Source organism: Pinus tabuliformis, chromosome X, assembly GCF_031772625.1.
Source record: "Pinus tabuliformis cultivar Carrire ecotype Pingquan chromosome X, CPIR1, whole genome shotgun sequence".
NCBI classification, from domain to species: Eukaryota; Viridiplantae; Streptophyta; class Pinopsida; order Pinales; family Pinaceae; genus Pinus; species Pinus tabuliformis.
In genome coordinates, this window is record NC_142308.1 from 316,415,158 (window position 1) to 316,559,336 (window position 144,179).

The 144,179-nt window shown below is 37.9% G+C and overlaps 2 protein-coding genes and 4 pseudogenes across 2 annotated transcripts; all 6 read left to right on the top strand.

The window, feature by feature from the left end:
• The first annotated feature begins 25,632 nt into the window (after window positions 1-25,632).
• LOC149139692 (uncharacterized) lies at window positions 25,633-31,069 on the top strand (annotated as a pseudogene).
• Window positions 31,070-38,240: 7,171 nt separating this feature from the next.
• Window positions 38,241-68,712, top strand: LOC149139693 (uncharacterized; annotated as a pseudogene).
• Window positions 68,713-71,884: 3,172 nt separating this feature from the next.
• Window positions 71,885-76,623, top strand: LOC149139694 (short-chain dehydrogenase reductase 2a-like; annotated as a pseudogene).
• LOC149139695 (uncharacterized) lies at window positions 74,176-75,960 on the top strand. Its single transcript, XM_089448388.1, has 2 exons — window positions 74,176-75,459; window positions 75,955-75,960. The coding sequence occupies exons 1-2, from the start codon at window positions 74,176-74,178 to the stop codon at window positions 75,958-75,960; spliced, it is 1,290 nt and encodes a 429-aa protein (XP_089304514.1).
• Window positions 76,624-106,113: 29,490 nt separating the features above from the next.
• LOC149139696 (uncharacterized) lies at window positions 106,114-109,188 on the top strand (annotated as a pseudogene).
• A 1,862-nt stretch (window positions 109,189-111,050) lies between these two features.
• On the top strand, window positions 111,051-117,716 carry LOC149139697 (short-chain dehydrogenase reductase 2a-like). The gene is made up of 3 exons (XM_089446551.1): window positions 111,051-111,121; window positions 111,261-111,532; window positions 117,157-117,716. The coding sequence occupies exons 1-3, from the start codon at window positions 111,051-111,053 to the stop codon at window positions 117,714-117,716; spliced, it is 903 nt and encodes a 300-aa protein (XP_089302677.1).
• The last annotated feature ends 26,463 nt before the right edge of the window (window positions 117,717-144,179 follow it).

Consider the following 144,179-nt stretch of genomic DNA (forward strand, 5'->3'; position numbering starts at 1 on the left):
TGAATCCCCATGATCTGAAGGGTCTCCAACTGTTCTTCCCTTTTTGCCTCCTTATTATCACCTGGGCATGAATGGTTAGATTCCCAAGGTCCCTTATAGATAAAGCATATTCCTCTCCTTCTTATTTTAGTCTTGCTACAGGTTTTGTTTCCTTCGTTCTTGCTTCCTCCATCAATCCTCTTTAGCTCCTTCTTAGTCAACATACTTTTGAGAAATTTTATGTTCTACATGACCAACTTTTCGACTAGATCATAAGCGATTGGTGATACGACTAGTTCCTTATAAGAACAAAGACACAATATTTTACATGCTTGTTTTGAAACAGTCGGGATGAATTGATGTATTGTCGGCGTAAAAGGTCCAGAGCAACTAAACGATTAAGTTGTCACATTCCAGATTCAACATGAATGTGGCAAAGTTGAACTCTGTCATGAGTTCTAGAATTTTGTGTCGCTTCTAAAAGGTAGGAAGCATGATGTTATTCAACCATTGAAGGGTTTCTACTATTAGATGCAATATCTCCCTCATGGTATCATTATTGTAAGGTGATAGTGGTGAAGTTAAAGTTATGATCTTGCTGAGACAAGAGGAAATGGTGAACCTAGCCTCTTCACAAGGATGCTCTCAGAGTTATATTAATGCAAGCATAGACGGCTTGAGTGCCCAACTGAGTTTCTTTCATTATGGTTTCCCCATCCTGGATAGACAGATGTCTAATTCCTCCAACTTATGAAGGTCTATGACTGAATTTGTTTGTTACAATTTAGATCCAAGTGCGAACATCTTATCCCCTTTTCCCTGTCCTTCCTTCACTTACCATTGGTGCTTCTATTGTAGAATGACATGGACTCTTTTCAAAAATGTTATTCTGCTTCGACCATTATTTTTTTCTAAGGAGGTATTGGTTTGTAAAGGACCATATATTTTCTCTAGTTCATCAATAGTCTTTGGGTGTTTTCTAGATTCTCCTCAAAATGACCCATTTTCCCACATACCAAAGTAGGAAAATATGCAGAAATACATGAATTCCTCATAGGGAGATTACATCAACATTCTTTCAATCACGCATTCCCAATTTTTTCACTTCAGCAAATTTGGCCCAAAGATATTATAGCCAAAAACTTGGAAGATAATAGCTAGAGCTATAATAGAAATGATTTTCCCACCTATATATATATATATATATATATATATATATATATATATATATATATATATATATATATATATATATATATATATATATATATCTATATATATATATATATATATATATATATATATATATATATATATATATATATATATATATATATATATATATAATTTTAATTTTATTTATTTGTTTATTTTATACAATACAATAAAACTTTGCATCTCCCATAATCCCTTATATCTCCACCAAGGTGCTCTTGCGAGATGATGTAAACTAAAATCCTTAACTCAAACATAAAATGGTCCCAAAAAAAATTCGATGTCAACAAATGCACGATTAGGTCAAACTTTAGTACTTTCAGTGGCTTCTCGAGCTTTGACCTTGCAGTGTGGTGAACTTAACCTTTTTCCCTTCGAAACAACTTCCATGACCTATCGACCCTCAATGCTACCATTGTAAAGTGATTAAGTCGAAATTATTTTGGATAATTTTTGGCAGTTATGGTCCTTATGATCTTCGTTTACCTGACCCATGTGCCTACGACCCACTACTCGCGGCCCTATAATACCACACCTGCCTACTGATGCACCCTCATATGTGCCCACAGATGGCCCACGCCACATTTAATTCGTTGGCAACCTGACCCTTACGATTCCCATCTACAGTGTCGATGCACCCACAACATACTACTTGTGGTTCTTGTGACCTTGCTCCTCACTCATTGACATGCCCTTGGCCTACTACCCACAAGTGTTTTCACCATAGTCCCCCGCATGACCCATCTGATCCACAACACAGTGGTTGGTGATGCACCTTGCCTGGCTTACTGCTCACTAGCTGGTGGCCTCTAGCCCTGGTGATAAGTGTTGGTCCAATTTTCATGCTCACTAGCTAAGGCTGGTGGACCAACCCAGCCTAGTCAGTGCTCCCTTAGCTCACCTAGCCCACTGCCCTTGAGATCGATGTTGACCCAATGAAGCGTCCATGGCCTAAGGTTGGCAGTGCGGCCCTACCCAAATGATATGTTGGTTGATTGAACCAGCCTATGGCCCTGTGACCAAACATTGGCTTTAGAGCACCCGTTATAATGACCTCCTTACACCTTCAGATTGATTGGTTGGGTTGACTATTAGCGTTGCTGCAATATGTCGACACCTTATTCAAGACTATGATTATTCTCAATTGGCACATCTATACCACTGACGCATTGAGGACTCGACTTCCCATGTGACAAATGTAGTAGCCATGTGATCCTGGTCTCAAGCAGTGATTCCCATCTCTTAGAACAAGAACAATCAAAAGGACAGATAAACGACCACAATAGTTGTTTGCAGATTCTTCACACTTCCATCTACACGATGGAAACAAATTTCATTCACATGCATGAGAGAGAATGTTTGGCAGGTATGATTCCACGAACTAAGATCTGGTGGATCGCACAAGGTTATGTGGCCTATTAGCTTTGATATCAACGTGTGTGGCACATGCATATGATATTGGCTTGTATGACAGGAACACAATGGTCTCACCTATCAACCTTTTGCCCCTTACAACAAATGATGATGAATTATCAGCCTGATTTCTTCACAATGGATGGATGGGCACATAAGAAACCAATATGACAACCTTTAGATGACCAGCTCATTCCTAAAGAGGTCTCCCAACCTAGATCTCTCCTAGCAAGTAACTACACCTTCCAACAATCGCCTTCTTTTACTCCATGTCAAGGGCCCCTTTTTAATCTCTGGAGTGTTGACAGTTACAATTGTAGACATGCCAATCTTGTGATTGATGACAGATCTTATGGGCTTATAAATCAGCTACAGATTTAGATATCATCCTTTATTTTGTTGTCATTGTATGTATATCTTATATCGAAGCTATTTGTGGCCCATATCACCCTTGACACAACTACAATACAAACATTATCAACCTCCTGTCAGAATCACAATGTTGTTGTTATAGCTTCTCTACCTAGACCACGCATGTATGATTTTGTCGTTGGTAAATATGGCCTCTTGCCATTCCAACCAGAAGTGATGCTCACCCCTTCAAACACTAGTGTGATGTGATGCTAAATATTGACCCTTAAATGATTTGACAATGCAAACAAACCTCTAGATCTTATAAGGGTTCGATCATGGCTCCAGATGAGCAGATCTTGTACAATAGTCTTTAAATCACCTTCATGAACCAAATAGGGTAATTAATCGACCAATTAGGGTGATTTCAAGTACCACCGAAGGTGGAAAATGCTGGCTAGGGTGAAAAGAAATCCCACTGAAGTTATCAAACCTAAAAATAAAAAAAAATATGATTTACTGACAAATCCCTTAGGTTGGTAAGATGCACAACTATTATACCAATGTAAGATCCCAAACTTCATAATTTTCAATGGATCTAGCAAACTTTAGTATTCTAATAAAAAAAAAGACTTTCAACAAGAAATAAGAACACAAATGAGATATGGAAATGTACCTTTTATTTACATTATTAACTAAAGAACATAGTACATGCCCATACAATAATATCAGAGCCTGCATTAATGACTGATCATCAAATGAGAATACAAAGACATTGAAGCACAATCAATGATTCTAGATGGATCCACCAGACAAATTACACCCACAGGGTTTTCATCTCCATGATCTGAATGGGATAATTAGTTTGTTGTACTAAATTCCTTTTCAGAATATGTTAAAAGTTCTTAAGGATTCATGAGGTTAATTACAAGTTTAAACATGTGTTTTTGAGTGATTTTATGTACATGTCATGTACAAATTAACATAAACAAATGACTGAACAATAGCATAAAACAAACATGAAAATCACCAAAATAGTATCACAAAAGCACATGCTAAAGGAGTTCACCCTACCTGGGCTACGTCTCCTTGGTCCAACTTCCACTGGATTGGCCTCTCTATTATGCTCAAAAGTGTGAATACATTAGCTTACAATGCTCAGATAGCTTTGAAAATTATTCTAATGGCTCTAGAATGCCCAAAAATGCCTTTCTAGCCTCTTTCTGACTGAAGAAGTTATGGCTTCCTCAAGTCTTTCTCCTAATCAAACTACAAATTCCCCAAAACCCAGCACCATCCTACAAATTCGACCCAAATTATGCTAACGAAGCATCGATTTCGCTGATTTTTGGGATAAATTATAGGACGTTCTAATATAGCCTCTAATGCCTAGAATCCAAAATTTTCGGGCCATATGGGGGCCACGTGCCCGGGGCTAAGGCCAACGGCCCGCCCCCACCAACTGAGCCATCTCTCCACTCCACTGGTGGACATATGGGGTGGCATGTCACTTGGAGGTCGTAGGTTCAACCCTTGTCGCTACAGCCCAGACCCTTAACCAACATTTTGCTAGCCCCTGGGCTACCATGTGGCAGCCTCTGGCTGGGCCACGTGTCAGCGTGTGGTTGGCCACCTTCTAACCAAATTAAATCTTCCAAATCTGAACCAATCACATCATGCCACTGGGCACCATGCCATTCGCCGAAATTTTGCAGTCACTTACATAGTCACCCTGCAACATAGGTATGCCCAGTCAGTGCCACGTCTATGGTACAAACTACTGACTGGGTTGTTTGCACTTTTTTTTTAAATTTATCTGTTTAGGAAAATGAACAGAATATGATTTCGGGAGCATACGGTGTCTATTTCACACGAAACGAGTTGCGCCGGATTCAGGATGACATGCATTACACAATCATTCAAGTTCCCCACCGATCCAACAACTTTGATGCAAGCTATTTTTTGAGCACATGATCATTCCTCCCCACTAGAAACCTTTTGGACCCCAAAATATGACTTTCAGTTGTCCAGCAAGTGAGGGTACAATTCTCTCGCCTTTCCAATCTTGATCCATTAGGATTTTGAAGGATTTGTTCCTTTGAGCCCCACTCGAAGGTAGTCCACACTCCCTCATTTTTAAGACCTTGTTCTTCTGTCAAGAATGGTGTCTTTTTGTAGTTCATCAAGGTATTGAGGAGAAAAGCCTTCAATGGAAGGAATTTGGACATTTTCTCCTTGATCTTCAATCAAAAGAGGCTCATACAACCTTAAGTGCTCAACATTAACAACAACATAAATTTTCACATATGAAGGAAAATCCAACCTAAAGGCATTGTCACCAATCTTTTCCATAATTCTGAATGGACCATATCTAATTGGTTTCAGTTGTTTACCTTCTCCTTGGAGCCTCTCTTTGCTAATGTGAAGCCAAACTTCATCACCAACTTGGAACTTGTGATCTACACGATGCTTGTCGTGCCTTGCTTTGTACTTTCCTTGGCTAGACTTTTACAGTTGTTCTTGAACTCTTTGGTGTGCCAATTGTATTTTTTCAATGAACCTTCTTTCTTTGTCTATGTCACTATGACAATCAATAGCAACATCCTTTCCGAAAATGAAATCCAAAGGCGACTGAGGCAAGTATCCCAAACATGCTTCAAATGGCAATGTTTGAGTTGAAGAGTGCTTGGCCCAGTTGTAAGCATGTTGAATGTAGTTCAAATGTTCATCCCACAATTAGGATTCTTGTTGCAATACCCACGAAGGAGATGTATCATTATCCTGTTCACCAGCTTTGTTTGACCATATGTGTCTGGATGAAATGTTTTACTCTTTTTCAATTTGGTGTCCATGAATCCCCACAAGCTTGACCAAAAATTCCCAACAAAGCGAGAATCTCAATCACTAACAATGGATGTGGACAATCCAAAATGCACCCATACATTCTAAAAGAATAATTGAGCATTTTGTTTAGTTATAATTTTCTTTTTACATGGCATCAAAATACACATTTTTCTGAACCTATCCACAACTACATACAAATAATCATGACCTCTTTTTGACAATGGAAGACCTCCTACAAAATCCATAGAAACACTCTCCCATATTCTTGAAGGTATTGGAAGTGGTGTGTACAATCCTAACTTCCTATTGCTAAGCTTACTGACTACACATAATGAACATCCTTTAATAAAATGTGACACACTTTCAAGCATACGATGCCAATAACAATACCTCTATAGATGTGCCACCATCTTACTTACACTAAAATGAACAACAATAAGAAAAGTATGTGCCCCTCTTATGATGTTGACCCTTTCTCCCTGTGGAATACAAAGCTTACCATGATGATACAACAAATTATCATGCAAATGATAATCCCATTCCTCTACTTTGTTACCTTGACTCAAGCTTGCATAAACATCCTGAAAGTCATTGTCTAATGCATACTGCTCAATATAACTTTCATGCAAAACAAAATTATGCTTGAGTAAAGTAACTACAATAATAATAGGCCTAAAAAGCATATCAACAACTTTATTGTAGATACCTTTCTTATACCTTATTACCAAGTGGAATTGTTAAAGAAAACCCATCCATCAGAAGTGCCTTGATTGCTGCAACTTAGATTGAGATTGCAAGAATTGCAATAGTTAATGATCAATGTGAATGATTGTTTCCTTACCAACAAGTAGCGTTTCCACTCTTTCACACTTTGTACCAATGCATACAATTCCTTGTCATATGTAGGATAATTAATCATTGCACCATTGAAATTTTCCAAATGTAAACATATAGGCTTACCATGTTGCATGAGGACTACACCCATGGCGTAGTCACTAGCATCAGTCTGGATCTCAAATGACTGTCTCAAGTCTGGAAGTGCAAGTATTGGAGCTGAACTAATCTTTTCCTTCAATGCATCAAAGGCCATTTGTTGTTTTCCTCCCCAATAAAAAACCTTCTTCACACTATTCAATGCATGCAAAGGAGCTGCTATAGAAGAAAAGTTAACAATGAATTTCCTCCAATATTGGGTTGCTCCCAAAAAACTTCTTACCTCAGTAACTGTCTTGGGCCTTGGCCAATTCAAAATGACATAAACCTTGGAGGGATCTATTTTCAACTCACCTCCTACAACAATATGACCCAAGTAAACTAAAGAAGTTTTTCCAAACTCACACTTTGACATCTTTAAATACTATTGTTCTTTCTTTAAGATATCAAGTACTTTTCTCACATGCATGACATGTTCATCATGAGATTTACTGAAAATCAATATGTCATCTAAGTATACTATAACAAAATCATCAAGAAATGGACTCAACACATCATTCATCACACGCATGAAGGTAGAAGGTGCATTACATAAAGAAAAAGGCATAACTAGACATTCAAACAAACCTTGTTTTGTCTTGAATGTTGTCTTCCAAATGTCTCCTTCAGCGATTCTAATTTGATGATAGCCACTCCTTAAGTCGAACTTAGTAAAATACTTTGCATTTTTCAATTGATCAAGTAAATCATCTATTCTAGGTAGTGGGTAATGATTCTTTACCACAATCTTGTTCAATGCATGGAAGTCCACACACATGCACCATGTTCCATCCTTCTTTGGCACCAAAACAATAGGTGACCCACATGGCAAAGAACTTGGCCCAATGATCCATTTATCCAGCAACTCTTGAATTTTCTTTCTAATTTCTACATTTTCCATCACTAATATCCTGTAGATGCCAATGTTAGGAAGAGGACTATCTTGTTGTAACTGTATCTCATGTTGGATTCCTCTCTTGGGAGGCAATCCTTTTGGTTCCTGAAACTTTCTAGTTACTTGCAATTGAGTATTGTCACACACCCATCCTAATGGATATGGTTTATGATGTGGAATGGTTTCCAAGTTTAAAATTTTGACAATGTTTTCAAAGATAAGATTGGCTTGACAGGCACATCGAAAAGAGGATCATTTTTTCTATGTTTTGAGATTACCCTTATGTGAAAAAGTTATATCCTCTTCTTTTCATTTGGAGTTTAATTGTGTAAATTTGAAGTACTAGTGCTAGCAATGGATTATTTTCCTTGCACACCCATGGTTGTAATTTTAGTTTCATCGCCTGAACGAGATCCCAAATCCTATTGAGTGGTTGCAGTTGTATTTTGTTTTCCCTTGTTGTTGAATTTCTTTGGTTTCATCTCAGGATGAAGCTTCCAACAATGAGATTCATTGTGACCCTCTTTGGAACAATGCTTGCATGTTAATTTCTCTCCTTCCTTATTAATGGATGCATTTTTCTTTCCTTTCCCTTTGAAACTCTTTTCTTTTCCTTTACCCTTAAATGGATTTTTACTACCCTCTTCCGGTGTATTTTTTCCTCTTGCCTCAAGATGAGTGACTTGCACACACACCTCATCTAGATTATTGGGATTAAACATAAGGATAGTATGCCTAAGGTAACTATGTAAACCCCCTATATACTTCAACAATGTGTCTTGTGATTGCAAATCTACACCTAACATTAGAGACCTTCTTCTAAATTATTGGGTGTAATCTTGCAAATTTTGACCTTTAAGTTGTCTAAAGTTCTGCCAATTCATGATGGATTTCTGCATATATGCTAGAGGGTAAAATTGTCTTTTAATTGTAGCAATGAAATCAGACGAAGAAATTGAGATCTTACCACATTTTTTTATCTCTTCTTGTGTCCTGGATTCCCAACATACTAGTGTTGCACCCTCCATCCTCGAGGAATCTAGCTGAATCTTTATGTCATCATATTTAAGGTTTTGAATTCTGAAATAGACCTCCAACTAACGAGCCCAATTTTCAAGCTTCTTTGCATTCACTTCACCATTATACATGGGCAGTTCAAATTTAACATCAATTTCTAACAGGGGTGTTTTTCTAGTTCCTTTTGAGGTATGTTGATGAGTATGAGAAAGGGTTATATTAGTGGAAGAGGGTGAAGATGCCTATGAAGATGAATATGAATAATATGGTATATAGGGTGGAGGTTTACCTCCATTTCCATTACCTCCACCTCCTCCTGAAGAATCTTCTCCTTTTGCAGGCTTGGAGCTTTCACCCTACAGTCTGGTATTCCTCTCTTCATAGAGGACTTTCACCATCTTTTTCATGTCAAAGAAAGTCTTCCTAAAGACCTTCTCATCCTTTGTCATATTTGTAGGCTCTCCCTTATGTGACATGTTCATTGAAGCCTCAACTGCAACTTGAGGAAGAAATGGTGGTGGAGATTGTGGCAACCTTGCACTCCTTCTCCTTTACCCAACTTCAGGAATTTCAATCAACTTCCCTTCTCCTCTCTTGAGCTTCAACCTTGTAAGCATGACCTTCACTTGCAAACAGTTAAATCCTTCTTGCAAAAACAAAACTAAGAGCTCTGATACTAAACTTGATCTAAATGGGATAATTAGTTTGTTGTATTAAATTCCTTTTTAGAATATGTTGAAAGTGCTTAAGGATTATGAGGTTAATTGCAAGTTTAAACATGAGTTTTTGAGTGATTTTATGTAGATTTCATGTACAAATTAACATAAACAAATGATTGAACAACAACATATAACAGACATGAACATCACCAAAACAGTATCACAAAAGCACGTGATGTAGGAGTTCACCCCGTCTGGGCTACATGTCCTTGGTCCAGCTTCTAATGGCTTGGCCCTCTCTATTGTTGGGTGTCTAATACATTATTTCCACGACTAGCCCCAGTAGTTGAACTGGGGGGTAAGAGGGGGGGCGGAGCCCCCCATTTGTTGTGCCAAGTGTAACAGGGCAGAAGCCCTCCTTGTCGGGGGGTTTGAGGGGGGCGGTAGCCCCCCTCTATGGGGTCCGAGGCAGTGTCCCGTGGAAATTGTTTTTTGGACCTTATATTAGGTGGGTGGACCTAAATGTGGTTTTGTGCATGTATTTTGCACATGGTTTTGGGCGCGATGGTTTTCGGTCCATCGTATTTTGTAGATCCGGTCAAGGGAACTACAGTTATCTTCTAATCTATGGTTAATGGATTGGGGTTTATGGATGTTGTGACATGCATATATATGTATTGTAACATTGAAATGAACATAATGAAAAATCAATCTAGTAGTCCCGGTTTTGGGATACAGGGGAAAATCTCTATGTATATTTGTTTTATGTGTTATGCCCTTGCCATTGTTTATTTTCTCTTTTCAGAATTCATAAGCGGGTAATTTCTATAAGGGGTTAAAACCTACATTTGGTATTAGAGTTGTTTTGGCTTCAAGGGGACACCTTTTCTACAGAGGGGTTTTTCTCGAGCCTATGGTAGACCCTGTTTAGTGGGAGATCTGTGGGATCGATTCTTGTGGTGAAAAAAGATGATGAAAAGTGGAAAGATAGAGATCAGGAAATTTAATGGTCAGAGTTTTGAGTTGTGGAAACTCAAGATGAAGGATTTGTTGGTGGATAAAGATCATTGGATCGCAGTAGATCCAGGTACTAAACCAACGGTAATGTCTGATGAAGACTAGAAGAAGTTGGATCGCAAGGAAAAAAGCACAATACGATTGTGTGTCTCAGATTCAATATTGTTGAAAGTATCAGGGGAAGCTACGACAAAGGTTTTGTGGGAAATTTAGGGACTTTGTACCAATCTAAGTCTCTAGTGAACAAACTGTTCCTACGGAAAAAGTTGTATAACCTGAGGATGAAAGATGGAGACCCAGTGACAGAGCATCTGAACACATTTAATACTATGGTAAGCCAGTTATTATCTGTTGATATTGAAATTTAAGATGAAGATAAGTGCATCAGTTTGTTTTGTTCTCTACCAAATTCATGGGATAGTCTGGTTGTTGTAATAGGTAGCAATGCAATGACCTTGCAGTTTGATTAAATATTCTTATCCTTGCTGACCGAGGAGATGAGACAGAAAAATATGGAGAGCCAGAATGGTGATTCCTTGTCTATTTGAGGACGGTCCCAGAATAGAAACAAAAGTAAGTCCTCGAGTGGGAGATCTAAATCTAGAGGGAGATATAAATCCCCAGGAAAACCTGTAAAGCTGGGCTGTAAATGTGAAAAGGAAGGGCACTACAAAAGGGACTATAAATATAAAGTTCCTGAGAAAGGAAAGGGATCTAATGATTCTCCTTCTACAGAGGCGAAAACCACCTCATATGAAGGTGGGGATGTGTACTTGGCTTCTTCTTCAAGTACACATGTATATCATGAGGCATGGTTGATTGACTCAGGTGCATCCTTTCACTTCACTCCCCATAGAGAGTGGTTCTACGAGTATGAGAAATATGATGGTGGTCATGTCTTCTTAGGGGAGGACAGGAATGCTAGAATCACGGGTCGTGGAAAAGTCAAGTTGAATTTGCAAGGTGGAAGGATTAGAACACCTCCGGGTGTTTTTCATATTCCTGCATTAGCTATAAATCTTATTTCTGTAAGCAAGCTAGATGATGCAGGTGTAAAAACAGTGTTTGAGAAAGACACTTGCAGGATGGTTCAAGGAGCACTAGTATTGATGCGGGGAGTTCAGATTGGAAATATGTACAATCCGCAACGTAGCATTGTTATTGATGGGTGTAATAGTTCCGTGATTCCTCAAAATGGAGCAGAAAATATAGTGGCCTCCGAAGAAAAGACCATGCTATGGCATCAAAGGCTTGGACATATTGGAGAGAAGGGCCTTCATATACTTCATGGTAAAGGTATGGTAGAGGGTATGTCTAATAGCTCTCTAGATTTTGATTTCTATGAAAATTGTGTATATGGGAAGTAGAATCGGGTGAGTTTCCCCTCTGGTGGTAAGAGGGTGAAACAGATATTAGAGCTTGTGCACAGTGATGTGTTTGGACCAGTGTCGGTTCCATCACTGGGTAAGTCTGTGTACTATGTATCATTTATAAATGAATTCTCAAGGAATACATGGATATAGTTCCTCAAGAAGAAATCTAAAGTCTTTGACAGGTTTAAAGAATTTAAGGCTTGGGTGGAAAACTAGATAGAGAAGAAGATAAAGGTGTTGAGGACAGATAACGATGGAGAGTTTTGCAAGAAGGAATTTGAAGAGTTCTGTAATAAGTTTGGTATAGCATGGCAGAAGACTACTCCATACACACTTGAGAAAAATAGAGTTGTGGAAATAATGAATAAGACATTGATGGAAAGGGCAAGAAGAATGTTGAGTGCTGTCGGGTTAGAACAGGAATTCTGGGTAGAGGTGGTGGAGACTGCATGTTACCTAGTCAACAGATCACCTTCATCAGCGTTGGAGGATAAGACTCCACAAGATGTATGGACTGGTAAGAAACCTTCTCTTTCACATCTGAGGGTATTTGGATGTGATTCATATGTACATGTTCCAAAGGAGAAAAGAAAAAAGTTGGATAGTAAATCTGAAAAATGCATATTTATTGGGTGTAAGGATGATTTAAAAGGCTATAAGATTTGGAAGCCAGTAATAAGGTAGGTTGTGTACAACCAAGATGTGGTGTTTACAGAGGTGAAATATGTCATGAATTCCTACCAAAGGAACCTGAGAAGATAGAGTTTGAGCTAAAGGAGGAAGAATCAGACTCTACAGTAGAAGAGGAATCAGAAGATGAAGAGCCACAAACTCCGGTTGTGAGAAGATCAGTTTGATAAAGAAGGCAACCAGTAAGGTATAGTCTATATGCTTTCTGTTAAAAATTTTCTTTATCTATTACTGATGATGATCCTAGAACTGTCAAGGAAGCAGTAGATTCAGAAGATGGCAAACTCTGGAAAGAGGCCATGGTTGATGAAATGGCATCTTTGCACAAAAATGAGGCTTGAGATCTAGTGGACTTGTTGGATGGAAGGAAACCCATTGGGAGAAAATGGGTGTTCAAGAAGAAGATGAATGCAGAAGGAAAGTTGGAGAAATACAAAGCTTAGTTGGTAGAAAAAGGTTATTCCTAGGTATCGGGAATAGATTTTGGTGATATTTTTTCTCCTATTGCCAAGGTAGCTTCTATTAGATTACTTTTATATGTTGTTGTTGCTTTTCATTTTGAGGTAGAACAGATGGATGTGAAGACAACATTTCTTCACGGGGATCTAGAAGAAGAGATCTACGTGAAGCAACCTGAAGGCGTTGTGGTGAAGGGTAAGAAAGAACTGGTATGAAAGTTAAAAATTCTCTATATGGGTTAAAATAGTCACCAAGGATGTGGTATCATAAATTTGATACATTTATACGGGGACTTGGCTTCACTAGAAGAAAAGAAGATCACTGTGTGTATTTTAAATTAATTGGTGACCATGTTATTTATCTGGTCTTGTATGTGGATGATATGTTGCTGGTTGGAAATGACAAAGAAATTATCCAGGATTTGAAGACCCAATTGTCCTCCAAATTCAACATGAAATATCTTGGTGTTGCAAACTATATTTTGGGCATGGAAATTAAATGATATTGGGCAAAGAGGAAGCTTTGGTTAAACCAGAGGAAGTATGTCGAGAAAATATTGCAGAGGTTTAATATGCAGGATAGTAGACCGGTGAAGGTTCTTATTCCTATAGGTGTAAATTTATCTACTGAATAGTGTCCCAAGACAGAAGAAGAGGAAGAGGACATGTCCCATGTTCCATATGAAAGTGTAGTCGGTAGCCTGATGTATGATATGGTCTATACTAGACTAGACATTGCACATGCAGTGGGAGTATTCAGTGGGTTTATGTCAAAATCAGGGAAGGAGCATTGGACAACAGTGAAGTGGGTTTCTAGGTAATTGTGTGGCATTAGTGATTATGGTTTGTGCTACCAAGGAAGACTAGGATTGGACAGAGTTTTGGACATCCGTGGCTTTGTTGATGCAGACTGGGGTGGAGATATGGATTAGAGAAGATCTACAAGTGGGTATGTGTTTAACCTATTTGGAGGTGCAGTTAGTTGGATGAGTAAGAGACAATCTGTAGTGGCACTATTAACTATAGAGGCAGAATACATGGAAGCCACTCATGCAAGCAAGGAAGCAGTTTGCTTCCAGAGATTGTGTTCAAGTATGGGGTTAGTACATCGAGATATAAGGGTAGACTGTGATAGCCAAAGTGCAATTTTCTTGGCAAATAACCTTTCTTATCATTCAAAGACAAACCACATTGATGTTCAATATCACTTTGTGATGGATATTGTAGAAGATAAAAAGGTGTTGCTGGTAAAGGTAGACACTTTGAAGAACTTTGCAAATGCATTAACAAAGTCTGTGAGCACTGAAAAGTTCTCTTGGTGTAGAGAAACAATGGGCGTTGCAGGGATGGATCAATGACTTAGATCTCCTGTGGCCCACTGTGGAAAGAAAACAACAAGTGGGAGAATGTTGAGTTGTGTTATATTATTTCCACGACTAGCGCCATTAGTTGAACGGGGGGGTAGATTCCCCCCTTTGTTGCACTGGGCATAGCGAGGCAGTAGCCCCACTCTACAGGGTCCAAAGCAGTGCCCCGGAGAGTTTTTTTTTTTGGACCCTATATTAGGTGGGTCGACCTACCTATGGTTTTGTGCATGGATTTCACACATGGTTTTGGGCGCGATGGTTTTTGGTCCATGGTATTTTATAGATCCGGTCAAGGGAACTACTGTTATGTTTTAATCCAGGGTTAATGGATTGGAGTTTATGGATGCTTCGACATGTATATATATTTATTGTAACATTGAAAGGAACATAAAGAAAAATCAATCTGGTAGTCCCAGTTTTGGGATCTAGGGGAAAATCTCTATGTATATTGGTTTTATGTGTTATGCTCTAGCCATTGTTCATTTTCTATTTTTAGAATTTATATGCAGGTAATTTCTGTACAAGGTTAAAACCTACATTTGGTATCGGAGTTGTTTTGGCTTCAAAGGGACACCTTTGACGCTGAGGGTTTTTGCTCGAGCTTGTGGTAGACCCTGTTCAGTGGGAGATCTGCGGAATTGATTCTTGTGGTGAAAGAAGATGGCGAGTAGTGGAAAGGTAGAGATCGAGAAATTTAATGGTCAGAGTTTTGAGTTGTGGAAACTCAAGATGGAGGATTTGTTGGTAGATAGAGATCAGTGGATCGCAGTAGATCCAGGTACTAAACCAATGACAATGTCTGATGAAGACTGGAAGAAGTTGGATCAGAAGGCAAAAATCACAATACAATTGTGTGTCTTAGATTTAGTATTGTTGAATGTATTAGGGGAAGCTACGACGAAGGATTTGTGGGACAAGTTAGGGAATTTGTACCAATCTAAGTCTCTAGTGAATAAATTTTTCCTATGGAAGAAGTTTTATAACCTGGGGATGAATGATGGAGACTCGGTGACAGAGAATCTGAACGCATGTAATACTGTGGTAAGCCAGTTATTATTTATGTATATTAAAATTTCAGATGAATATAAGTGCATCAGTTTGTTGTGTTCTCTACAAGATTCATGGGACAGTCTGGTTGTTGTAATAGGTAGCAATGCAACTGCCTTGCAGTTTGATGAAATAGTCTCATCCTTGTTGACTGACGAGATGAGATGGAAAAATATGGAGAGCCAAAATGGTGATGCCTTGTCTATAGATGACTTCTTAAGGAATACATGGATATATTTCCTAAGAAGAAATTTGAAGTCTTTGACAGGTTTAAAGAGTTTAAGGGTCTGGAGGAAAACCAAACATATAAGAAGATAAAGGTGCTAAGAATAGATAACGGTGGAGAGTTTTGCAAGAAGGAATTTGAAGATTTTTGTAAGAAGTGTGGTATATCACGATAGAATACTAATCCATACACACCTAAGAAAAATGGAGTTGCAGAAAGAATGAACAAGTCGTTGATGGAAAGGGAAAGAAGCATGCTTAGTGGTGCCCAGTTAGGACATGAATTCTGGGCAGAGGTAGTGGAGACAACATGTTACCTGGTCAACGGATCACCTTCATCAGTGTTGAAGGATAAGAATCCACAAGAGGCATGGACTGGGAAGAAACTGTTTCTATCACATTTGAGGGTATTTGGATGTGATGCATATGTACATGTTCCAAAGGTGAAAAGAAAAAAGTTGGATATTAAATTCGAAAAGTGCATCTTTATTGGGTATAAGGATGGTTTAAAAGGTTATAAGCTTTGGAACCCAGTAACAAGGAAGGTTGTGTACAACCGAGATGTGGTGTTTAGAGAGGTGAAATATGTTATTAAACATGAAGTCCTACCAAAGGAACCTGAGAAGATAGAGTTTGAGCTAAAGTAGGAAGAATCAGACTCTACAACAGAAGAGGAATCAGAATATGGAGAGCCACAAACTCTGGTTGTGAGAAGATCAATTCGAGAAAGAAGGCAGCTAGAAAGATATCGTCTATCTACTTTCTATTCAAATTTTTCTTTATCTATTACTGATGATGATCCCATAACTGTGAAGGAAGAAGTAGATTCAGAGGATGGCAAAATCTGGAAAGAGGGCATGGTTGATGAAAAGGCATCTTTGTACAAAAATTAGGCTTTGGATTTGATTGAGTTGTTAGCTGGAAGGAAACCCATTCGTAGCAAATGAGTGTTCAAAAGAATATGAATGCAAAAGGAAAGGTGGAGAAATACAAAACTCGGTTGGTAGAAAAAGGTTATTCCCAGGTGTCGGGAATAGATTTTGGTGATATTTTTTCTCCTGTTGCCAAGGTAGTTTTTATTAGATTACTTTTATCTGTTACTGTTGCTTTTGACTTTGAGGTAGAAAAAATGGATGTGAAGACAACATTTATTCACGGGGATCTAGAAGAATAGATCTACATGAAGCAACCTGAAGGGTTTCTGGTGAAGGGTAAGAAAGAACTTTGTATGGGTTAAAACAATCACCAAGGATGTGGTATCAGAATTTTGACACATTTATACGGGGACTTGGCTTCACTAGAAGCAAAGCATAGCACTGCGTGTATTTTAAATTAATTGGTAACCGTGTTATTTATCTAGTCTTGTATGAGGATGATATGTTGCTGGTTGGAAATGACAAAGAAATTATCCATGATTTGAAGACCCCAATTGTCCTCCAAATTCGACATGAAAGATCTTGGTGCTACAAACTATATTTTGGGCATGGAAATTAAATGAGATTGGGGAAAGAGGAAGCTTTGGTTATACCAGAGGAAGTATGTCGAGAAAATACTGTAGAGGTTTAATATGCAGGATAGTAAACGGGTGATGGTTTCTATTCCTGTAGGTGTAAAGTTATATGCTGAACAGTGTCCCAAGACATAAGAAGGGGAAGAGGAAATGTCCCGTGTTCCATATGCAAGTGTAGTCGGTAGCCTGATGTATGTGATGGTCTGTACTAGACCAGACATTTCACATGTAGTGGGAGTATTGAGCAGGCTTATGTCAAAACTAGGGAAGGAGCATTGGACAACAGTGAAGCAGATTTTTAGGTATTTGCATGGCACTAATGATTATGGTTTGTGCTACCAAGGAAGACTAGGATTGGACAAATTTTTGGACATCCGTGGCTTTGTTGATGCATGCTGGGGTGGAGTTCTAGATCAAATAATATCTACAAGTGGGTATGTGTTTAACCTATTTGGAGGTGCAGTCAGTTGGATGAGTAAGAGACAATCTATAGTGGAACTATCAACTACAGAGGTAGAATACATGGCAGCCACTCATTCAAGCAAGGAAGCAATTTGGTTGCAGTGATTGTGTTCATGTATGGGGTTAGTACAGCGAGCTATAAGGATAGACTATGATAGACAAAGTGCAATTTTCTTGGCAAAGAACCCTGCTTATCATTCAAAGACAAAGCACATTGATGTTCAGTATCACTTTGTGAGGGATATGGTAGAAGACAAAAAGGTGTTGTTGGTAAAGGTGGACACTTTGAAGAATACTGTAGATGCATTAACAAACTCTATGAGCATTGAGAAGTTATCTTGGTGTAGAGAAACAATGGGCGTTGCAGGGCTGGATCAATGACTAAGTGCTCCTATGGCCCCCTGTGGAAAGAAAACAACAAGTGGGAGAATGTTGGGTTGTGTTATATTATTTCCACGACTAGCCCCAGTAGTTGAACTGGGGAGTTAGAGGGAGGGAGGAGCCCCCATTTCATTGTGCCAAGCGCAGTGGGGTGGTAGCCCCCCTTTATGGGGTTCGGGGCAGCGCCGCGAGGAAAAAAAAATTGGACCCTATATTAGGTGGGCGGACCTACCTATGGTTTTGTGCATGGATTTCACACATGGTGTTGGGCGCGATGGTTTTTGGTCCATGGTATTTTATAGATCTGGTCAAGGGAACTAAGCTTATGTTCTAATCCAAGGTTAATGGATTAGGGTTTATGGATGCTTCAGCATGTATATATATGTATTGTAACATTGAAAGGAACATAATGAAAAATCAATCTGGTAGTCGCGGTTTTGGGATCTAGGGGAAAATCTCTCTGTATATTTGTTTTGTGTTTTATGCTCTCACCATTGTTCATTTTCTATTTTTAGAATTATTATGCAGGTAATTTATGTACGTGGTTAAAACCTACTTATATTAGACTCAAAAGTGTGAATAAATAAGTTTACAATGCTCAGATAGCTCTGAAACATGTTTCAATGGCTCCAAAATGCCAAAAATTCTTGTCTAGCATCTTTATGCTCCTGATTTGGTCAAAAAATAAAGAAGTTATGGCTTCCCTAAGTATTTCTATTAATCGCACTGGAAATTCCCCAAAACCCAGCACCATCCTACAAATTCACCCGAAATTTTGCTGACGGAGCGCCAATTTCACCGATTTTCAGGTGAAATTGTAAGACGTTTCAAATAGCCTCTAATGCCTAAAATCCAAAATTTTCAAGCCATATGGGGGCCATGTGCCTGGGGCTAAGGCCAATGGCCCTGCCCCGCCGACCAGGCCCCTGCTTCGCTCTGCTATTGGACATATGGGGTAGCGCGTCCAAGGGTGGGTCCCCACGCATTGGCCCTTTCCCTGGAGTGCACAACATATCAACCTTAAATACATGTCGCATCCATCGATTATTAAGAACTATTGTTATGGCATATTGGTAGGAGGCTTGGCTTGTTTCTTGGAGGTCGCAGGTTCGAGCCCTGTCGCTGCTTCCCAGACCCTTAACCAAAATTTTGGTGGTCCCTGGGCTGGCAAGTTGCGGCCTCTCGCTGGACCACGTGTCAACCTATGGTTGGCCACCTTCCGACGAATCAGAATCTGCCAAATCCGGACCAATCACATCGTGCCACTTGGCACCACGCCATTTTCCAGAGTTGCACGGTCACCCTACCACACAGGCATGCCTAGTCAGTGTCACGTTAATGGTACGAACTGCTGACTAGGTTGTCTGCATTTTATTTTAAATTCGCCTGTTTAGGAAAATGAACAGAACATGGTTATGGGAGAATACGGTGTTCGTTTCGTGAAAAACGAGTTGTGTCTGATTTAGGATGACGAGCACTACACGATTTTCTAGGTTTTACACCGATCCAACAACTTTGAATTTTGAGCTATTTTTTGAGCACCTGATCACTCGGGGATCAAACTAGAACTGGTCTTGCCAAGTTCTCAACAAGATACATTACGATAAACAAAATCAAGATGATCCAAATTGCTAGCTCCTATCCCCTTTTATAAGCTTGATGGGCTCTCTAGAAACCTTATTTTACTATTTTCCTTGAGAAAAAATAAGGCAAATATCATAGGAAGATACCATGAAAAAATATCATGGTAAATACCATGGGAAAATTTCGTCAATTTTGGCAATATCAAGAAAATGGAATATTACATATTATTAACCAATTTTATTTAAATAAATATATGTTTTATTTTTGAATGGAAATAAATTGTTTTTTTCTAGGATAAAAGAAAATGCTTTTTACTTTGAATTGTTTTCATAGTGGGTGATTTAAAAAGATAGTTCTAAGTGTTTTTCAAAGTATGGATGGTTGGATCTTTTATATCTTTTCATAAAATTAAAAGGATGTAAATTATTTTAGTAACAATGTAAATTTTTAAATTTATTTTATGATAAATGAATTGATGGTTTTCTTACATAACTACATTTACTATTATGATGGGGAAATTAGATTGAACACCTCTCTCCCTAGTCCTATCACTGCCAAAAGGATGGAGTAAGAAAAGTGGAGGGGCATGGCTGACTTTTAATGTGTGCTTGAATTAGGTCTCAAAAATTTCTTTTACAACTAGGAAACAAAAGAGACATTTACAACCTAGTTAAAATGCAAGAAAAAATCAAAGTAAAAGGGGGGAGATAGAAGGAACATATCTAGATCAAAGAAGAGCTTGACAAATTCCTAAAACTAGTGAGATTTAAGCCTCCTATGTTGCTCTAAAATAATAACATTAGAATTTTCCTTTGTATGCACCCAAAATAATAATTGTCCTAAAACATAATGCTACACACATGTATACACCAAATCTACCTAATAAATATATAAAAAAATATTACCAATGAATAGATAAATTTAGCCCTAGCTATGGGGTGTTATCACTAGGGCTTCACTAGGGAGAAATACCATACCACCTGCATTCATGTTGGGCGATATATATTGAGGAAAAAATGATAATATATTGAGCATATAACAGGGGGTAAAGGGTTTTTATATTGGCAGGGATAAAAAATTGAGATCAAAGTTAATGAAAAAATATAAAGGGGTATAAAAAATGTTAATGAAAATGGATACCTACAATATGTAGTGAAAGTAGGGGTTTTTAAAATTGGGAAGGTGTATTGGGTTCATATTGCTAGGGGGTTAAATAATGTGATTTTTAGAGGTATCTTCCAATATGTAGTAAAAAAAGGGGTATTGTTTAGTATACAGCGAACACACGTGATATGTCAGTCGTTCATTGAGTGAAGCCCTTATGGGTGTTTTCCTTGCAATAGAAGTGCTAGTAATCCTCCTCAGAGAGGGATTGGAAGGATACAAGATAAACATGTAAGGGAAAACCCTAGATCCAACAAAACAAATGGTGACAAAAGGAAGGAGCCAAGCCAAATACATAAGTAAACCAATGAGGGTTAATCCCTATTGTGAGGCTTTGGTAGATACAACAATAGATCCGAACAACACAACTACTTTGTAGGAAGAAGAGAGAGGTTAGAGTGAAAAAAATAAAATAAAAATCAATGAAGTAGCAACACTTTTTTTAATGAGAAAAAAAAAGCTCAATAGTTTAATGGTTTGTGGGGAATGGATGAAAATGGGCCATACAACAAGAGAGTGGCATTCACGTAATAAATCATAAAAGATGGAAGATCCTTTTTTTCCATTCCAACCCTTGAATGCACCCGTAATGGATATGAGGATGATGGGAAGCTCGAAAAGTAATTAAAACTAACCATAGTAGTAGAAATCAAGAACAAATGTTAAATTTAATCCAATATGTGAATAGAATGTCTAATTAAAAGACCTGTTAAATAATGCATAAGACCAAAGAATGATCCAAAAAGCTAACCAAGGGAAGCTTTCCTAGTCATAATTTAGACATCAAACAGGGAAAACACATTCATACATGGAAACATAGGTAAGGAGCTTACCAAGGAAATACCATAAACACAAGTAATGCGTCGTAAGATTTAGATAGGCCTGATGGTCATGTTTAGGCATTTAATGTACGCATTACATAATTAAAATGAAATATAATTAAGTATGTTACAAAATTCATCCCGCAAGGGGGATAAGGGGGAATATGTCAAGATGTGTTGCATGTATATATGTGTGGATTTTATAGAAGGATAGTAAGATAGATGGAATCAAATTGGGGAAAATTTAAGAGATTATGGGTGGAATACGTATGGAAGAAAAAAGTGTGGAAGAAAAATGGCCATCAATATCTCAGACCATATATGTTTTCCCAAAATTAAGCAAGGCTTGAGGTTCCAAAATTTATTTTGCAAATATTCGTCTATCTTAAAAGTTACTCTCTTAATGTTTTCAAGAGAAAACATTGATGTAAATGCTAATTATTATGAAAGGTGAGTATGCAAGTAACATGTTGTGGATGGATATATCCATAGTTGTTAAGTTTCCAAATGGATTTCATATCTATAATGGTGCAAAATTAGGTGAAGATTGTAGATGAGCCTTCCTGTCTAAAGAATTTTGTAACTAACATCAATGTTTAAAGAATGGTGGTTATCATGAAGGGGAGTTAAAAATATCTATAAAATTAATGTAGATCAATAGATATTAGTTTATATTAAATATGGATAATATGGATCTCTGTAAAACTTATTACGTTTTAGAGAATCAAATTATCCAAAATTAATGTAATAAGGGTTTTATGGGAGATAGAAATTGAATTACGGTTTATGTTGCAAACATTTTAGCTACATATGAAGGAAATAAATAATTTTATTATATGGGATATTACATTTTCATTGATACAAAATAATCTAATGATACACTTAGTTAATGGAGAATTTAGACTTTGCGAGAAATTATCCAATTCAGCCAAGATATAGACCCTAGATCATTGGCCATAATCATTTAATTATGGAACTAGATTGCAAAATGAATCTTCTATGGGAAAATATATGCAAACATGATTTCACCGCCCTCTTTTCATGCTAAATATTCCTAGGCAATCTAGAAAAAATCGATCCTATTTCATTACTACCCTTACATACATTTCTCATAAAATTGGGTTCAATTAATGCATGTCTCAAATAAACATGTTTTAATAACTTTTTTTTTTTTTATGGATGAACGACTTACTTAATGGATTTTGTTCTTGCAAATTAGACTTTATTTGAAGAGTTGGAAATAATGTTATCGTTGAATTAGGAAACAAACGATTAATATTTAGTGGATAATGCTAAAAATTTGGAGAAAGGAATATTTAGATAATCTAAATCAAATATTGATAGACTTGACTAAACTCATAAAACTAAATCAAAATGGTGCCAATGCAAGATTATGAGAAGAAAAAGACCATAAAGAGGCCAAAAAAAACCAAGACACCTTATCGCTGTGAATTTTTTGAGTATGGGATAAGGATGAAGATCATAAAATAAAGTTAGTGTTATAAGATTTTTGTTCATTAGGAAATTGTTTTATTTGCATTAGGTTATTTAAGAAAGTAGGTGCATCATTTGTTTGGGAGACCTCCATTGGTTAAATAATAGGTAATAGGATATAGGATCTTTTAGATCAACAATTGCATGATCCATTGATTTGAAATAGGGGTTTAGAAGAATAAGAAGCATAAGCTTCATTACTAATAGCATTGGTATGCATGATTAATACTATAGGACAATACATTGTGAGATTTAATAAATGTCTAAGATAACATTATTCTTGATCTTGCAAATGTTCTTCATCTTTCACTTAAAACTAAAACTTGATAATAGTAAGTTTTTTTAGGTTTTCCGGTGATGCTATGGTTTTGTCCTTCTTGTAGATTTACATTGGTACTATTTTTATTCAAGTTTATTATTTTGGTTAAATATATAAATATTTGAGTTAGATTATCTAAATGGTCATTTCTCCAATTTTTTTGTGATCCCCACTCTAGATCTATCCTTTTTATACCAATTCTTAAAAACATTAGTTCCAACTCTTCAAGTGTGGGCAATCTAGAAAAATCAAAACCATTAAATATGTGTAGAAAGTTGTGGAGTTATTGATCCAGGTGGATATGAGTGGCTACCCACCTCTTCCACTATTTCAATGATTCTCTATATTCTTGGCAGTCTTTGTGTGATTTTTGGGTCCCAAACTTTTGGGGCCATTTTGCATCCATAAATGATATTTTCTAGAAATTTGAGGGGAAAGGCTTTTCATGGCATTCCATAGCCTTGGCCAAAAGTTGTATTCCTCATATTTTTTTTCCAACAAACTATTATGCTCCCCAAATGGATATTGTGTATAGAAATCGTGCCCCAAGGAAGTCGATGTAACCACCTTGAGGCCCACAAAACTTACAATTATAAATATCCCCCAGGGATATTTATAATTTTAGATATGTATATATTTGCAGGTTTATATACATATATTATATAAACCCATTTCAACGAGCAAGAAACTCATTGACATATATTATAAAAATAATATTTCTTTTCTTGAATAAATACAAATATCATAAGTACATTTACGAAGACCGAACCTAGTTACATTTCCTTCAACAAAGGGAAACTGGTCTGATAATCCTAGTTGGAGCCACCATTCCAAACAGAAAAGGAGGTTCCTTAAGTTTCCGATCGGGTGGTTTTCCCTGATGTTGAGGCAAAGAATTTCGAGCCTTCAACACTACCATACACCTAATAAGTATTCATAATTAAATTAAAATGTTGGAAGAATCATTCTAAAATACACATACCTATATGAATAATTAATTTGTTTTTACAGGATTTAGCCTAAAAAAAACTATTCCATGGGGCGTTTAGATTCAATCAAGCCTCATACACTGATAAAAAGTAAGTAGATCATTTTTCCATCCAACATTGAAGCTAATTTAAGCCTATTCTCAATTTAATTAAGAAAAAATATATATAATATTATTCGTATACCTATTTTATTTATATATTTAATTTAATATTAATATTAATATTTATTAGCCTAATGTTCTTAAAACAAAAATCAAAACTTAAAACTAATATGTAAAATAAATTTAAATAAAAATTCAAAGTAAATGGAAATTCTATTATGAAACTTAAATTTTGAATAAATTTAATTGTTTTTTTAATTAAATTTTCAATTCTTCCCCAATTTTAACTACTCTTAATTTTACAACGCAAAATTCATTTTCATTCCAATATTATAGGACGAAATTCGTCAGAAGTTTCATAACACATTCATATTTGGTAGATGTAGAAATAAATTCCGTTATGTTGACTTCAATTAATGCACAGAAGTAATAGCGATGTTATAATGTTTTAATAATTTAACAACTTCGACATTGCTTTTTGGATTAAGATTATTCAAAATAAAAAAAAATCAAGTATATACAGAGAAGCATGATGATTTATGATGAAATTAAATTAGTTGGTTTTGGTGAAAGGTTTATTTGTTTTTTATATCATCTGAAAACTTTTTATTGGTGTTTTAGGTGGGATTTAACTAATTAAATTTGTTTAGTCGCTTATAAGATGTTATAATAGATGAAGGGTGGTATCATAATCTGGTAATTTTTTTTGGGTGGAGGATGTGTTTCACTGAAATTACTTATTCATAGTGTTTATTTATTATATAAAAATAATAAAGATATTTTTTTAGACATTTATTCATAATCTGAGTTTTCTTATTTAGTAAGATGTGTTATGAGTCAATGTTGTGAGTCTATTGAGTACCCAAACAATAAACTAATTCAGTCCAAAATTTTCATCTATTGGGGATTTCAATTGAGTAACCAAACAAGAAAATAATTCAGTTCAAAAATTTCATGTGAAAATAGGATGTTTATCACTTACAATATTGGGGATTCCACCTAGGTTTACTCATTATGTCTCTTTATTAGATGAAATAAACAAAGATATCCTTATAGACATTTATTCACAATCTCAGATTACCCAATCGATTTAGTAGGATGAGGTGTGAGCCAATTGTCTACCCAAACAAGAAAATAATTCAGTACAAATTTTTCTTATGAAAATAGGATCTTTGTCGCTTATCATAATATCAGGGATTCTATGAGAAAAAACCACATGATGGATATGTTGAAACACAATGAAAGAAAATTACATGATTAATATGTTGGTTAACACTTACGAATGATGGATGAAGCTCTGCAAACCCTTTCGGCGGCTAGGGTTTCACCTTATCCAGCAATTCTTTGCTTAGTTTTCATGAATATTTTACATATCTCTTTTGTAATGGAAAACTCCAATGATCAGGAAAAAAATGAAGTTTCTTTTGCAGGTATGAGTACTGGTCTAGCAACATCTTCTTCGGTTTCTTACAATTCCATGTTGAAATTTGGTTATGATCTTCCATTGGTTCAACAAATTCCTTCTATCAATGTTCCTGTGGATGAGAAAGCTATCAGTTGTGGAAAAAAAATCAAAGCAAGGTTTGATTTGCAAGTTTAATGGGTTCTGGCCATAGCTAGTTGATCTGCACAAATGGATCTCTAAATCATGGAAGCCCCTTTTAACGGATGAATTAAATATTTACCCTTTGGCTCAGGGTTTTCACGTTGTGGTTTTCTATAATATAGAGGATAAGAAGGCCATTTGCGAAGTTGGGTCGTGGTTTTAGGGCAATGCAGGTCTCTTTATGCAGCCTTGAACTCCCATTTTTTTATCTGGTAATGACATTAATATATATAGCTCTAGTTTGGGTAAGGCTTCTGAATCGTCCATTGCAATTTTAGAATCTTCCATCGCTTTCCTCTATTGGGAATGCATTGGGAAAGTTTTATCATCGTTGTCCTGAAACTACAAAATTATTCAAGACTACTTATGCCTGAATATATGTGGAAATGGACTTCAAAAACAATTTTCCCACATAGATTAATCTGACGGATCCAAAAGATCGATTATGAGAATATTTATTTTCGGTGTAGAGCATGCTATGAAACAGGGCGCAGAATTAAAAACTACCCCAAACGTTTACAAAGCAGCAAAGACTAGAAAAAGAAAACCCGAATCCCAAATGGTGGGAAGGAGCTCAGGGTATTCACTATAGGATATTTAAAAAGGATGTGCTTCAAGACAAGAAAGAACCAAAAGACAAGAAGGAAGCATATTTGGCCAAGGAAATTGCATCAACGACACCAGAAACAAAGCAAGAAATAATAAATGCCAATGAGGATTCTTTAGACTCATCAAAAGTGAACAACAGCAAACCCTCGTGGAAAGTGGATCCCCTTCTGAATCCACAAGGATTATTGCAAGAAAAGCATCTTCTAGGGCAGATTAGGCTGATGAGGAAGAGTCCAATTTTCACATGCCAAAGAATGATATGCCAGAAATAGAAGAAAACATGGGTTGGACTCAAGTTGGGAAGAAAGGAAAAGGCATTTCGCTAAGGAAAAAAAGAATTCAGTCTTTGAAGTCACAACATAAGTAGTGAATAATGGAATGTAAATGTATCTAGATATTGGGATTTTTTTGGAGAACTTTTAGTTGGAAAGGGTCTGAAATTTTTATGTCATGGGGAAATCGATTGAGGGTTTGGATTGAGCCACAATGCACAATTTCAAACCTCCAAGGACTATTAGAATATGTAAAAATTTTGGCCTACTAACCTGATTTTTTTTAATAATACAAATTCCTACGCATTTCTTTGAAAAAAAAATTAATCTAAGGGATTCTACATAATTTTTGAATTTTTTTCATAATTGATATTACTATTGTACTTGGTTTAAAGGGATGAGAAAGAGAGAAAAAATGGACGTACTTCTTCAGTTGATTCACTACTACCATTATAACATTTTTTCCTTCAAAATTAGGTAAACATGGAATAAAATCCATTGAAAGTTCTTCCCAACATGGATTTGGTATAGCTAAAGTTTGTAGGAGACTTAACATCTTGATTGTCTCTCCCTTATTCTATTTGGGGACTACACATTCAACCATAAAATTTTGAGCATTAGTTTTAAACCTTCCCAAAAAAATCATTCTCATTCCCATGGTATCTTTTCAAGAACTCTATATATCCTCCTATAAAAAAAATCTACAATTCTAAAAAAACCTTCTATTTAAGTTGAAAAATCTTACATAATATAAATGATCATAATGCCAAAGAAAATTCTTCTTCCACAAAAATTATTTAATGCATTGGGGTTCTCTTATAATTGTTAAATTATCTTGCATACCTTTTTAATCTTTTCAATTCTCTTATAATTATGCCGATATGTGTTTTATTTGTTAGCTTGGGGTGGTGAAATACTGTTCACCCTAGCCAATGGGAAAGCTTGGATTTCTCCCTTCCGACCAATAACATTTTTCCATGTGTTTGTCCCTCCAACCAATAAAATTTTGTCATCTGCCCAAATTTTTATTAGCCCATGTTTTCCACTACCTACCTATTTCTACAACTCTCTATTGAACGGAATCCTCCTCCACACATGTGCCCTCCCCTCCACTTTTGCTTTTCACGCCCTCCTCTCTGGCATGTTGTAACCTTCTCCTTCCCACTAGTCAATCGAGCCTCGTCCTTCATACCTCCCACATTGAATTGCACTGAGTCTCGTTTTCCATCTCCCTCACATGGTGTTACTGATGTTAAAGAGTGTTGTACCCTTCTCCTTGTCGTTGGTCAGTCAAGCCCTGTCTGCCATACTTACTTGTTGGTTGTGGTCCCTAAGCACACAAACGTAGTAAGTGCGAGAAATAAGAGTTCTGAAGAGAAATGGGGGAAATACAAGGGCTTTCTCAGTCATATTTATGAGTAAGTCGAAGTTTATATCCCATTCTTCATTAGCATAGAGAGGTCCTCAACTTCTGCAGTTAAAGATGAGTCCATAATTGTTCTAGCATATGAGGAGCATGAGGAAGCCATCTCATGCAGACCATCTGTGGATGGTAGTGCACACAACCCAAACTATTCTGATGTTGAAGATCAATCTTGGAATTCGCAGTATGATTCAGATGGAGGAACATATTGACATGATGAATATGATTATTCTAATTCTTATGATCCTGATATTGTAGGAATGTCAGATCTTGCAAGGCATTCTCTTTCTGATAGTTCCGATGTAGGTCTTAAGAAGGGTCCTAACCCTGACGTGAAGGAACCAAAGGGAATTTACCTTCTGATCAAGGGAGGCAATTAGACAGAATTGGGAGTCAATCTGAGAAGGAGTGTAGAATATTGCATCTTACTCTGGATACCAACCAAGAGGTAGGGGAATCTATTGTGTTGGGTTATTCTTGCAAGGATGATCTGGTTGTTGCTCACAAGCAATGTGTAGAGGCCTGGTTCAAAATTAAAGGTAACAGGTTAGTTTTTTTTCCTAGTGACCATATTTTTGAAGTATCTATACAATGATTTCTTATTGTTTATAACATCATAGACTCAAATGCGCGGTTTGATTTTATGTGTGTCTATTCCCCTTGTCGTAGGTTTTATATTAGATGTCTATCTATGTTACCAGAAACATGACCAGGGGACCTGTTTTTAATTTCGTTCCTGTTGTTGTATTTGTTCTTGTCTTGACACTAAATTAGTGCATTACTATTCAATTTTGCATGTGTAAAATACACCAGGGAGGGTGGGGTTTATGTTTCTTATCTCCTAAAACCCTCTAGCTCTGCTTCTCACTATGTTCCTGCTTCTATTCCTTTTTCCCACTTCTGGTAACGTAGACACATATCACTCTTTGGGTGAGGGGCTCTTCTCATTAGTTGTTTGTGAAACAGAGGTAGCAATGTTGGAATGTTTTCTGGATCATGTTTTTCACATTTTTGGAAAATTTGTCATTTGTACAATATGAATGGTTTCAATAGAAATTATGAGGTTTATTTTCTAAAGCTTTGCCTCTTTTGAATGATTTTATCGATGTATTGTAAGAGACCATAGAGAAGCTTTCACAAATAAAACCATTGAATTCGTACTGCAGGTGAGTTGTAAAGATTGGTGTTTTCAAAGCACCGTATTAATTATACAGTTTTTAAATGCTATTCATATGTTTACCATAGACAAGTTTCTTAAGCTTCCATCAAAATGCTTGTTAAACAGAGACAATGGTATTGTTATTTTGCGTTGTTTGAATTATCCTTGTACCCTACCAGATCAGGGTATTTTTAGGTACTAAGTTTCTATCTTTTGTTGGCCATATGTAATTTGCAGTAGTCTTACTTTCATTTTTGTTTTCTTACATCCCTTTTACTTTTGTTGTGATCCAAGCTAATGAGCAGAGAAAATGGTCTAAAAAGGAAATTAACACCTTAACTTATCAACCTTAACAATTGCAAGTGGGGTTTAGAATATAAATTTAATACCAACTTGAAAATTGTTTGTAGGTCGCACTAGAATCAATTCGATAAGAGGAGTAGGAGTAAGTAGCTCTTAAACTGGCCTTCATTATTGTTGGCCATACCTAGTCTATTCATCTCTATCATATCCTAACACCAAATTGCAATCAAATGTGGTTAGATCCCTTGGGCATGCATAGATCCCTTGGGCATGCAACATTGCTGAGCAATACCATAAAACTTTGTATAATCACATTTGGACCCTCAATAGACAAAGGGAATGTTATGTTATCTAGATCTATAGCAAATCATGAATGGTTGCCTCTTTGGTTTCCAAAATTGAAAATACGCAACTGAACCTCTGACCAGAACAAGAATACCATCTTCATTTTCTCCTTATATATTCTCAAGAGGGAAAGCAAGAAAACTCTTTAGCTTTCCAGATGTTGCTTGAGTCGACAAAATTTGGAGCCTCTGGAGTGACATGAAGGGACTGCGTTCCTAGTGATAACCCCATTCATATTCTCTCGCTTTTTTTTTTAAATAAATTGTTAGGTTCTTTGTCTTTCCCATTGGAATGCAAATTCCCAAGGTACTCATCTACTTTGAAAATTCATCCTGACTGAGTTCAAACACGACTTTCAAAAAATTGTCCAGAATGGCATTCGGTTATGGTCACCTTAGAGGATGCTTATTTCTCTGTATTCTTGAAGGTGGGTGCCAATCCTTGATGTTCAGCCTTAAGAAAAACTGTTAGATTGAGAGAGTGGAGATATATTGAATATGTGTCAAAATCAATGAAAGCTGTTTGCCTTTGTTGTGCACACAATAGTGCATCCATTCTCCATAATTGCGTGATTTCATCGTGACGACCCTGCTTGCAAGTATTTCTCCATAATTCCTGTTTCCCCTTGTAATTGCACTTGACAATTCCTGTGTCATTATCCAATCTCGCTCCTCAACCATGTCTAACGAAGAGCTTAATGCAGCGGCTTCTTGTGTTGGCAATCTGAGCCTTAATGGACCACAGCGACGGTAATATCACAGCATCGCAGAATTGCTCTTTCGGTTTTTGTTTTTTGTTTTAGAATTCAATTCTCCGAATTTATGCCGTTTCATGATTCTAGCCAACGACCTTTGAATGCCAATGATCTTTGAATGCAGATTGGAGGGCAAGGTAGCAATAATAACGGGTGGTGCAGCGGGCATAGGAGAAGCCATCGTTCGGCTCTTCACAAAGCAAGGAGCCAAAGTCATAATCGCAGACCTTGCAGACGAAGCCTTTATTTAGAGATCTTATGGGCTTATAAATCAGCTATAGATTTAGAGATCAGCCTTTATTTTGTTGTCGTTGTATGTAGATCTTATATCGAAGCTATTTGTGGCCCATATCACCCTTGACAGAACTATAATACAAACACTATCGACCTCCTGTCGGAATCACAATGTTGTTGTTATAGCTTCTCGACCTACACCACCCATGTATGATTTTGTCATTGGTAAATATGGCCTCTTACCCTTCCAACCAGAAGTGATGCTCACCCCTTCAAACACTAGTGTGATGTGATGCTAAATATTGACCCTTAAATGATTTAACAATGTAAACAGACCTCTAGATCTTATAAGGGTTCAATCATGGCTCCAGATGAGCAGATCTTGTACAATAGTCTTTAAATCACCTTCACGAACCAAATAGGGTAATTAATCGACCAATTAGGGTGATTTCAAGTACCACCGAAGATGGAAAATGCTGGCTAGGGTGAAAAGAAATCCCACTGAAGTTATCAAACCTACAAATAAAAAAATTATGATTTACTGACGAAACCCTTAGGTTGGTAAGATGCACAACTATGATACCAATGTAAGATCCCAAACCTCATAATTTTCAATGGATCTAGCACACTTTAGTATTCTAATAAAAAAAAAGACTTTCAACAAGAAATAAGAACACAAATGAGATATGGAAATGTACCTTTTATTTACATTATTAACTGAAGAACATAGTACATGCCCATACAATAATATCAGAGCCTGCATTAACAACTGAACATCAAATGAGAATACAAAGACATTGAAGCACAATCATGGACCCTAGTGGATCCACCAGACAGATTACACCCATAGGGTTTTCGTCTCCATGATCTGAATGGGATAATTAGTTTTTTGTACTAAATTCCTTTTCAGAATATGTTAAAAGTTCTTAAGGATTCATGAGGTTAATTACAAGTTTAAACATGAGTTTTTGAGTGATTTTATGTAAATTTCATGTACAAATTAACATAAACAAATGACTAAAAAATGGCATGAAGCAAACATGAACATCACCAAAATAGTATCACAAAAACACATGCTAAAGGAGTTCACCCCACCTGGGCTACGTCTCCTTGGTCCAACTTCCACTGGCTTGGCCTCTCTATTATGCTCAAAAGTGTTAATACATTAGTTTACAATGCTCAGATAGCTTTGAAACTTATTCCAATGGCTCTAGAATGCCCAAAAATGCCTTTCTAGCCTCTTTCTGCTCCTGATTTGGTCAAAAACTAAAGAAGTTATGGCTTCCCCAAGTCTTTCTCCTAATCACACTGCAAATTCCCCAAAACCCAGCACCATCCTATAAATTCGGCCCAAATTGTGCTAACGAAGCATTGATTTCGCTGATTTTTGGGATAAATTATAGAACATTTTAATATAGCCTCTAATGCCTAAAATCCAAAATTTTCTGGCCATATGGGGGCCATGTGCCCGGGGTTAAGGCCAACAGCTTGCCCCCACCGACTGAGCCATCGCTCCGCTCTGTTGGTGGACATATGGGGTGGCACGTTGCTTGGAGGTCGTAGGTTCAACCCTCATCACTACTACCCAGACCCTTAACCAAATTTTTTCTAGCCCTTGGGCTACCATGTGGCGGCCTCTGGCTGGGCCATGTGTCAGCCTGTGGTTGGCCACCTTCTACCCAAATAAAATTCGCCAAATCTGAACCAATCACATCGTGCCACTTGGCACCACACCATTCGCCGGAGTTTTGTAGTCACATGCACAATCACCTTGCAGCATAGGTATGCCCAGTCAGTGCCACGTCTGTGGTACAGACTACTGACTGGGTTGTCTGAATTTTTTTTTTTAAATTCATCTGTTTAGGAAAACAAACAGAATATGATTTTGGGAGCATACGGTGTCTATTTCATGCGAAACGAGTTGTGCCGGATTCAGGATGACATGTATTACACAATCATTCAAGTTCCATACCGATCCAACAACTTTGATGTAAGCTATTTTTTGAGCACATGATCATTCCTCTCCACTAGAAACCTTTTGGACCCCAAAATATCACTTTCAGTTGTCCAGTAGGTGAGGGTACAGTTCTCTCGCCTTTCCAATCTTGATCCATTAGGGTTTTGAAGGATTTGTTCCTTTGGGCCCCACTCGAAGGTAGTCCACACTCCCTCGTTTTTAAGACCTTGTTCTTCTGTCAAGAATGGTGTCTTTTTGTAGTTCATCAAGGTATTGAGGAGAAAAACCCTCAATGGAAGGAATTTGGACATTTTCTCCTTGATCTTGAATCAAAAGAGGCTCATACAACCTTAAGTGCTCAACATTAACAACAACATAAATTTGCATATATGAAGGAAAATCCAACCTAAGGCATTGTCACCAATCTTTTCCATAATTCTGAATGGACCATATCTAATTGGTTTCAGTTGTTTACCTTCTCCTTGGAGCCTCTCTTTGCTAATGTGAAGCCAAACTTCATCACCAACTTGGAACTTGTGATCTACACGATGCTTGTCATGCCTTGCTTTGTACTTTCCTGGGCTAGACTTTTATAGTTGTTCTTGAACTCTTTGGTGTACCAATTGTATTTTTTCAATGAACCTTCTTTCTTTGTCTATGTCACTATGACAATCAATAGCAACATCCTTTTCGAAAATTAAATCCAAAGGTGACTGAGGCAAGTATCCCAAACATGCTTCAAATGGCAATGTTTGAGTTGAAGAGTGCTTGGCCCGGTTGTAAGCATGTTGAATGTAGTGCAAATGTTCATCCCACAATTAGGATTCTTGTTGCAATACCCATGAAGGAGATGTATCACTATCCTGTTCACCATCTTTGTTTCACCATCTGTTTGTGGATGAAATGTTTTACTCTTTTTCAATTTGGTGCCCATGAATCCCCACAAGCTTGACCGAAAATTCCCAACAAAGCAAGAATCTCAATCGCTAACAATGGATGTCGGCAATCCAAAATGGGCCCATACATTCTGAAAGAATAACTGAGCATTTTGTTAAGTTGTAATTTTCTTTTTACATGGCATCAAAATACACATTTTTCTGAACCTATCCACAACTACATACAAATAATCATGACTTCTTTTTGACAATGGAAGACCTCCTACAAAATCCATAGAAACACTCTCCCATAGTCTTGAAGGTATTGGAAGTGGTGTGTACAATCCTAACTTCCTATTGCTAGGCTTACTGACTACACATAATGAACATCCTTTAATAAAATGTGACATACTTTCAAGCATACGATGCCAATAACAATACCTCTATAGAAGTGCCACCGTCTTACTTACACTAAAATGAACAACAATAAGATAAGTATCTACCTCTCATATGATGTTGACCCTTTCTCCCTGTGGAATACAAAGCTTACCAAGATGGTACAACAAGTTATCATGCAAATGATAATCCAATTCATCTACTTTGTTACCTTGACTCAAGCTTGCATAAACATCCTAAAAGTCATTGTCTAATACATACTGCTCAATATAACTTTCATGCAAAACAAAATGATGCTTGAGTAAAGTAACTGTAGTAATAATAGGCCTAAAAAGCATATCAACAACTTTATTTTAGATACCTTTCTTATACCTTATTACCAAGTGGAATTGTTAAAGAAAACCCATCCATCGGAAGTGCCTTGATTGCTGCAACTTAGATTGAGATTGAAAGAATTGCAATAGTTGATGATCAATGTGAATGATTGTTTCCTTACCAACAAGTAGCGTTTCCACTCTTTCACACTTTGCACCAATGCATACAATTCCTTGTCATATGTAGGATAATTAATCATTGCACCATTGAAAGTTTCAAAATTTAAACATATAGGCTTACCATGTTGCAAGAAGACTGCACCCATGGCGTAGTCACTAGCATCAGTCTGGATCTCAAATGACCGTCTCAAGTTTGGAAGTGCAAGTACTGGAGCTGAACTGATCTTTTCCTTCAATGCATCAAAGGCCATTTGTTGTTTTCCTCCCCAATAAAAAACCTTCTTCACACTATTCAATGCATGCAAAGGAGCTGCTATAGAAGAAAAGTTAGCAATGAATTTCCTCCAATATTGGGTTGCTCCAAAAAACTTCTTACCTCAGTAATTGTCTTGGGCCTTGGCCAATTCAAAATGACATAAACCTTGGAGGGATCTATTTTCATCTCACCTCCTACAACAATATGACCCTAGTAAACTAAAGAAGCTTTTCCAAACTCACACTTTGACATCTTTAAATACTATTGTTCTTTCTTTAAGATATCAAGTACTTTTCTCACATGCATGACATGTTCATCATGAGATTTACTGAAATCAATATGTCATCTAAGTATATTATAACAAACTCATCAAGAAATGGACTCAACACATCATTCATCACAAGCATGAAGGTATAAGGTGCATTACATAAACCAAAAGGCATAACTAGCCATTCAAACAAACCTTGTTTTGTCTTGAATGTTGTCTTCCAGATGTCTCCTTCAGTGATTCTAATTTGATGATAGCCACTCCTTAAGTCGAACTTAGTAAAATACTTTGCATGTTTTAATTGATCAAGTAAATCATCTATTCTAGGTAGTGGGTAACGGTTCTTTACCATAATCTTGTTCAATGCATGGAAGTCCACACACATGCGCCATGTTCCATCCTTCTTTGGCACCAAAACAATAGGTGATCCACATGGCGAAGAACTTGGCCTGAAGATCCATTTATCCAGCAACTCTTGTATTTTCTTTCTAATTTCTACATTTTCCATCACTGATATCCTATACATGCCAATGTTAGGAAGAGGACTATCTTGCTGCAACTGTATCTCATGTTGGATTCCTCTCTTGGGAGGCAATCCTTTTGGTTCCTGAAACTTTCTAGTTACTTGCAATTGTGCATTGTCACACACCCATCCTAATGGATATGGTTATGATGTGGAATGGTTTCCAAGTTTAAAATTTTGACAATGTTTTCAAAGATAAGATTGGCTTGAGAGAAACATCGAAAAGAGTATCAATTTTTCTATGTTTTGAGATTACCCTTATGTGAAAAAGTTATATCCTCTTCTTTTCATTTGGAGTTTAATTGTGTAAATTTGAAGTACTAGTGCTAGCAATGGATTATTTTCCTTTCATACCCATGGCTGTAATTTTAGTTTCATCACCCGAACGAGATCCCAAATCCTGTTGAGTGGTTGCAGTTGTATTTTGTTTTCCCTTGTTGTTGAATTTCTTTGGTTTCATCTCGGGATGAAGCTTCCAACAATAAGATTCTTTGTGACACTCTTTGGAACAATTCTTGCATGTTAATTTCTCTCCTTCCTTATTAATGGATGCATTTTTCTTTCCTTTCCCTTTGAAACTCTTTTCTTTTCCTTTACCCTTAAATGGATTTTTACTACCCTCTTCCAATGCATTTTTTCCTCTTGCCTCAAGATAAGTGACTTGCACACACACCTCATCTAGATTATTGGGATTAAACATAAGGATAGTATGCCTAAGGTAACTATTTAAACCCCCTATATACTTCAACAATGTGTCTTGTGATTGCAAATCTACACCTAACATTAGAGACCTTCTTCTAAATTATTGGGTGTAATCTTGCAAATTTTGACCTTTAAGTTTTCTAAAGTTATGCCAAATCATGATGGATTTCTGCATATATGCTAGATGGTACAATTGTCTTTTAATTGTAGCAATGAAATCAGGTGAAGAAATTGAGATCTTACCATGTTTTTTTTATCTCTTCTTGTGTCCTGGATTCCCACCATACTAGTGTTGCACCCTCCATCCTCGAGGAATCTAGCTGAATCTTTATGTCATCATATTTAAGGTTTTGAATTCTAAAATAGACCTCCAACTAACGAGCCCAATTGTCAAGCTTCTCTACATTCACTTCACCATTATACATGGGCAGTTCAAATTTAAAATCAATTTTTAATAGGGGTGTTTTTCTCGTTCCTTTTGAGGTATGTTGATGAGTATGAGAAAGGGTTATATTAGTGGAAGAGGGTGAAGATGCCTATGAAGATGAATATGAATAAGATGGTGTATAGGGTGGAGGTTTACCTCCATTTTCATTACCTCCTCCTCCTCCTCCTGAAGAATCTTCTCCTTTTGCAGGCTTGGAGCTTTCACCCTACAGTCTGGTATTCCTCTCTTCATAGAGGACTTTCACCATCTTTTTCATGTCAAAGAAAGTCTTCCTAAAGACCTTCTCATCCTTTGTCATATTTGTAGGCTCTCCTTTATGTGACATGTTCATTGAAGCCACAACTGCAACTTGAGGAAGAAATGGTGGTGGAGATTGTGGCAACCTGTTGTGGCCAGCAACAACCCCCCTTCTTATTTAGTTTTATCACTAATACTAAATAAGTGGGGACCCTTATCCAAAAAAAATTAAAAAAATAAATTAGTGCTTGTATTCCCTTTTTTAATAAATCTTACTATCATAAACTTGGGAGAATACCCAAAAAATAAAAAAGACTTAAGTTTTATGATAAGTTCAAATAAAACCATTCTCTTAATAAAAAATGTCGCATCGCAAAAAAGGTAATGGATAACATTCTATAAACAAACTCCTAAGATTGTGAAATTGCGATGCGAGATCACATAGTGAACAAACTCATCACATCGCAGTTCTTCATATGCCTCAAATATCACTTAAGGTGAAATACCTCAAACTGTTGATATGGGATAGCGCGTCCCACAAATCGCATTTCGCAGAAAACATATGGTAATAGATGATTGTCACACGCAACGAATCAGCGATATTGTGAAGCAAATCACAAAATCACCTTATCGCAGATCTGCAAGGCTCGTCGTTGGAAAAAGCTTTTCCATAAACCGATGCCCAGTAATGCGCATTAATGTTAATTTAATGAGTTAGCTGGTAATCATTAATGAAATATGGTTTTGATCCAATCGAAGGGCCATTTCATGTAGGGTGATATATTTTATATGATTTCAGCATTTAAAGATTTCCATCACCTTACTCTTGCCTCATTTGTAAATTGCAGGAGCGAAAAGCAGAGAGGTATACATAGCAGTGTTCAGAATATTATGGGAAAGAAGGGTAAAGCTCCGAGTTCCAAAGACAAAGAAATGATGCCCTTATACACAGACACCACCTGTAACAGAGATGTCGGTGTTACTACTTGGGAAGGCATGCACAGCCTACTCGAGGAAGAAAATCCCAGAGTAATGGAGCTTACAACGACTGCAGACTCACGCAGGTCGTCTGAGGCATCGATTACAGAACTAGCATGCTTGTTCTTGCACCCGATAGTGGCGAGACCCAAGATTCTTCTATACATGGACATGGTCAAGTGGGTACTAGATAGTGCTGATATAACAAACAGACAGTTTAAGACTCAGAGCCAAGGACTCATTGGGTCGTTCTTTCCACAAAATTTAAGGTTTACATCCTCTAACAAAAGCGCGCAAGAAGTGAAAAATAGCACCAGGGAAGCCCGGATCGAGAAACGGAGGCAGTTTCCGATGTGCGATTAGCACCTAATTGTGCATCGCTGGGCAAAGCCCCTTGAGAAGGAAAGCCTCCAATCACTCAGTCACCTGTAAGCCTGGAAAATTGTAGGAAAAAGTGCTAAAGGTGAAAGGCAAAATCCGAGCTCTAAAACCAGTTGTATTTATCAAGGATATCCTCAAGTGGTATGTAAATTTCTACCAAATGTACAGCATCTATAGACAAGCTGGAGACAAAAAGCTCAAGAAAGAGCAGAGTCCATCAAAAGGTTAACCAAGTTAAATTGGGATTCTTACTGGCAGTACTTGGTAAAACCACACAGCCAGTGCATGACTCTCAAATGTATCACTAACTCTGCCGAGAAGATGGCACCAACACTTGCTGATTCCGTTTTCGCAGGACAGCTAAAGTTGGAGGTTGGCCAGCCAACTCTCCTCAAGCCAATGCTGGATGCTTGCGACTACAAGGAACATATACATAGATAGTTAATTGCCAGTTTTAATTTTAGATTCAGTTTTTGTTTTAGTTTTGCTTTATTTTTTCCTGAAATAAGGACGGTCATTTAAGCCACCTCCTATATTTTTGTAATAAACTATTTTTAGATTTAGCTAGTAGTATTTGAACCCTTCTCATGCATTTAGAGAAGGGTCCTGAAATTTGTCAAAAACTTGCCCTCAGAACATGCACCTTTGCACCCTCCGAGGAGGTTTTGATGAATAAATGGAACAAGATTTATTGATATCTGCGTTTAATATCTGCTACTGAAATTGCACTTTTATACTCTTAGTAGATGTTGAATTAAGAAGAGATAAATCATTATTGTTGAAGCTCATGAGTAGAACTTGTTATAAATGGTACTTTTATCTCTTAACGATTTCTGCTTATGTGTTAAGGTGATATTCATGTTCAGTTATTTATGTATGAATGCTTGAATGCTTGAGTTATCGTTTGGCACTTCTGTACGGTGACAACTATTCTATTTATGCTTAATATATGAGTGACTTATTATGCGATATGTTTTTCACAATTGTTTCGTCTAACTTTTTATATGAAACGGTTTATCTTTATTGAATTCTTTTCTCATAGCAATTGAATGATCTTTATTACCAATTTCCATTAGAAATTATTTTAGATCGCATAACTGAAAGATTAAATCTCGGGTTAGTTTTAGAATTAGATATTTCTATTCATTAGAATACAATTGCATGTTGATAAATTAGATTTAGAGTAAAAAAGCATTTTACTTAGAAATTATTAGGAAGGAAATATCAATTCTCAACACACACACACATAAATTGGGAAACTGGTCCCATATCCCCAGTCGGACCCACTATACCAAACGGAAAAGAAGCTGCTAACCAAGGTCCGGACCGGGTGGGTATCCCCCTTGTTGTAGACCCGATTTTCGGGGCTTCAACACAACCTTGCACTCCTTCTCCTTTACCCAACTTCAGGAATTTCAATCGGCTTCCCTTCTCCTCTCTTGAGCTTCAACCTTGTAAGCATGATCTTCACTTGCAAACAGTTAAATCCTTCTTGCAAAAAAAAAACTAAGAGCTCTGATACTAAACTTGTTCTAAATGGGATAATTAGTTTGTTGTACTAAATTCATTTTTAGAATATGTTGAAAGTGCTTAAGGATTTATGAGGTTAATTGCAAGTTTAAACATGAGTTTTTGAGTTATTTTATGTAAATTTCATGTACAAATTAACATAAAAAAATGACTGAACAACAACATATAACATACATGAACATCACCAAAATAGTATCACAAAAGCACGTGATGAAGGAGTTCACCCCGCGTGGGTTACGTGTCCTTGGTCCAGCTTCTAATGGCTTGGCCCTCTCTATTGTTGGGTGTCTGTTATATTATTTCCACGACTAGCCCCAGTAGTTGAACTGGGGGGTTAGAGGGGGGGTGGAGCCCCCCATTTGTTGTGCCAAGTGTAGCAGGGCAGAAGCCCTCCTTGTCGGGGGGTTTGATGGGGCTAGTAGCCCCCCTCTATGGGATCCGGGGCATTTCCCCATGGAAATTGTTTTTTGGACCCTATATTAGGTGGGTGGACCTACCTATGGTTTTGTGCATGAATTTTTCACATGGTTTTGGATACGATGGTTTTCGGTCCATCATATTTTGTAGATCCGGTCAAGGGAACTACAGTTATCTTCTAATCTAGGGTTAATGGATTGGGGTTTATGGATGTTGCAACATGTATATATATGTATTGTAACATTGAAACGAACATAAGGAAAAATCAATCTAGTAGTCCTGGTTTTGGGATCCAGGGGAAAATCTCTATGTATATTTGTTTTATGTGTTATGCTCTTGCCATTGTTTATTTTCTATTTTTAGAATTCATAAGCAGGTAATTTCTGTAAGGGGTTAAAACCTACATTTGGTATTATATTTGTTTTGGCTTCAAGGGGACACCTTTTTCTACTAAGGGGTTTTTCTCGGACCTATGGTAGACCCTGTTCAGTGGGAGATTTGCGAGATCGATTCTTGTGGTGAAAGAAGATGATGAAAAGTGGAAAGATAGAGGTCGGGAAATTTAATGGTCAGAGTTTTGAGTTGTGGAAACTCAAGATGAAGGATTTATTGGTGGATAAAGATCATTGGATCGCAGTAGATCCGGGTACTAAACCAACGGTAATGTCCGATGAAGACTGGAAGAAGTTGGATCGCAAGGCAAAAAGCACAATACGATTGTGTGTCTCAGATTCAATATTGTTGAATGTATCAGGGGAAGCTACAGAAAAGGCTTTGTGGAACAATTTAGGGACTTTGTACCAATCTAAGTCTCTAGTGAATAAACTATGCCTATGGAAAAAGTTGTATAACCTGAGGATGAAAGATGGAGACCCAATGACAGAGCATCTGAACACATTTAATACTATGGTAAGCCAGTTATTATCTATTGATATTGAAATTTAAGATGAAGATAAGTGCATCAGTTTGTTTTGTTCTCTACCAAATTCGTGGGATATTCTGGTTGTTGTAATAGGTAGCAATGCAACGACCTTGCAGTTTGATTAAATATTCTTATCCTTGCTGACCAAGGAGATGAGACAGAAAAATATGGAGAGCCAGAATGGTGATTCCTTGTCTATTCGAGGACGGTCCCAAAATAGAAACAAAAGTAAGTCCTCGAGTGGGAGATCTAAATCTAGAGGGAGATATAAATCTCCAGGAAAACCTGTAAAGTTGGGCTAGAAATGCGGAAAGGAAAGGCACTACAAAATGGACTATAAATATAAAGTTCCTGAGAAAGGAAAGGGATCTAATGATGCTCCTTCTACAGAGGCAAAAACCACCTCAGATGAAGGTGGGGATGTGTACTTGGCTTCTTCTTCAAGAACACATGTATATCATGAGGCATGGTTGATTGACTCAGGTGCATCCTTTCACTTCACTCCCCATAGAGAGTGGTTCTGCGAGTATGTGAAATATGATGGTGGTGATGTCTTCTTAGGGGATGACAGGAAGGCTAGAATCATTGGTCGTGGAAAAGTCAAGTTGAGTTTGCAAGGTGGAAGGATTAGAACACCTCCGGGTGTTTTTCATATTCTTGCATTAGCTAGAAATCTGATTTATGTAAGCAAGCTAGATGATGCAGGTGTAAAAACAGTTTTCGAGAAAGACACCTGCAAGATGGTTCAAGGAGCACTAGTATTGATGCAGGCAGTTCGGATTGGAAATATGTACAATCTGCAACGTAGCATTGTTATTGATGTGTGTAATAGTTCTGTGGTTCCTCAAAGTGGAGCAGAAAATCTAGTGGCCTCCAGAGAAAAGACCATGATATGGCATCAAAGGCTTGGGCATATTGGAGAGAAGGGCCTTCGAATCCTTCATGATAAAGGTATGGTAGAAGGTATGTCTAATAGCTCTCTGGATTTTGATTTCTATGAAAATTGTGTATATGGGAAGTAGAATCAGGTGAGTTTCCCCTCTGGTGGTAAGAGGGCGAAATAGATATTAGAGCATGTGCACAGTGATGTGTTTGGACCAGTGTCGGTTCCATCACTGGGTAAGTCTGTGTACTATGTATCATTTATAGATGAATTCTCAAGGAATACATGGATATAGTTCCTCAAGAAGAAATCTAAAGTCTTTGATAGGTTTAAAGAATTTAAGGCTTGGGTGGAAAACCAGATAGAGAAGAAGATAAAGGTGCTAAGGACAGATAACGATGGAGAATTTTGCAAGAAGGAATTTGAAAAGTTCTGTAAGAAGTTTGGTATAGCATGGCAGAAGACTACTCCATACACACTTGAGAAAAATGGAGTTGCGGAAATAATGAATAAGACATTGATGGAAAGGGCAAGAAGAATGTTGAGTGGTGTTGGGTTAGAACAAGAATTCTGGGTAGAGGTGGTGGAGACTACATGTTACCTAGTCAATAGATCACCTTCATTAGCATTGGAGGATAAGACTCCACAAGATGTATGGACTAGTAAGAAACCTTCTCTTTCACATCTGAGGGTATTTGGATGTGATTCATATGTACATGTTCCAAAGGAGAAAAGAAAAAAGTTGGATAGTAAATCTGAAAAGTGCATCTTTATTGGGTGTAAGGATGGTTTAAAAGGTTATAAGATTTGGAAGCCAGTAACAAGGGAGGTTGCATACAACCGAGATGTGGTGTTTACAAAGGTGAAATGTGTCATGAATTCCTACCAAAGAAACCTGAGAAGATAGAGTTTGAGCTAAAGGAGGAAGAATCAGGCTCTATAGTAGAAGAGGAATCAGAATATGAAGAGCCACAAATTGTGGTTGTGAGAAGATCAGTTCGATAAAGAGGGCAGCCAGAAAGGTATAGTCCATATGCTTTCTGTTAAAATTTTTCTTTATCTATTACTGATGATGATCCCAAAACTATGAAGGGAGCAATAGATTCAGAGGATGGCAAACTCTGGAAAGAGGCCATGGTTGATGAAATGGCATCTTTACACAAAAATGAGGCTTGAGATCTGGTGGACTTGTTATATGGAAGGAAACCCATTGGGAGAAAATGGGTGTTCAAGAAGAAGATGAATGCAGAAGGAAAGGTGGAGAAATACAAAGCTTAGTTGGTAGAAAAAGGTTATTCCCAGGTGTCGGGAATAGATTTTGGTGATATTTTTTCTCCTGTTGCTAAGGTAGCTTCTATTAGATTACTTGTATATGTTGTTGTTGCTTTTCATTTTGAGGTAGAATAGATGGATTTGAAGACAACATTTCTTCACGGGGATCTGGAAGAAGAGATCTACATGAAGCAACCTGAAGGCGTTGTGGTGAAGGGTAAGAAATAACTGGTATGCAAGTTAAAAATACTCTGTATGGGTTAAAACAGTCACCAAGGATGTGGTATCATAAATTTGATACATTTATACGGGGACTTGGCTTCACCAGAAGAAAAGAAGATCATTGTGTGTATTTTAAATTAATTGGTGACTGTGTTATTTATCTGGTCTTGTATGTGGATGATATGTTGCTGGTTGGAAATGACAAAGAAATTATCCAGCATTTGAAGACCCAATTGTCCTCCAATTTCGACATGAAATATCTTGGTGTTGCAAACTATATTTTGGGCATGGAAATTAAATGAGATTGGGCAAAGAGGAAGCTCTAGTTAAACCAGTGGAAGTATGTTGAGAAAATATTGCAAAGGTTTAATATGCAAGATAGTAAACCGGTGAAGTTTCCTATTCTTGTAGGTGTAAAGTTATCTGCTGAATAGTGTCCCAAGATAGAAGAAGGGAAGAGGACATGTCCCGTGTTCCATATGCAACTGCTGTCGGTAGCCTGATGTATGAGATGGTATGTACTAGACCAGACATTGCACATGCAGTGGGAGTATTGTGTAGGTTTATGTCAAAATCAGGGAAGGATCATTGGACAACAGTGAAGCGGGTTTTTAGATATTTGTGTGGCACTAGTGATTATGGTTTGTGCTACCAAGGAAGACTAGGATTGGACAGAGTTTTGGACATCCATGGCTTTGTTGATGCAGACTGGGTGGAGATCTGGATTAGAGAAGATATACAAGTGGGTATGTGTTTAACCTATTTAGAGGTGTAGTCAGTTGGATGAGTAAGAGACAATCTGTAGTGGCACTATCAACTATAGAGACAGAATACATGGAAGCCACTCATGCAAGCAACGAAGCAGTTTGCTTCCAGAAATTGTGTACAAGTATGGGGTTAGTACATCGAGATATAAGGGTAGACTGTGATAGCCAAAGTGCAATATTCTTGGCAAATAACCTTTCTTATCATTCAAAGACAAACCACATTGATGTTCAGTATCACTTTGTGATGGATATTGTAGAAGATAAAAAGGTGTTGCTAGTAAAGGTGGACACTTTAAAGAACTCTGCAGATGCATTGACAAAGTCTATGAGCACTGATAAGTTCTCTTGGTTTAGAGAAACAATGGGCATTGCAGGGATGGATCAATGACTTAGCTCTCCAGTGGCCCCCTATGGAAAGAAAACAACAAGTGGGAGAATGTTGGGTTGTGTTATATTATTTCCACGACTAGCACCATTAGTTGAACTAGGGGGTTAGGGGGAGGTAGATTCCTCCCTTTGTTGCACCGGGCGTAGCGAGGCGGTAGCCCCACTCTACAGGGTCCATAGCAGCGCCCCGGAGAGTTTTTTTTTGGACCCTATATTAGGTGGGTGGACCTACCTATGGTTTTATGCATGGATTTCGCACATGGTTTTGGGCGCGATGGTTTTTGGTCCATGGTATTTTATAGATCTGGTCAAGGGAACTACTATTATGTTCTAATCCAGGGTTAATGGATTGGGGTTTATGGATGCTTCGACATGTATATATATTTATTGTAACATTGAAAGGAACATAATGAAAAATCAATCTGGTAGTCCTGGTTTTGGGATCTAAAGGAAAATCTCTGTGTATATTTGTTTTATGTGTTATGCTCTTGCCATTGTTCATTTTCTATTTTTAGAATTCATATGTAGGTAATTTTTGTACGAGGTTAAAACCTACATTTGGTATCAGAGTTGTTTTGGCTTCAAAGGGACACCTTTGATGCTGAGGGGTTTTTCTCAGGCTTGTGGTAGACCCTGTTCAGTGGGAGATTTGCGGGATCGGTTCTTGTGGTGAAAGAAGATGGCGAGTAGTGGAAAGATAGAGATCGAAAAATTTAATGGTCAGAGTTTTGAGTTGTGGAAACTCAAGATGGAGGATTTATAGGTAGATAGAGATCAATGGATCGTAGTAGATCCGGGTACTAAACCAACAACAATGTCTGATGAAGACTGGAAGAAGTTGTATCGGAAGGAAAAAGTCACAATACAATTGTGTGTCTTAGATTCAGTATTGTTGAATGTATCAGGGGAAGCTATGACGAAGGCTTTGTGGGACAAGTTAGGGAATTTGTACCAATCTAAGTCTCTAGTGAATAAATTTTTCCTATTGAAGAAGTTGTATAACCTGGGGATGAATGATGGAGACTCGATGACAGAGAATCTGAACGCATGTAATATTGTGGTAAGCCAGTTATTATTTGTGTATATGAAAGTTTTAGATGAAGATAAGTGCATTAGTTTGTTGTGTTCTCTACAAGATTCATGGGACAGTCTGGTTGTTGCAATAGGTAGCAATGCAACTGCCTTGCAGTTTGATGAAATAGTCTCATCTTTGTTGACCGAGGAGATGAGACAGAAAAATATGGAGAGCCAGAATGGTGATGCCTTGTCTGTTCGAGGACAGTCCTAGAATAAAAACAAAAATAAGTCCTTGAGTGGGAGATCTAAATCTCCAGGAAAACTTGTAAAAGTATCCTGGAAATGCGGAAAGGAAGGACACTACAAAAGGGACTGTAAATCTAAAGTTCCCGAGGAAGGAAAGGGATCTGATGATGCTCCTTCTACAAAGGTGAAAACCACCTCAGATGAAGGTGGGGATGTGTACTTGGCTTCTTCTTCAAGTACACATGTAGATCATGAAGAATGGTTGATTGACTCAGGTGCATCCTTTCACTTCACTCCCCATAGAGAATGGTTCTACAAGTATGAGAAATATTATGGTGGTGTTGTCTTCTTAAGGGATGTCAGGAAGGCTATAATCATTAGTCGTGGAAAATTCAAGTTGAAGTTGCAAGGTGGAAGGATTAGAACACTTCCAGGTGTTCTGCATATTCTTGCATTAGCCAGAAATCTAATTTTTGTAAGCAAGCTAGATGATGTAGGTGTAAAAACAATGTTCGAGAAAGACACCTGCAAGATGGTTTTGGGAGCAATAGTATTGATGCGGGGAGTTCGGATTGAACTCTGTAAAAGTTGTAAGGTAGAATTGTTATTGATGGGTGTAGCAGTTCTGTGGTTCCTAGAAGTGGAGCAGAAAATCTAGTGGTCTTCGAAGAAAAGACCATGCTATGGCATCAAAGGCTTGTACGTATTGGAGAGAAGGGCCTTCGAATACTTCATGGTAAAGGTATGGTAGAGAGTATGTCTAATATCTCTCTGGATTTTGATTTCTGTGAAAATTGTGTATATGGGAAGCATAATCGAGTGAGTTTCCCCTCTGGTAGTAAGAGGGTGAAACAGATATTAGAGCTTGTGCACAGTGATGTGTTTGGACCTGTGTTGATTCCATCACTAGGTAAGTATATGTACTATGTATCATTTATAGATAACTTCTTAAGGAATACATGGATATATTCCCTCAAGAAGAAATTTGAACTCTTTGACAGGTTTAAAGAATTTAAAGATTTGGTGGAAAATCAGACATATAAGAAGATAAAGGAGCTAAGGACAGATAACGGTGGAGAGTTTTGCAAGAATGAATTTGAAGATTTTTGTAAGAAGTGTGGTATAGCACAGTAGAAGACTAATCCATACACACCTGAGTAAAATGGAGTTGCAGAAAGAATGAACAAGACATTGATGGAAAGGGAAAGAAGCATGCTCAGTGATGCCTAGTTAGGACATGAACTCTGGGCAGAGGTAGTGGAGACTGCATGTTACCTGGTCAACAGATCACCTTCATCAGTGTTGGAGGATAAGAATCCACAAGAGGCATGGACTGGGAAGAAACCGCCTCTTTCACATTTGAGGGTATTTGGATGTGATGCATATGTATATGTTCCAAAGGAGAAAAGAACAAAGTTGGATATTAAATTTGAAAAGTGCATCTTTATTGGGTATAAGGATGGTTTAAAAGGTTATAAGCTTTGGAACCCAGTAACAAGGAAGGTTGTGTACAACTGAGATGTGGTATTTAGAGAGGTGAAATATGTTATTAAACATGAAGTCCTACCAAAGGAACCTGAGAAGATAGAGTTTGAGCTAAAGTAGGAAGAATTGGACTCTACAACAGAAGAGGAATCAGAATATGGAGAGCCACAAACTCCGGTTGTGAGAAGATCAGTTCGAGAAAGAAGGTAGCTAGAAAGATATTGTCCATCTGCTTTCTATTCAAATTTTTCTTTATCTATTACTGATGATGATCCCAGAACTGTGAAGAAAGAAGTAGTTTCAGAGGATGGCAAACTCTAGAAAGAGGGCATGGTTGATGAAATGGCATCTTTGTACAAAAATGAGGCTTGGGATCTGGTTGAGTTTTCAGCTGGAAGGAAACCCATTGGCAGCAAATGGGTGTTCAAAAGAAGATGAATGCAAAAGGAAAGGTGGAGAAATACAAAGCTCGGTTGGTAGAAAAAGGTTATTCCCAAGTGTCGGGAATAGATTTTGGTGATATTTTTTCTCCTGTTGCCATGGTAGTTTTTATTAGATTACTTTTATCTGTTACTGTTGCTTTTGACTTTGAGGTAGAACAGATGGATGTGAAGACAACATTTCTTCACGGGGATCTAGAAGAATAGATCTACATGAAGCAACCTGAAGGCTTTGCGGCGAAGGGTAAGAAAGAACTGGTATGCAAGTTAAAAAAGTCTTTGTATGGGTTAAAACAATCACCAAGGATGTGGTATCAGAATTTTGATACATTTATACGGGGACTTGGCTTCACTAGAAGAAAAGAATATCACTACGTGTATTTTAAATTATTTGGTAACCGTGTTATTTATCTGGTCTTGTATGTGGATGATATGTTGTTGGTTGGAAATGACAAAGAAATTATCCATGATTTGAAGACTCCAATTGTCCTCCAAATTCGACATGAAATATCTTGGTGCTGCAAACTATATTTTGGGCATGGAAATTAAATGAGAACGAAGAAAGAGGAAGCTTTGGTTAAACCAGAGGAAGTATGTCGAGAAAATATTGTAGAGGTTTAATATGCAAGATAGTAAACGGGTGAAGGTTTCTATTCCTGTAGGTGTAAAGTTATCTGTTGAACAGTGTCCCAAGACATAAGAAGGGGAAGAGGAAATGTCCCATGTTCCATATGCAAGTGTAGTCGGTAGCCTGATGTATGTGATGGTCTGTACTAGACCAGACATTGCACATGTAGTGGGAGCATTGAGCAGGCTTATGTCAAAACCAAGGAAGGAGCATTGGAAAATAGTGAAGCGGGTTTTTAGGTATTGCATGGCACTAGTGATTATGGTTTGTGCTACCAAGGAAGACTAGGATTGGATAAATTTTTGGACATCCGTGGCTTTGTTGATGCATGTTGGGGTGGAGTTCTGGATCAAATAATATCTACAAGTGGGTATGTGTTTAACCTATTTGGAGGTGCAGTCAGTTGGATGAGTAAGAGACAATCTATAGTGGAACTATCAACTACAGAGGCAGAATACATGGCAGCTACTCATTCAAGCAAGGAAGCAATTTAGTTGCAATGATTGTGTTCAAGTATGGGGTTAGTACAGTGAGCTAAAAGGGTATACTGTGACAGCCAAAGTGTAATTTTCTTGGAAAAGAACCTTGCTTATCATTCAAAGACAAAGCACATTGATGTTCAATATCACTTTGTGAGGGATATGGTAGAAGACAAAAAGGTGTTGTTGGTAAAGGTGGAAACTTTGAAGAATATTGTAGATGCATTGACAAAGTCTATGAGCATTGAGAAGTTATCTTGGTGTAGAGAAACAATGGGCGTTGCAGGGCTGGATCAATGACTAAGCACTCCTATGGCCCCCTGTTGAAAGAAAACAACAAGTGGGAGAATGTTGGGTTGTGTTATATTATTTCCACGACTAGCGCTAGTAGTTGAATTGGGGAGTTAAAGGGAGGGAGGAGCCCCCCCTTCATTGTGCCAAGCGCAGTGAGGTGGTAGCCCCCCTTTATGGGGTTTGGGGCAGCGCCGTGAGGAAAAAAAAAATTTGACCCTATATTAGGTGGATGAAACCTACCTATGGTTTTGTGCAGGGATTTCGCACATGGTGTTGGGTGCGATGGTTTTTGGTCTATGGTATTTTATAGATCTGGTCAAGGGAACTATGGTTATGTTCTAATCTAAGGTTAATGGATTAGGTTTTATGGATGCTTCGGCATGTATATATATGTATTGTAACATTGAAAGGAACATAATGAAAAATCAATCTGGTAGTCGCAGTTTTGGGATCCAGGGGAAAATCTCTGTGTATATTTGTTTTATGTGTTATGCTCTCACCATTGTTCATTTTCTGTTTTTAGAATTATTATTCAGGTAATTTATGTACGGGGTTAAAACCTACTTATATTATACTCAAAAGTGTGAATAAATAAGTTTACAATGCTCAGATGGCTCTAAAACATGTTCCAATGGCTCCAGAATGCCAAAAATTCTTGTCTAGCATCTTTATGCTCTTGATTTGGTCAAAAACTAAAGAAGTTATGGCTTCCCTAAGTATTTCTATTAATCACACTGCAAATTCCCCAAAACCCAGCACCATCTTACAAATTCACTCAAAATTTTGCTGAGAGAGCGCCAATTTCATCGATTTTCAGGTGAAATTGTAAGACGTTTCAAATAGCCTTTAATGCCTAAAATCCAAATTTTTCAGCCCATATGGGGGCCATGTGCCTAGGGCTAAGGCCAATGGCCCTGCCCCACCGACCAGGCCCTCACTCCGCTTTGCTATTGGACATATGGGGTAGCGCGTCCAAGGGTGGGTCCCCACGCGCTGGCCCTTTCCCTGGAGTGTGCAACATATCAACATTAAATACATGTTGCGTCCATATATTATTAAGAACTATTGTTATGGCATATTGGAAGGAGGCTTGGCTTGTTTCTTGGAGGTAACAGGTTCGAGCCCTGTCATTGCTTCCCAGACCCTTAATAAAAATTTTGGTGGTCCCCGAGCTGGCACGTTGCGGCCTCTCGCTGGACCAAGTGTCAACCTGTGGTTGGCCACCTTCCGACGAATCAAAATCTGCCAAATCTGAACCAATTACATCATGCCACTTGGCACCACGCCATTTTCCAGAGTTGCACAGTCACCCTACCACACAGGCATGCCTAGTCAGCGTCACGTAAATGGTACGAACTGCTAACTAGGTTGTCTACATTTTCTTTTAAATTCGCCTGTTTAGGAAAACAAACATAACATGGTTATGGGAGAATACGGTGTCCGTTTCTTGAAAAACAAGTTGTGTCAGATTTAGATGACGAGCACTACGCGGTTTTCTAGGTTCCACACCGATCCGACAACTTTGAATTTTGAGCACCCGATCACTCGGGATCAAACTAGAACTAGTCTTGCCAAGTTCTCAACAAGATACATTATGATAGACAAACTCGATACATTATGATAGACAAACTCAAGATGATCCAAATTTCTAGCTCCTATCCCCTTTTATAAGCTTGTTGGGCTATCTAGAAACCTTATTTTATTATTTTCCCTGAAAAAATGAAGGCAAATATCACATGAAGATACCATGAAAAAATATCATGGTAAATACCATGGGAAAATTTCGTCAATTTTGACGATATCAAGAAAATGAAATATTACATATTATTAATCAATTTTATTTAAATAACTATATGTTTTATTTTTGAATGGAAATAAATTGTTTTTTTCTAGGATAAAAGAAAATGCTTTTTACTTTGAATTGTTTTTGTAGTGGGTGATTTGAAAATATAGTTCTAAGTGTTTTTCATAGCATGGATGGTTGGATCTTTTATATCTTTTCATAAAATTAAAAGGATGTAAATTATTTTAGTAACAATGTAAATTTTTAAATTTCTTTTATGATAAATGAATTGATGGTTTTCTTACATAACTAGATTTACTATTATGATGGGGAAATTAGATTGAACACCTCTCTCCCTAGTCCTATCACTGCCAAAAGGATGGAGTAAGCAAAGTGGTGGGGCATGGCTGACTTTTAATGTGTGCTTGAATTAGGTCTCAAAAATTTCTTTTACAAATAGGAAACAAAAGAGACATTTACAACCTAGTTAAAATGCAAGAAAAAATCAAAGTAAAAGGGGGGAGATAGAAGGAACATATCTAGATCAAAGAAGAGCTTGAAAAATTCCTAAAACTAGTGAGATTTAAGCCTCCTATGTTGCTCTAAAATAATAACATTAGAATTTTCCTTTGTATGCACCCAAAATAATAATTGTCCTAAAACATAATGCTACACACACGTATACACCAAATCTACCTAATAAATATATGAAAAAATATTACCAATGAATAGATAAATTTAGACCTAGCTATGGGGTGTTGTCACTAGGGCTTCACTAGGCAGAAATACCATACCACCTGCATTCATGTTGGGCGATATATATTGAAGAAAAAATGAAATAATATATTGAGCATATAACAGGGGGTAAAGGGTTTTTATATTGGTAGGTATAAAAAATTGAGATCAAAGTTAATGAAAAAATATAAAGGGGTATAAAAAATGTTAATGAAAATGGATACCTACAATATCTAGTGAAAGTAGGGGTTTTAAAATTGGGAAGGTGTATTGGGTTCGTATTGCTAGGGGGTTAAATAATGTGATTTTTAGAGGTATCTTCCAATATGTAGTAAAAAAAGGGGTATTGTTTAGTATACAACGAACACACGTGATATGTCAATCGTTCATTGAGTGAAGCCCTTAGTTTTCCTTGCAATAGAAGTGTTAGTAATCCTCCTTAGAGAGGGATTGGAAGGATACAAGATAAACATGTAAGGGAAAACCCTAGATCCAACAAAACAAATGGTGACAAAAGGAAGGAGCCAAGCCAAATACATAAGTAAACCAATGAGAGTTAATCCCTGTTGTGAGGCTTTGGTAGATACAACAATAGATCTGAATAACACAACTACTTTGTAGGAAGAAGAGAGGGGTTAGAGTGAAAAATAAAAATAAAAATCAATGAAGTAGCAACACTTTTTTTAATGAGAAAAAAAAAGCTCAATAGTTTAATGGTTTGTGGGGAATGGATGAAAATGGGCCATACAACAAGAGAGTGGCATTCACGTAATAAATCATAAAAGGTGGAAGATCATTTTTTTCCATTCCAACCCTTGAATGCACCCGTAATGGATATGAGGATGATGGGAAGCTTGAAAAGTAATTAAAGCTAACCATGGTGGTAGAAATCAAGAACACACGTTAAATTTAATCCAATATGTGAATAGAATGTCTAATTAAAAAACCTGTTAAATAATGCATAAGACCAAAGAAAGATCCAAAAAGCTAACCAAGGGAAGCTTTCCTAGTCATAATTTAGACATCAAATAGGGAAAACACATTCATACATGGAAACATAGGTAAGGAGCTTACCAAGGAAATACCATAAACACAAGTAATGTGTCATAAGATTTAGATAGGCCTGATGGTCATGTTTAGGCATTTAATGTATGCATTACATAATTAAAATGAAATCTAATTAAGTATGTTATAAAATTCATCCCGCAAGGGGGATAAGGAGGGATGTGTCAAGATGTGTTGTATGTATATATGTGTGGATTTTATAGAAGGGTAGTAAGATAGATGGAATCAAATTGGGGAAAATTTAAGAGATTATGGGTGGAATACGTATGGAAGAAAAAAGTGTGGAAGAAAAATGGCCATCAATATTTCAGACCATATATGTTTTCCCAAAATTAAGCAAGGCTTGAGGTTCCAAAATTTATTTTGCAAATATTCATCTATCTTAGAAGTTACTCTCTTAATGTTTTCAAGAGAAAACATTGATGTAAATGCTAATTATTATGAAAGGTTAGTATGCAAGTAACGTGTTGTGGATGGATATATCCATAGCTGTTAAGTTTCCAAATGGATTTCATATCTATAATGGTGCAAAATTAGGTGAAGATTGTAGATAAGCATTCCTGTCTAAAGAATTTTGTAACTAACATCAATGTTTAAAGAATGGTGGTTATCTGGAAGGGGAGTTAAATATATCTATAAAATTAATATAGATCAATATATATTAGTTTATATTAAATATGGACAATATGGATCTCCGTAAAACTTATTATATTTTAGAGAATCAAATTATCCAAAATTAACGTCATAAGGGTTTTATGGGAGATAGAAATTGAATTACAGTTTATGTTGCAAACATTTTAGCTACATATGAAGGAACGAAATAATTTTATTATATGGGATATTACATTTTCATTGATACAAAATAATCTAATGATACACTTAGTTAATGGAGAATTTAGACTTTGTGAGAAATTATCCAATTTCAGCCGAGATATAGACCCTAGACCCTAGATCATTGGCCATAATCATTTAATTATGGAAACTAGATTGCAAAATGAATCTTCTATGGGAAAATATATGCAAACATGATTTCATCGCCCCCTTTTCATGCTAAATATTCCTAAGCAATTTAGAAAAAATCGATCCTATTTCATTACTACCCTTATATACATTTCTCATAAAATTGGGTTCAATTAATGCATGTCTCAAATAAACATGTTTTAATAAAAAAAAAATTATAATTTTTTTTTTAATGGATGAACGACTTAATGGATTTTGTTCTTGCAAATTAATCTTTATTTGAAGAGTTGGAAGTAATGTTATCGTTGAATTAGGAAACAAACGATTAATATTTAGTGGATAATGCTAGAAATTTGGAGAAACGACCATTTAGATAATCTATAAACATGTTTTAATAAAAGAAAAAATTAATGGATGAACGACTTAATGGATTTTGTTCTTGCAAATTAGTCTTTATTTGAAGAGTTGGAAGTAATGTTATCGTTGAATTATCGTTGAATTAGGAAACAAACGATTAATATTTAGTGGATAATGCTAGAAATTTGGAGAAAGGACCATTTAGATAATCTAAATCAAATATTGATAGACTTGACCAAACTCATAAAACTAAATCAAAATGGTGCCAATGCAAGATTATGAGAAGAGCAAGACCCTAAAGAGGCAAAAGAAAAACCAAGACACCTTATTGCTGTGAATTTTTTGAGTATGGGATAAGGATGAAGATCATAAAATAAAGTTAGTGTTATAAGATTTTTGTTCATTAGGAAATTGTTTTATTTGCATTAGGTTATTTAAGAAAGTAGGCGCATCATTTGTTTGGGAGACCACCATTGCTTAAATAATAGGTAATAGGATATAGGATCTTTTAGATCAACAATTGCATGATCCATTGATTTGAAATAGGGGTTTAGAAGAATAAGAAGCATAAGCTTCATTGCTAATAGCATTGGTATGCATTATTAATACTATAGGACAATACATTGTAAGATTTAATAAATGTCTAAGATAACATTGTCCTTGATCTTGCAAATGTTCTTCATCTTTCACTTAAAACTAAAACTTGATAATAGTAAGTTTTTTTAGGTTTTCCGGTGATGCTATGGTTTTGTTCTTCTTGTAGATTTACATTGGTACTGTTTTTATTCAAGTTTATTATTTTGGTTAAATATATAAATATTTGAGCTAGATTATCTAAATGGTCATTTCTCCAATTTTTTTGTGATCCCCACTGTAGATCTATCCTTTTTATACCAGTTCTTCAAAAACATTAGTTCCAACTCTTCAAGTGTGGGCAATCTAGAAAAATCAAAACCATTAAATATGTTTAGAAAGTTGTGGAGTTATTGATCCAGGTGGATATGAGTGGCTACCCACCTCTTCCACTATTTCAATGGTTCTCTATATTCTTGGTAGTTTTTGTATGATTTTTGGGTCCCAAACTTTTGGGGTTATTTTGCATCCATAAATGATATTTTCTAGAAATTCGACGGGAAAAGGCTTTTCATGGCATTCCATAGCCTTGGTCAAAAGTTGTATTCCTCAGAGATTTTTTTCTGATGAACTATTATGCTCCCCAAATGGATATTGTGTACAGAAATCGTGCCCTGGGGAAGTCGATGTAACCACCTTGAGGCCCACAAAACTTACAATTATAAATATCCCCCAAGGATATTTATAATTTTAGGTATGTATATATATGCAGGTTTATATACATATGTTATATAAACCCATTTCAACGAGCAAGAAACTCATTGACATAAATTATAAAAATAATATTTATTTTCTTGAATAAATACAAATATCATAAGTACATTTATGAAGACCAAACCTAGTTACATTTCCTTCAACAAAGGGAAACTGGTCCGATAATCCTAGTCGGAGCCACCATTCCAAACAGAAAAGGAGGTTCCTTAAGTTTCCGATCGGGTGGTTTTCCCTGATGTTGAGGCAAAGAATTTCGAGCCTTCAACACTACTATACACCTAATAAGTATTCATAATTAAATTAAAATGTTGGAAGACTCATTCTAAAATACACATACCTATATGAATAATTAATTTGTTTTTACAGGATTTAGCCTAAAAAAACTATTCCATGGGACGTTTAGATTCAATCAAGCCTCATACACTGATAAAAAGTAAGTAGATCATTTTTCCATCCAACATTGAAGCTAATTTAAGCCTATTCTCAATTTAATTAAGAAAAAATATATATAATATTATTCGTATACCTATTTTATTTATATATTTAATTTAATATTAATATTAATATTTATTAGCCTAATGTTCTTAAAACAAAAATCAAAACTTAAAATTAATATGTAAAACAAATTTAAATAAAAATTCAAAGTAAATGGAAATTCTATTATGGAAACTTAAATTTTGAATAAATTTAATTGTTTTTTTAATTAAATTTTCAATTCTTCCACAATTTTAACTACTCTTAATTTTACAACGCAAAATTCATTTTCATTCCAATATTATAGGACGAAATTCGTCATAAGTTTCATAACACATTCATATTTGGTAGATGAAGAAATAAATTCCGTTATGTTGACTTCAATTAATGCACAGAAGTAATAGCGATGTTATAATGTTTTAATAATTTAACAACTTCGACATGGCTTTTTGGATTAAGATTATTCAAAATAAAAAAAAAATCAAGTATATACAGAGAAGCATGATGATTTATGATGAAATTAAATTAGTTGGTTTTGGTGAAAGGTTTATTTGTTTTTTATATCATCTGAAAACTTTTTATTGGTGTTTTAGGTGGGATTTAACTAATTAAATTTGTTTAGTCGCTTATAAGATGTTATAATAGATGAAGGGTGGTATCATAATGTGTTATAAATGGTAATTTTTTTTGGTTGGAGGATGTGTTTTACTATTATTTTACAAAGGGAAATTATTTATTCATAGTGTTTATTTATTATATAAAAAATAATAAAGATATTTTTTAGACATTTATTCATAATCTGAGTTTTCCTATTGAATTTATTATTTAGTAAGATGTGTTATGAGCCAATGTTGTGAGCCTATTGAGTATCCAAACAATAAACTAATTCAGTCCAAAATTTTCATCTATTGGGGATTTGAATTGAGTAACCAAACAAGAAAATAATTCAGTTCAAAAGTTTCATGTGAAAATAGGATGTTTATCACTTACAATATTGGGGATTCCACCTAGGTTTACTCATTATGTCTCTTTATTAGATGAAAATAAAAAAAGATATCCTTATAGACATTTATTCACAATCTCAGATTACCCAATGGATTTAGTAGGATGAGGTGTGAGCCAATTGTCTACCCAAACAAGAAAATAATTCAGTTCAAAATTTTCTTATGAAAATAGGATCTTTGTCGCTTATCATAATATTAGGGATTCTATGAGAAAAAACCACATGATGGATATGTTGAAACACAATGAAAGAAAATTACATGATTAATATGTTGGTTAACACTTACGAATGATGGATGAAGCTCTGCAAACCCTTTCAACGGCTAGGGTTTCACCTTATCCAGCAATTTTTTGCTTAGTTTTCATGAATATTTTACATATCTCTTTTGTAATCGAAAACTCCAATGATCAGGAAAAAAAAGAAGTTTCTTTTGCAGGTATGACTACTGGTCTAGCAACATCTTCTTCGGTTTCTTACAGTGCCATGTTGAAATTTGGTTATGATCTTCCATTGGTTCTAAAAATTCCTTCTATCAATGTTCCTGTGGATGAGAAAGCTATCAGTTGTGAAAAAAAAATCAAAGCGAGGTTTGATTTGCAAGTTTAATGGGTTCTGGCCATAGCTAGTTAATCTGCACAAATGGATCTCTGAATCATGGAAGCCCCTTTTAACAGATGAATTAAATATTTACCCTTTGGCTCAGGGTTTTCACGTTGTGGTTTTCTATAATATAGAGGATAAGAAGGCCATTTGCGAAGTTGGGTCGTGGTTTTGGGGCAATGCAGGTCTCTTTATGCAGCCCTGGACTCCCATTTTATATCTGGTAATGACATTAATATCTATAGCTCTAGTTTGGGTAGGGCTTCTGAACTTTCCATTGCAATTTTAGAATATTCCATCGCTTTCCTCTATTGGGAATGCATTGGGAAAGTTTTATCATCGTTGTCCTGAAACTACAAAATTATTCAAGACTACTTATGCCTGAATATATGTGGAAATGGAGTTCAAAAATAGTTTTCCCACATAGATTAATCTGAGGGATCCAAAAGATCGATTATGAGAATATTTATTTTCAGTGTAGAGCATGCTATCAAACAGGGTGCAGAATTAAAAACTACCCCAAGTGTTTACAGAACAGCAAAGACTAGAAAAAGAAAACCCTAAGCCCAAATGGTGGGAAGGAGCTCAGGGTATTCACTATAGGATATTTAAAAAGGATGTGCTTCAAGATAAGAAAGAACCAGAAGACAAGAAGGAAGCATATTTGGCCAAGGAAATTACATCAATGACACCAGAAACAAAGCAAGAAATAATGAATGCCAATGAGGATTCTCTCAACTCAGCAAAATTAGAACAACAACAAACCCTCGTGGAAAGTAGATCCCCTTCTGAATCCACAAGGATCATTGCAAGAAAAACATCTTCTTGGGCAGATTAGGCTAATGAGGAAGAGTCCAATTTTCACATGCCAAAGAATGATATGCTAGAAATAGAAGAAAACATGGGCTGGACTCAAGTTGGGAAGAAAGGAAAAGGCATTTCGCTAAGGAAAAAAATAATTCAGTCTTTGAAGTCATAACATAAGTAGTGAATAATGGAATGTAAATGTATCTATTTTTTTTTGGAGAACTTTTAGTTGGAAAGGGTCTGAAATTTTTATGTCATGGGGAAATCGATTGAGGGTTTGGATTGAGCCACAATGCATAATTTCAAACCTCCAAGGAAGATTGGAATATGTAAAAGTTTTGGCCCACTTGTTATAGACATTTTTGGGCACTGCGACCCCAATCAAACATGTCCATAAACCAAGGGCTCCTAAGTCCCTAAAAGTGTTGTTCCATACCCTAAAAGAGCAAGGTCAACTGATTACATCATCTCCCAGAAGTTCTCCATGAAAAACTGCTCAGAACTGGTCAAAACTGGATCATCTCACTTGCTCCATGGTCAAAGTGCGATGCATCCCACCTAAATGCACATGGGAGGTGCGATGCATACTAAAAAGCCCTTCTATGGGGTGTGATGGGTGAGAGTGGACAAATGGCAGAGTCAATTTGCGAGGTGGATGATCATGGAATCTTCCAGAAACTTCTCCTGTGACACTTGCCTCTCTGAATTCGCCCAGGGATGAGTAAGAGATCATCAATCTCCAAGTGGAATCAAGAACTATCAGAGAGAGGACACTAATCAAATCTCAAAAGCTGACTCACCTCCCTGCAATCATCTATATATGGATCCCTCATCCCAGAGATCCAAAGGCTGGAATTTTGTATCTTGTAAGGAAGTGCTGCTGGTTTCTTGGTGTAACATCATAGTGTTGGGTGATCTAAGCTTTTCATGAGGTGAAGAAGGGCTTTCTTGCTGAGAGGATGACGCTGGGTCAGAACAATTGGTTGTAATCCTCTTTGCTATTCTTGATATTAATAAAGCTATTCAAGTTTTCCTCCACATTCTTGTATGTTTGATGATATATGCATTTGTGTGGTCAATATATATCTGGTCCTATATTGTTTGTGATAATAGATCTCTATCCTTGGATAGTGTTATGCTGCTTTGATTCCACAGGTTCTCTTTGAAGCTGGGTAGACGAGGAAGCGAGTGGCAAAGATCTATCAGAAGGGAGAGAAATCAAGCAAGGAACCAAGCGCAAGACAGAGGTTGGTCTCCTTTGTTCCCCTCTTATCTACTTCTCATAAAGGAAAACGAAAGTAGTTTTAGTTTGTTTGTTTCTAAGATAGCTACCAGTCTTAGTGGGACTAGCAGCTCTGCATAGACACTAGATTTCCCGATAACAAAATGGCGACTCCGCTGGGGAACGAATAGCTTGTTTGCTTTTCTATACTTGTTTTTTTTATAAACTTACAGACGGAGCCTGAAGTCAAGCCAGCTAGCCTTCGAACTGCATTTTCTATGCAAGTGCAAAGTAGATCAATGTTGCTTCAGTCTATCTCCAGGTTTTGTTTATAAACTAAACAATTGATTTGTAAACATCCTAATTGCCCTTGTGGTGGCTCTAGTAACCTCCTTAGATCTACCCCTATGATTTATTTACTGATTATCACTTGCTTGGCCTCAATCCCTGAACTATGCTGCAAACTGTGATCAAGAACTGGATCAAAAGTCTCGCACTGTACCATCGCACCCTCTCTTCAAGGATATCATTATGCATCGCACTTCCCGGGTGTTGTAGGTGGGATGCATACTGGAATCCCTGTGTAACAGGTGCGATGGTCAGAGAAGGCTAATTTTGCCTCCAGACTTTGGTTTTTCTTCACTCTTTTTCAGCTCTATTCAGGAGTTTTGCTGTTTGTAGTCAGTATACCTCTATGGAAACCCCCTTCCTTGCCATTATTCCGCCTCCATCGTGCAAAGAACTGTAAATGTTTTTATGTATTGTGAGCCATTTTCAATTCTCTTTTACAAAGAAGTAGCGTAATTGAACTGTCGTTTCTTGATTTGGAAGTGTTGCAAGTGTCGTTTTCAGTCATAGAAGAGAATCCGATTGTTCTTGATAGTCGATTACACTGTTACTCTTGTATTTGATTTGAATTAGTAGTTTTTCGAGTGTCGAAAACAAGTTTTCAATTCCAAATCGCAAAGTGTCGTCATTGTCTTCATTTTGTCTTGAAAAGAAGCTTGTTAGTAATGTCGCTTTGAAAAATAATTTAGATTTGCGCTTAGCTTTCTTTTTATCATTCACACATTAAGAAGGCTGAAAAACAAATACATGCATGTGCATTTGCATTTAGACTATTTGTTGGTTTGATTTACGATAGTGCATATAGTGTGTGCTCTCTGCTCTATGTTGAAAGAATATCATCTCTCTTTCTTTAGTAGCTAGGATTTTCATTGCAAAAAGAAGATTAAACGATTGTTTATCATCTTAGATTGCATTTTAGGAATTGTATATCTACATCACGCGGTGAACCTGAAAGGCAAATTTCTTAAACAAGATCAACTGTAAAATAAATTTAATGAATCTAAAAATGCTTTGGAACCTAACGCACAACATTTAGAAGTCTAGGCTAGAGACGTATTCCGGCGTCGTAAAGCCTGGTAACTGTTGTTTTCATTGCTAGTTGGGTGATTCCTCCACTTTGAGACGACAAGTGCCAGTACGGACTTGTGCTCCCAGGTACCTTCGAGTATATATTGGGAGACCACAACAGGCTATATCCTTTATCCATAGGAATCCGTGTCTGCCGCCCTATCGATTGCAATGCACTGAACACAACATTCGGGAAAATTGACTACCATACCGTAAAAAGTATTCTACAGTTTTGCGATTGGTTTGGTAATCCCTCTGTCTAGACTTCCAGAGTAGTCTCTTTCATTCCTTTTCAGACTCCTTAAAGGAAAAGGTCCATATGAGCACTTGTCACTTCAAGCTCATTAAAAATTGAAGGCGACTAGAGTCATCTTTTGTTTTTTCTCGACTCTTAAAAATTGAAAAAACAAGTTGTGTCAAAGCGTCTAAAATTTATTTTAATCGGAATAAACGTCACCTTTCCTACGTTGGTCTTAGGTTGAGAAAAATGGAGTCCACCAACCAAGGATTTCCCCTTGGAGGAAATCCTAGTCCTTTCTCCTCTTGGGGAGATGTTGGTGCACCCCATATGGCCACATTGTCGCTTCCAGGATTGACAATCGGCCTGCCCATATGGCTCTTCTCGACCTCTGTCATTCAGAACACCGTGATTCCTGAGCAATCAAGTCAGCAACTAGATGATACCAGAGTTACCCCCCAACCTTCTACTTCGTTCGATTCTCCCTCTCTTCCTTCCTCTTCGCTTGATGGAGCTGGTAAAGCCAAAAATCAAGTAACTAAGAAGGAGAAGAAGGGGAAGGAGAAGAAAGAGAAGAAGAAGAAGGAGCCAAAGGTGAAAAGGGGCAACCAGGCATCATCTAGTGAAAATCCACACACTGTGCTGTCAAAGCCTAAATCTCCATGTGTCATTTGCAAAGGAGATCACTATCATCGAGATTGTCCTTGCATCCCTCGGATCGTAAGGGACTGGTCTCCTCGTTTGCACAATCTAGTGTCAACAACCTCTGATGATCATGTTGAAAGTACACCATCAACTAGTGAAAGCGAAGCATCGGGACAGAAAAGGAAAAGTAAATTCCCTTGTAAACTGTGTGAAGGCGATCACGCCGTCCACCGTTGTCCCTTCCTTGACGAAGCTAAAAGAGTTTTGGACGACCGTCCAGTTTCACCGTTACGGCTTCCTCCTGGATATAAGAAACTCTTGCCAAGTCCATCACTAGTTGAAAATCTGACTGACACGCCATTGTGGTCGGTCGAAGCATCTATCATTGAAGATAAACCATCTGAATTCACACCAGACGAAAGTCAAAAGGTCGAGGCGGCAGTTGACCCGGTCTTGCCTTCAGAAGGTCCATCTTCAGATGATACAGTCACCAGAGAGAACAAGAACGACACCGTTCAAATTCTCTTCGTAAACACAGACTCCGATGAACATGGGGGCAGTCTACCCGTTCCTTTATCGCAGGAAGGAAATTCGTCAGAGTCATATCCGGCCGTCTATTCGGTCCCACCTCCGAGCAACCTAGTTGTTTCCTTCGATGGGAATCTACTAGGCAGACCCCGTTTACCGGCTAGTGTACCATTTCGAATCATTGCACAAATATATAGAATGGTCATGGTCGGTACCATCATAGATGAAGGGGCTTCTATGAGTATCCTTTCCTCAACTGCTTGGACAGCGCTTGGTTCGCCATCGCTTTTGCCTGAGATGAGAAATCTAACAAGCTTTGAGAAAGGAACCAGTCGACCTTTAGGGATCCTTCCCAATGTGCCGATAACATTGAGAAGGAAAACAGTTCACATGAATGTAATGGTAGTCCAAGGACCCCTAGATTATAATCTACTCCTTGGACGCGACTATATTTATTGCATGGGAGCCATTGTCTCCTCGCTCTTTAGAGTAATGTGTTTTCCGCATGAAGGAAGAGTGGTCAAGCTCGTAGACCAGCTTTCATTCCCCAGCTCACACATAGCAAATAGTCAAATACCATCCCTAAATGGTCTTTTCATGCAAGGAATGTCTCATCAATCCCCAGTCCGTCCACCTGATGAGCGCGAGTGATTCGGGAGGACATGACTGAAACCCAGGGGGCATGCACCCTGGTCTGTTTCAGCAGGAAAACCTTGGGCATAGAGTAGGTTTCCGCGAAGGATATATGACTGGTTGACACACCCGTCCATTTAGGAAAATGGGGTTAGACCAGAATAAGATACCTCTGTTAGAAGGTAGGCCTTTCCCGATAGAACAAATGTTTTGTCTGCAAATTGAAGGGTAACCTGGAAAAGGTAGGCCTTTCCCGATAAAACAAATGTTTTGTCTACAAATTGAGGGGTAACCTGGAAACTCTACTTCACTATACCTGGGGGCATGCAAACCTTTTGGCATGCAAACGAAGAGCGACAATTAATTTTTTAAATTTGTAGGTCCTCTAACCCTTTAAACTCGTAGGATTGGTCATTTCCTAACTTGCATAAAGAAAGGATGTGGGGCAAAGCTTTGTAAGGTGCAAGCTCCATAAAAATGGCATCTTAGATGAGACATCCTTATTATACGACTGGATCGAGCAGTTTTTATGTGGAGTTCAAGCTCGTTAAAAATTAAACATAAGCAATGAGCAAATGTTTCCCCCAGAGTTTAAGCTCATTCATTAAAAAATGAACCAATTTCCGGTAAATAACCATCGTGAATGCATTATCATCAGCCTTTGAAGCCTTGGCCGTGTTCTCATCATCACCTCCAGTCTATTTTTGGCCGATCATTCACCTCCATTTGATTGTTTACCCTTTTTGAGGAACAGCTGTGAAGAGTGATCCTGTTAGCCATCCTTGTGACACTGCTGTGATTGGAAAATTCCAAACCTTACCTGGAATCAGCTGCTACCCGAATTTATCACTCGTTCCTTGAAAAACGAGTCTCCTTTAAGCTCTTTTCATCTGACTCGTAAAATATGAAAAGATTGCCGAGAAATTAGCCTCTCCAGCTCATTAAAGTGACCGGAAGTGCTATCCGTCCTCTAGATTTTAATCTTTTTAGACTTGAGGGATTATTACACAAAAAGATCGAGCGCTTGTTTGTTCGGCTCGTTAAAATTACCAAAAAGTCATCCCTTTTGTATTATTTTATACTTTTTCGGACTTAAGGGATTATGAGACGAAAAAGGATTATTGGAGTTTTCTTTACGTCCCTTTCAGACTCTCTAAAATTGAAAAGGACCGAGTTATCTTTATCGTTAAACTCGTTAAAACCGAATAGCGACAAACTTGTCCATACAGACAAGAGCGAGTTTCACTGTCACTAGGCTCGTTAAAACATAGCGATGGGTTTGCCCGAAGGGAAAATTATAGAACAAGCATATGTTATCCTCCTCAAGCTGGACAAAAATAAAGAGGTACTGGTCAGCAATGATTGGGGAAAAATTGGGAAGAAAACTTGAAAAAACGTTATTGGTAGCAAGTCGCTCTTGAACATGACACTTTCACTCCACATCCGAGTCAGGTTGGGTTGTTCCGTTCACTGGTCATATCACCATTGGTCCATCACACCATCCATATTTGGGGTTAACGCTACCAATCCATCATGTCAGTGTCGCTGGTATGTTCAAGAGAAGTCGCTCAGAGAATTCACCTGTGTCTCATCCACTGCAATACATTTACGCTCCATTCTTTCATGACCGCCACCCTGAACCCTGTATCATCAGATTGTTTTCACCTCCAAAATCATTTACTCCGTTCCGTGCCGTAGATGTGGGATTCATTAAGGCCCTCCTACGGCGGGTCGCTTCTTGTCGACATCAGCTCATTATCCAAGAAGTTGACTTAGGGACAACCCTTTCAGTACTTTGAAGCTTGCATGCCTCAATGGCAAGTTTCTCACTTCCGGCGACAGGTTTACATCAATGGCCTTCGACCGAAAGATTTTGCGTGGTGTTCGATGCCAAGTCCCTTATTCACACCACGTGAATTGTACTGTAGTACCTTGAGGGTCATCATCATCATCAGTGATTCCTCTCACGCCTGTTAACAGCTTACATCATTGGCTGGTAATCAGGCGATGTCTTTCCATGTTCGACTCCAGAACATCTCTCACATGGATCGACTTGTACTTTGAGTGAAGATCGAACGAGATTGAAGACCCCGGATCTAGTTTCATCCATCCGGGCTGCGATATATATTCAGGAAAATAAAGACATCAAATGTACATCATTGTTGCACAGATAATCATCCAATCTAAGGGATGATGGCTCTACCAGAATCATCAGTCTGCACACAGACGATTGTCTGTCTTATGTACATGAAAATGAATTTATAAAGCTGAGCATGGGAATGCCCGCCTCAACTAGATCATGAAAATATTATGAAGATAATGTATTGCATTGTATCTTATTATAGGTCGCCTTCCAGCTCGAAAAAACTTCGAATCCTCATGATAAAGCATTTCACCCGACATCAAAATATTAACGACCTCATGCTTTAGGGGGCAACTGTTATAGACATTTTTGGGCACTGCGACCCCAATCAAACATGTCCATAAACCAAGGGCTCCTAAGTCCCTAAAAGTGTTGTTCCATACCCTAAAAGAACAAGGTCAGCTGATTACATCATCTCCCAGAAGTTCTCCATGAAAAACTGCTCAGAATTGGTCAAAACTGGATCATCTCACCTGCTCCATGGTCAAAGTGCGATGCATCCCACCTAAATGCACACGGGAGGTGCGATGCATACTGAAAATCCCTTCTATGGGGTGCGATGGGCGAGAGTGGACAAATGGTAGAGTCAATTTGCGAGGTGGATGATCATGGAATCTTCCAGAAACTTCTCCTGTGACACTTGCCTCTCTGAATTCGCCCAGGGATGAGTAAGAGATCATCAATCTCCAAGTGGAATCAAGAACTATCAGAGAGAGGACACTAATCAAATCTCAGAAGCTGACTCACCTCCCTGCAATCATATATATATCTATCCCTCATCCCAGAGATCCAGAGGCTGGAATTTTGTATCTTGTAAGGAAGTGCTGCTGGTTTCTTGGTCTAACATCATAGTGTTGGGTGATCTAAGCTTTTCATGAGGTGAAGAAGTGCTTTCTTGTTGAGAGGATGACGCTAGGTCAGAACAATTGGTTGTAATCCTCTTTTCTATTCTTGATATTAATAAAGCTATTCAAGTTTTCCTCCACATTCTTGTATGATTGATGATATATGCATTTGTGTGGTCAATATATATCTGGTCCTATATTGTTTGTGATAGTAGATCTCTGTTCTTGGATAGTGTTATGCTGCTTTGATTCCACAGGTGCTCTTTGAAGCTGGGTAGACGAGGAAGCGAGTGGCAAAGATCTATCAGAAGGGAGAGGAATCAAGCAAGGAACCAAGCGCAAGACAGAGGTTGGTCTCCTTTGTTCCCCTCTTATCTACTTTTCATAAAGGAAAACGAAAGTAGTTTTAGTTTGTTTGTTTCTAAGATAGCTACCAGTCTTAGTGGGACTAGCAGCTCTGCATAGACACTAGATTTCCCGATAACACTACTAACCTGATTTTTTTTAATAATACAAATTCCTACCCATTTCTTTCAAAAAAAAATTAATCTGAGGGATTCTACATAATTTTTGAATTTTTTTCATAATTGATATTACTATTGTACTTGGTTTAAAGGGATGAGAAATAGAGAAAAAATGGACATACTTCTTCAGTTGATTCACTACTACCGTTATAACATTTTTTCCTTCAAAATTAGGTAAACATGGAATAAAATCCATTGAAAGTTCTTCCCAACATGGATTTGGTATAACTAAAGTTTGTAGGCGACTTAACATCTTGATTGTCTCTCCCTTATTCTATTGGGGGACTACACATTCAACCATAAAATTTTGAGCATTAGTTTTAAAACCTTCCCAAAAAAATCATTCTCATTCCCATGGTATCTTTTCAAGAACTCTATATATCCTCCTATAAAAAAAATCTACAATTCTAACAAAAACCTTCTATTTAAGTTGAAAAATCCTACATAATATAAATGATCATAATGCCAAAGAAAATTCTTCTTCCATAAAAATTATTTAATGCATTGGGGTTCTCTTATAATTGTTAAATTATCTTGCATACCTTTTTAAGCTTTTCAATTCTCTTATAATTATGTCGATATCTGTTTTATTTGTTAGCTTGGGGTGGTCAAATACTGTTCACCCTAGCCAATGGGAAAGCTTGGATTTCTCCCTTCCAACCAATAACATTTTTCCATGTGTTTGTCCCTCCAACCAATAAATTTTGTCATCTACCCAAATTTTTATTAGCCCACGTTTTCTGCTACCTACCTATTTCTGCAACTCTCTACTGAACGGAATCCTCCTCCACACATGTGCCCTCCCCTCCACTTTTCCTTTTCATGCACTCCTCTTTGGCACGTTGTAACCTTCTCCTTCCCGCTAGTCAATCGAGCCTCGTCCTTCATACCTCCCACATTGAATTGCACTGAGTCTCGTTTTCCATCTCCCTCACATGGTGTTACTGATGTTAAAGAGTGTTGTACCCTTCTCCTTGTCGTTGGTCAGTCAAACCCCGTCTGCCATATTTACTTGTTGGTTGTGGTCCCTAAGCACACAAACGTAGTAAGTGCGAGAAATAAGAGTTCTGAAGAGAAATGGGGGAAATACAAGGGCTTTTTCAGTCATATTTATGAGTGAGTCGAGGTTTATATCCCATTCTTCATTAGCATAGAGAGGTCCTCAACTTCTACAGTTAAAGATGAGTCCATAATTGTTCTAGCATATGAGGAGCATGAGGAAGCCATCTCATGCAGATCATTTGTGGATGGTAGTGCACACAACCCAAATTATTCTGATGTTGAAGATCAGTCTTGGAATTCGCAGTATGATTCAAATGGAGGAACATATTGACATGATGAATATGATTATTCTAATTCTTATGATCCTGATATTGTAGGAATGTCAGATCTTGCAAGGCATTCTCTTTCTGATAGTTCCGATGTAGGTCTTAAGAAGGGTCCTAACCCTGAGGTGAAGGCACCAGAAGGGAATTTACCTTCTGATCAAGGGAGGCAATTAGACATAATTGGGAGTCGATCTAAGAAGGAGTGTAGAATATTGCATCTTACTCTGGAGACCAACCAAGAGGTAGGGGAATCTATTGTGTTGGGTTATTCTTGCAAGTATGATCTAGTTGTTGCTCATAAGCAATGTTTAGAGGCCTCGTTCAAAATTAAAGGTAACAGGTTAGTTTTTTTTCCCAGTGACCATATTTTTTAAGTATCTATACAATGATTTCTTATTGTTTATAACATCATAGACTCAAATGCACGGCTTGATTTTATATGTGTCTATTCCCCTTGTTGTAGGTTTTATATTAGATGCCTATCTATGTTACCAGAAACATGACCAGGGGACCTATTTTTCATTTCATTCCTGTTGTTGTATCTGTTCTTGTCTTGACACTAAATTAGTGCATTACTATTCAATTTTGCATGTGAAAATATACCAGGGAGGGTGGGGTTTATGTTTCTTATCTCCTAAAACCCTTTAGCTCTGCTTCTCACTATGTTCCTGCTTCTATTCCTTTTTCCCACTTCTAGTAACGTAGACACATATCACTCTTTGGGTGAGGGGCTCTTCTCATTAGTTGTTTGTGAAACAGAGGTAGCAATGTTGGAATGTTTTCTAGATCATGTTTTTCACATTTTTGGAAAATTTGTCATCTGTACAATATGAATGGTTTCAATAGAAATTATGAGGTTTATTTTCTAAAGCTTTGCCTCTTTTGAATGATTTTATCGATGTATTGTAAGAGACCATAGAGAAGCTTTCACAAATAAAACCATTGAATTCGTACTGTAGGTGAGTTGTAAAGATTGGTGTTTTCGAAGCACCATATTAATTATACAGTTTTTAAATGCTATTCATATGATTACTATAGACAAGTTTCTTAAGCTTCCATCAAAATGCTTGTTAAACAGAGACAATGGTATTGTTATTCTGCGTTGTTTGAATTATCCTTGTACCCTTCCAGATCAGGGTATTTTTAGGTACTAAGTTTCTATCTTTTTTTGGCCATATGTAATTTGCAGTAGTCTTACTTTCATTTGCATTTTCTTACATCCCTTTTACTTTTGTCGTGATCCAAGCTAATGAGCAGAGAAAATGGTCTAAAAAGGAAATTAACACCTTAACTTATCAACCTTAACAATTGCAAGTAAGTGGGGTTTAGAATATAAATTTAATACCAACTCGAAAATTGTTTGTAGGTCACACTACAATCAATTCGATAAGAGGAGTAGCAGTAAGTAGCTCTTAAACTGACCTTCATTATTGTTGGCCATACCTAGTCTGTTCATCTCTATCATATCCTAACACCAAATTGCAATCAAATGTGGTTAGATCCCTTGGGCATGCAACATTGCTGAGCAATACCATAAAACTTTGTATAATCACATTTGGACCCTCAATAGACAAAGGAAATGTTATGTTATCTAGATCTGTAGCAAATCACGAATTATTGCCTCTTTGGTTTCCAAAATTGAAAATACGCAATTGAACCTCTAGCCAGAACAAGAATACCATCTTAATTTTCTCCTTATATATTCTCAAGAGAGAAAGCAAGAAATCTCTTTGGCTTTCCAGATGTTGCTTGAGTCGACAAAATTTGGAGCCTCTGGAGTGACATGAAGGGACTGCGTTCCTAGTGATAACCCCATTCATATTCTCTCGCTTTTTTTTTTTAATAAATTGTTAGATTCTTTGTCTTTCCCAGTGGAATGCAAATTCCCAAGGTACTCATCTAATTTGAAAATTCATTATGACTGAGTTCAAAAACGACTTTCAAAAAATTGTCCAGAATGGTATTTGGTTATGGTCACCTTAGAGGATGCTTGTTTCTCTGTATTCTTGAAGGTGGGTACCAATCCTTGATGTTCAGCCTTAAGAAAAACTGTTAGATTGAGAGAGTGGAGATATATTGAATATGTGTCAAAATCAATGAAAGTTGTTTGCCTTTGTTGTGCACACAATAGTGCATCCATTGTCCTCTTATATGCATACAATAATTCCTTGGTGTGGGATTCGACCTCAGGGAAAGAGCAAACTATGTTACAACTATTTGTTAATCTCTATCAGTGGTGTTTTCCTAAACTGTAACATTTTCTATTGTTTCTAGAGGCTTGCAATCTTGATCGATGTGTAACATATTACATAAGCAAAAACTTCTCTCCTTTATGCACTCCTTTGTTACAACTTCTTTTACTGGAAGGTGTTATTCTCATTTTTCTACCATTTGGATTCAAATGTCTATCTCATGGATAGGTGGTTCTGATATTCACCATCTTGTTGTTGCTTCAACGTTGTTATAGATTTGGTCAAAGGCATTGCTTGCACACTGGAGTTAGTACTTGTGTGCACCATGTGTCTAAGAAAATAATTTAATTAGCAGTAACGTGTAAGGTGGTTATACAATAATTCTAAATTTCTATCGTAATTGTGGTTGAGTTCTTATCGATATTGAAGTCCTTGGTTTCTCATACTAATTAGTCTGAGAACATAGAGCCTAGTCTTTAATGGGACATTTTATCAGGATATTTCTTTCCGCACATCTTTATATCAAAATTTTAGCTCACTGTGATGTGCATGGGAAGGTTTCTCTGCATTGAAGGTAAAATTGTCTTTTGCGGTTTATCTATGAGAAATTTCATACGATTGATTTTAATGATATCTTTTTGTCTCAATTGTCTTTTGTGTCACCCTCCTTTGTTCCATCATTTGGTGGTTCCACGCTCTTCTTTACAGTCTCTTTGTCTGCTTACTTTTGAACAACCTTGTCTTATTCTCTGTATATTCCTCCCCTCTTTGTTTTTCATTACCTTGAATGAGCTACGCCACCATTGACAAAATGTCTAAGTACCCGCATGTGATCTTTGAACTTACAAGATAGTTATCTTTGGAACATGCCCTTTATTTTAAAGAAAAGAGGACTTTTATGAAAATCATCAAAATTTATACGAAATATGTTTATTGTGCATTTAATCATAGACCAAGATTCAAGACTAAATCAGCGATGGCCATCCTTCTAACTAGTTTCCTTTTTCCATTCTTCTTTCTTGACACTGTAGTCAATTTGTCCTTTTACAAGTACCTTCCAATCTCAACGTTATCATCTTAAAATGCTCCAATGATAGCTTAAAATTGTTGGTGCTATCAATTCAAGGAGAGCTCAATCTTCTTCCTCTTATGTTTTTTTCCTACAGCCTTAAGGTTTTCACCTTCACTCTATCCCTCTTATATGTATTTTCTTTAGCTTTATTATTGACTAGCTCAATTGAATCTACGTCTATTTTTGCCTTACTCTTTTCTGAACTTGAGTAATATGATTGCTTTATATATAGTTGTGCATATCCACATTCCCTTTCCTCCTTGTCCCCAAGTCAGAACATGGCAATTATTTTCATTACAATAATTGCTTGATTTCATTGTGACGACCCTGCCTGCAACGCCCTGCTTCTCCATAATACTGACTCTTTAGTCATCTGTTTCCTGTGTCATTATCCAATCTCGCTCCTCAACCATGTCTAACGAAGAGCTTAATGCAGCGGCTTCTTGTGTTGGCAATCTGAGCTTTAATGGACCACAGCGACGGTAATATCACAGCATCGCAGAATTGCTCTTTCGGTTTTTGTTTTTTGTTTTAGAATTCAATTCTCCGAATTTATGCGGTTTCAAGATTCTAGCCAACGACCTTTGAATGCCAATGATCTTTGAATGCAGATTGGAGGGCAAGGTAGCAATAATAACGGGTAGGGCAGCGGGCATAGGAGAAGCCATCCTTCGGCTCTTCACAAAGCAAGGAGTCAAAGTCATAATCGCAGACATTGCAGACGAAGACGGCAAAAATCTGGCCGAATCTCTTTCCCCTGCGGCCACTTACCTGTTGATGCACATGCACTTAGACTAGCTGTAGACTAGCTGTGTTGGTGTACATGCACCTAGATTAGGTCCAGTTAACTTATTGCTTGCATGCATGTGGCACATGTACACATTAGCATAAGATAAAGCACACTTAGCTTTAGTTAGCTTTAGTTATTGCATGCACAACTAAGCTTAACTTAGTTGCTTTTATGTATTTATTCTAAACCTCATATTGTAGAATTTACTTTCATTCTTTTCTCAATTCTTGCTCGCTTTCTTCCTTGCCTTGCAAGCTTGTTATTGTTTTGCAGATCTAGATCTATCTGTGTTTCTCAAAATCTTACATGGTATCAGAGCACAGGGATTTGTAATCAGTGCACAAGCAATTTTATTTGCAGGTTCAGAAGATTGAAGCAACAACAAAGAATGGAGTCTAAATTGGAGTTTCCACAATCAGCAATTCTCACTCCATATAATTATTTCGAATGGAAGCCAAAGATTCAACTTCATCTCAGAAGTAGAGGCTTATTTCGAATAACCATGGAAACGGAAGTTGAACCAACATCGGCAGTGGAGAAATCAAGATATTTCAATCGCATGGACGAGGCCTTCGGCATCCTATGTTTATCTATTTCTCCAGAACTGCTATTTCATGTTGAATCATGTTCAACTCCAAATGAAGTATGGAAAATTTTGGAAGAATTGTTTGGAAAACAAGATGAAATGCAAGGTCACATTCTCGAAAATGAGTTAAACTCATTAGATCCGAGAAACTTTGAGAACATTCAAGATTTTTTCACAAGGTATAAAGCTTTGTTGGTGCAGCTGAAAGGATGCGGGATCGACAAATCCAAGCAAGAAAAGCAGTTGATTCTTTCCATTTTATCAAAACTTGGTCCAGAGTATGCAGTATTCGTTTCTACATTCCACACAGTCAGATCTGCAACTGGTGCAGATTGGAAGATGCCCTCACTGGATTCTTTTATTCAGTCCTTGATGCATGAGCAAGATAAGCTCATCAAAATGGGCACAATTAAAAATTCCAAAGCGCGTGCACTTACTGTGCATGCAAAAGGAAAGGCAAATCCCAAACCCCCTGATGGATCAACTGGCTCTAAGGAAAGGAAAGGAACGAAAGGAAAATCAATGTGCAATTATTGCCACCGTGGTTTTCATCCTGAATCTGCATGCATGAAGAAGACTATAGATCTTATGGCACAGACACTCCAGCAATACAATCTTGAAGACCACATTCCTGAGAATGCTAAGAAGAAGTCTGAGGAAAAAACACCCGATCCAAGAGAAAAAGCACGTCATCCAAGAGGTAACGGGCATGCTTTGATTGCTCTTCATTCTGCACCACAAGAATGGATCATCGATTCAGGAGCTTCACATCATATGGCTTCTTCAAAGGAATCCTTTTCTTTTTTACATGCATACTCAGGTCCTCCCATCCTCATGGGGGATAATTCTGCAGTTGTAGCAACTGGGCAAGGAAGAGTGCAATTCGAAGATGGAAGGTTTGAAAATGTCTTGCATACTCCAAGGCTTGCTGTGAATCTTCTCTCAGTGTATCAGATGACACACACAGGCAGCGGAAGGAAAGTGGAATTTACCCCAGATTCCGTGAGCATTTATGACATGCAAACCAATTTGAAGATTGCATCTGGCAAGGTAAATGATCAATCTCGTCTGTATACATTTTCTGATTTTGTTCCTCAAACCCCTGTTAGACCACCAGTTGTTGAACATCGAGATCAGACTTCTGCACAAAAATGGCGCAGCATGAGTGATATCTTTGATGATCCTGCCTCTATCCCTCTATTTGAGGAAGATCCGCAAGCACTCTTAACTATGGAGCCATCCATGCCCATGCATGCTTATATAATGCATGGATCTGATCCACAAAATTATGCAGAAGCAAATGGGCATCCTGAATGGGAAGCCGCCATGCATGAGGAATATAGCTCTCTCATTGAGAACGAGACTTGGGATTTGGTTCCGTTTGACGAGGAAGAAGGCGCGGCCAAGGCCTATGACCGAGAGGCCCCTCCCAAGAGAGTATTGACCCCGGCTGAGCCCAAGAAGATCCTGAGTTCAGAAGGAGGGTCTTATTATGCATGGGCAAGTTCAGATCTCTGCATGCTAGCAGAAGCCAAAGTTGGAGCCGCCAAGCTGCTTCTCAATCATCGTGGCCTGGCTTTGCCAAAGTATTCCGACTCTTCAAAAGTTGGCTATGTGCTTCAAGGATCTGGAGTTGCAGGGATACTTATTCCGGAGGCAGAGTCAGAACGAGTGGTGAAAATCCGCAAAGGGGATGCCATTGCAGTACCCATGGGAGTGATCAGTTGGTGGTTCAATGACAATCCATCTGACGTTTTGGAAATCCTCTTCCTCGGAGATACATCTAAGGCCCACCGATCGGGAGAGTTCACTGATTTCTACCTGATGGGTGGCTCGAATGGGCTGTTCAATGGGTTTAGCAAGGAATTCGTATCAAGGGCATGGGATCTGGCGGAAGATAAGGTGGAGCACCTGCTACAAAGCCAGTCCGGGACTGGAATTGTTCAGTTGAAGGAAGAAAAAAATCTACCGACTCCCGAGTCCGAAGGAGGAGAGAAGCTAAGATTGGTTTTCAACTGCGAGGAAGCCAAATTGGACGTTGATATAATAAATGGAGGTCGTGTGGTCGTTCTCACCAGCGATTATCTCCCACTGTTAGAGGAAAATTGGATTGCTGTTCCACTGTTCAAGCTTCTGTCTACCTCAATTCGCTCCACACCAACAGAATCGTCGCGTGCCAGTTTCGATGAACATGAGCATGCCCGCAGTCCATGTGCACATTCTGCTTCTCCTCCTGCTTTAACAAACTCCTCTTCATTTTCCGATTCCTCTGACGGAAACTGCATACCTTCCATATTCAATGCGGCTGAATCCGCTTCCACTGGAAGCTCCGCCTCCGATTCTACGCGGAGATTAATGCACAATAGAATGCGTAAGCGTCGTGGACAGGAGATTAAAAACGCAGACGAGCCTGGCCAAGTGGAGTCTGCCGTGTGTAATGGAGATGAGGAGCAGGGGGTGAGAATTAAAGAAAAGCGTCACCGTGTTTACCGGGGCGTGAGAATGAGAAGTTGGGGCAGATGGGTTTCAGAGATTCGAGAGCCCAAGAAGAAGTCCAGAATTTGGCTGGGGACGTTCCCCACACCAGAGATGGCGGCTCGGGCCCACGACGTAGCAGCTCTGAGCATCAAGGGGAAATCCGCGTTCCTTAATTTTCCCCAAATCGCCTCGTCGTTGCCTCTCCCCGCCACATTGTCCCCCAAGGACATCCTCTTTCTTTTTTTTTATGCATTGTATATGGGTACCTAAAATGGCCGTGTTGCCGGGACCCATTCATTATTGCATCACACTCACCTAAGTTATGCTTAAAGGGGGTGTTGATGCACATGCACTTAGACTAGCTGTAGACTAGCTGTGTTGGTGTACATGCACCTAGATTAGGTCCAGTTAACTTATTGCTTGCATGCATGTGGCACATATACACATTAGCATAAGATAAAGCACACTTAGCTTTAGTTAGCTTTAGTTATTGCATGCACAACTAAGCTTAACTTAGGTGCTTTTATGTATTTATTCTAAACCTCATATTGTAGAATTTACTTTCATTCTTTTCTCAATTCTTGTTCGCTTTCTTCCTTGCCTTGCAAGCTTGTTATTGTTTTGCAGATCTAGATCTATCTGTGTTTCTCAAAATCTTACATTACCTGCACTGCGATGTGAGCAAAGAAGAAGAGGTGAGCGCAGCGGTGGATTTGGCCGTGGCGAAACATGGTCAACTCGATATTATGTATAACAACGCAGGAATAATCGCTGCAAGTAAAAGCGCAGCGGAGTATGACATGGAAGAATTCGATCGAGTGATGAAAGTAAACGTTAGAGGAGTGATGCTGGGCATTAAGCACGCAGCTCGCGTGATGATCCCGCGGAAGAAGGGCTGCATAATCTCTACTGCTAGCATTGCAGGTATTTTGGGAGGAATTTCCCCCTACTCATACACGGCCTCGAAGCATGCAATCATAGGGCTTACTAAGAGTGGAGCAGCTGAGCTTGGAAAATACGGGATCAGAGTTAATGCTCTCTCCATTTGGCTTGGCCACAGCCCTTGCAGTCAATTACATGAAACAAGGCAATGCTTCTGCTGTTTCAGAAGAGGATATGGCCGCCGTAGAGGCCTTCTGCAATAGTTCCGCCAACTTAGAAGGAGCGACTCTTAAAGCGGAGGACGTTGCGGAGGCGGGGCTGTACTTGGCGAGCGATGAGGCTAAATATGTTAGCGGGCATAACCTTGTGGTGGATGGCGGAATCACTGTTGTTAATCATTCTTGGAGGCTCTAATGATCAGCGTTGTTAATGCTATATGTCAATGAAACTAGAGGGTCCGAGTGTTACAATAATCATGTCTTAATTAAAGACATCAATAAATAACACATGAAGAACAAAGACAACAAATTTATCCACAAGTTTTGAAGACAATGTCCCAAACAACTTAAGGATATCTTTATCAATAAAAATAAATTTGAGGTTGTTATTTATAAAAAAATTTCATAACACAACATATATATAGAAAGATTATGGCAATGTGTTTTTGATTAGCTAGGAAATTTTAACGAGGTGGAGTTTTGAATTCACTAACTCATCTTATCTAGTTTTAGCACTAGCCAATTTGGATAAGAAATGGATTCTCTATAATATAAGATACTTTGTCTTTACATTTTGGTTTCACTCTTATAAGTAAGATAATTACTATTTTACTTTTCCTTTTTCTCCTTTTAAATGATAATAATTCTTTTTTATTATTATGTAAGAGCTTAAATTTCAGAATTTTTAATAGATTTAGGAGGCTTTAGTCTTTTAATAAGAAACAAAAATACAAACAAGATCTAGAAATACAGTTTTTATTTATAATATTAACTAAAGAAAATAGTACATGTTCGTACAATAATATCAGCGCCCCTACAATAGCATGCATAATTGCTCATCATATGAGAAAACAAAGACATTGAAGCACAATTGTAGATCCTGGATGGATCTATATGACAAATTACACTCGTAGAGTTTTCGTCTCAGGATCAAACTAGAACTCGCCTCGCCAAGTTCTCAACAAGATACATTAGGATAGACAAACTCAAGATAATGCAAATGTCTAGCTCCCATCACCTTTTATAGGCTTGATGGATTCTCTATAAACTTTTTTTAATTGTTTTCCCTCGAAAAATGAAGGAAAATACCATGGACAGATTTTGTCCATTTTGACCATATAATGAAAAGGGAATATTACAAATCCTCCCACCCCAAAATTACTTGCCCTCAAGGAATCCACATCTATCCATAGCAAACACATCTGTATACTGATATGAAGATCCCATACAAACCATTCTGCTACCCTATGCTTCCTTGCTAAACAAACATGAATGGATTCTTCGATACATAGATCCCAAACAATCCTCTCATCTACCCTACCATCAATAGATCCACTTGGATCCCAATGCCACCCAAGTCTTGGGGTCTTCGGGCTATGATACCACCTCAGGCTTCCATCATTGTCTATGCCTAGAGGACCATGCTGTGATGTGCCCTTGGCTACGAGTATCCTCCTAAGAATCATCCCATCAATAGAGTACCAACTCATAATCTCTCGCCAATCCATCTCGTGGGAAGGATGAATACATGCACATGGAAAAAATATACTTTACTAATGTTGCTCGATACCCAACTCATGTTTCTCCACACAGTCATTCAACATGATCCATTTGTTAAACTCTGCCCTAAACAACTTGAATGTTGACTTGGCATATACTCTTATGAGCTCCACAATTTTCCTGTTCTCCTGTAATACATTGCCTCAAAATGTTTGAACCCTTTGCTTCAACATCATAAGATCTATCTTGAAATGATTAATATTTTCTCGATAGTCCTCTCCTGGAAATTTTGGTGCCCTGTTGAATGTCTCTGCATATGTTTGCACCAAATGCCCAACTATCACAAATTCAACTTGAGCCTTTAACCAACTCTCTCGAAATGGATCATCCTACATACTATGTTTTTCATGTAGCCCCTCTTGATGATGCTCATCATTTTGGTTCACTACTACTAGCTCCTCACTTAAGTTTCCTTGAATGTCTTCTCCTTGGCCTTCTCCACCTGTGGGGACAATCCGTTTTTCATCCTCTTTGGTTGTCAAACATGGATGCACTGGGGGACGACTATCTACACTTAATTACTAATATTATTCATGGATGTCCTCTTGTATATCTATGGACTCAGTTGTACAAGGGTCTACCATATCATTATGCTTAATCTCCTCCTTCATTTACCCATGTAGTTCTAAGTGCTTGTCACGCTGGTTGATTATCACCGGCTTGCCTTGCAAGTCTCTTTGAATAACATTGTGTTGTTGCTCACCATATGTACTTGACTGCTCGGATCCTTCATGGGTGCTCTCATGAAAACCAATGAACCCAACTATAGATGAATCCCCATGATCTGAAGGGTCTCCAACTGTTCTTCCCTTTTTGCCTCCTTATTATCACCTCGGCATGAATGGTTAGATTCCCAAGGTCCCTTGTAGATAAAGCATATTCCTCTCCTTCTTAGTTTAGTCTTGCTACAGGTTTTGTTTCCTTCGTTCTTGCTTCCTCCATCAATCCTCTTTAGCTCCTTCTTAGTCAGCATACTTTTGAGAAATTTTATGTTTTACATGACCAACTTTTCGACTAGATCATAAGCGATTAGTGATACAACTAATTCCTTCTAAGAACAAAGACACAATATTTTACATGCTTGTTTTGAAACAGTCGGGATGAATTGATGTATTGTCGGCGTAAAAGGTCCAAAGCAACTAAAATATTAAGTTGTCACATTCCAGATTCAACATGAATGTGGCAAAGTTGAACTTTGCCATGAGTTCTAGAATTTTGTATCGCTTCTAAAAGGTAGGAAGCACGATGTTATTCAACCATTGAAGGGTTTCTACTATTAGATGCAATATCTCCCTCATGATATCATTATTGTAAGGTGATAGTGGTGAAGTTAAAGTTATGATCTTGCTGAGACAAGAGGAAATGGTGAACCTAGCCTCTTCACAAGGATGCTCTCAGAGTTATATTAATGCAAGCATAGATGGCTTGCGTGCCCAACTGAGTTTCTTTCATTATGGTTTCCCCATCCTGGATAGACACATGTCTAATTCCTCCAACTTACGAAGGTCTATGACTGAATTTGTTCGTTACAATTTAGATCCAAGTGCGAAGATCTTATCCCCTTTTCCCTATCCTTCCTTCACTTACCATTGGTGCTTCTATTGTAGAATGACATGGACTCTTTTCAAAAATGTTATTCTGCTTCGACCATTATTTTTGTCTAAGGAGGTATTGGTTTGTAAAGGACCATATATTTTCTCTAGTTCATCAATAGTCTTTGGGTGTTTTCTAGATTCTCCTCAAAATGACCCATTTTCCCACATACCAAAGTAGGAAAATATGTAGAAATACATGAATTCCTCATAGGGAGATTACATCAACATTCTTTCAATCATGCCTTCCCAAATTTTTCACTTCAGCAAATTTGGCCCAAAGATATTATAGCCAAAAACGTGGAAGATAATAGCTAGAGCTATAATAGAAATGATTTTCCCACCTCTTATTATATATATATATATATATATATATATATATATATATATATCTAGATATATATAGATATATATAGATATAGATATATAATTTTAATTTTATTTATTTGTTTATTTTATACAATACAATAAAACTTTGCATCTCCCATAATCCCTTATATCTCCACCAAGGTGCTCTTGTGAGATGATGTAAACTAAAATCCTTAACTCAAACATAAAATGGTCCCAAAAAAAATTCGATGTTAACAAATGCACGATTAGGTCAAACTTTAGTACTTTCAGTGGCTTCTCGAGCTTTGACCTTGCAGTGTGGTGAACTCGACCTTTTTCCCTTCGAAACAACTTCCATGACCTATCGACCCTCAATGCTACCACTGTAAAGTGATTAAGTCGAAATTATTTTGGATAATTGTTGGCAGTTATGGTCCTTATGACCTCCGTTTACCTGACCCATGTGCCTACGACCCACTACTCGCGGCCCTGTAATACCACACCTGCGTGCTGATGCACCCTCATATGTGCCCACAGATGGCCCACGCCACATTTAATTTGTTGGCAACCTGACCCTTACGATTCCCATCTATAATAGAAATGATTTTCCCACCTCTTATTATATATATATATATATAGATATATAATTTTAATTTTATTTATTTGTTTATTTTATACAATACAATAAAACTTTGCATCTCCCATAATCCCTTATATCTCCACCAAGGTGCTCTTGTGAGATGATGTAAACTAAAATCCTTAACTCAAACATAAAATGGTACCAAAAAAAATTCGATGTCAACAAATGCACGATTAGGTCAAACTTTAGTACTTTCAGTGGCTTCTCGAGCTTTGACCTTGCAGTGTGGTGAACTCGACCTTTTTCCCTTTGAAACAACTTCCATGACCTATCGACCCTCAATGCTACCACTGTAAAGTGATTAAGTCGAAATTATTTAGGATAATTGTTGGCAGTTATGGTCCTTATGATCTCCGTTTACCTGACCCATGTGCCTACGACCCACTACTCGCGGCCATGTAATACCACACATGCCTGCTGATGCACCCTCATATGTGCCCACAGATGGCCCACGCCACATTTAATTCGTTGGCAACCTAACCCTTACGATTCCCATCTACAGGGTCGATGCACCCACAACATACTACTTATGGTTCCTGTGACCTTGCTCCTCACTCATTGACATGCCCTTGGCCTACTACCCACAAGTGTTTTCACCATAGCCCCCAGCATGACCCACTTGATCCACAACACAGTGGTTGGTGATCCACCTTGCCTGGCTTATTGCTCACTAGCTGGTGGCCTCTAGCCCTGGTGATAAGTGTTGTCCCAATTGTCATGCTCACTAGCTGAGGTTGGTGGACCAACCCAGCCTAGTTAGTACTCCCTTAGCTCACCTGGCCCACTACCCTTGAGATCGATGTTGACCCAATGAAGCGTCCATGGCCTAAGGTTGGCAGTGCGGCCCTGCCCAAATGATATGTTGGTTGATTGAACCAACCTATGGCCCTGTGACTAAACATTGGCTTTAGAGCACCCGTTATAATGACCTCCTTACGCCCTCAGATTGATTGGTTGGGTTGACTATTAGCGTTGTTGCAATATGTCGACACCTTATTCAAGACTGTGATTATTCTCAATTGGCACATCTACACCACTGACGCGTTGAGGACTCGACTTCCCATGTGACAAATGTAGTAGCCATGTGATCCTGGTCTCAAGCAGTGATTCCCATCTCCTAGAACAAGAACAATCAAAAGGACAGATAAACGACCACAACAGTTGTTTGCAGATCCTTCACACTTCCATCTACACAATGGAAAAAAATTTCATTCACATGCATGAGAGAGAATGTTTGGCAGGTATGATTCCACGAACTGAGATCTGGTGGATCGCACAAGGTTATGTGGCCTATTAGCTTTGATATCAATGTGTGTGGCACATGCATATGATATTGGCTTGTATGACAGGAACACAGTGGTCTCACCTATCAACCTTTTGCCCCTCACAACAAATGATGATGAATTATCAGCCTGATTTCTTCACAATGGATGGATGGGCACATAAGAAACCGATATGACAACCTTTAGATGACCAGCTCATTCCTAAAGAGGTCTCCCAACCTAGATCTCTCTTAGCAAGTAACTACACCCTCCAACAATCGCCTTCATTTACTCCATGTCAAGGGCCCCTTTTCAATCTCTGGAGTGTTGACAGTTACAATTGTAGACACGCCAATCTTGTGATTGATGACAGATCTTATGGGCTTATAAATCAGCTACAGATTTAGAGATCATCCTTTATTTTGTTGTCGTTGTATGTATATCTTATATCGAAGCTATTTGTGGCCCATATCACCCTTGACACAACTACAATACAAACACTATCAACCTCCTATCATAATCACAATGTTGTTTTTATAGCTTCTCTACCTACACCACGCATGTATGATTTTGTTGTTGGTAAATATGGCCTCTTGCCATTCCAACCAGAAGTGATGCTCACCCCTTCAAACACTAGTGTGATGTGATGCTAAATATTGACCCTTAAATGATTTGACAATGCAAACAGACCTCTAGATCTTATAAGGGTTCGATCATGGCTCCAGATGAGTAGATCTTGTACAATAGTCTTTAAATCACCTTCACGAACCAAATAGGGTAATTAATCGACCAATTAGGGTGATTTCAAGTACCACCGAAGATGGAAAATGCTGGCTAGGGTGAAAAGAAATCCCACTGAAGTTATCAAACCTACAAATAAAAAAAAATATGATTTACTGACAAAACCCTTAGGTTAGTAAGATGCACAACTATTATACCAATGTAAGATCCCAAACTTCATAATTTTCAATGGATCTAGCAAACTTTAGTATTCTAATAAAGAAAAAGACTTTCAACAAGAAATAAGAACACAAATGAGATATGGAAATGTACCTTTTATTTACATTATTAAGTAAAGAACATAGTACATGCCCATACAATAATATCAGAGCCTGCATTAACGACTGATCATCAAATGAGAATACAAAGACATTGAAGCACAATCAATGATTCTAGATGGATCCACCAGACAGATTACACCCACAGGGTTTTCATCTCCATGATCTGAATGGGATAATTAGTTTGTTGTACTAAATTCCTTTTCAGAATATGTTAAAAGTTCTTAAGGATTCATGAGGTTAATTACAAGTTTAAACATGTGTTTTTGAGTGATTCTATGTACATTTCATGTACAAATTAACATAAACAAATGACTGAACAATAGCATAAAACAAACATGAAAATCACCAAAATAGTATCACAAAAGCACATGCTAAAGGAGTTCACCCCACCTGGGCTACGTCTCCTTGGTCCAACTTCCACTGGCTTGGCCTCTCTGTTATGCTCAAAAGTGTCAATACATTAGCTTACAATGCTCAGATTTCTTTGAAACTTATTCTAATGGCTCTAGAATGCCCAAAAATGCCTTTCTAGCCTCTTTCTGACTGAAGAAGTTATGGCTTCCTCAAGTCTTTCTCCTAATCAAACTGCAAATTCCCCAAAACCCAGCACCATCCTACAAATTCGGCCCAAATTGTGCTAAAGAAGCATCGATTTCGCTGATTTTTGGGATAAATTATAGGACGTTTTAATATAGCCTCTAATGCGTAGAATCCAAAATTTTCGGGCCATATGGGGGCCACGTGCCCGGGGCTAAGGCCAACGGCCCGCCCCCACCAACTGAGCCATCTCTCCACTCCACTGGTGGACATATGGGGTGGCACGTCGCTTGGAGGTCGCAGGTTCAACCCTTGTCGCTACAGCCCAGACCCTTAACCAACATTTTGCTAGCCCCTGGGCTACCATGTGGCGGCCTCTCGCTGGGCCACGTGTCAGCGTGTGGTTGGCCACCTTCTAACCAAATTAAATCTTCCAAATCTGAACCAATCACATCGTGCCACTTGGCACCATGCCATTCGCCGAAGTTTTGCAGTCACTTACACAGTCACCCTGCAACATAGGTATGCCTAGTCAGTGCCACGTCTATGGTACAAACTACTGACTGGGTTGTCTGCATTTTTTTTTTAAATTTCTCTGTTTAGGAAAATGAACAGAATATGATTTTGGGAGCATACGGTGTCTATTTCACACGAAACGAGTTGCGCTGGATTCAGGATGACATGCATTACACAATCATTCAAGTTCCACACCGATCCAACAACTTTGATGTATGCTATTTTTTGAGCACATGATCATTCCTCCCCACTAGAAACCTTTTGGACCCCAAAATATCACTTTCAGTTGTCCAGCAGGTGAGGGTACAGTTCTCTCACCTTTCCAATCTTGATCCATTAGGGTTTTGAAGGATTTGTTCCCTTAAGCCCCACTCGAACGTAGTCCACGCTCTCTCATTTTTAAGACCTTGTTCTTCTGTCAAGAATGGTGTCTTTTTGTAGTTCATCAAGGTATTGAGGAGAAAAAACTTCAATGGAAGGAATTTGGACATTTTCTCCTTGATCTTCAATCAAAAGAGGCTCATACAACCTTAAGTGCTCAACATTAACAACAACATAAATTTGCATATATGAAGGAAAATCCAACCTAAAGGCATTGTCACCAATCTTTTCCATAATTCTGAATGGACCATATCTAATTGGTTTCAGTTGTTTACCTTCTCCTTGGAGCCTCTCTTTGCTAATGTGAAGCCAAACTTCATCACCAACTTGGAACTTGTGATCTACACGATGCTTGTCGTGCCTTGCTTTGTACTTTTCTTGGCTAGACTTTTATAGTTGTTCTTGAACTCTTTGGTGTACCAATTGTATTTTTTCAATGAACCTTCTTTCTTTGTCTATGTCACTATGACAATCAATAGCAACATCCTTTCCAAAAATTAAATCCAAAGGCGACTAAGGCAAGTATCCCAAACATGCTTCAAATGGCGATGTTTGAGTTGAAGAGTGCTTGGCCCAGTTGTAAGCATGTTGAATGTAGTGCAAATGTTCATCCCACAATTAGGATTCTTGTTGCAATACCCACGAAGGAGATGTATCATTATCCTGTTCACCAGCTTTGTTTGACCATATGTGTGTGGATGAAATGTTTTACTCTTTTTCAATTTGGTGTCCATGAATCCCCACAAGCTTGACCAAAAATTCCCAACAAAGCGAGAATCTCAATCATTAATAATGGATGTGGACAATCCAAAATGCACCCATACATTCTAAAAGAATAATTGAGCATTTTGTTCAGTTGTAATTTTCTTTTTACATGGCATCAAAATACACATTTTTCTGAACCTATCCACAACTACATACAAATAATCATGACCTCTTTTTGACAATGGAAGACCTCCTACAAAATCCATAGAAACACTCTCCCATAGTCTTGAAGGTATTGGAAGTGGTGTGTATAATCCTAACTTCCTATTGCTAGGCTTACTGACTACACATAATGAACATCCTTTAATAAAATGTGACACACTTTCAAGCATACGATGTCAATAACAACACCTCTATAGATGTGCCACCATCTTACTTACACTAAAATGAACAACAATAAGATAAGTATGTGCCTCTCTTATGATGTTGACCCTTTCTCCCTGTGGAATACAAAGCTTACCAAGATGGTACAACAAATTATCATGCAAATGATAATCCCATTCCTCTACTTTGTTACCTTGACTCAAGCTTGCATAAACATCCTGAAAGTCATTGTCTAATGCATACTGCTCAATATAACTTTCATGCAAAACAAAATTATGCTTGAGTAAAGTAACTGCAGTAATAATAGGCCTAAAAAGCATATCAACAACTTTATTGTAGATACCTTTCTTATACCTTATTACCAAGTGGAATTGTTAAAGAAAACCCATCCATCAGAAGTGCCTTGATTGCTGCAACTTAGATTGAGATTGCAAGAATTGCAATAGTTGATGATCAATGTGAATGATTGTTTCCTTACCAACAAGTAGCGTTTCCACTCTTTCACACTTTGTACCAATGCATACAATTCCTTGTCATATGTAGGATAATTAATCATTGCACCATTGAAAGTTTCCAAATGAAAACATATAGGCTTACCATGTTGCATGAGGACTACACCCATGGCATAGTCACTAGCATCAGTCTGGATCTCAAATGACTATCTCAAGTCTGGAAGTGCAAGTACTGGAGCTGAACTGATCTTTTCCTTCAATGCATCAAAGGCCATTTGTTGTTTTCCTCCCCAATAAAAAACCTTCTTCACACTATTCAATGCATGCAAAGGAGCTGCTATAGAAGAAAAGTTAGCAATGAATTTCCTCCAATATTGGGTTGCTCCCAAAAAACTTCTTACCTCAGTAACTGTCCTAGGCCTTGGCCAATTCAAAATGACATAAACCTTGGAGGGATCTATTTTCAACTCACCTCCTACAACAATATGACCCAAGTAAACTAAAGAAGTTTTTCCAAACTCACACTTTGACATCTTTAAATACTATTGTTCTTTCTTTAAGATATCAAGTACTTTTCTCACATGCATGACATGTTCATCATGAGATTTACTGAAAATCAATATGTCATCTAAGTATACTATAACAAAATCATCAAGAAATGGACTCAACACATCATTCATCACATGCATGAAGGTAGAAGGTGCATTACATAAAGAAAAAGGCATAACTAGCCATTCAAACAAACCTTGTTTTGTCTTGAATGTTGTCTTCCAAATGTCTCCTTCAGCGATTCTAATTTGATGATAGCCACTCCTTAAGTCAAACTTAGTAAAATACTTTGCATTTTTAAATTGATCAAGTAAATCATCTATTCTAGGTAGTGGGTAACGATTCTTTACCATAATCTTGTTAATGCATGGAATTCCACACACATGCACCATGTTCCATCCTTCTTTGGCACCAAAACAATAGGTGACCCACATGGCAAAGAACTTGGCCCGATGATCCATTTATCCAGCAACTCTTGAATTTTCTTTCTAATTTCTACATTTTCCATCACTGATATCCTGTACATGCCAATGTTAGGAAGAGGACTATCTTGCTGTAACTGTATCTCATGTTGGATTCCTCTCTTGGGAGGAAATCCCTTTGGTTCCTGAAACTTTCTAGTTACTTGCAATTGAGCATTGTCACACACCCATCCTAATGGATATGGTTTATGATGTGGAATGGTTTCCAAGTTTAAAATTTTGACAATGTTTTCAAAGATAAGATTGGCTTGAGAGGCACATCGAAAAGAGGATCATTTTTTCTATTTTTTGAGATTACCCTTATGTGAAAAAGTTATATCCTCTTCTTTTCATTTGGAGTTTAACTGTGTAAATTTGAAGTACTAGTGCTAGCAATGGATTATTTTCCTTGCACACCCATGGTTGTAATTTTAGTTTCATCGCCTGAACGAGATCCCAAATCCTATTGAGTGGTTGCAGTTGTATTTTGTTTTCCCTTGTCGTTGAATTTCTTTGGTTTCATCTCAGGATGAAGCTTCCAACAATGAGATTCATTGTGACCCTCTTTGGAACAATTCTTGCATGTTAATTTCTCTCCTTCCTTATTAATGGATGCATTTTTCTTCCTTTCCCTTTGAAACTCTTTTCTTTTCCTTTACCCTTAAATGGATTTTTACTACCCTCTTCCGATGTATTTTTTCCTCTTGCCTCAAGATGAGTGACTTGCACACACACCTCATCTAGATTATTGGGATTAAACATAAGGATAGTATACCTAAGGTAACTATTTAAACCCCCTATATACTTCAACAATGTGTCTTGTGATTGCAAATCTACACCTAACATTAGAGACCTTCTTCTAAATTATTGGGTGTAATCTTGCAAATTTTGACCTTTAAGTTGTCTAAAGTTCTGCCAAATCATGATGGATTTCTGCATATATGCTAGAGGGTAAAATTGTCTTTTAATTGTAGCAATGAAATCAGACGAAGAAATTGAGATCTTACGATGTTTTTTTATCTCTTCTTGTGTCCTGGATTCCCAACATACTAGTGTTGCACCCTCCATCCTCGAGGAAGCTAGCCGAATCTTTATGTCATCGTATTTAAGGTTTTGAATTCTGAAATAGACCTCCAACTAACGAGCCCAATTGTCAAGCTTCTTTGCATTCACTTCACCATTATACATGGGCAGTTCAAATTTAACATCAATTTCTAACAGGGGTGTTTTTCTAGTTCCTTTTGAGGTATGTTGATGAGTATGAGAAAGGGTTATATTAGTGGAAGAGGGTGAAGATGCCTATGAAGATGAATATGAATAAGATGGTATATAGGGTGGAGGTTTACCTCCATTTCCATTACCTCCACCTCCTCCTGAAGAATCTTCTCCTTTTGCAGGCTTGGAGCTTTCACCCTACAGTCTAGTATTCCTCTCTTCATAGAGGACTTTCACCATCTTTTTCATGTCAAAGAAAGTCTTCCTAAAGACCTTCTCATCCTTTGTCATATTTGCAGGCTCTCCTTTATGTGACATGTTCATTGAAGCCTCAACTACAACTTGAGGAAGAAATGGTGGTGGAGATTGTGGTAACCTTGCACTCCTTCTCCTTTACCCAACTTCAGGAATTTCAATCAACTTCCCTTCTCCTCTCTTGAGCTTCAACCTTGTAAGCATGACCTTCACTTGCAAACAGTTAAATCCTTCTTGCAAAAACAAAACTAAGAGCTCTGATACTAAACTTGATCTAAATGGGATAATTAGTTTGTTGTACTAAATTCCTTTTTAGAATATGTTGAAAGTGCTTAAGGATTTATGAGGTTAATTGCAAGTTTAAACATGAGTTTTTGAGTGATTTTATGTAGATTTCATGTACAAATTAACATAAACAAATGATTGAACAACAACATATAACAGACATGAACATCACCAAAACAGTATCACAAAAGCACGTGATGAAGGAGTTCACCCCGTCTGGGCTACGTGTCCTTGGTCCATCTTCTAATGGCTTGTCCCTCTCTATTGTTGGGTGTCTAATATATTATTTCCATGACTAGACCCAATAGTTGAACTGGGGGGTAAGAGGGGGGGCGGAGCCCCCCATTTGTTGTGCCAAGTGTAACAAGGTAGAAGCCCTCCTTGTCGGGGGGGTCCGAGGCAGTGTCCCGTGGAAATTGTTTTTTGGACCCTATATTAGGTGGGTGGACCTAACTATGGTTTTGTGCATGTTTTTTGCACATGGTTTTGGGTGCGATGGTTTTCGGTCCATCGGATTTTGTAGATCCGGTCAAGGGAACTACAGTTATCTTCTAATCTATGGTTAATGGATTGGGGTTTATGGATGTTGCGACATGCATATATATGTATCGTAACATTGAAACGAACATAATGAAAAATCAATCTAGTAGTCCCAGTTTTGGGATACAGGGGAAATCTCTATGTATATTTGTTTTATGTGTTATGCTCTTGCCATTGTTTATTTTCTGTTTTCAGAATTCATAAGCGGGTAATTTCTATAAGGGCTTAAAACCTACATTTGGTATTCGAGTTGTTTTGGCTTCAAGGGGACATCTTTTCGACAGAGAGGTTTTTCTCAGGCCTATGGTAGACCTTGTTTAGTGGGAGATCTGCGGGATCAATTCTTGTGGTGAAAGAAGATGATGAAAAGTGGAAAAATAGAGATTAAGAAATTTAATGGTCAGAGTTTTGAGTTGTGGAAACTCAAGATGAAGGATTTGTTGGTGGATAAAGATCATTGGATCGCAGTAGATCCAGGTACTAAACCAACGGTAATGTCCGATGAAGACTGGAAGAAGTTGGATCGCAAGGAAAAAAGCACAATACGATTGTGTGTCTTAGATTCAATATTGTTGAAAGTATCAGGGGAAGCTACAACAAAGGTTTTGTGGGAAATTTAGGGACTTTGTACCAATCTAAGTCTCTAGTGAATACACTGTTCCTACGGAAAAAGTTGTATAACCTGAGGATGAAAGATGGAGACCCAGTGACAGAGCATCTGAACACATTTAATACTATGGTAAGCTAGTTATTATCTGTTGATATTGAAATTTAAGATGAATATAAGTGCATCAGTTTGTTTTGTTCTCTACCAAATTCATGGGATAGTCTGGTTGTTGTAATAGGTAGCAATGCAACGACCTTGCAGTTTGATTAAATATTCTTATCCTTGCTGACCGAGGAGATGAGACAGAAAAATATGGAGAGCCAGAATGGTGATTTCTTATCTATTCAAGGACAGTCCCAGAATAGAAACAAAAGTAAGTCCTCGAGTGGGAGATCTAAATCTAGAGGGAGATATAAATCTCCAGGAAAACCTATAAAGCTGGGTTGTAAATGCGGAAAGGAAGGGCACTACAAAAGGGACTATAAATATAAAGTTCCTGAGAAAGGAAAGGGATCTAATGATGCTCCTTCTACAGAGGCGAAAACCACCTCAAACGAAGGTGGGGATGTGTACTTGGCTTCTTCTTCAAGTACACATGTATATCATGAGGCATGGTTGATTGACTCAGGTGCATCCTTTTACTTCACTCCCCATAGAGAGTGGTTCTACGAGTATGAGAAATATGATGGTGGTGATGTCTTCTTAGGGGATGACAGGAATTATAGAATCATTGGTCGTGGAAAAGTCAAGTTGAATTTGCAAGGTGGAAGGATTAGAACACCTCCGGGTGTTTTTCATATTCCTGCATTAGCTATAAATCTGATTTCTGTAAGCAAGCTAGATGATGCAGGTGTAAAAATGGTGTTCGAGAAAGACACTTGCAAGATGGTTCAAGGAGCACTAGTATTGATGCAGGGAGTTCAGATTGGAAATATGTACAATCTGCAACGTAGCATTGTTATTGATGGGTGTAATAGTTCTGTGATTCCTCAAAATGGAGCAGAAAATATAGTGGCCTCCGGAGAAAAGACCATGCTATGGCATCAAAGGCTTGGACATATTGGAGAGAAGGGCCTTCGAATACTTCATGGTAAAGGTATGGTAGAAGGTATGTCTAATATCTCTCTAGATTTTGATTTCTATGAAAATTGTGTATATGGGAAGTAGAATCAGGTGAGTTTCCCCTCTAGTGGTAAGAGGGCGAAACAAATATTAGAGCTTGTGCACAGTGATGTGTTTGGACCAGTGTCGGTTCCATCACTGGGTAAGTCTGTGTACTATGTATCATTTATAAATGAATTCTCAAGGAATACATGGATATAGTTCCTCAAGAAGAAATCTAAAGTCTTTGACAGGTTTAAAGAATTTAAGGCTTGGGTGGAAAACCAGATAGAGAAGAAGATAAAGGTGTTGAGGACAGATAACGATGGAGAGTTTTGCAAGAAGGAATTTGAAGAGTTCTGTAAGAAGTTTGGTATAGCATGGCAGAAGACTACTCCATACACACCTGAGAAAAATGGAGTTGTGAAAATAATGAATAAGACATTGATGGAAAGGGCAAGAAGAATGTTGAGTGCTGTCGGGTTAGAACAGGAATTCTGGGTAGAGGTGGTGGAGACTGCATGTTACCTAGTCAACAGATCACCTTCATCAGCGTTGGAGGATAAGACTCCACAAGATGTATGGACTGGTAAGAAACCTTCTCTTTCACATCTGAGGGTATTTGGATGTGATTCATATGTACATGTTCCAAAGGAGAAAAGAAAAAAGTTGGATAGTAAATCTGAAAAGTGCATATTTATTGGGTGTAAGGATGGTTTAAAAGGTTATAAGATTTGGAAGCCAGTAACAAGGTAGGTTGTGTACAACCGAGATGTGTTGTTTACAGAGGTGAAATATGTCATGAATTCCTACCAAAGGAACCTGAGAAGATAGAGTTTGAGCTAAAGGAGGAAGAATCAGACTCTACAGTAGAAGAGGAATCAGAAGATGAAGAGCCACAAACTCCGGTTGTGAGAAGATCAGTTTGATAAAGAAGGCAACCAGAAAGGTATAGTCTATATGCTTTCTATTAAAAATTTTCTTTATCTATTATTGATGATGATCCCAGAACTGTCAAGGAAGCAGCAGATTCAGAGGATGGAAAACTCTGGAAAGAGGCCATGGTTGATGAAATGGCATCTTTACACAAAAATGAGGCTTGAGATCTAGTGGACTTGTTGGATGGAAGGAAACCCATTGGGAGAAAATGGGTGTTCAAGAAGAAGATGAATGCAGAAGGAAAGTTGGAGAAATACAAAGCTTAGTTGGTAGAAAAAGGTTATTCCTAGGTATCGGGAATAGATTTTGGTGATATTTTTTCTCCTATTGCCAAGGTAGCTTCTATTAGATTACTTTTATATGTTGTTGTTGCTTTTCATTTTGAGGTAGAATAGATGGATGTGAAGACAAAATTTCTTCACGGGGATCTAGAAGAAGATATCTACATGAAGCAACCTGAAGGCGTTGTGGTGAAGGGTAAGAAAGAACTGGTATGCAAGTTAAAAATTCTCTCTATGGGTTAAAACAGTCACCAAGGATGTGGTATCATAAATTTGATACATTTATATGGGGACTTGGCTTCACCAGAAGAAAAGAAGATCACTGTGTGTATTTTAAATTAATTGGTGACTGTGTTATTTATCTGGTCTTGTATGTGGATGATATGTTGCTGCTTGGAAATGACAAAGAAGTTATCCAGGATTTGAAGACCCAATTGTCCTCCAAATTCGACATGAAATATCTTGGTGTTGCAAACTATATTTTGGGCATGGAAATTAAATGAGATTGGGCAAAGAGGAAGCTTTGGTTAAACCAGAGGAAGTATGTCGAGAAAATATTGCAGAGGTTTAATATGCAGGATAGTAAACCGGTGAAGGTTCTTATTCCTATAGGTGTAAAATTATCTGCTGAATAATGTCCCAAGACAGAAGAAGAGGAAGAGGGCATGTTCCGTGTTCCATATGAAAGTGTAGTCAATAGCATGATGTATGAGATGGTCTGTACTAGACTAGACATTGCACATGCAGTGGGAGTATTCAGTAGGTTTATGTCAAAATCAAGGAAGGAGCATTGGACAACAGTGAAGCAGGTTTTTAGGTATTTGTGTGGCATTAGTGATTATGGTTTGTGCTACCAAGGAAGACTAGGATTGGACAGAGTTTTGGACATCCGTGGCTTTGTTGATGCAGACTGGGGTGGAGATCTAGATTAGAGAAGATCTACAAGTGGGTATGTGTTTAACCTATTTGGAGGTGCAGTCAGTTGGATGAGTAAGAGACAATCTGTAGTGGCACTATTAACTATAGAGGCAGAATACATGGAAGCCACTCATGCAAGCAAGGAAGCAGTTTGCTTCCAGAGATTGTGTTCAAGTATGGGGTTAGTACATCGAGATATAAGGGTAGACTATGATAGCCAAAGTGCAATTCTCTTGGTAAATAACCTTTCTTATCATTCAAAGACAAACCACATTGATGTTCAGTATCACTTTGTGATGGATATTGTAGAAGATAAAAAGGTGTTGCTGGTAAAGGTAGACACTTTGAAGAACTTTGCAGATGCATTAACAAAGTCTGTGAGCACTGAGAAGTTCTCTTGGTGTAGAGAAATAATGGGCGTTGTAGGGATGGATCAATGACTTAGATCTCCTGTGGCCCCCTGTGGAAAGAAAACAACAAGTGGGAGAATGTTGAGTTGTGTTATATTATTTCCATGACTAACGCCATTAGTTGAACGGGGGGGTAGATTCCCCCCTTTGTTGCGTTGGGCATAGCGAGGAAGTAGCCCCACTCTACAGAGTCCAGAGCAGCACCCGGAGAGTTTTTTTTTTGGACCCTATATTAGGTGGGTCGACCTACCTATGGTTTTGTGCATGGATTTCACACATGGTTTTGGGTGTGATGGTTTTTGGTCCATGGTATTTTATAGATCCGGTCAAGGGAACTACTGTTATGTTTTAATCTAGGGTTAATGGATTGGGGTTTATGGATGCTTCGACAAGTACATATATTTATTGCAACATTGAAAGGAACATAAAGAAAAATCAATCTGGTAGTCCCAGTTTTGGGATCTAGGGGAAAATCTCTATGCATATTTGTTTTATGTGTTATGCTCTTGCCATTGTTCATTTTATATTTTTAGAATTCATATGCAGGTAATTTCTGTACGAGGTTAAAACCTACATTTGGTATCAGAGTTGTTTTGGCTTCAAAGGGACACCTTTGATGCTAAGGGCTTTTGCTCGGGCTTGTGGTAGACCCTGTTCAGTGGGAGATCTGCAGAATTGATTCTTGTGGATAAAGAAGATGGCGAGTAGTGGAAAGATAGAGATCGAGAAATTTAATGGTCAGAGTTTTGAGTTGTGGAAACTCAAGATGGAGGATTTGTTGGTAGATAGAGATCAGTGGATCGCAGTAGATTCGGGTATTAAACTAATGACAATGTTTGATGAAGACTGGAAGAAGTTGGATCGGAAGGCAAAAATCACAATACAATTGTGTGTCTCAGATTCAGTATTGTTGAATGTATCAGGGGAAGCTACGATGAAGGCTTTGTGGGACAAGTTAGGGAATTTGTACCAATCTAAGTCTCTAGTGAGTAAATTTTTCCTATGGAAGAAGTTTTATAACCTGGGGATGAATGATGGAGACTCAGTGACAGAGAATCTGAACGCATGTAATACTGTGGTGAGCCAGTTATTATTTGTGTATATTAAAATTTCAGATGAATATAAGTGCATCAGTTTGTTGTGTTCTCTACAAGATTCATGGGACAGTCTCATTGTTGTAATAGGTAGCAATTTAACTGCCTTGTAGTTTGATGAAATAGTCTCATCCTTGTTGACTGAGGAGATGATACGGAAAAGTATGGAGAGCCAAAATGGTGATGCCTTGTCTGTTCGAGGACAGTCCTAGAACAAAAACAAAAATAAGTCCTCGAGTGGGAGATCTAAATCTCCAGGAAAATCTGTAAAGGTGTGCTGGAAATGCGGAAAGGAAGGACACTACAAAAGGGACTGTAAATCTAAAGTTCCCGAGGAAGGAAAGGGATTTGATGATGCTCCTTCTATAGAGGAAAAAACCACCTCAGGTGAAGGTGGGGATGTGTACTTGGCTTCTTCTTCAAGTACACATGTAGATCATGAGGAATGGTTGATTGACTCAGGTGCATCCTTTCACTTCACTCCGCATAGAGAGTGGTTCTACGAGTATGAGAAATATTATGGTGGTGTTGTATTCTTAAGGGATGACAGGAAGGCTAGAATCATTAGTCGTGGAAAATTCAAGTTGAAGTTGCAAGGCGGAAGGATTAGAACACTTCCGGGTGTTCTGCATATTCTTGCATTAGCCAGAAATCTGATTTTTGTAAGCAAGCTGGATGATGTAGGTGTAAAAATAGTGTTCGAGAAAGACACCTACAAGATGGTTTGGGGAGAAATGGTATTGAGGCAGGGAGTTCGGATTGAACTCTGTACAAGCTGTAAGGTAGAACTGTTATTGATGGGTGTAGCAGTTTTGTGGTTCCTGGAAGTGGAGCAAAAAATCTAGTGGTCTTCAGAGAAAAGACCATGCTATGGCATCAAAGGCTTGTACATATTGGAGATAAGGGCCTTCGAATGCTTCATGGTAAAGGTATGGTAGACAGTATGTCTAATATCTCTCTGGATTTTGATTTCTGTGAAAATTGTGTATATGGGAAGCATAATCGGGTGAGTTTCCCCTCTGGTAGTAAGAGGGTGAAACAGATATTAGAGCTTGTGCACAGTGATGTGTTTGGACCTGTGTCAATTCCATCACAAGGTAAGCATATGTACTATGTATCATTTATAGATGACTTCTTAAGGAATACATGGATATATTTCCTAAGAAGAAATTTGAAGTCTTTGACAGGTTTAAAGAGTTTAAGGCTCTGGTGGAAAACCAGACATATAAGAAGATAAAGGTGCTAAGGACAGATAACGGTGGAGAGTTTTGCAAGAAGGAATTTGAAGATTTTTGTAAGAAGTGTGGTATAGCACGATAGAAGACTAATCCATACACACCTGAGCAAAATGGAGTTGTAGAAAGAATGAACAAGTCGTTGATGGAAAGGGAAAGAAGCATGCTCAGTGGTGCCCAGTTAGGACATGAATTCTGGGCAGAGGTAGTGGAGACTGCATGTTACCTGGTCAACAGATCACCTTCATCAGTGTTGGAGGATAAGAATCCACAAGAGGCATGGACTGGGAAGAAACTGTCTCTTTCACATTTGAGGGTATTTGGATGTGATGCATATGTACATGTTCCAAAGGAGAAAAGAACAAATTTGGATATTAAATTCGAAAAGTACATCTTTATTGGGTATAAGGATGGTTTAAAAGGTTATAAGCTTTGGAACCCAGTAACAAGGAAGGTTGTGTACAACTGAGATGTGTTGTTTAGAGAGGTGAAATATGTTATTAAACATGAAGTCCTACCATAGGAAACTGAGAAGCTAGAATTTGAGCTAAAGTAGGAAGAATCAGACTCTACAACAGAAGAGGAATCAGAATATGGAGAGCCACAAACTCTGGTTGTGAGAAGATCAATTCGAGAAAGAAGGCAGCTAGAAAGATATCGTCCATCTACTTTCTATTCAAATTTTTCTTTATCTATTACTGATGATGATCCCAGAACTGTGAAGGAAGAAGTAGATTCAGAGGATGGCAAACTCTGGAAAGAGGGCATGGTTGATGAAATGGCATCTTTGTACAAAAATGAGGCTTGGGATTTGGTTGAGTTGTCAGCTGGAAGGAAACCCATTGGTAGCAAATGAGTGTTCAAAAGAAGATGAATGCAAAAGGAAAGGTGGAGAAATACAAAACTCGGTTGGTAGCAAAAGGTTATTCCCAGGTGTCGGGAATAGATTTTGGTGATATTTTTACTCCTGTTGCCAAGGTAGTTTTTATTAGATTACTTTTATCTGTTACTATTGCTTTTGACTTTGAGGTAGAACAAATGGATGTGAAGACAACATTCATTCACGGGGATCTAGAAGAATAGATCTACATGAAGCAACCTGAAGGGTTTCCGGTGAAGGGTAAGAAAGAACTAGTATGCAAGTTAAAAAAGTCTTTGTATGGGTTAAAACAATCACCAAGGATGTGGTATAAGAATTTTGATACATTTATACAGGGACTTGGCTTCACTAGAAGCAAAGCATAGCACTGCGTGTATTTTAAATTAATTGGTGACCGTGTTATTTATCTAGTCTTGTAAGTGGATGATATGTTGCTGGTTGGAAATGACAAAGAAATTATCCATGATTTGAAGACCCCAATTGTCCTCCAAATTCGACATGAAAGATCTTGGTGCTACAAACTATATTTTGGGCATGGAAATTAAATGAGATTGGGGAAAGAGGAAGCTTTGGTTAAACTAGAGGAAGTATGTCGAGAAAATACTGTAGAGGTTTAATATGCAGGATAGTAAACGGGTGAAGGTTTCTATTCCTGTAGGTGTAAAGTTATCTACTGAACAGTGTCCCAAGACATAAGAAGGGGAAGAGGAAATGTCTCGTGTTCCATATGCAAGTGTAGTCGGTAGCCTGATGTATGCGATGGTCTGTACTAGACCAGACATTCCACATGTAGTGGGAGTATTGAGCAGGCTTATGTCAAAACCAGGGAAGGAGCATTGGACAACAGTGAAGCGGGTTTTTAGGTATTTGCATGGCACTAGTGATTATGGTTTGTGCTACCAAGGAAGACTAGGATTGGACAAATTTTTGGACATCTGTGGCTTTGTTGATGCATGCTGGGGTGGAGTTCTAGATCAAATAATATCTACAAGTGGGTATGTGTTTAACCTATTTGGAGGTGCAGTCAGTTGGATGAGTAAGGGACAATCTATAGTGGAACTATCAACAACAGAGGTAGAATACATGGCAGCCACTCATTCAAGCAAGAAAGCAATTTGGTTGCAGTGATTGTGTTCATGTATGGGGTTAGTACAACGAGCTATAAGGATAGACTATGACAGACAAAGTGCAATTTTCTTGGCAAAGAACCCTGCTTATCATTCAAAGACAAAGCACATTGATGTTCAGTATCACTTTGTGAGGGATATGGTAGAAGACAAAAAGGTGTTATTGGTAAAGGTGGACACTTTGAAGAATACCGTAGATGCATTGACAAAGTCTATGAGCATTGAGAAGTTATCTTGGTCTAGAGAAACAATGGGCATTGCAGGGCTGGATCAATGACTAAGTGCTCCTATGGCCCCCTGTGGAAAGAAAACAACAAGTGGGAGAATGTTGGGTTGTGTTATATTATTTCCACGACTAGCCCCAGTAGTTGAACTGGGGAGTTAGAGGGAGGGAGGAGCCCCCATTTCATTGTGCCAAGCGTAGTGGGGTGGTAGCCCCCCTTTATGGGGTTCGGGGCAGTGCCGCGAGGAAAAAAAAAAATTGGACCCTATATTAGGTGGGCGGACCTACCTATGGTTTTGTGCATGGATTTCACACATGGTGTTGGGCGCGATGGTTTTTGGTCCATGGTATTTTATAGATCTGGTCAAGGGAACTAAGGTTATGTTCTAATCCAAGGTTAATGGATTGGGGTTTATGGATGCTTCAGCATGTATATATATGTATTGTAACATTGAAAGGAACATAATGAAAAATCAATCTGGTAATCGCGGTTTTGGGATCCAGGGGAAAATCTCTCTGTATATTTGTTTTATGTTTTATGCTCTCACCATTGTTCATTTTCTATTTTTAGAATTATTATGTAGGTAATTTATGTACGTGGTTAAAACCTACTTATATTATACTCAAAAGTGTGAATAAATAAGTTTACAATGCTCAGATAGCTCTGAAACATGTTCCAATGGCTCCAGAATGCCAAAAATTCTTGTCTAGCATCTTTATGCTCCTGATTTGGTCAAAAAATAAAGAAGTTATGGCTTCCCTAAGTATTTCTATTAATCGCACTGCAAATTCCCCAAAACCCAGCACCATCCTACAAATTCACCCGAAATTTTGCTGACAGAGCGCCAATTTCACCGATTTTCAGGTGAAATTGTAGGACGTTTCAAATAGCCTCTAATGCCTAAAATCCAAAATTTTCAAGCCATATGGGGGCCATGTGCCTGGGGCTAAGGCCAATGGCCCTGCCTCGCCGACCACGCCCCTGCTCCGCTCTGCTATTGGACATATGGGGTAGCGCGTCCAAGGGTGGGTCCCCACGCATTGGCCCTTTCCCTGGAGTGCACAACATATCAACATTAAATACCTGTCGCGTCCATCGATTATTAAGAACTATTGGTATGGCATATTGGTAGGAGGCTTGGCTTGTTTCTTGGAGGTCGCAGGTTCGAGCCCTGTCGCTGCTTCCCAGACCCTTAACCAAAATTTTGGTGGTCCCTGGGCTGGCAAGTTGCGGCCTCTCGCTGGGCCACATGTCAACCTATGGTTGACCACCTTCCGACGAATCAAAATCTGCCAAATCCGAACCAATCACATCGTGCCACTTGGCACCACGCCATTTTCCAGAGTTGCACGGTCACCCTACCACACAGGCATGCCTAGTCAGTGTCACATTAATGGTATGAACTGCTGACTAGGTTGTCTGCATTTTCTTTTAAATTCGCCTATTTAGGAAAATGAACAGAACATGGTCATGGGAGAATACGGTGTTTGTTTCGTGAAAAACGATTTGTGTCAGATTTAGGATGACGAGCACTACGCGGTTTTCTAGGTTCCACACCGATCCGACAACTTTGAATTTTGAGCTATTTTTTGAGCACCTGATCACTCGGGGATCAAACTAGAACTGGTCTTGCCAAGTTCTCAACAAGATACATTACGATAAACAAACTCAAGATGATCCAAATTGCTAGCTCCTATCCCCTTTTATAAGCTTGATGGGCTCTCGAGAAACCTTATTTTATTATTTTCCTTGAGAAAAAGAAGGCAAATATCATAGGAAGATACCATGAAAAAATATCATGGTAAATACCATGGGCAAATTTCGTCAATTTTGGAAATATCAATAAAATGGAATATTACATATTATTAATCAATTTTTTTTAAATAAATATATGTTTTATTTTTTAATGGAAATAAATTGTTTTTTTCTAGGATAAAAGAAAATGCTTTTTACTTTGAATTGTTTTCATAGTGGGTGATTTAAAAATATAGTTCTAAGTGTTTTTCAAAGTATGGATGGTTGGATCTTTTATATCTTTTCATAAAATTAAAAGGATGTAAATTATTTTAGAAACAATGTAAATTTTTAAATTTATTTTATGATAAATGAATTGATGGTTTTCTTACATAACTACATTTACTATTATGATGGGGAAATTAGATTGAACACCTCTCTCCCTAGTCCTATCACTGCCAAAAGGATGGAGTAAGAAAAGTGGAGGGGCATGGCTGACTTTTAATGTGTGCTTGAATTAGGTCTCAAAAATTTCTTTTACAACTAGGAAACAAAAGAGACATTTACAACCTAGTTAAAATGTAAGAAAAAATCAAAGTAAAAGGGAGGAGATAGAAGGAACATATCTAGATCAAAGAAGAGCTTGACAAATTCCTAAAACTAGTGAGATTTAAGCCTCCTATGTTGCTCTAAAATAATAACATTAGAATTTTCCTTTGTATGCACCCAAAATAATAATTGTCCTAAAACATAATGCTACACACACGTATACACCAAATCTACCTAATAAATATATGAAAAAATATTACCAATGAATAGATAAATTTAGCCCTAGCTATGGGGTGTTATCACTAGGGCTTCACTAGGGAGAAATACCATACCACTTGCATTCATGTTGGGCGATATATATTGAGGAAAAAATGACATAATATATTGAGCATATAACAGGGGGTAAAGGGTTTTTATATTGGCAGGTATAAAAAATTGAGATCAAAGTTAATGAAAAAATATAAAGGGGTATAAAAAATGTTAATGAAAATGGATACCTACAATATCTAGTGAAAGTAGGGGTTTTTAAAATTGGGAAGGTGTATTGGGTTCATATTGCTAGGGGGTTAAATAATGTGATTTTTAGAGGTATCTTCCAATATGTAGTAAAAAAAGGGGTATTGTTTAGTATACAACGAACACACGTGATATGTCAGTCGTTCATTGAGTGAAGCCCTTATGGGTGTTTTCCTTGCAATAGAAGTGTTAGTAATCCTCCTCAGAGAGGGATTGGAAGGATACAAGATAAACATGTAAGGGAAAACCCTAGATCCAACAAAACAAATAGTGACAAAAGGAAGGAGCCAAGCCAAATACATAAGTAAACCAATGAGGGTTAATCCTTATTGTGAGGCTTTGGTAGATACAACAATAGATCCGAACAACACAACTACTTTGTAGGAAGAAGAGAGAGGTTAGAGTGAAAAAAATAAAATAAAAATCAATGAAGTAGCAACACTTTTTTTAATGAGAAAAAAAAAGCTCAATAGTTTAATGGTTTGTGGGGAATGGATGAAAATGGGTCATACAACAAGAGAGTGGCATTCACGTAATAAATCATAAAAGGTGGAATATCCTTTTCTTCCATTCCAACCCTTGAATGCACCCGTAATGGATATGAGGATGATGGGAAGCTCGAAAAGTAATTAAAACTAACCATGGTGGTAGAAATCAAGAACACATGTTAAATTTAATCCAATATGTGAATAGAATGTCTAATTAAAAAACCTGTTAAATAATGCATAAGACCAAAGAAGGATCCAAAAAGCTAACCAAGGGAAGCTTTCCTAGTCATAATTTAGACATCAAACAGGGAAAACACATTCATACATGGAAACATAGGTAAGGAGCTTACCAAGGAAATACCATAAACACAAGTAATGTGTCGTATGATTTAGATAGGCCTAATGGTCATGTTTAGGCATTTAATGTACGCATTACATAATTAAAATGAAATATAATTAAGTATGTTACAAAATTCATCCCGCAAGGGGGATAAGGGGGGATATGTCAAGATGTGTTGCATGTATATATGTGTGGATTTTATAGAAGGATAGTAAGATAGATGGAATCAAATTGGGGAAAATTTAAGAGATTATGGGTGGAATACGTATGGAAGAAAAAAGTGTGGAAGAAAAATGGCCATCAATATGTTTTCCCAAAATTAAGCAAGGGCTTGAGGTTCCAAAATTTATTTTGCAAATATTCGTCTATCTTAGAAGTTACTCTCTTAATGTTTTCAAGAGAAAACATTGATGTAAATGCTAATTATTATGAAAGGTGAGTATGCAAGTAACATGTTGTGGATGGATATATCCATAGCTATTAAGTTTCCAAATGGATTTCATATCTATAATGGTGCAAAATTAGGTGAAGATTGTAGAGAGCCTTCCTGTCTAAAGAATTTTGTAACTAACATCAATGTTTAAAGAATGGTGGTTATCATGAAGGGGAGTTAAAAATATCTATAAAATTAATGTAGATCAATATATATTAGTTTATATTAAATATGGACAATATGGAGCTCTGTAAAACTTATTACGTTTTAGAGAATCAAATTATCCAAAATTAACGTAATAAGGGTTTTATGGGAGATATAAATTGAATTATGGTTTATGTTGCAAACATTTTAGCTACATATGAAGGAACGAAATAATTTTATTATATGGGATATTACATTTTCATTGATACAAAATAATCTAATGATACACTTAGTTAATGGAGAATTTAGACTTTGCGAGAAATTATCCAATTTCAGCCAAGATATAGACCCTAGATCATTGGCCATAATCATTTAATTATGGAACTAGATTGCAAAATGAATCTTCTATCGGAAAATATATGCAAACATGATTTCATCGCCCTCTTTTCATGCTAAATATTCCTAGGCAATCTAGAAAAAATCGATCCTATTTCATTACTACCCTTACATACATTTCTCATAAAATTGGGTTCAATTAATGCATGTCTCAAATAAACATGTTTTAATAACTCTTTTTTTTTTTTAATGGATGAACAACTTACTTAATGGATTTTGTTCTTGCAAATTAGACTTTATTTGAAGAGTTGGAAGTAATGTTATCGTTGAATTAGGAAACAAACGATTAATATTTAGTGGATAACGCTAAAAATTTGGAGAAAGGAATATTTAGATAATCTAAATCAAATATTGATAGACTTGACCAAACTCATAAAACTAAATCAAAATGGTGCCAATGCAAGATTATGAGAAGAACAAGACCATAAAGAGGCCAAAAAAAACCTAAGACACCTTATCGCTGTGAATTTTTTGATTATGGGATAAGGATGAAGATCATAAAATAAAGTTAGTGTTATAAAGATTTTCGTTCATTAGGAAATTGTTTTATTTGCATTAGGTTATTTAAGAAAGTAGGTGCATCATTTGTTTGGGAGACCTCCATTGGTTAAATAATAGGTAATAGGATATAGGATCTTTTAGATCAACAATTGCATGATCCATTGATTTGAAATAGGGGTTTAGAAGAATAAGAAGCATAAGCTTCATTACTAATAGCATTGGTATGCATGATTAATACTATAGGACAATACATTGTAAGATTTAATAAATGTCTAAGATAACATTATCCTTGATCTTGCAAATGTTCTTCATCTTTCACTTAAAACTAAAACTTGATAATAGTAAGTTTTTTTAGGTTTTCCAGTGATGCTATGGTTTTGTTCTTCTTGTAGATTTACATTGGTACTATTTTTATTCAAGTTTATTATTTTGGTTAAATATATAAATATTTGAGTTAGATTATCTAAATGTTCATTTCTCCAAATTTTTTGTGATCCCCACTCTAGATCTATCCTTTTTATACCAATTCTTAAAAACATTAGTTCCAACTCTTCAAGTGTGGGCAATCTAGAAAAATCAAAACCATTAAATATGTGTAGAAAGTTGTGGAGTTATTGATCCAGGTGGATATGAGTGGCTACCCACCTCTTCCACTATTTCAATGATTCTCTATATTCTTGGTAGTTTTTGTGTGATTTTTGGGTCCCAAACTTTTGGGGTCAATTTGCATCCATAAATGATATTTTCTAGAAATTCGACGAGAAAAGGCTTTTCATGGCATTCCATAGCCTTGGTCAAAAGTTGTATTCCTCAGATATTTTTTTCCAAAGAACTATTATGCTCCCCAAATGGATATTGTGTACAGAAATCATGCCCCAGGGAAGTCGATGTAACCACCTTGAGGCCCACAAAACTTACAATTATAAATATCCCCCAGGGATATTTATAATTTTAGATATGTATATATTTGCAGGTTTATATACATATATTATATAAACCCATTTCAACGAGCAAGAAACTCATTGACATATATTATAAAAATAATATTTCTTTTCTTGAATAAATACAAATATCATAAGTACATTTACGAAGACCGAACCTAGTTACATTTCCTTCAACAAAGGGAAACTGGTCTGATAATCCTAGTTGGAGCCACCATTCCAAACAGAAAAGGAGGTTCCTTAAGTTTTCGACCGGGTGGTTTTCCCTGATGTTGAGGCAAAGAATTTCGAGCCTTCAACACTACCATACACCTAATAAGTATTCATAATTAAATTAAAATGTTGGAAGAATCATTCTAAAATACACATACCTATATGAATAATTAATTTGTTTTTACAGGATTTAGCCTAAAAAAAACTATTCCATGGGGCATTTAGATTCAATCAAGCCTCATACACTGATAAAAAATAAGTAGATCATTTTTCCATCCAACATTTTAGCTAATTTGAACCTATTCTCAATTTAATTAAGAAAAAATATATATATAATATTACTCGTATACCTATTTTATTTATATATTTAATTTAATATTAATATTAATATTTGTTAGCCATTAAATTTAATTAATAATGTTCTTAAAACAAAAATCAAAACTTAAAACTAATATGTAAAATAAATTTAAATAAAAATTCAAAGTAAATGGAAATTCTATTATGAAAACTTAAATTTTGAATAAATTTAATTGTTTTTTTAATTAAATTTTCATTTCTTCCCCAATTTTAACTACTCTTAATTTTACAACGCAAAATTCATTTTCATTCCAATATTATAGGACGAAATTCGTCATTAGTTTCATAGCACATTCATATTTGGTAGGCGAAGAAATAATCCGTTAGGTTGACTTCAATTAATGCAAAGAAGTAATAGGGATGCTATAATATGTTAGAAATTTAACAACTTCGTCATAAGTTTCATAACACATTCATAGTTGGTAGATGAAGAAATAAATTCCGTTATGTTGACTTCAATTAATGCACAGAAGTAATAGCGATGTTATAATGTTTTAATAATTTAACAACTTCGACATTGCTTTTTGGATTAAGATTATTCAAAATAAAAAAAAATCAAGTATATACAGAGAAGCATGATGATTTATGATGAAATTAAATTAGTTGGTTTTGGTGAAAGGTTTATTTGTTTTTTATATCATCTGAAAACTTTTTATTGGTGTTTTAGGTGGGATTTAACTAATTAAATTTGTTTAGTCGCTTATAAGATGTTATAATAGATGAAGGGTGGTATCATAATCTGTTATAAATGGTAATTTTTTTGGGTGGTGGATGTGTTTTACTGAAATTACTTATTCATAGTGTTTATTTATTAGATAAAAATAATAAAGATATTTTTTAGACATTTATTCATAATCTGAGTTTTCCTATTGAATTTATTATTTAGTAAGATGTGTTATGAGCTAATATTGTAAGTTTATTGAGTACCCAAACAATAAACTAATTCAGTCCAAAATTTTCATCTATTGGGGATTTTAATTGAGTAACCAAACAAGAAAATAATTCAGTTCAAAAATTTCATGTGAACATAGGATGTTTATCACTTACAATATTGGGGATTCCACCTAGGTTTACTCATTATGTCTCTTTATTAGATGACCTAGGTTTACTCATTATGTCTCTTTATTAGATGAAAATAAACAAAGAAATCCTTATAGACATTTATTCACAATCTCAGATTACCCAATCGATTTAGTAGGATGAGGTGTGAGCCAATTGTCTACCCAAACAGGAAAATAATTCAGTTCAAAATTTTCTTATGAAAATAGGATCTTTGTCGCTTATCATAATATCAGGGATTCTATGAGAAAAAACCACATGATGGATATGTTGAAACACAATGAAAGAAAATTACATGATTAATATGTTGGTTAACACTTACGAATGATGGATGAAGCTCTGCAAACCCTTTCGGCGGCTAGGGTTTCACCTTATCCAGCAATTCTTTGCTTAGTTTTCATGAATATTTTACATATCTCTTTTGTAATGGAAAACTCCAATGATCAGGAAAAAAATGAAGTTTCTTTTGCAGATATGACTACTGGTCTAGCAACATCTTCTTGGGTTTCTTACAATTCCATGTTGAAATTTGGTTATGATCTTCCATTGGTTCAACAAATTCCTTCTATCAATGTTCCTGTGGATGAGAAAGCTATCAGTTGTGGAAAACAATCAAAGCAAGGTTTGATTTGCAAGTTTAATGGGTTCTGGCCATAGCTAGTTGATCTGCACAAATGGATCTCTAAATCATGGAAGCCCCTTTTAACGGATGAATTAAATATTTACCCTTTGGCTCAGGGTTTTCATGTTGTGGTTTTCTATAATATAGAGGATAAGAAGGCCATTTGCGAAGTTGGGTCGTGGTTTTGGGGCAATCCAGATCTCTTTATGCAGCCCTGGACTCCCATTTTTTATCTGGTAATGACATTAATATCTATAGCTCTAGTTTGGGTAAGGCTTCTGAATTGTCCATTGCAATTTTAGAATCTTCCATCGCTTTCCTCTATTGGGAATGCATTGGGAAAGTTTTATCATCGTTGTCCTGAAACTACAAAATTATTCAAGACTACTTGTGCCTGAATATATGTGGAAATGGACTTCAAAAACAGTTTTCCCACATAGATTAATCTAACGGATCCAAAAGATCGATTATGAGAATATTTATTTTTGGTGTAGAGCATGCTATGAAACAGGGCGCAGAATTAAAAACTACCCCAAGCGTTTACAAAGCAGCAAAGACTAGAAAAAGAAAGCTCGAAGCCCAAATGGTGGGAAGGAGCTCAGGTTATTCACTATAGGATATTTAAAAAGGATGTGCTTCAAGACAAGAAAGAACCAGAAGACAAGAAGGAAGCATATTTGGCCAAGGAAATTGCATCAACGACACCAGAAACAAAGCAAGAAATAATGAATGCCAATGAGGATTCTTTCGACTCAGCAAAAGTAGAACAACAACAAACCCTCGTGGAAAGTGGATCCCCTTCTGAATCCACAAGGATTATTGCAAGAAATGCATCTTCTTGGGCAGATTAGGCTGATGAGGAAGAGTCCGATTTTCACATTGCCAAAGAATGATATGCCAGAAATAGAAGAAAACATGGGCTGGACTCAAGTTGGGAAGAAAGGAAAAGGCATTTCGCTAAGGAAAAAAAGAATTCAGTCTTTGAAGTCACAACATAAGTAGTGAATAATGGAATGTAAATGTATCTAGATATTGGGATTTTTTTGGAGAACTTTTAGTTGGAAAGGGTCTGAAATTTTTATGTCATGGGGAAATCGATTGAGGGTTTGGATTGAGCCACAATGCACAATTTCAAACCTCCAAGGAATATTAGAATATGTAAAAGTTTTGGCCTACTAACCTGATTTTTTTTAATAATACAAATTCCTACCCATTTCTTTGAAAAAAAATTAATCTAAGGGATTCTACATAATTTTTGAATTTTTTTCATAACTGATATTACTATTGTACTTGGTTTAAAGGGATGAGAAAGAGAGAAAAAATGGACGTACTTCTTCAGTTTATTCACTACTACCATTATAACATTTTTTCCTTCAAAATTAGGTAAACATGGAATAAAATCCATTGAAAGTTCTTCCCAACATGGATTTGGTATAACTAAAGTTTGTAGGAGACTTAACATCTTGATTGTCTCTCCCTTATTCTATTTGGGGACTACACATTCAACCATAAAATTTTGAGCATTAGTTTTAAAACCTTCCCAAAAAAATCATTCTCATTCCCATGGTATCTTTTCAAGAACTCTATATATCCTCCTATAAAAAAAATCTACAATTCTAAAAAAAACCTTCTATTTAAGCAGAGAAATCCTACATAATATAAATGATCATAATGCCAAAGAAAATTCTTCTTCCACAAAAATTATTTAATGCATTGGGGTTCTCTTATAATTGTTAAATTATCTTGCATACCTTTTTAATCTTTTCAATTCTCTTATAATTATGCCGATATGTGTTTTATTTGTTAGCTTGGGGTGGTCAAATACTGTTCACCCTAGCCAATGGGAAAGCTTGGATTTCTCCCTTCCAACCAATAACATTTTTCCATGTGTTTGTCCCTCCAACCAATAAAATTTTGTCATTTGCCCAAATTTTTATTAGCCCACGTTTTCCGCTACCTACCTATTTCTGCAACTCTCTACTGAACGGAATCCTCCTCCACACATGTGCCCTCCCCTCCACTTTTCCTTTTCACACCCTCCTCTCTGGCATGTTGTAACCTTCTTCTTCCTGCTAGTCAATCGAGCCTCGTCCTTCATACCTCCCACATTGAATTGCACTGAGTCTCATTTTCCATCTCCCTCACATGGTGTTACTAACGTTAAAGAGTGTTGTACCCTTCTCCTTGTCATTGGTCAGTCAAGCCCTGTTTGCCATACTTACTTGTTGGTTGTGGTCCCTAAGCACACAAACGTAGTAAGTGCGAGAAATAAGAGTTTTGAAGAGAAATGGGGGAAATACAAGGGCTTTTTCAGTCATATTTATGAGTAAGTCGAAATTTATATCCCATTCTTCATTAGCATAGAGAGGTCCTCAACTTCTGCAGTTAAAGATGAGTCCATAATTGTTCTAGCATATGAGGAGCATGAGGAAGCCATCTCATGCAGACCATCTGTGGATGGTAGTGCACACAACCCAAATTATTCTGATGTTGAAGATCAATCGTGGAATTCGCAGTATGATTCAGATGGAGGAACATATTGACATGATGAATATGATTATTCTAATTCTTATGATCCTGATATTGTAGGAATGTCAGATCTTGCAAGGCATTCTCTTTCTGATAGTTCTGATGTAGGTCTTAAGAAGGGTCCTAACCCTGAGGTGAAGGAACCAGAAGGGAATTTACCTTCTGATCAAGGGAGGCAATTGGACAGAATTGGGAGTCGATCTGAGAAGGAGTGTAGAATATTGCATCTTACTCTGGAGACCAACCAAGAGGTAGGGGAATCTATTGTGTTGGGTTATTCTTGCAAGGATGATCTGGCTGTTGCTCACAGGCAATGTGTAGAGGCCTGGTTCAAAATTAAAGGTAACAGGTTAGTTTTTTTTCCCAGTGACCATATTTTTGAAGTATCTATACAATGATTTCTTATTGTTTATAACATCATAGACTCAAATGCGCGGTTTGATTTTATGTGTGTCTATTCCCCTTGTCGTAGGTTTTATATTAGATGCCTATCTATGTTACCAGAAACATGACCAGGGGACCTTTTTTTCATTTCATTCCTGTTGTTGTATCTGTTCTTGTCTTGACACTAAATTAGTGCATTACTATTCAATTTTGCATGTGTAAAATACACCAGGGAGGGTGGGGTTTATGTTTGTTATCTCCTAAAACCCTCTAGCTCTGCTTCTCACTATGTTCCTGCTTCTATTCCTTTTTCCCACTTCTGGTAACGTAGACACATATCACTCTTTGGGTGAGGGGCTCTTCTCATTAGTTGTTTGTGAAACAGAGGTAGCAATGTTGGAATGTTTTCTGGATCATGTTTTTCACATTTTTGGAAAATTTGTCATTTGTACAACATGAATGGTTTCAATAAAAATTATGAGGTTTATTTTCTAAAGCTTGGCCTCTTTTGAATGATTTTATCGATGTATTGTAAGAGACCATAGAGAAGCTTTCACAAATAAAACCATTGAATTCGTACTACAGGTGAGTTGTAAAGATTGGTGTTTTCGAAGCATCGTATTAATTATACAGTTTTTAAATGCTATTCATATGATTACCATAGACAAGTTTCTTAAGCTTCCATCAAAATGCTTGTTAAACAGAGACAATGGTATTGTTATTATGCGTTGTTTGAATTATCCTTGTACCCTACCAGATCAGGGTATTTTTAGGTACTAAGTTTCTATCTTTTGTTGGCCATATGTAATTTGCAGTAGTCTTACTTTCATTTTTGTTTTCTTACATCCCTTTTACTTTTGTCGTGATCCAAGCTAATGAGCAGAGAAAATGGTCTAAAAAGGACCTTAACTTATCAACCTTAACAATTGCAAGTGGGGTTTAGAATATAAATTTAATACCAACTCGAAAATTATTTGTAGGTCGCACTAGAATCAATTCAATAAGAGGAGTAAGAGTAAGTAGCTCTTAAACCGACCTTCATTATTGTTGGCCATACCTAGTGTGTTCATCTCTATCATATCCTAACACCAAATTGCAATCAAATGTGGTTACATCCCTTGGGCATGCAACATTGCTGAGCAATACCATAAAACTTTGTATAATCACATTTGGACCCTCAAAAGACAAAGGAAATGTTATGTTATCTAGATTTATAGCAAATCATGAATTGTTGCCTCTTTGGTTTCCAAAATTGAAAATACGCAACTGAACCTCTGGCCAGAACAAAAATACCATCTTCATTTTCTCCTTATATATTCTCAAGAGGGAAAGCAAGAAATCTCTTTAGCTTTCCATATGTTGCTTGAGTCGACAAAATTTGGAGCCTCTGGAGTGACATGAAGGGACTGTGTTCCTAGTGATAACCCCATTCATATTCTCTCGCTTTTTTTTAAAATAAATTGTTAGGTTCTTTGTCTTTCCCATTGGAATGCAAATTCCCAAGGTACTCATCTACTTTGAAAATTCATTATGACTGAGTTCAAGCACGACTTTCAAAAAATTGTCCAGAATGGTATTCGGTTATGGTCACCTTAGAGGATGCTTATTTCTCTGTATTCTTGAAGGTGGGTGCCAATCCTTGATGTTCAGCCTTAAGAAAAACTGTTAGATTGAGAGAGTGGAGATATATTGAATATGTGTCAAAATCAATGAAAGCTGTTTGCCTTTGTTGTGCACACAATAGTGCATCCATTCTCCATAATTGCGTGATTTCATCGTGACGACCCTGCTTGCAATTATTTCTCCATAATTCCTGTTTCCCCTTGTAATTGCACTTGACAATTCCTGTGTCATTATCCAATCTCGCTCCTCAACCATGTCTAACGAAGAGCTTAATGCAGCGGCTTCTTGTGTTGGCAATCTGAGCTTTAATGGACCACAGCGACGGTAATATCACAGCATCGCAGAATTGCTCTTTCGGTTTTTTTTTTTTTTTTAGAATTCAATTCTCCGAATTTATGCAGTTTCAAGATTCTTTGAAACTCTGTTTTTCTCACTAATTGTAGCCAACGATCTTTGAATGCAGATTGGAGGGCAAGGTAGCAATAATAACGGGTGGGGCAGCGGGCATAGGAGAAGCCATCGTTCGGCTCTTCACAAAGCAAGGAGCCAAAGTCATAATCGCAGACATTGCAGACGAAGCCGGCAAAATTCTGGCCGAATCTCTTTCCCCTGTGGCCACTTACCTGCACTGCGATGTGAGCAAAGAAGAGGAGGTGAGCGCAGCGGTGGATTTGGCCGTGGCGAAACATGGTCAACTCGATATTATGTATAACAACGCAGGAATAATCGCTACAAGTTGTTAGCTACCTATACCAATAGGTTTCATATTTCATGATTGGCAATGGAAAGGTCCAAATATGCTCTGCTTTGATGATGCAAAGATCACATATTTCCAAGAGAATACAATCTGTGCTTATAGCTTGATGTGGACTCAATTCTGATGGATGGTCCAACAGTCTAATCTGGATCATGCCATGTTTTAAATTTTCAGTTGTAGAATAGAGAAAGAAGTCTGTCCAAACTGTTTAATCTTGGCAGACAAGTAGTTTAGGTAGAGAAAAAAGGCTCCCAACAGCTTAATCTGGGACCTTGGAAGAAATAAGGGTAGAAGTAGATAGACCATCAAAAGAAAAAAGCCAAAGAAAAGAAAAGGCAGGTAAGGGTCTGCAAGCCTAAGTGCACCCTCCAAGAAGAAATAAAAAATGCTAGGCAAGTAGATGGGTAGGCAGATGGGGTTGCATAAGTGTCATTCCTTGCAAATTGAAGATGAGCTAGCCTATTTCACAAAGTAAAGTCAATGGATTGAGAAGTCCTTCTCCTCTATCAGGTGGCAGCAAAGCAAAGAAGCATGTCTAACTCCCCAATTTCCCCTTTCACTCTCATTACTAACATCCCTTCATCTATTGAGATTGATGAAAAGATCTGAGGTTTCATGGTGGTTCTTATTCCTTTAAAAGCCACATTTCTTGTCTAAAATTCTTTTCATTTTGATCTACTCTCTAAACTAAGTTGTTTTCACATAAACTTAGTGATTTCATCCATCTTTCACCCCTGTCATCCATATTAACCCCTAACTTCTATTATCTAAGTCCCTCATGTTTCCTTTCCCCCTACTATTATAACACCATGGTGTATAAACCTCCAAGCATTCTATAAATATCCTCCTTTTAGCATTATAGCTAAATAGGTTTGTCTAGGGAGACTCTGGTCCAACAGGGACTAGGATCAACCCTGTAATGGGATTGCTTCAACCCCTGGTTGGAGTGATAACCTTTCCCCTAAGCCCTCATTTTCCCTCTGCTCAAAAATGCCATAGAAAACCCCTTCCCCCTGCTGAACCCACTCCTAACCTCTTTTCCTTATAAAAACCCTTGAAAAACCCAAAAATCCCAAAAATACAATCGAAAAACCCTCAATCCTAAAGTTTTCCGCCAAAAATATTTAATTGAATATTTAAATAAACCAGCGGGCCCCCCCCAACCTGCACGATCCATCGGAGGACCCGCCAGCCGTCCGATCTCTGCCGCCCAGATCTAACGGTGGGCGGTCATTTTCGCTCCCCGACCTGCCAACCTTTAGTGTCCGGGGAAAGCGGTTTTCCACCCCGTACAGGGACGCGTGGCAGGCGGTGGGGTTGTTCGGAGCCCCCCTCCCCGATACCGCCTTTGTCCAAAGGTGGTGCGGGAAACCCGCTTACCACCATCCCATTACCGCCTCCCCCTTGCGTCATGCTTGCGTCACCCTGACGTAGCGCCCTTCCCCGCCCCTGCATCGTGTGGCCCTCCACGTAAGCCTGCCACCTTATCCATCCGCCACCATGTCCTGCCACCCTGGCTTACACCTCAGCTGCCACGTCATCCTTCGTACCCGGGCCCGCCATGACGTCATGCTGATGTCATCGGCGGAAAGGCGCCAATTACCCTATTTTTGCGAATTTTATCGTTAAAGTCATGTTTTGAGGCATTTTCAATGTCATTTTCGTGTGAAGAAGGAGATAGCCGTTGCAGCTGCCAAAGTGACTCCAGACCTCTAAATTCAAATTGCAACCGCTCAGATTCATCACTTCAACCTTCAGAGTTCGGCCCGCAAGCTGTCTAAGCGTTCTGTCCAGGTATTCACCGTAATTCCTCTGTTTGGCCCATGCTTACCAATTCTCTGTAAATTGCCATTAGAATACCTGTTGTAATTCATATAAGCTCTACACCTATTACCTAAAGTAAGCCAAGGCAACCTGCATTGCCCCATCTCCGTAATTCGACATAGAAACAGTCAATTTGCGGGTAAAAACTGTGAAATTACCTTTGAAGCGCCCGGCATTGCTCCCTTTTGCCGGGTGTACACACCAGCTGCAGCCTTTCACCTAAATAATTCCTCATACCCTCTGCAAATTGCCCTGAGCAGTTCACAATCCCTGTGAACTTGCTAAAAAACTGCAGAAGCAAGACTGTGTGTTTTTCATTATAAAACACAGTTCAGACATTGACTACAATTGACCTGGCATTTTGAGCTCTTAAAACTTTGCAAGCCATTTCACTCCTTTTTACTCAAAATCAAATCATATAATGGCTGCTTCTGCATCCTCATCCCTCAGTGTAGCTCCATTAAATCCACCAAATAAAGAGCTGGAGGCCTTGGCATTTGCTGATAAGGACTATCTTATTGAAGACTTTGAGGGTAACAGGGACTTCTTGCAGACCTTCTGTCAATTAAGAGAGGACTATAAGGATGGTCATGGTACACATGGGATATGGGAGTCAAACCTACCATACTATTGTCTCCCAGCTGTAAATGTCTTCCCTCAAATCATTCACCTATGTGCTGAAAACTATGATGTGCAGCACAGAGCTACCAGCAGCTCCAGCACTGCAAATTCCACCCCCACAAACTGAGCCAGTAACTGCTCCAATTTTATAGACCCCAGCACATGAGGAAAGGGGGACAAAAAGAGATAGAGAAGAGTCCACTCCTCTCAGTGGATCCTCCCACCAGCCAGAAGCCAAAAGGCAAAGAGCAGACTCCCCAGAGGTAGAAGACATTATTGAAGATGTCTTGGACAGTGCAAGAAAAGACAGGGAGGGCAGTCAGCATACAGGTACAAGTTCCTTTCAGCAGGAGCAAACTTTACAGCTCGGTTTGGAGGTGTCCTCTTCTTCTCAACAAAGCAAGAAGCCCAAGAGCACCAAGGCTTCTTTCAAGCAAATAAAGGCTCAAAATGAGCTGCTGAGGGCTGAGGTCTACAAGCACTTCATAGATGCAACACCAGCCCAGCAAGAAAGGCTAATGTCGGTATATGACATTCAGCAGGAAAAATTGCTCCTCAGCCACTTTAAGCCCAAAGGGCCGCAGCCTAAGACAGCTGCAGATTTTGTAAAGACAAGGGTGGAGGTCCTAGCCAGAGATATACATCCCATGGACCAGATTGAACTCCATAAGCAAGCTGGGGAGATGGTCTATGCAACCTTGGTAGAGAAGGCCACCATGGCCCATGAGCTAAAAGAGTCCCTAAAAAACACCAACACCCAGTTGGATTTTGAGAGAATGTCCTCTCAGGCCAAAGACAATAGAATAAAGTATCTTGAGGAGATCATCATTGATCTAGGACATGATCCTAGTGATCCAACGGGTGTGAAGGCCCTCATAAAGAAGAAAGATGATGACCTCAATGCATTGAAGAAAAGGTTGAAGCTGCAGCCCACAGAGCATCCTCAAACAACAGAACTTCAAAAGCAAAAACAGGTCGATGACCAACTTGACCCCCTAATGCAGCAAGACCAGAGGATCAGGGAATTGGAGAAAGAGCTGGAAGGAGCACTACAAGATAAACAGGGAGAATCTACTTCCCAAGCTCCTCCAACTACTTCCACAACAACAGCAACTTCAGGGGCAGCAGTGGCCCCCACGACAGAAGCAGCAGGAACAACAGCAGCTCCAGATGCCAGCCCAAGTGTAGAGGAATTGACCAAGGCTGTCAAAGCAATGGAGCTCCAGGCAGATGAAATAAAGAAGGCCAAGGAGAAGTTGGCAGAACTAGATGCCAAGTATGACAAGTCCAAAGTGACTGTAGCAGAACAGGGCAGAGAAATAAAGGCCCAAAAAGAAAAGATAAAGGCCTTAGAGAAAGAGCTGAATCTAGACACTGCTATGGCCGACATAAAGAGAATCCTATGGGCCAAAATTGGCCAATCCATCAAACAACAATGGAGGTCAATAAAAATAATGCATGAGCAGATGGATTTAATGGGCCAAGCTCAAGCAGAAATTCAAAAGGCCAAGACAGTGCTAGGGAACAGAGCAGAGTAGGCAAACAGAATGATAGACTTCCTGAACAGGCAAGAAAGGGAGGAATTGGCAGCTATAGGCATTCCCAACAGAACAGAGGTTGTCCTCTCTGCCAAGAAGGTACTAACTCTCAGGAACTATATACAAACAGTGGAGAGGAAGTACTATGAGATGCAAGCAGATGTGGAGGAATACAAAGTTAAAATGGGAGTGCTGCAAGCAAAGGGCCTACCCAGCTTACTAAGTGGTGCAGGAAAACTGATCTCTCCAGATCAAATGGCCAACAGAATGGCAACCACTATTGAAAATCAGATTATTGCATCTGGCAGTTCATCTCAACAAGCAGGGCCTCCCACAGGGCAGAGCTTATATGACAAACTTGAAGGCCTGTTCTTCATTGAGAATGAAGTGAATCACCTGTTTGAAACCCCTCCCAATCTTTATAGACATACAGAGGCCGAGGAAACATTGATAAAGATGCGCAGACATCAAATGCCTAAGGAGGATTGGTGGCAATTTATGCTTCAGATTTTGCCACGGTAGCTTTAGTCATTCGGCCACTGCCAGCTCCAGGTCACTACAAGACAACAGCATGATAAAGTCAGCATTAAAAGCAGCTGAAATGTGACTCAGCACATAGACAACAACGGCTGGCCCAAAAGGTGAAAGAAATGCGCAAATTTTGACAGCGTACCCTCAGCCGACTCCAACTGCCAGCAAGTCAACAAGCTCTGACCATTTTTGACAGTTAAGGGAACAAAAGTTATTACAGCATTAACTTTCTCAGCTGCTACACTCCAGCGGTTGGCATGCTATTAATGAAGCATTCACTCTCCATTCAGATATTTTCTTATGTAAACTTTGTATATATACTCCCCTTAGTAATGCATAAGGGGTTGGTAATTTTCACTCCAAGGCGAATGTATTGTATACTTTCAGAATTATCTAATACAGAGGGCTGGATCAGCTCAGTGATTTCCTGAAATATTTGATGTCTGGATGATGCTACATGTGCTGATGCAGAATTCCTGTGCTGTCTGATGAAATAACAAGTTTTCCTCAAATCTCTGTTTATTGTGTTTATTGTTTCCTTATGTTTATCAAACCATACTCATATTGTATTAAGCTAGCAGTGAAGAAAAAGACTAGTACAGGATTTGTTTTATTACACCTTGTACTCAATTTTTACTACTGTAAATGTTTGTCTACAGGATTACTATGGACATGAATTCTTAATTGCTCATGTGTCTATTAATTCTATGTGTAATGAATGTTACCTAGGAATTCTTCATTGCTTCTAGGATAATATTCTCACTGTCTCTCTTTAACAGTTTATTGTAAGATTCTTAATTGCCTTGCATAAACTGGATACAACCCACTCAATCACTTCTACAAACGTTGTTCCTCAGACACTAAACTGGCTCTGCAACATCACTATAGTATTACACAACACCTCAAAACAACTAAAGGACCACTGACTCCATAGCCCAATGGACTAGAACACTTTAGAGAATGCGTAAGCACCTTGACTGAAATTATCATCCAACCAAAACCTTAAAATAAAACTTGAACTTATAGCTAGCCTAAAATCAGTACAAAACAGAGACAAATCATAAAGAGAGAGCCCTCTCTGATTACAGTTTGGCTAGAAACTGTAATCCAAAGATTGGTTAGTGGTTACCCCGGTCGTATTCCCTTGGGAGTCAAAGGGAACAACCTGGGTGTTAACACAAGTAAAAGCGCAGCGGAGTATGACATGGAAGAATTTGATCGAGTGATGATCCCGCAGAAGAAGGGCTGCATAATCTCTACTGCTAGCATTGCAGGTATTTTGGGAGGACTTTCCCCCTACTCATACACGGCCTCGAAGCATGCAATCATAGGGCTTACTAAGAATGGAGCAGCTGAGCCTGGAAAATACGGGATCAGAGTTAACGCTGTCTCTCCATTTGGCTTGGCCATAGCCCTTGCAGTGAATTACATGAAACAAGGCAATGCTTCTGCTGTTTCAGAAGAGGATAAGGCCGCCGTAGAGGCCTTCTGCAATAGTTCCGCCAACTTAGAAGGAGCGACTCTTCAAGCGGAGGACGTTGCGGAGGCGGGGCTGTACTTGGCGAGCGATGAGGCTAAATATGTTAGCGGGCATAACCTTGTGGTAGATGGCGGAATCACTGTTGTTAATCATTCTTGGAGGCTCTAATGATCAGCGTTGTTAATGCTATATGTCAATGAAACTAGAGGGTCCGAGTGTTGCAATAATCATGTCGTAATTAAAGACATCAATAAATAACACATGAAGAACAAAGACAACAAATTTATCCACAAGTTTTGAAGACAATGTCCCAAACAACTTAAGGATATCTTTATCAATAAAAATAAATTTGAGGTTGTTATTTATAAAAAAAATTCATAACACAACATATATATAGAAAGATTATGGCAATGTGTTTTTGATTAGCTAGGAAATTTTAACGAGGTGGAGTTTTGAATTCACTAACTCATCTTATCTAGTTTTAGCACTAGCCAATTTGGATAAGAAATGGATTCTCTATAATATAAGATACTTTGTCATTACATTTTGGTTTGACTCTTATAAGTAAGATAATTACTATTTTAATTTTCTTTTTTCTCCTTTTAAATGATAACAATTATTTTTTATTATTATGTAAGAGCTTAAATTTTAGAATTTTTAATAGATTTAGTGGGCTTTAGTGTTTTAATAAGAAACAAAAATACAAACAAGATCTAGAAATACAGTTTTTATTTATAATATTAACTAAAGAAAATAGTACATGTTCGTACAATAATATCGGCACCCCTACAATAGCATGCATAATTTCTCATCATATGAGAAAACAAAGACATTGAAGCACAATTGTAGACCCCGGATGGATCTATATGACAAATTACACTCGTAGAGTTTTCGTCTCAGGATCAAACTAGAACTCCCCTTGCCAAGTTCTCAACAAGATACATTAGGATAGACAAAATCAAGATGATCCAAATGTCTAGCTCCTATCACCTTTTATAGGCTTGATGGACTCTCTATAAAAAAAAAATTAATTGTTTTCCCTCGAAAAATGAAGGAAAATACCATGGGAAAATACCATGGACAGATTCTATCCATTTTGACCATGTCATGAAAAGGGAATATTACAAATCCTCCCACCCCAAAATTACTTGCCCTCAAGGAATCCACATCTATCCATAGCAGACACATCTGTATACTGATATGAAGATCCCATACAAACCATTGTGCTACCCTATGCTTCCCTACTAAACAAACATGAATGGATTCTTCGATACATAGATCCCAAACAATCCTCTGATCTATCCTACCATCAATAGATCCACTTGGATCCCAATGCCACCCAAGTCATGGGATCTAAGGGCTATGATACCACCTCAAGCCTCCATCATTGTCTATGCCTAAAGGACCATGCTGTGATGTGCCCTTGGCTACGAGTATCCTCCTAAGAATCATCCCATCAATAGAGTACCAACTCATAATCTCTCGCCAATCCATCTCGTGGGAAGGATGAATACTTGCACATGGAAAAAATATACTTTGCTAATGTTGCTCGATACCCAACTCATGTTTCTCCACACAGTCATTCAACATGATCCATTTGTTAAACTCTGCCCTAAACAACTTGAATGTTGACTTGGCACATACTCTTATGAGCTCCACAATTTTCATGTTCTCCTATAATAATACATTGCCTCAGAATATCTGAACCCTCTGCTTCAACATCATAAGATCTATCTTGAAATGATTAATATTTTCTCGATAATCCTCTCTTAGAAATTTTGGTGCCCTCTTGAATGTCTCTGCATATGTCTGCACCAAATGCCCAACTATCACAAATTCAACTTGAGCCTTTAACCGACTCTCTGGAAATGGCTCATCCTACATACTATGTTTTTCATGTAGCCCCTCTTAATGATGCTCATCATTCTGGTTCACTACTACTAGCTCCTCACTTAAGTTTCCTTGAATTTCTTCTCCTTGGCCTTCTCCACCTGTGGGGAAAATCTGTTTTTCATCCTCTTTCGTTGTCAAACATGGATGCACTAGTGGACAACTATCTACACTTGATTACTCACATTATTCATGGATGTCCTCTTGTAGATCTATGGACTCAGTTGTACAAGGGTCTACCATATCATTATGCTTAATCTCCTCCTTCCTTTACCCATGTAGTTCTAAGGGCTTGTCATGCTAGTTGATTATCACCGGCTTGCCTTGCAAGTCTCTCTGAATAACATTGTGTTGTTGCTCACCATATGTACTTGACTGATTGGATCCTTCATGGGTGCTCTCATGAAAACCAATGAACCCAACTATAGATGAATCCCCATTATCTGAAGGGGTCTCCAACTGTTCTTCCCTTTTTTCCTCCATATTATCACCTGGGCATGAATGGTTAGATTCCCAAGGTCCCTTGTAGATAAAGCATATTCCTTTCCTTCTTAGTTTAGTCTTGCTACAAGTTTTGTTTCCTTCGTTCTTGGTTCCTCCATCAATCCTCTTTAGCTCCTTCTTAGTCAGCATACTTTTGAGAAATTTTATGTTTTACATGACCAACTTTTCGACTAGATCATAAGCGATTGGTGATACAACTAGTTCCTTCTAAGAACAAAGACACAATATTTTGCATGCGTGCTTTGAAACAGTCGGGATGAATTGATGTAATGTCGGCGTGAAAGGTCCAGAGCAACTAAAAGATTAAGTTGTCACATTCCAGATTCAACATGAATGTGGCAAAGTTGAACTCTGCCATGAGTTCTAGAATTTTGTGTCGCTTCTAAAAGGTAGGAAGCATGATGTTGTTCAACCATTGAAGGGTTTCTACTATTAGTTGCAATATCTCCCTCATGATATCATTATTGTAAGGTGATAGTGGTGAAGTTAAAGTTATGATCTTGCTGAGACAAGAGGAATTTGTGAACCTAGCCTCTTCACAAGGATGCTCTTAGAGTTATATTAACGCAAGCATAGATGGCTTGAGTTCCCAACTGAGTTTCTTTCATTATGGTTTCCCCATCCTAGATAGACACATGTCTAATTCCTCCAACTTACAAAGGTCTATGACTGAATTTGTTCGTTACAATTTAGAACCAAGTGCGAAGATATTATCCCCTTTTCCCTGCCCTTCCTTCACTTACCATTGGTGCTTCTATTGTAGAATGACATGGACTCTTTTCAAAAATGGTATTCTGCTTCAACCATTATTTTGGTCTAAGGAGGTATTGGTTCGTAAAGGACCATTTATTTTCTCTAGTTCATCAATAGTCTTTGGGTGTTTTCTAGATTCTCCTCAAAATGACCCATCTTCCCACATACCAAAGGAGGAAAATATGTAGAAATACATGAATTCCTCATAGGGAGATTACATCAACATTCTTTCAATCACGCCTTCGCAAATTTTTCACTTCAGCATATTTGGCCCAAAGATATTATAGCCAAAAACTTGGAAGATAATAGCTGGAGCTATAATCTCGCAAGAGCACCTTGGTGGAGATATAAGGGATTATGGGAGATGCAAAGTTTTATTGTACATATACAATAAAACTTTGCATCTCCCATAATCCCTTATATCTCCACCAAGGTGCTCTTGCGAGATGATGTAAACTAAAATCCTTAACTCAAACATAAAATGGTCCCAAAAAAAATTCGATGTCAACAAATGCACGAACAGGTCAAACTTTAGTACTTTCAATGGCTTCTCAAGCTTTGACCTTGCAGTGTGGTGAACTCGACCTTTTTTCCTTCGAAACAACTTCCATGACCTATCGACCCTCGGTGCTACCACTGTAAAGTGATTAAGACGAAATTATTTTGGATAATTGTTGGCAGTTATGGTCCTTATGATCTCCGTTTACCTGACGCATGTGCCTACGACCCACTACTCGCGGCCTTGTGATACCACACCTGCCTGCTGATGCACCCTCATATGCGCCCACAGATGGCCCACGCCACATTTAATTCGTTGGCAACCTGACCCTTACGATTCCCATCTACAGGGTCGATGCACCCACGACATACTACTTGTGGTTCCTGTGACCTTGCTCCTCACTCATTGACATGCCCTTGGCCTACTACCCACAAGTGTTTTCACCATAGCCCCCCGTATGACCCACCTGATCCACAACACAGTGGTTGGTGACCCACCTTGCCTGGCTTACTGCTCACTAGCTGGTGGCCTCTAGCCTTGGTGATAAGTGTTGGCCCAATCGTCATGCTCACTATCTAAGGTTGGTGGACCAACCCAGCCTGGTTGGTACTCTCTTAGCTCACCTGGCCCACTGCCCTTGAGATCGATGTTGACCCAATGAAGCTTCCATGGCCCAAGGTTGGCAGTGCAGCCTTGCCCAAATGATATGTTGGTTGATTGAACCAGCCTATGGTCTTGTGACCAAACATTGGCTTTAGAGCACCTGCTATAATGACCTCCTTACGCCCTTAGATCGATTGGTTGGGTTGACTGTTAGCGTTGCCGCAATATGTCGACACCTTATTCAGGACTGTGATTATTCTCAATTGGCACATCTATACCCCTGACACATTGAGGACTCGACTTCCCATGTGACAAATGTAGCAGCCATGTGAACTTGATCTTAAGCAGTGATTCCCATCTCTTAGAATGGGAACAATCAAAAGGATAGATAAACGACCACAACAGTTGTTTGCAGATCCTTCACACTTCCATCTACATGATGGAAACAAATTTTGTTCACATGCAAGAGAGAGAATGTTTGGCATGGTTGATTCCACGAACTGAGATCTGGTGGATCGCACAAGGTTATGTGGCCTATTAGCTTTGATATCAACGTGTGTGGCACATGCATATGATATTGGCTTGTATGACGGGAACACAGTGGTCTCACCTATCAACCTTTTTCCCCTCACAACAAATGATGATGAATTATCAGCCTGATTTCTTCACAATGGATGGATGGGCACATAAGAAACCGATATGACAACCTTTAGATGACTAGCTCATTCCTAAAGAGGTCTCCCAACCTGGATCTCTCCTAGCAAGTAACTACACCCTCCAACAATCGCCTTCAATTACTCCATGTCAAGGGCCCCTTTTCAATCTATAAAGCGTTGACAGTTACAATTGTAGACACACCAATCTTGCGATTGATGACATATCTTATGGGCTTATAAATCAGCTATAGATTTAGAGATCAGCCTTTATTTTGTTGTCGTTGTATGTAGATCTTATATCGAAGCTATTTGTGGCCCGTATCACCCTTGACAGAACTACAATACAAACACTATCGACCTCCTGTCGGAATCACAATGTTGTTGTTATAGCTTCTCGACCTACACCACACATGTATGATTTTGTCATTGGTAAATATGGCCTCTTGCCCTTCCAGCCAGAAGTGATGCTCACCCCTTCAAACACTAGTGTGATGTGATGCTAAATATTGACCCTTAAATGATTTAACAATGCAAACAGACCTCTAGATCTTATAAGGGTTCAATCATGGCTCCAGATGAGCAGATCTTGTACAATAGTCTTTAAATCACCTTCACGAACCAAATAGGGTAATTAATTGACCAATTAGGGTGATTTCAAGTACCACCGAAGATGGAAAATGCTGGCTAGGGTGAAAAGAAATCCCATTGAAGTTATCAAACCTACAAATAAAAAAAATATGATTTACTGACAAAACCCTTAGGTTGGTAAGATGCACAACTATGATACCAATGTAAGATCCCAAACCTCATAATTTTCAATGGATCTAGCACACTTTAGTATTCTAATAAAAAAAAAGACTTTCAACAAGAAATAAGAACACAAATGAGATATGGAAATGTACCTTTTATTTACATTATTAACTGAAGAACATAGTACATGCCCATACAATAATATCAGAGCCTGCATTAACAACGGACCATCAAATGAGAATACAAAGACATTGAAGCACAATCATGGACCCTAGTGGATCCACTAGACATATTACACCCACAGGGTTTTCGTCTCCATGATCTGAATGGGATAATTAGTTTGTTGTACTAAATTCCTTTTCAGAATATGTTAAAAGTTCTTAAGGATTCATGAGGTTGAGTGATTTTATGTAAATTTCATGTACAAATTAACATAAACAAATGACTAAACAATACCATGAAGCAGACATGAACATCACCAAAATAGTATCACAAAAACACATGCTAAATGAGTTCACCCCACCTGGGCTACGTCTCCTTGGTCCAATTTCCACTAGCTTGGCCTCTCTATTATGCTCAAAAGTGTTAATACATTAGTTTACAATGCTCAGATAGCTTTGAAACTTATTCCAATGGCTCTAGAATGCCCAAAAATGCCTTTCTAGCCTCTTTCTGCTCCTGATTTGGTCAAAAACTGAAGAAGTTATGGCTTCCCCATGTCTTTCTCCTAATCACACTGCAAATTCCCCAAAACCCAGCACCATCCTATAAATTCGGCCCAAATTGTGCTAACGAAGCATTGACTTCGCTGATTTTTGGGATAAATTATAGGACATTTTAATATAGCCTCTAATGCCTAAAATCCAAAATTTTCTGGCCATATGGGGGCCATGTGCCCGGGGCTAAGGCCAACAGCTTGCCCCCACCGACTGAGCCATCGCTCCGCTCTGCTGGTGGACATATGGGGTGGCACGTCGCTTGGAGGTCGTAGGTTCAACCCTCATCGCTACTACCCAGACCCTTAACCAAAATTTTTCTAGCCCTTGGGCTACCATGTGGCGGCCTCTGGCTGGGCCACGTGTCAGCCTGTGGTTGGCCACCTTCTAACCAAATAAAATACACCAAATCTGAACCAATCACATCGTGCCACTTGGCACCACGCCATTCGCCAGAGTCTTGTAGTCACATGCACAATCACCTTGCAGCATAGGTATGCCTAGTCAGTGCCACGTCTGTGGTACAGACTACTAATTGGGTTGTCTGAATTTTTTTTTAAATTCGTCTGTCTAGGAAAACAAACAGAATATGATTTTGGGAGCATACGGTGTCTATTTCATGCGAAAAGATTTGTGCCGGATTCAGGATGACATGCATTACACAATCATTCAAGTTCCACACCGATCCAACAACTTTGATGTAAGCTATTTGCACATGATCATTCCTCTCCACTAGAAACCTTTTGGACCCAAAAATATCACTTTTAGTTGTCCAGCAGGTGAGGGTACAGTTCTCTCGCCTTTCCAATCTTGATCCATTAGGGTTTTGAAGGATTTGTTCCTTTGAGCCCCACTCGAAGGTAGTCCACACTCCCTCGTTTTTAAGACCTTGTTCTTCTGTCAAGAATGGTGTCTTTTTGTAGTTCATCAAGGTATTGAGGAGAAAAACCCTCAATGGAAGGAATTTGGACATTTTCTCCTTGATCTTCAATCAAAAGAGGCTCATACAACCTTAAGTGCTCAACATTAACAACAACATAAATTTGCATATATGAAGGAAAATCCAACCTAAGGCATTGTCACCAATCTTTTCCATAATTCTGAATGGACCATATCTAATTGGTTTCAATTGTTTACCTTCTCCTTGGAGCCTCTCTTTGCTAATGTGAAGCCAAACTTCATCACCAACTTGGAACTTGTGATCTACACGATGCTTGTCGTGCCTTGCTTTGTACTTTCCTAGGTTAGACTTTTATAGTTGTTCTTGAACTCTTTGGTGTACCAATTGTATTTTTTCAATGAACCTTCTTTCTTTGTCTATGTCACTATGACAATCAATAGCAACATACTTTCCGAAAATTAAATCCAAAGGTGACTGAGGCAAGTATTCCAAGCATGCTTCAAATGGCAATGTTTGAGTTGAAGAGTGCTTGGCCCGGTTGTAAGCATGTTGAATGTAGTGCAAATGTTCATCCCACAATTAGGATTCTTGTTGCAATACCCATGAAGGAGATGTATCACTATCTTGTTCACCATCTTTGTTTGACCATCTGTTTGTGGATGAAATTTTTTACTCTTTTTCAATTTGGTGCCCATGAATCCCCACAAGCTTGACAGAAAATTCCCAACAAAGCAAGAATCTCAATCGCTAACAATGGATGTGGGCAATCCAAAATGGACCCATACATTCTGAAAGAATAACTAAGCATTTTTTTAAGTTGTAATTTTCTTTTTACATGGCATCAAAATACACATTTTTCTGAACCTATCCACAACTACATACAAATAATCATGACCTCTTTTTGACAATGGAAGACCTCCTATAAAATCCATAGAAACACTCTCCCATAGTCTTGAAGGTATTGGAAGTGGTGTGTACAATCCTAACTTCCTATTGCTAGGCTTATTGACTACACATAATGAACATCCTTTAATAAAATGTGACATACTTTCAAGCATACGATGCCAATAACAATACCTCTGTAGAAGTGCCACCGTCTTACTTACACTAAAATGAACAACAATAAGATAAGTATCTGCCTCTCATATGATGTTGACCCTTTCTCCCTTGGAATACAAAGCTTACCAAGATGGTACAACAAGTTATCATTCAAATGATAATCCAATTCATCTACTTTGTTACCTTGACTCAAGCTTGCATAAACATCCTAAAAGTCATTGTCTAATACATACTACTCAATATAACTTTCATGCAAAACAAAATGATGCTTGAGTAAAGTAACTGTAGTAATAATAGGCCTAAAAAGCATATCGACAACTTTATTTTAGATACCTTTCTTATACCTTATTACCAAGTGGAATTGTTAAAGAAAACCCATCCATCGGAAGTGCCTTGATTGCTGCAACTTAGATTGAGATTGCAAGAATTGCAATAGTTGATGATCAATGTGAATGATTGTTTCCTTACCAACAAGTAGCGTTTCCACTCTTTCACACTTTGCACCAATGCATACAATTCCTTGTCATATGTAGGATAATTACTCATTGCACCATTGAAAGTTTCAAAATTTAAACATATAGGCTTACCATGTTGCATGAGGACTGCACCCATGGTGTAGTCACTAGCATCAGTCTGGATCTCAAATGACCGTCTCAAGTCTGGAAGTGCAAGTACTGGAGCTGAACTGATCTTTTCCTTCAATGCATCAAAGGCCATTTGTTGTTTTCCTCCCCAATAAAAAACCTTCTTCACACTATTCAATGCATGCAAAGGAGCTGCTATAGAAGAAAAGTTAGCAATGAATTTCCTCCAATATTGGGTTGCTCCAAAAAACTTCTTACCTCAGTAATTGTCTTGGGCCTTGGCCAATTCAAAATGACATAAACCTTGGAGGGATCTATTTTCAACTCACCTCCTACAACAATATGACCCAAGTAAACTAAAGAAGTTTTTCCAAACTCACACTTTGACATCTTTAAATACTATTGTTCTTTCTTTAAGATATCAAGTACTTTTCTCACATGCATGACATGTTCATCATGAGATTTACTGAAATCAATATGTCGTCTAAGTATATTATAACAAACTCATCAAGAAATGGACTCAACACATCATTCATCACACGCATGAAGGTATAAGGTGCATTACATAAACCAAAAGGCATAACTAGCCATTCAAACAAACCTTGTTTTGTCTTGAATGTTGTCTTCCAAATGTCTCCTTCAGTGATTCTAATTTGATGATAGCCACTCCTTAAGTCAAACTTAGTAAAATACTTTGCATGTTTTAATTGATCAAGTAAATCATCTATTCTAGGTAGTGGGTAACGGTTCTTTACCATAATCTTGTTCAATGCATGGAAGTCCACACACATGCGCCATGTTCCATCCTTCTTTGGCACCAAAACAATAGGTGACCCACATGGCGAAGAACTTGGCCCGAAGATCCATTTATCCAGTAACTCTTGAATTTTCTTTCTAATTTCTACATTTTCCATCACTGATATCCTGTACATGCCAATGTTAGGAAGAGGACTATCTTGCTGCAACTGTATCTCATGTTGGATTCCTCTCTTGGGAGGCAATCCTTTTGGTTCCTGAAACTTTCTAGTTACTTGCAATTGTACATTGCCACACACCCATCCTAATGGATATGGTTTATGATGTGGAATGGTTTCCAAGTTTAAAATTTTGACAATGTTTTCAAAGATAAGATTGGCTTGAGAGAAACATCGAAAAGAGTATCAATTTTTCTATGTTTTGAGATTACCCTTATGTGAAAAAGTTATATCCTCTTCTTTTCATTTGGAGTTTAATTGTGTAAATTTGAAGTACTAGTGCTAGCAATGGATTATTTTCCTTTCATACCCATGGCTGTAATTTTAGTTTCATCGCCCGAACGAGATCCCAAATCCTGTTGAGTGGTTGCAGTTGTATTTTGTTTTCCCTTGTTGTTGAATTTCTTTGGTTTCATCTCAGGATGAAGCTTCCAACAATAAGATTCATTGTGACCCTCTTTGGAACAATTCTTGCATGTTAATTTCTCTCCTTCCTTATTAATGGATGCATTTTTCTTTCCTTTCCCTTTGAAACTCTTTTCTTTTCCTTTACCCTTAAATGGATTTTTACTACCCTCTTCTGATGCATTTTTTCCTCTTGCCTCAAGATAAGTGACTTGCACACACACCTCATCTAGATTATTGGGATTAAACATAAGGATAGTATGCCTAAGGTAACTATTTAAACCCCCTATATACTTCAACAATGTGTCTTGTGATTGCAAATCTACACCTAACATTAGAGACCTTCTTCTAAATTATTGGGTGTAATCTTGCAAATTTTGACCTTTAAGTTTTCTAAAGTTATGCCAAATCATGATGGATTTCTGCATATATGCTAGATGGTAAAATTGTCTTTTAATTGTAGCAATGAAATCAGGCGAAGAAATTGAGATCTTACCATGTTTTTTTAATCTCTTCTTGTGTCCTGGATTCCCACCATACTAGTGTTGCACCCTCCATCCTCGAGGAATCTAGCTGAATCTTTATGTCATCATATTTAAGGTTTTGAATTCTGAAATAGACCTCCAACTAACGAGCCCAATTTTCAAGCTTCTCTACATTCACTTCACCATTATACATAGGCAGTTCAAATTTAAAATCAATTTTTAATAGGGGTGTTTTTCTCGTTCCTTTTGAGGTATGTTGATGAGTATGAGAAAGGGTTATATTAGTGGAAGAGGGTGAAGATGCCTATGAAGATGAATATGAATAAGATGGTGTATAGGGTGGAGGTTTACCTCCATTTCCATTACCTCCTCCTCCTCCTGAAGGATCTTCTCCTTTTGCAGGCTTGGAGCTTTCACCCTACAGTCTGGTATTCCTCTCTTCATAGAGGACTTTCACCATCTTTTTCATGTCAAAGAAAGTCTTCCTAAAGACCTTCTCATCCTTTGTCATATTTGTAGGCTCTCCTTTATGTGACATGTTCATTGAAGCCACAACTGCAACTTGAGGAAGAAATGGTGGTGGAGATTGTGGCAACCTGTTGTGACCAGCAACAACCCCCCTTCTTTTTTAGTTTTATCACTAATACTAAATAAGTGGGGACCCTTATCCAAAAAAATTTAAAAAAATAAATCAGTGCTTGTATTCCCTTTTTTAATAAATCTTACTATCATAAACTTGGGAGAATACCCAAAAAATAAAAAAGACTTAAGTTTTATGATAAGTTCGAATAAAACCATTCTCTTAATAAAAAATGTCGCATCGCAAAAAAGGTAATGGATAACATTCTATAAACAAACTCCTAAGATTGTGAAATTGCGATGCGAGATCACACACTGAACACACTCATCACATCGCAGTTCTTCATATGCCTCAAATATCACTTAAGGTGAAATACCTCAAACTGTCGATATGCGATAGCGCGTCCCACAAATCGCATTTCGCAGAAAACATATGGTAATAGATGATTGTCACACGCAACGAATCAGCGATATTGTGAAGCAAATCACAAAATCACCTTATCGCAGATCTGCAAGGCTCGTCGTTTGAAAAAGATTTTCCATAAACCGATGCCCAGTAATGCGCATTAATGTTAATTTAATGAGTTAGTTGGTAATCATTAATGAATAATGGTTTTGATCCAATCGAAGGGCCATTTCACGTAGGGTGATATATTTGATATGATTTCATCATTTAAAGCTTTCCGTCACCTTACTCTTGCCTCATTTGTAAATTGCAGGAGCGAAAATCAGAGAGGTATACATAGCGGTGTTCAGAATATTATGGGAAAGAAGGGTAAAGCTCCGAGTTCCGAAGACAAAGAAAGGATGCCCTTATACATAGACACCACCTGTAATAGAGATGTCAGTGTTACTACTTGGGAAGGCATGCACAGCCTACTCGAGGAAGAAAATCCCAGAGTAATGGAGGTTACAACGACTGTAGACTCATGCAGGTCATCTGAGGCGTCGATTACAGAACTAGCATGCTTGTTCTTGCACCCGATAGCGGCGAGACCCAAGATTCTTTTATACATGGACATGGTCAAGTGGGTACTAGATAGTGCTGATATAACAGACAGATAGTTTAAGACTCAGAGCTAAGGACTCATTGGGTCGTTCTTTCCACAAAATTTAAGGTTTACATCCTCTAACAAAAGCGCACAAGAGGTGAAAAATAACACCATGGAAGCTCGGATCGAGAAATGGAGGCAGTTTCCGATGTGTGTTTACCACCTAATTGTGCATCGCTGGGCAAAACCCCTTGAGAAGGAAAGCCTCCAATCACTCAGTCACCTGTAAGCTCGGAAAATTGTAGGAAAAAGTTTTAAAGGTGAAAGGCAAAATCCGAGCTCTAAAACCAGTTGTATTTATCAAGGATATCCTCAAGTGGTATGTAAATTTCTACCAAATGTACTGCATCTACAGACAAGTTGGAGACAAAAAGCTCAAGAAAGAGCAGCGTCCATCAAAAGGTTAACCAAGTTAAATTGGGATTCTTACTGGCAGTACTTGGTAAAACCACACAACCAGTGCATGACTCTCAAATGTATCACTAACTCTGCCGAGAAGATGGCACCAACAGCTAAAGTCGGAGGTTGGCCAGCCAACTCTCCTCAAGCCAATGCTAGATGCTTGCGACTACAAGGAACAGATACATAGATAGTTAATTGCCAGTTTTAATTTTAGATTCAGTTTTAGTTTTAGTTTTGCTTTATTTTTGCCTGAAATAAGGACGGTCATTTAAGCCGCCTCCTATATTTTTGTAATAAACTATTTTTAGATTTAGCTAGTAGTATTTGAATCCTTCTCATGCATTTAGAGAAGGGTCCTGAAATTTGTCAAAAAATTGCCCTCAAAACATGCACTTTTGCACCCTCCGAGGAGGTTTTGATGAATAAATGGAACAAGATTTATTGATATCTGCGTTTAATATCTGCTACTGAAATTGCATTTTTATACTCTTAGTAGATGTTGAATTAAGAAGAGATAAATCATTATTGTTGAAGCTCATGCGTAGAACTTGTTATAAATGGTACTTTTATCTCTTAACGATTTCTGCTTATGTGTTAAGGTGATATTCATGTTCAGTTATTTATGTATGAATGCTTGAATGCTTGAGTTATCATTTGGCACTTCTGTATGGTGATAAATATTCTATTTATGTTTAATATATGAGTGACTTATTATGCGATATGTTTTTCACAATTGTTTCGTCTAACTTTTTATACAAAATGGTTTATCTTTATTGAATTCTTTTCTCATAGCAATTGAATGATCTTTATTACCAATTTCCATTAGAAATTATGTTAGATCGCATAACTGAAAGATTAAATCTCGGGTTAGTTTTAGAATTAGATATTTCTATTCATTAGAATACAATTGCATGTTGATAAATTAGATTTAGAGTAAAAAAGCATTTTACTTAGAAATTATTAGGAAGGAAATATCAATTCTCAACACACACACACACATAAATTGGGAAACTGGTCCCATATCCCCAGTCGGACCCACTATACCAAACAGAAAAGAAGCTGCTAACCAAGGTCTGGACCGGGTGGCTATCCCCCTTGTTGTAGACCCGATTCTCGGGGCTTCAACACAACCTCGCACTCCTTCTCCTTTACCTAACTTTAGGAATTTCAATCGGCTTCCCTTCTCCTCTCTTGAGCTTCAAGCTTGTAAGCATGACCTTCACTTGCAAACAGTTAAATCCTTCTTGCAAAGACAAAACTAAGAGCTCTGATACTAAACTTGTTCTAAATGGGATAATTAGTTTGTTGTACTAAATTCCTTTTTAAAATATGTTGAAAGTGCTTAAGGATTTATGAGGTTAATTGCAAGTTTAAACATGAGTTTTTGAGTTATTTTATGTAAATTTCATGTACAAATTAACATAAACAAATGACTGAACAACAACATATAACATACATGAACATCACCAAAACAGTATCACAAAAGCACTTGATGAAGGAGTTCACCCCACGTGGGTTACTTGTCCTTGGTCCAGCTTCTAATGGCTTGGCCCTCTCTATTGTTGGGTGTCTGTTATATTATTTCCACGACTAGCCCCAGTAGTTGAACTGGGGGGTTAGAGGGGGGGTGGAGCCCCCCATTTGTTGTGCCAAGTGTAGCAGGGCAGAAGCCCGCCTTGTCGGGGGGTTTGATGGGGCCAGTAGCCCCCCTCTATGGGATCTGGGGCAGTTCCCCATGGAAATTGTTTTTTGGACCCTATATTAGGTGGGTGGACCTACCTATGGTTTTGTGCATGGATTTTTCACATGGTTTTGGATGCGATGGTTTTCGGTCCATCATATTTTGTAGATCCGGTCAAGGGAACTACAGTTATCTTCTAATCTAGGGTTAATTGATTGGGGTTTATGGATGTTGCGACATGTATATATATGTATTGTAACATTGAAACGAACATAAGGAAAAATCAATCTAGTAGTCCTGGTTTTGGGATCCAGGGGAAAATCTCTATGTATATTTATTTTATGTGTTATGCTCTTGCCATTTTTTATTTTCTGTTATTAGAATTCATAAGTGGGTAATTTCTGTAAGGGGTTAAAACCTATATTTGGTATTATATTTTTTTTGGCTTCAAGGGGACACCTTTTCTACTGAGGGGTTTTTCTCGGACCTATGGTAGACCTTGTTTAGTGGGAGATCTGCGAGATCGATTCTTGTGGTGAAAGAAGATGATGAAAAGTGGAAAGATAGAGGTCGGGAAATTTAATGGTCAGAGTTTTGAGTTGTGGAAACTCAAGATGAAGGATTTATTGGTGGATAAAGATCATTGGATCGCAGTAGATCCGGGTACTAAACCAACGGGAATGTCCGATGAAGACTGGAAGAAGTTGGATCGCAAGGCAAAAAGCACAATACGATTGTGTGTCTCAGATTCAATATTGTTGAATGTATCAGGGGAAGCTACAGAAAAGGCTTTGTGGGACAATTTAGGGACTTTGTACCAATCTAAGTCTCTAGTGAATAAACTATGCCTACGAAAAAAGTTGTATAACCTGAGGATGAAAGATGGAGACCCAATGACAGAGCATCTGAACACATTTAATATTATGGTAAGCCAGTTATTATCTGTTGATATTGAAATTTAAGATGAAGATAAGTGCATCAGTTTATTTTTTTCTCTACCAAATTTGTGGGATAGTCTGGTTGTTGTAATAGGTAGTAATGCAACGACCTTGCAGTTTGATTAAATATTCTTATCCTTGCTGACCAAGGAGATGAGACAGAAAAATATGGAGAGCCAGAATGGTGATTCCTTGTCTATTCGAGGACAGTCCCAAAATAGAAACAAAAGTAAGTCCTCGAGTGGGATATCTAAATCTAGAGGGAGATATAAATCTCTAGGAAAACCTGTAAAGTTGGGCTAGAAATGCGAAAGGAAAGGCACTACAAAAGGGACTATAAATATAAAGTTCCTAAGAAAGGAAAGGGATCTAATGATGCTCCTTCTACAGAGGCAAAAACCATCTTAGATGAAGGTGGGGATGTGTACTTGGCTTCTTCTTCAAGAACACATGTATATCATGAGGCATGGTTGATTGACTCAGGTGCATCCTTTCACTTCACTCCCCATAGAGAGTGGTTCTGCGAGTATGCGAAATATAATGGTGGTGATGTCTTCTTAGGGGATGACAGGAAGGCTAGAATCATTGGTCGTGGAAAAGTCAAGTTGAGTTTGCAAGGTGGAAGGATTAGAACACCTCCGGGTGTTTTTCATATTCCTGCATTAGCTAGAAATCTGATTTATGTAAGCAAGCTCGATGATGCAGGTGTAAAAAAAGTGTTCGAGAAAGACACCTGCAAGATGGTTCAAGGAGCACTAGTATTGATGCAGGGAGTTCGAATTGGAAATATGTACAATCTGCAACGTAGCATTGTTATTGATGTGTGTAATAGTTCTGTGGTTCCTCAAAGTGGAGCAGAAAATCTAGTGGCCTCCGGAGAAAAGACCATGCTATGGCATCAAAGGCTTGTGCATATTGGAGAGAAGGGCCTTCTAATACTTCATGATAATGTTATGGTAGAAGGTATGTCTAATAGCTCTCTATGTTTTGATTTCTGTGAAAATTGTGTATATGGGAAGTAGAATCGGGTAAGTTTCCCCTCTGGTGGTAAGAGGGCGAAATAGATATTAGAGCATGTGCACAGTGATGTGTTTGGACCAGTGTCGGTTCCATCACTGGGTAAGTATGTGTACTATGTATCATTTATAGATGAATTCTCAAGGAACACATGGATATAGTTCCTCAAGAAGAAATCTAAAGTCTTTGCTAGGTTTAAAGAATTTAAGGCTTGGGTGGAAAACCAGATAGAGAAGAAGATAAAGGTGCTAAGGACAGATAACGATGGAGAGTTTTGCAAGAAGGAATTTGAAAAGTTCTGTAAGAAGTTTGGTATAGCGTGGCAGAAGACTACTCCATACACACTTGAGAAAAATGGAGTTGCGGAAATAATGAATAAGACATCGATGGAAAGGGAAAGAAGAATGTTGAGTGTTGTTGGGTTAGAACAAGAATTCTAGGTAGAGGTGGTGGAGACTGCATGTTACCTAGTCAACAGATCACCTTCATCAGCGTTGGAGGATAAGACTCCACAAGATGTATGGACTGGTAAGAAACCTTCTCTTTCACATCTGAGGGTATTTGGATGTGATTCATATGTACATGTTCCAAAGGAGAAAAGAAAAAAGTTGGATAGTAAATCTAAAAAGTGCATCTTTATTGGGTGTAAGGATGGTTTAAAAGGTTATAAGATTTGGAAGCCAGTAACAAGGGAGGTTGCGTACAACCGAGATGTGGTGTTTACAAAGGTGAAATGTGTCATGAATTCCTGCCAAAGCAACCTGAGAAGATAGAGTTTGAGCTAAAGGAGGAAGAATTAGACTATATAGTAGAAGAGGAATCAGAAGATGAAGAGCCATAAATTGTGGTTGTGAGAAGATCAGTTCGATAAAGAGGGCAGCCAGAAAGGTATAGTCCATATGCTTTTTGTTAAAAATTTTCTTTACCTATTACTGATGATGATCCCAAAACTATGAAGGAAGTAATAGATTCAGAGGATGGCAAACTCTGGAAAGAGGCCATGGTTGATGAAATGGCATCTTTGCACAAAAATGAGGCTTGAGATCTGGTGGACTTGTTATATGGAAGGAAACCCATTGGGAGAAAATGGGTGTTCAAGAAGAAGATGAATGCAGAAGGAAAAGTGGAGAAAAACAAAGCTTAGTTGGTAGAAAAAGGTTATTCCCAGGTGTCGGGAATAGATTTTGGTGATATTTTTTCTCCTGTTGCTAAGGTAGCTTCTATTAGATTACTTTTATATGTTGTTGTTGCTTTTCATTTTGAGGTAGAATAGATGGATGTGAAGACAACATTTCTTCACGGGGATCTGGAAGAAGAGATCTACATGAAGCAACCTGAAGGCGTTGTGGTGAAGGGTAAGAAATAACTGGTATGCAAGTTAAAAATTCTCTGTATGGGTTAAAACAGTCACCAAGGATGTGGTATCATAAATTTGATACATTTATACGGGGACTTGGCTTCACCAGAAGAAAAGAAAATCACTGTGTGTATTTTAAATTAATTGGTGAATGTGTTATTTATCTGGTCTTGTATGTGGATGATATGTTGCTGGTTGGAAATGACAAAGAAATTATCCAGCATTTGAAGACCCAATTGTCCTCCAAATTCGACATGAAATATCTTGGTGTTGCAAACTATATTTTGGGCATGGAAATTAAATGAGATTGGGCAAAGAGGAAGCTCTAGTTAAACCAGAGGAAGTATGTTGAGAAAATATTGCAAGGTTTAATATGCAAGATAGTAAACCGGTGAAGTTTCCTATTCCTGTAGGTGTAAAGTTATCTGCTGAACAGTGTCCCAAGATAGAAGAAGAGGAAGAGGACATGTCCCGTGGTCCATATGCAACTGCTGTCGGTAGCCTGATGTATGAGATGGTCTGTACTAGACCAGACATTGCACATGCAGTGGGAGTATTGAGTAGGTTTATGTCAAAATCAGGGAAGGATCATTGGACAACAGTGAAGCGGGTTTTTAGATATTTGTGTGGCACTAGTGATTATGGTTTGTGCTACCAAGGAAGACTAGGATTGGACAGAGTTTTGGACATCCATGGCTTTGTTGATGCAGACTGGGGTGGAGATCTGAATTAGAGAAGATATACAAGTGGGTATGTGTTTAACCTATTTGGAGGTGTAGTCAGTTGGATGAGTAAGAGACAATCTGTAGTGGCACTATCAACTATAGAGACAGAATACATGGAAGCCACTCATGCAAGCAACGAAGCAGTTTGCTTCCAGAAATTGTGTTCAAGTATGGGGTTAGTACATCGAGATATAAGGGTAGACTGTGATAGCCAAAGTGCAATTTTCTTGGCAAATAACCTTTCTTATCATTCAAAGACAAACCACATTGATGTTCAGTATCACTTTGTGATGGATATTGTAGAAGATAAAAAGGTGTTGCTAGTAAAGGTGGACACTTTGAAGAACTCTGCAGATGCATTGACAAAGTCTATGAGCACTGAGAAGTTCTCTTGGTTTGGAGAAACAATGGGCATTGCAGGGATGGATCAATGACTTAGCTCTCCAGTGGCCCCCTATGGAAAGAAAACAACAAGTGGGAGAATGTTGGGTTGTGTTATATTTTTTCCACGACTAGCGCCATTAGTTGAACTAGGGGGTTAGGGGGAGGTAGATTCCCCCCTTTGTTGCACCAGGCGTATGGAGGCGGTAGCCCCACTGTACAGGGTCCATAGCAGCGCCCCGGAGAGTTTTTTTTTTTGGACCCTATATTAGGTGGGTGGACCTACCTATGGTTTTATGCATGGATTTCGCACATGGTTTTGGGCGCGATGGTTTTTGGTCCATGGTATTTTATAGATCCGGTCAAGGGAACTACTGTTATGTTCTAATCCAGGGTTAATGGATTGGGGTTTATGGATGCTTCAACATGTATATATATTTATTGTAACATTGAAAGGAACATAATGAAAAATCAATCTGGTAGTCCCGGTTTTGGGATCTAGAGGAAAATCTCTGTGTATATTTGTTTTATGTGTTATGCTCTTGCTATTATTCATTTTCTATTTTTAGAATTCATATGTAGGTAATTTTTGTACGAGGTTAAAACCTACATTTGGTATCAGAGTTGTTTTGGCTTCAAAGGGACACCTTTAATGCTGAGGGGTTTTGCTCAGGCTTGTGGTAGACCCTGTTCAGTGGGAGATTTGCGGGATCGGTTCTTGTGGTTAAAGGAGATGGCGAGTAGTGGAAAGATAGAGATCGAAAAATTTAATGGTCAGAGTTTTGAGTTGTGGAAACTCAAGATGGAGGATTTATTGGTAGATAGAGATCAATGGATCGTAGTAGATCCGGGTACTAAACCAACAACAATGTCTGATGAAGACTGGAAGAAGTTGTATCGGAAGGCAAAAATCACAATACAATTGTGTGTCTTAGATTCAGTATTGTTGAATGTATCAGGGGAAGCTATGACGAAGGCTTTGTGGGACAAGTTAGGGAATTTGTACCAATCTAAGTCTCTAGTGAATAAATTTTTCCTATGGAAGAAGTTGTATAACCTAGGGATGAATGATGGAGACTCGATGACAGAGAATCTGAACGCATGTAATACTGTGGTAAGCCAGTTATTATTTGTGTATATGACAATTTCAGATGAAGATAAGTGCATTAGTTTGTTGTGTTCTCTACAAGATTCGTGGGACAGTCTGGTTGTTGCAATAGGTAGCAATGCAACTGCCTTGCAGTTTGATGAAATAGTCTCATCCTTGTTGACCGAGGAGATGAGACAGAAAAATATGGAGAGCCAAAATGGTGATGCCTTGTCTGTTCGAGGATAGACCTAGAATAGAAACAAAAATAAGTCCTTGAGTGGGAGATCTAAATCTAGAAGGAGATCTAAATCTCCAGGAAAACCTGTAAAGGTATGCTGGAAATGCGGAAAGGAAGGACACTACAAAAGGGACTGTAAATCTAAAGTTCCCAAGGAAGGAAAGGGATCTGATGATGCTCCTTCTACAAAGGTGAAAACCACCTCAAATGAAGGTGGGGATGTGTACTTGGCTTCTTCTTCAAGTACACATGTAGATCATGAGGAATGGTTGATTGACTCAGGTGCATCCTTTCACTTCACTCCCCATAGAGAGTGGTTCTACGAGTATGAGAAATATTATGATGGTGTTGTCTTCTTAGGGGATGTCAGGAAGGCTATAATCATTAGTCGTGGAAAATTCAAGTTGAAGTTGCAAGGTGGAAGAATTAGAACACTTCCGGGTGTTCTGCATATTCTTGCATTAACCAGAAATCTATTTTTTGTAAGCAAGCTAGATGATGTAGGTGTAAAAACAATGTTCGAGAAAGATACCTACAAGATGGTTTTGGGAGCAATGGTATTGATGCGGGGAGTTCGGATTGAACTCTGTAAAAGTTGTAAGGTAGAACTGTTATTGATGGGTGTAGCAGTTATGTGGTTCCTAGAAGTGGAGCAGAAAATCTAGTGGTCTTCGAAGAAAAGACCATGCTATGGCATCAAAGGCTTGTACGTATTGGAGAGAAGGGCCTTTGAATACTTCATGGTAAAGGTATGGTAGACAATATGTCTAATATCTCTCTGGATTTTGATTTCTGTGAAAATTGTGTATATGGGAAGCATAATCGGGTGAGTTTCCGCTCTGGTAGTAAGAGGGTGAAACAAATATTAGAGCTTGTGCACAGTGATGTATTTGGACCTGTGTCGATTCCATCACTAGGTAAGTATATGTACTATGTATCATTTATAGATGACTTCTTAAGGAATACATGGATATATTCCCTCAAGAAGAAATCTGAACTCTTTGACAGGTTTAAGGAATTTAAAGCTTTGGTGGAAAATCAGACATATAAGAAGATAAAGGAGCTAAGGACAGATAGCGGTGGAGAGTTTTGCAAGAAGGAATTTGAAGATTTTTGTAAGAAGTGTGGTATAGCATAGTAGAATACTAATCCATACACACCTGAGTAAAATGGAGTTGCAGAAAGAATGAACAAGACATTGATGGAAAGGGAAAGAAGCATGCTCAGTGGTGCCTAGTTAGGACATGAATTCTGGGCAGAGGTAGTGGAGACTGCATGTTACCTGGTCAAGAGATCACCTTCATCAGTGTTGGAGGATAAGAATCCACAAGAGGCATGGACTGGGAAGAAACCGCCTCTTTCACATTTGAGGGTATTTGGATGTGATGCATATGTATATGTTCCAAAGGAGAAAAGAACAAAGTTGGATATTAAATTTGAAAAGTGCGTCTTTATTGGGTATAAGGATGGTTTAAAAGGTTATAAGCTTTGGAACCCAGTAACAAGGAAGGTTGTGTACAACTCAGATGTGGTATTTAGAGAGGTGAAATATGTTATTAAACATGAAGTCCTACCAAAGGAACCTGAGAAGATAGAGTTTGAGCTAAAGTAGGAAGAATTGGACTCTACAACATAAGAGGAATCAGAATATGGAGAGCCACAAACTCCAGTTGTGAGAAGATCAGTTTGAGAAAGAAGGTAGCTAGAAAGATATCGTCCATCTGCTTTCTATTCAAATTTTTCTTTATCTATTACTGATGATGATCCCAGAACTGTGAAGAAAGAAGTAGTTTCAGAGGATGGCAAACTCTGGAAAGAGGGCATGGTTGATGAAATGGCATCTTTGTACAAAAATGAGGCTTGGGATCTGGTTGAGTTGTCAGCTGGAAGGAAACCCATTGGCAGCAAATGGGTGTTCAAAAGAAGATGAATGCAAAAGGAAAGGTGGAGAAATACAAAGCTCGGTTGGTAGCAAAAGGTTATTCCCAGGTGTCGGGAATAGATTTTGGTGATATTTTTTCTCCTGTCGCCATGGTAGTTTTTCTTAGATTACTTTTATCTGTTACTGTTGCTTTTGACTTTGAGGTAGAACATATGGATGTGAAGACAACATTTCTTCACGGGGATCTAGAAGAATAGATCTACATGAAGCAACCTGAAGGCTTTGCGGCGAAGGGTAAGAAAGAACTGGTATGCAAGTTAAAAAAGTCTTTGTATGTGTTAAAACAATCACCAAGGATGTGGTATCAGAATTTTGATACATTTATACGGGGACTTGGCTTCACTAGAAGAAAAGCATAGCACTGCGTGTATTTTAAATTATTTGGTAACCGTGTTATTTATCTGGTCTTGTATGTGCATGATATGTTGTTGGTTGGAAATGACAAAGAAATTATCCATGATTTGAAGACTCCAATTGTCCTCCAAATTCGACATGAAATATCTTGGTGCTGCAAACTATATTTTGGGCATGGAAATTAAATGAGAACGAGGAAAGAGGAAGCTTTGGTTAAACCAGAGGAAGTATGTCGAGAAAATACTGTAGAGGTTTAATATGCAAGATAGTAAACGGGTGAAGGTTTCTATTCTTGTAGGTGTAAAGTTATCTGTTGAATAGTGTCCCAAGACATAAGAAGGGGAAGAGGAAATGTCCCATGTTCCATATGCAAGTGTAGTCGGTAGCCTAATGTATGCGATGGTCTGTACTAGACCAGACATTGCACATGTAGTGGGAGCATTGAGCAGGCTTATGTCAAAACCAAGGAAGGAGAATTGGACAATAGTGAAGCGGGTTTTTAGGTATTTGCATGGCACTAGTGATTATGGTTTGTGCTACCAAGGAAGACTAGGATTGGACAAATTTTTGGACATCCGTGGCTTTGTTGATGCATGTTGAAGTGGAGTTCTGGATCAAATAATATCTACAAGTGGGTATGTGTTTAACCTATTTGGAGGTGCAGTCAGTTGGATGAGTAAGAGACAATCTATAGTGGAACTATCAACTACAGAGGCAGAATACATGGCAGCTACTCATTCAAGCAAGGAAGCAATTTAGTTGCAATGATTGTGTTCAAGTATGGGGTTAGTACAGTGAGCTATAAGGATAGACTGTGACAGCCAAAGTGCAATTTTCTTGGCAAAGAACCCTGCTTATCATTCAAAGACAAAGCACATTGATGTTCAACATCACTTTGTGAGGGATATGGTAGAAGACAAAAAGGTGTTGTTGGTAAAGGTGTAAACTTTGAAGAATATTGTAGATGCATTGACAAAGTCTATGAGCATTGAGAATTTATCTTGGTGTAGAGAAACAATGGGCGTTGCAGGGATGGATCAATGACTAAGCACTCCTATGGCCCCCTGTGGAAAGAAAACAACAAGTGGGAGAATGTTGGGTTGTGTTATATTATTTCCACGACTAGCCCCAGTAGTTGAATTGGGGAGTTAGAGGGAGGGAGGAGCCCCCCCTTCATTGTGCCAAGCGCAGTGAGGTGGTAGCCCCCCTTTATGGGGTTTGGGGCAGCGCCGCGAGGAAAAAAAAAATATTGACCCTATATTAGGTGGATGAAACCTACCTATGGTTTTGTGCATGGATTTCGCACATGGTGTTGGGCGCGATGGTTTTTGGTCCATGGTATTTTATAGATCTGGTCAAGGGAACTATGGTTATGTTCTAATCCAAGGTTAATGGATTAGGGTTTATGGATGCTTCGGCATGTATATATATGTATTGTAACATTGAAAGGAACATAATGAAAAATCAATCTGGTAGTCCCAGTTTTGGGATCCAGGGGAAAATCTCTGTGTATATTTGTTTTATGTGTTATGCTCTCACCATTGTTAATTTTCTGTTTTTAGAATTATTATTCAGGTAATTTATGTACGGGGTTAAAACCTACTTATATTATACTCAAAAGTGTGAATAAATAAGTTTACAATGCTCAGATGGCTCTAAAACATGTTCCAATGGATCCAGAATGCCAAAAATTCTTGTCTAGCATCTTTATGCTCCTGATTTGGTCAAAAACTAAAGAAGTTATGGCTTCCCTAAGTATTTCTATTAATCGCACTGCAAATTCCCCAAAACCCAGCACCATCCTACAAATTCACTTGAAATTTTGCTGACAGAGTGCCAATTTCATCGATTTTCAGGTGAAATTGTAAGACGTTTCAAATAGCCTTTAATGCCTAAAATCCAAAATTTTAGCCCATATGGGGGCCATGTGCCTAGGGCTAAGGCCAATGGCCCTGCCCCACCGACCAGGCCCTCGCTCCGCTCTGCTATTGGACATATGGGGTAGCGCGTCCAAGGGTGGGTCCCCACGCGCTGGCCCTTTCCCTGGAGTGTGCAACATATCAACATTAAATACATGTTGCGTCCATATATTATTAAGAACCATTGTTATGGCATATTGGAAGGAGGCTTGGCTTGTTTCTTGGAGGTCATAGGTTCGAGCCCTATCACTGCTTCCCAGACCCTTAATAAAAATTTTGGAGGTCCCCGGGCTGGCACGTTGCGGCCTCTCGTTGGACCACGTGTCAACCTATGGTTGGCCACCTTCCGACGAATCAAAATCTGCCAAATCTGAACCAATCACATCATGCCACTTGGCACCACGCCATTTTCCAGAGTTGCACAGTCACCCTACCACACAGGCATGCCTAGTCAGCGTCACGTAAATGGTACGAACTGCTAACTAGGTTGTCTACATTTTCTTTTAAATTCGCCTGTTTAGGAAAACAAACAGAACATGGTTATGGGAGAATACGATGTTCGTTTCATGAAAAACGAGTTGTGTCAGATTTAGGATGACGAGCACTACGCGGTTTTCTAGGTTCCACACCGATCCGACAACTTTGAATTTTGAGCACCTGATCACTTAGGATCAAACTAGAACTAGTCTTGCCAAGTTCTCAACAAGATACATTATGATAGACAAACTCAAGATGATCCAAATTTCTAGCTCCTATCCCCTTTTATAAGCTTGTTGGCTATCTAGAAACCTTATTTTATTATTTTCCCTGAAAAAATGAAGGCAAATATCACAGGAAGATACCATGAAAAATATCATGGTAAATACCATGGGCAAATTTCGTCAATTTTGACGATATCAAGGAAATGAAATATTACATATTATTAATCAATTTTATTTAAATAACTATATGTTTTATTTTTGAATGGAAATAAATTGTTTTTTTCTAGGATAAAAGAAAATGCTTTTTACTTAGAATTGTTTTCATAGTGGGTGATTTGAAAAGATAGTTCTAAGTGTTTTTCATAGCATGGATGGTTGGATCTTTTATATCTTTTCATAAAATTAAAAGGATGTAAATTATTTTAGTAACAATGTAAATTTTTAAATTTCTTTTATGATAAACGAATTGATGGTTTTCTTACATAACTAGATTTAATATTATGATGGGGAAATTAGATTGAACACCTCTCTCCCTAGTCCTATCACTGCCAAAAGGATGGAGTAAGCAAAGTGGTGGGGCATGGCTGACTTTTAATGTGTGCTTGAATTAGGTCTCAAAAATTTCTTTTACAACTAGGAAACAAAAGAGACATTTACAACCTAGTTAAAATGCAAGAAATAATCAAAGTAAAAGGGGGGAGATAGAAGGAACATATCTAGATCAAAGAAGAGCTTGAAAAATTCCTAAAACTAGTGAGATTTAAGCCTCCTATGTTGCTCTAAAATAATAACATTAGAATTTTCCTTTGTATGCACCCAAAATAATAATTGTCCTAAAACATAATGCTACACACACGTATACACCAAATCTACCTATTAAATATATGAAAAAATATTACCAATGAATAGATAAATTTAGCCCTAGCTATGGGGTGTTGTCACTAGGGCTTCACTAGGGAGAAATACCATACCACCTGCATTCATGTTGGGCAATATATATTGAAGAAAAAATGACATAATATATTGAGCATATAACAGGGGGTAAAGGGTTTTTATATTGGCAGGTATAAAAAATTGAGATCAAAGTTAATGAAAAAATATAAAGGGGTATAAAAAATGTTAATGAAAATGGATACCTACAATATCTAGTGAAAGTAGGGGTTTTAAAATTGGGAAGGTGTATTGGGTTCGTATTGCTAGGGGGTTAAATAATGTGATTTTTAGAGGTATCTTCCAATATGTAGTAAAAAAAGGGGTATTGTTTAGTATACAACGAACACACGTGATATGTCAATCGTTCATTGAGTGAAGCCCTTATGGGTGTTTTCCTTGCAATAGAAGTGTTAGTAATCCTCCTTAGAGAGGGATTGGAAGGATACAAGATAAACATGTAAGGGAAAACCCTAGATCCAACAAAACAAATGGTGACAAAAGGAAGGAGCCAAGCCAAATACATAAGTAAAACAATGAGGGTTA

What these genes read in the sequence shown, in the direction of transcription:
- LOC149139695 (XM_089448388.1), top strand. Translation starts at nt 74,176, where the DNA reads ATGCATGAGGAATATAGCTCTCTCATTGAGAACGAGACTTGGGATTTG.
- LOC149139697 (XM_089446551.1), top strand. Translation starts at nt 111,051, where the DNA reads ATGTCTAACGAAGAGCTTAATGCAGCGGCTTCTTGTGTTGGCAATCTG. An exon ending in TTTAATGGACCACAGCGACG is followed by an intron (nt 111,122 to 111,260) that starts GTAATATCACAG and finishes CTTTGAATGCAG; the next exon opens with ATTGGAGGGCAAGGTAGCAA. An exon ending in CGCAGGAATAATCGCTACAA is followed by an intron (nt 111,533 to 117,156) that starts GTTGTTAGCTAC and finishes CTCTGATTACAG; the next exon opens with TTTGGCTAGAAACTGTAATC.